Source organism: Lonchura striata, chromosome 7 (genome assembly GCF_050655825.1).
Source record: "Lonchura striata isolate lonStrDom1 chromosome 7, ASM5065582v1, whole genome shotgun sequence".
NCBI lineage: Eukaryota > Metazoa > Chordata > Aves > Passeriformes > Estrildidae > Lonchura > Lonchura striata.
In genome coordinates this window covers 26,704,330-26,827,340 of record NC_140709.1, presented here as the reverse complement: position 1 = coordinate 26,827,340, position 123,011 = coordinate 26,704,330, and the positions used below count along the sequence as shown (strand labels likewise).

Below are 123,011 nucleotides of genomic sequence, written 5' to 3'. Positions count from 1 at the left end.
GAGGAGATCACTAATCCATATTAGTAAAGAAATCCTGATTGCAACAACTTGTTTGTTCTGGCTGCCCCAGCTGTATTACATAGGGTTGGTAATAGACAACCCCTCACTTAAACATGTTATCCTTACAAACACACATAGAAAATCCGAGTCTGCTGCCTAGAGGTGTAGCCTGTGTGAGTAGACTTTGGCTGCACAGGTCTTAGAAATTAGTTTTGTCATGTGGCTACCAGGGTAGCCATAACCTTGCCAAAGAGGCCCAGTTCTCCCCTACTTCGAGCTTTATGGAAGATACTGCAATTCTAGCATTGTTCCCAAACCAATCTGCCAAAAGGCAAAGTCATTGTCAGGGCAGGCAAGGAGATAGATTATTCCCACTATGCTGTCCTTTTCCTTAGGCTAACATTCTGAGGGACTTGAAAAAACTTGTGGTGAATAGGGAATTCTGCCAGGAGCTGCACTAGAAGAAAAACATGTTATCTGTCCCAGATGGACACAAAAAGGTGTTCTAGCAAGTAGGCACTAATCTAAGGTTTGAAAAACAAGTGCTTGATTACCTGCACAATCACAGATGGTGGCCAGATCATATACAGCCAGTATTCCAGCAGTATTCAGGCAGCTAAAAATGGAGGCAGGTTACATAGAAAGCACTTTACATAGAAAGCACTTTTCATAAACATTTAAATTTCCAGGTGCACATCTAGAAAAATCTTGTCTCTGTCTCTAATTCCTTGTCTATAAAATTGGAGCAGTGACACTTCTGTATATTATAGGGACATTGTGAGAATGAATACTCTCAAAATCAGAAGAAACTGAATACAATTATAATAGAGTTTGTATAAATACCTCTGCCCCACAGTCTGATATTTTTCAAGTATATTCTGTATAAGAGAATGCCAAATTAAGACAACCAGCTAGAATACATTATTTGTATGTTTTCCAATATCTTATCTAAAACTAGTCAGGCTGAGCACCTGCTTTCACAGGAGTATCATCTTGCCAGGCTCAAATATAAAGTGTGAGAGGGTATAAAGAAGCAAACTAGGTAAATAAAAAAGTACACTAAACTGGGCATGTATGTCAAACAAAATGGACTCGTGTTATAGTGGTGCATAGACATAGCAGAGATAAAGTTTGGGCCTGTGCTGCTACTACAGGGTTCTTAACTCTTCCAGTACTCCCCAGGTTCTCATTTGCTGTATGTTGTAAACACCTTTATCATCAACAGGCTCAATGCCAACTCTGCTGATCCTCTTTAAATAAATACTGTTCACTTCAGCTTGCTGCAAGTGCAATCTAAATCTTAATAGTAGGCCTAAAGCAGAATTGACCAAGGTTTCATCCAAGCCCATGGCAGTGAGAATTCACCTTCTCTGCCATGTTTTTACTTAATCTCTTAGTTCCTCGACAGTTTCTTTCTGTTACCATGACCTCAAACAACATCTTTCTCATTACTAATGATGGCCAAGGAGAAGGATTAGTTGGATGCTTGGACATCTCCCTGCCCTAACAACAGGGAACAGTATGAGGCTATTACACTTCTTTCACCAATGAAATACAGAATTGCCTAAGCTGGCTGGGGTAAATATTTGTATCTCGCCCTGATGCCAGCCTTTTCCAGGGCAGACTTCTGCACCCATTCACCTTCACCACACATCAGTTTTTTGTTGCTAAATAAAGTAAACCAATAAATCAAAAAAGGATTCCTAAAAGCACCAAACATACACTAATTTATAGCTTATCCTCCCCAACAAACAAAAATGTAACTTATATATTTTTCATGGGAGACAGTCAAAGGGAACTACTTTCAAAAATATTTACCTGAAGCACATATCAGATCACTTGCTTGGCATGGCTTCCTTCCACAGATTTTCCATGTGTGCAAGCACATCTAGCATAGTGCATGTGAGTGTAATAACTAGAAGTTACCACTGTAGGTAAATCTCTCATCAAAAGCCCAGTGAAGAGAGAAAATCAAAAGGCCCTTGCCCAATGCAGCTGTCTGCTAATTAAACACTGGCGTTAATTGCAGTAGTGTGGCTGGTCTTCATTCCCTGTGTTTGTTGTGGTGCCTGTGCGAGCTCCAGATTGCTCAGAACTTTCACATTCTCCCAGAAAATGAAACTGTCTATAAAAGAAATGAAAGGCTGTGATATGTATATATATCTATAGGGCTATTTTTAAAGAAAAGAAAAGTTTTTTTTTTTTCTGTGTGTTAGTTCAAAGCCAGCTTTGATTATCTAAAGCAAGTCAGTCTTTAGAAAGGGTAAAAAAATAAAATGTAAAGATGGAATCTTTTTTTATCTAATCCATGATGGAAAGAGCATTTATTATTTGTCATGTTTTTGCCTCTCAAATTTTTATTTTTTAATTAACGGCAAAATGTAGAAGTCTCAGGCAGCAATTCCTGCCCTTACTTTATGAGATGTGCAAAGAAGCATTCCATTAGGGCCAACAGCCAGTAATAGGGATGTCATTTGACACCCTTCCACAGCTATGCATACCAGGCTGGAACCAAGCGGGATTATGTGAGTGGATAGAAAGCCCTTCCAGAGAGAGGATTTACTCATACTGTTTTTCTTTACACATTCTGCTCCCTGAAGATAATAAATCAGCTATTGGATTTGCAGAAACAGCTCTCACGACGGTTAAAGAATTCCGGCACAAAGTAGATGAAGGCAAAGATCTGGCCTCTCGAAAGCAGCTCAGAGCGACCACGGGAAGCAGAAACCGAACCGCAGCCGCGTGTGCGAGGGGACTGAATAGCGCCTGTGCCTGAACCATATTGCTCTTCAAACAGGGGCAGGAGGTGGGCTGGGTTTCCAGAGCTCAGACCAAACATCACGGCAGCTTTCTGCTTTTATGGTAGGCTAAACCTAAGTCCGGCGTTTGAGCGCTGTAAGATTTAAAAGTCTGTGCTCTACGGCTACTTTGAGCCACCAACTGTCTTTTCTGGTAAGAAATCCCTGATCTGCAAAGAAAATCTGTGCATGGTTTTGCAGTTATGGAGGCACAGAACTTTGTATCATTGCCCACAGTCAGGGATCTAGTTTTCTATCTTTGAGAGTTCTTAAGACTTTTGCCACTTCAACTAATAAAGTCAACATAAACAAAGTTAATGCTTTAATTCCATGGCCTTATTTTTTCTCAAAAAAGATCTTCCTGCACCTATCCTGAATCAAATCTTTAACAAAACCTCTCAACATGAGAACTGAAAACAAATGTTTCTCAGACAACAATTTCAAGAAACTCAGCAATTTCACTTAAATGACTCTTCCATTTTGCTATCAATTTTCATTAAAGCTTTGTTAATGAAGTGTCCTTTGGTCAGCATTTCACCATAGCACTGAGATGCAATACATTACTTGAAAACAGACATTAAAGATGTAATAACAAGTTATATGCATAAAAACAAGCCAATAGAAAACTGTGTCATGAAAACTCCTATATTCACAATGTCCACCTCTCAACATCATCTCTGGCTGAATTTTATTTAACTGATAAAGCTCTTTGTAGCCATACCAGCCTATTTTATTTATCCTTTAATGTAATTCTGCACATTCAATGACACTTTTATTAGTAAATGAGAAGCAGTCTGTGCCGGCAGACAGGGCAACAGACTAGAAGTCGGGAGACAGTCATATTTTCCCAAATTTGCCCATGGTCTGCAAATTCTTCCAATCATCCTTACCTCCATTTATTTTTCTGCCCTTCTCTAAATAGGATCATGCTCTTTGGGACAAAAAAAAAAAGGTTTCTATTGTCCCCACATATGTGTTGGTACTGTTCCCATCTTTTTGGAGCCCTGATCTTGATGGGGACCTCTTAAGATTGGGCACAATGCAAGAGGTTCCAATTAAAAATAATTGATCATTAAGAGACAGAGAATAGCAAAGAGTGAGCTGGCACTTTACTTTCTATGGGGAAATAGTCAAACACTAGTGGCAAAGTAGAGACATATGTGATGACACCAAATCTTCCCAAAGAAATGAAAGTGGGAAGTGTCACTCATCACCTTTTGGGCTTTTGTGTAACATGCATAAGGAATGTTCCCTTCTCTGAAGAGTCTCTGGGGACTCTTCAGATGATGGGATTTACTGTCACATGCCCTCTTCTCTCTGTCTTTTTTTGGTTGTTGTACAAAGTGTTGCCATGTGGGGTCTGTGTGATAGCACATACTGCAAAACATCTCCAGCTGAGCAGAATCGTGCTGGCCAGTAAGACTGTTAGTTGGCTGACTATTCCCTAAGAATGAAAACCAGACACTGAGGAAACTATCTTGTTCATAAAAGGAAAATATTTATCTGCAATGGAACAAAAAACCAAAACCAAAGCAAAATAACTACCTGTGTATTAAAAAAAATCACTAATGAAGCGATTAAATAATTCCACAGCAGAGCAGTGAGGGAGGACACTACTTCCCCATGCATCCCAAAAACATGGATTTGAATTAAGCAAAACAATTTTTCAGTTAACTCGGAATTGCTTCAATTGAAGAAGAAAATAAAGGGGAAAATGTCTGAATGTTTTGGTGAAATGCTTTTTACATGAAGCAACCCCGAATTTGAATTTGAAACACACCCATAAAGATTGAAAAACATTATGCAACCTTATAAGGTTCAGCTGGAATGAAGAGGGAGACTAAGATATGGACTAATGCTGACAGGTGAAGGCAGATAGCTCGGCTTTGGAACCACAGGGAGTTTTAAAGAGACCCAGGAGTCAGTTTTACCTATAGCTCACCCCATATCACCGAAAAAGTCTAACCTACTTCACTTGCACCATGTAGACCTGGTCATAAGGACACAAGGAAGAAAGCTGAACATTTTTCTTATTGAGGTTAATAATGGCATGTAGGGAAAAGTGTTTATGGAGAACAGAGAAAGAGCACTGAAAACCGTTGGGACTGAAATGCCAGAAGCTTGTGGACACAGCTTCAGCTGCATGTACATTTGCTTCTTTTGTGTTTCAGGCTGACCAAAAAGAAAACTGGTGTGAAGCCGTGCTTCTGTGCCTGTCAGGTCCATGCTCATGCTGACAGGCCCTGCCTGCTGGCTAATGCAAGGGCCTGGCTTATGGACTGGGCTAGCTCACAGACACCCATCCCAGAGTCCATGGAGGGTGAAGGTGGAACTGCCTGCCCCAGTCCAGGCAGGTGTTGCTCTGTAATTCCTCACACTGACTTTTTAACAGAATATTCATAGCAAAGTACTGCCCAGGCTGTGAAGGAACACTTAGTTATACTTTGCTCCAGTAGCATCTTCAGGGCAAAGGAATTTCTAACTCATGAATTGATGTCATCAATATGAATACTCAACAAGTTATATTCCTCCCATAAATTTTCAAAAGTATTAAGTTTGCTGACAAGAAATTCATGAAGGTTGCCAGGAGCATGTAGTGCCTTTTTAGAATGTGAGTCCTAGCTATTGCCTTGGAAACCAGTAAATAAAGAGTTAAGGAATGAGAAAACACAACCTTAACTGTGCTGTTGGAGTGATGCCCCAATATGGCCATAACATACAGAGCCTGTGCTATCTCAAAGCCAGAGTGCAAACATTTGGGGAATAGGGCACATGACCACAGGACAGAGTCTGAAGCCTTCTTTTTTGCAAGGCAAGGCTGGTCAGTATGGAAGCCATGGGGAATGAGGACAAGGGGAGTGTCAACAGCAACATTTCCCAGGAGACAGCTGTTCTCCTCAGGACTTGCATCTACTCAATTTACAACCCCTGTTCTCACAGACTGCCATGGGAATGCTCCCTCCACCCCCCAGCACTGAGCCCACAGACCATCCCACCGCACCTTTGTGCACTTCTGGTAATTCCCCAGGGGAGAAAGAGTTCCAGGCACTGGTGTTACCACAATTTACAAAGTCAACATCAATAGGGGACAGAGTAGTGAACCACATACATGAACAGAGGAGGCAGGGAAAGAGGCAAGCCACCTCCCAGAGAGACAAGGCCTTTCTCATGTCAAAGCTCAGCGGTTTCCTTGTGTCACAGCCACATAGCAGCCAAGTGCTCCAGCTCTGCCAGCTGGATCAAGGCAGCTCTCACAGCTGACCTGCATGAACCCCAGCAGTACAGCCAACCCCAGCAAGGGCACAGGGAAGGTTTCTCAGGCCCTGCTTTTCAAAAGGCCTATGGCTGACCACACTTGCATGAGAGCCCAGCAGACAGCTTTGCTTCTGTCTTAGTTAAGTGTTTTTTTGGCGAGGATAGGATGGCAGAGAGTGTCAACCATGGTACAAAAACTGCTCTGAAATTCAGGGCCATAGAGAACCCTGCTCAAACACTTCCTATCATGGAAGGGGTATATCAGAATTTGCACTGCCCCTCTTCTCTATTTATTTCTCATTCTCTGCTCCCTAGGAAACAGAATTATATTAGCATCTCCCTCTTTTTTGTCCTACTTTGAATGCTGAGCAGCTAGCACCCATTATTCTGTGACAATGTCCCATCTAACTGACATATCTTGAATATGTACATTTTTATACTGCTTTAATAGTGCTATTTTAAACTTTAAAGCCTGTCACTTGTCCTCATGAAAGTCACATGGAAAATAACACTACTCTCATATTTTTTCTGGTCTCAACATCCAAAGCAGCAGTCCCTAGAGCAAGCCTCTGTCCTCCTGTTGGTAAGAATTTCTGTAGCCAGTTTGCACAGTGTTGTCCTGCAACTACAACTGAAGGGCAAATCTTAGTACTACAATTACTGCACATCTGCAGCATGTGCAACCCCTTGATTGGAGGTTTTGTCTGAGCGATAAATGCATTATCAATTGAGGAATAAATACAGAAATTGAAAACTACAAAGATAAATACTAGGCTGTTCCCAGGCCTTGTGTGGACACAGTCATGTACTACTAGTAGTACAGCAGTGTGAGATCAAGAGGTGCATCACAGAACTGTCTTGAATCCAAACCTCTAATCTCAGAGACCCAGACACCAGTCTCTGAATACAGGAACATTCCTGCAATTTTTTTTCCAAGATACCTCACAAGGAAGAGCCTTTTCCATTAACATCTACTAAAAGCCAAAACACATAAGCTGTTCTACAGCAGACAAAAGCATGCTCATATTCCTCAGAAACACTCTCCTGATTCAGGAATATGTTTGCAGGGCTGCAGACCCTATATTTGGACCTGAATGCTCTCAAGCCTTAAGACCAAGCCCCAGGTGCAACATTTGCTGCCTGGTTCAGGAAATCAGGCTAAGGCCTGTTCTGCTTGACAAAGAAATGCCCTGTGGTTGAGCTTGCTAGAAATGACCAACATAACCTTTTCATGTGCTGAGAAAAAAGGAACTGAAGATTGCACAGTGCTGATAGACCTGCCTTGTGCTCTTCCTAGTGTTAACCACTGCATTCTCATCTGAGCATTTGTCACCAGCAATTTAAGAGTTAACCAGGAGAGTGGACAAAACAGCATGTATCTTATTTATCTCCTTGTGTAGCTAAAACCCCCCTCTTAGTTAGTAAGTGTAAATGTTCCTTTTCCTGACATACAAGGTATTTGCCGTACTGTCTGTCTCTAGGGTTAAAAAATTCCCTGGCAGTAAGGCTTCTGTAAACACTCCCACTTTATCTGCAGAAAGGGAGAATCCCAGCAGTACTGGAAACAGATGTAAATGGAAACTGTTAAAAAAAATTAATTTTAAAAAATCATTCAGCATGTGTTAAAAGTAGCAGTGATTTCTGGCAAGAATTAATTAAGCCAGATTAAACACTTCTGATATGATTGGTGTGATCAGATCATTTAATTAGTTCTGGCTTTTAGATCATAAGTAACAAGCTTCTGTGAGGGTGAAAAAGGAATAATTGTTTATTCAAATGGTAATACTTTGTGTTTCTCTAATTGATTCCTAGTGTGAAAGCATTGATTCCTGCTGTTTTCTAAAGTGCTGGATGGAAAAGTTCCAGCATGATGTCCAGTTCTAGAGGCTACCAGGTCCATTCCCCAGTGCAGCCCCCTCCCTGTTTGTGATCTAGTCTGCTACAGCCCTTTTACTTCTCCTGCGTTGTCTGTACACTGCTGAGCAGTGAGCAGGGCTTAGCCATTCTGAAGTGCTTGTGGGTTTATTAAGTATTCCTGGGCAAAGCTGATGATGTGCTCATAAATAATGTTTCTGGGACTGAAACATGTTTTCTTTACAGCATGCTGGATATTCTGGAAGGGAAAAGTTTTAAAAATTAAAAAAAAATTCAGACACACAGAGAGTGTCTAAAAGTAAAGAGGTTTTAGATAATGTAAAATCTTCCTTAAAAAAAAAAAAAAAAAAAAGAAAATGTGGAATTTTTTTTCTGTGTCTAATGTTAATTCACCAATATTTGCCCAAGGACCCAGGAGGAAATTGATTTTGTTTCACTATTAGGACACAGCGTAGTGATGCTGTGTTTACCAAGACACATACCAGAAATTTTAAAAGTAGGACTGGTAATCCTGTTTCTGTTCATTGCTAATTTGGTGGGTGCCAGTCAGTAAAAAGGCCATAGAATCCTTGCTGGGTGAAAGGTGGTACAGGATGAAGGTATGCAAAGCAACAACCACCAAAAAAAAAAGGCATTTCTGCAGTTTGAAACTCCACAGAAGTATATTGCAGATTTATGCCTAAACCAGTGCTGAATTATGGGTCACTGCTGTAAAACCAGAATTCCTTAGATTACTTAATCTAATGAGGTCTCTGAGAGAAGAAAAAGGCCCCAGTCTATAAGATTTAAGGGGTTGAGGCCTTATCTGCACACTTTCCCGTAAAGCTCCAGGTGCACTGAAAGATCTATATCATCAGTTCCATGCTAAAAACTATGTTGTTTAAAACTAAACAATCAAAGGCTGAAAAGCAAAGCTCTCAAGTATCATGAAACAGCAAAGCAAAGGTTGCCTAACATAACCTTCTTCTGCCTCGGGGTTGTGTGGTATAATATACTGCTTCAGCCTCTGACCAGGTACTGCCCCCACATTCATTTTTTTGGCAAGAGCTCTGCTTCACTCCAGGCACAGGCCTGACAATGCTCTGCATACAAAGCAGCTCTTCAATATTCTTTTTCATCTCAGCTCTTCAGCGTGGGGCTCTGGCTTCATCTCCTACAAACTATAGCAACACTGCATGAACAATGATACTTTTCCATTCTATGCTGCTTCTTCTCTGCTGTTCAGGCCCAGAGCCCTGAATGCTTTGCATTAGTTAACTCATTAATTCCCAAAATGTCCCTGTGAGGTGAGGAAATACTATCCCTTGCTTAAAGAGTAAGATTGAGTTACCTTCTACAGAAAAATAGAAAAGAGGCAGGAAAAGTAACCAGATCTCTAGAGTCCAAATCAACCACCTAAATCATCATTTTTACAACAGGCCCCTGGCCTTTATTCACATCACACAACTTCTGCTAGAGGTTAGGCAGCAGTGCCAGAGACACAGCCCTATTCACTGGTATAACATAAATCTACTACTGTGACTCCAGACCAATATATTATATGACTGTGTTCTAGGTTTACTTAGGGTGAAATTCACTTCTGTGCAGAAAGCCAGCATTTACATCCTTTCTCAGAGGTTTGCAGTTGTATGCACACCTCATGTTTACCCTCTGATCTTTTTTTAAGAGAAAAAAAGAAAAAAAAGGGAAAACAAGTTCTGCTGTTTAGCCACTAGACACTGTGATAACATAATTAAGCACATGTGTACAGACTGTCACTAGAAGGAAAGGCTTCTTGAGAGCACTCTGATAATCTAAAAGGTAGGAAAAATAACACAAACTCTACATTAAAATAATTTTACCCAGTGAATTAGGAAACAAAACAATCTCCTTTCAATCATTATCTTTATAGCAAGAATCTGTTCTGTATACTCAAATACCTTCTATGTGCAAATTTAGAACCTTTTATCTTATTTAAATGCATATCTCTCTGTGTGAAAGAATAAGCCTTGGATTTCTTCACAGAAGTACCTGCTCAGTGCTCAGTTTATGTGGTGGGGAGGACTGAGACAACACACTGGTCTTGTTCCCTCTGTACTTTGCCGACTTTACATATTTTCAGCTATCCATCTCTGTGGCCAGTAGAAACTTGTAAAAACCCCTAAGCAATGGAAGTTCCCTGTCCCTTTATATCTGAGGGTGATTCCCAAAACTCCTTTGTTCCAGAGTTCATGGTAAACCAGTAGAAATAAATAATATTTTCTGAAATCATATCTAAACCAAAGGAAGTCTGAGTTTCACCAGAGCAGTGAAATCTATCAATTACCCCTCTGAAGTCACATTTTCATTGCTTACCTTCAGGCCCATATATTAGTCAAAAGGCCAAGATTGTCAGTGCAGCAGGAAAAGTATAGCTCCTCACACACTTACATGCACATACAAGACTTCCCTGGTCTTTGGAAACATTCTGAGAAGGAGGAAGCAACAACACCCCCCACCCCTTGGTCTCCAAAGCAAATGTATCAAATCATGAATGACATTTAATGTTCAAAACAGGTTGTTTTACTGTTCTAATACCTGCCATGGTCTCCTTTTTTTACTGAACAGCTGTTAATAAATTTAAATAAATTTAATTAATGGCTACAAATGACTGAAGAAAACAGGCTTACTATGTTCAGAATTACATTCTTTGCTGCTGTAATTTATAATTTCAGCTGTTGAATTTCTTCCTTTAATATATATTTGGTGTTTAAAAACATGCATAGGCCTTTCAAGGGAAGCTTTTCACCATGTAGCTATTAAGTATCTCTCATATGTTAGGGTTTATACTTTTAAGAATATGCTGAATGAAGCAAGAATTATTCCCACTTTGCAAATTGTGCAGCTATTGTACCCTGCTGGTCCCATAGCTGGGCCTGTGTGATGTTTTTGCATTGCAGTCCCCTGCCTATATTACTGTGGTATCTGGTGGAACCAGGATACTTGGGGCTGTAGCAGTGTTGACACAGGAAGCAAAGGTACCCCAAGCAAAGACTCTGGAGCTGGACTGAGGGTAAATTGGACATGTGGAAGTCAAGACAGAACAAGCTCTGGGATTCTCCTCTGTGTGAGTTTTGCTGTCCCAATACAATGGGATAGTGCTGGGGTTACAAAATACCTATAATAATCTCAGAAAATCTATTAATGCAAAGACCCAGTGCTGACTCAGAAGCTAATAGTTTGACTTGCAGAGTGAATTTTGGAGAACACTCAGCTTTGTTGTTATTACTCCTCTGCCACCTGTTGTTAACCAGAGTTGGAGATCGACTAGAGACTTACATGTCCCCCCACGCTGACTCAAATCACAGTAGCTCTGCTCTCACAGTTGCACTGCAAGAACATTTTAGCCACAGGAAAAGGCTAGGGCAGAAATGGGAATGAGAGCTCGGGACTGAGCCTTGCTAAGTTGCACTTGCTGCTGCAGCTTCCTCTGAAAAGATGAAAGGGCTATGGCAGCCATGCATTACCCTGCTGGCTCTGCTTTGCCCTGGCAGCAGCAGCTACCAAGGCAGCTCCCCTGGGCTCTGCTGCAGCCAGAGGAGTCACCACAGCTTTGCTGCTGGTTTGCCTGCCCTTGGTTAATGTCTATTTTGCCTATGACAGACTTCCCTAAGGCCACACAGAGGTGGAGGCTACACCCAAATTTCAAGTCTCAATATAGTAGCTTAACCACAAGTCTGTCCTCCCTATCTCCTTTCTCAAGCACATATTGCCTCAGTCTCTCTAGCCACATACAGTGTCTCACAAGAAAAGGCTTCCTTCTCCCCTCTTGCAAGCTTCTAATGTTCACTTACTGTTTCCAAACAAGGGATGTTTTAAAATAGCAAAGAGCTCTATCAGGAGACTGCAGTTTACCTTAAAACCTAACCAAAGCAGACAAAATCAGTGTAATATTCTCTGGCATAGTATTTAATGACTAAAGCCATGCTGCTGAAGATGTCTGCTCTCCAGCCCACACTCTTAAATCCCTGTTCACTCTCCTGCCCAATACACAGAGATAAGCAAAGGAGGGGGTTGTCTGGCCTGTGTGCTTTGTCTGGTAAACAAGTAACCACTGTAGCACACAGATTACAATGCACACACTGTCTCTCCTTGTGCTTACCCTCACCTACATCTCTGCTCCAGCTGCATCATTCCTGTGGAGTGCAATGGCCTCTGATGGTTACAGAGCGCCCTTCAATATAGTCTCCAAGACTAGGAAAATAAGGAAAGAATTTCTATCAGCTGCCAAGTCAATCAGGACTTCATTTCTAACAGCCATTTCATCATGAAGGCAACATTTCTAACAGTGGAAGCATGATTTCTGAGCAAAAGAATGCACAAGTTTGTTGATCACTCTGTACCCCAAATTCTGTGAGACACAGGCAGAGACTGCTAGAGATTTTCTCAGCTTTTATGCAAAATCTGAATTATCAGAAATGCCAATATATGTAACCCTGGAGGAAGCTTAACATGAATTCTTTGCTGACATTGTCCTCCAGTTCACATGTTGGTAGACTTCTTCCTGCTTCCTCCTTGTCAAGGAAGACAGCTTCAACAATATGGATTTTATTGTACACCCCCTACATCCCACTTCTTCCCCTTGTCAATAGCACAGAGGCCCAAACGCCATCTCAGCCGCAAAGAGGAAATGACTATTCACAAGACACAAAGGTTTATGGATTTCTGCCTAACAAAGGAATATTTCTAAGCAGACTCTTGGTGTATTGGTGCTTCATCGCTACCAGTGGGAAAGCAGATGCTTCAAGTATGCCCAACAGCAAGGAGTAAGAGCACTCTCCAGGGCAGGTGTACTATGCAAGGTAGCCTCTTAATCTTCTCATATGCACAAGCATTATTTTTCATACCAGCTGCATCTTAAACTCTCAGTTAAGATGGTGATTAGTGGTGGTGGTAGGGTGTCACAGTGGGAGCTTTCTTAAGAAGAAAAGGCTTTGATTGAGCCAATGAAAGCTGTTGCCAGGGAACCAGATGCCATGAACACACCACTCCAGCAGAGCAAGAATACAAACCATGTGAGTGCTGGACTGAGCTTTAAACGCGTTTGCTGGTTGAGGCCTGAACACACCATTAACTCTTTCAGTACCTGAAATAGTTCACACAATGAACTGAGAAGATGGGAATCTGTTACAAATGCAAAGGAGCAAAACGTCTCCTGACATTTCTCTCTAACACCCTGTTGATTCAGAAGAAAAACAAACACGGGAAACTTTTGACCTTTAGTTTTTGACTGGCAAAGGACGTTTGTTTGTTTTGTAAAATATGTAAGGAAACTTCTCTTCAAAGCAACACTTAGTTTTACACTAATGTGAAAAGGAATCAAATAAGTGCTCAGATAACCCTATAAAAGTATTCATTTTGTTTTTGTAGGGGGTGTTACAATGAAGTTTGGTGTGTACACAGTGTGTTCACTGGTCAGTTCCTCTGCAAGAGGAAAAGAATAGCTCAGATTCCATTTTTCCCAGATCTGAGCTGGTTTCCAACACAAATGTTACCGATTTGAATTTTATCTGATCAGTTGCCAATTTGTTTCAAAGTTAACTTTCCACTCTGATTACTAAACAGCCTTGTACTCTACCGACAGAGCATTTTTTTCCTAGTGTAAATTCCACAGTGCTCTGCAACCCTACCAGTAAAACACAGCTAAAGCTCTAATTAAAAATCATGCCTGCCATATGTCAATTCATAAGAACTAAAATTAAACTAACAAGGGGCTGTAACCAAAACTTTTTTTGAACACAAGAGCCTGCCTGCTCTCTTTTGAAGCAGAACATGTGGAAGCCTGGGTAGTTCTTGCAGGACAAGGCCTGGCCCCAAAGATTTTCATCTTCAGGCTTCCAGTCTGAGTCCAGCACAGGTTCCTAAGCACAAAAAGCCATTCTCCACTCCACAGCCTGAGTGAAAGCCCCTCCATTCCTGTGCAGCCTGCACTGGCTGTGTAACTGCTTTGATCCCACAGAGTTGGTAACTGTGTTGAGTAAGTAACATGCTGCTCGCAGTATTATTCTGAACTACCCCTCCGTCTCTGTTCCAGCATATTTATAACCTGTGGTAATACCAGCCATCTAGTAAGCTCTGAGTTGGGATCCAGTCTACCACTGCCTTTTCATGCCTCTCCCACAGTGCAGAAGGCCTGGGGGGAAAGGACACTGCAATACCATTATAATGCTTAAGTGGCCATAAAGTCCCAGTGTGAGTCCTAACAATCTGAACATGAGAGACAATAAACCTTGGGCCCCTCAAATTTATTCTAGGGAATTGGCAAGAGTGGGTAAAGTGCAAAGCTGATTTAATATCTTTACAAAACTCCCATTCCAATTCCAGTCCAGCTTGATCATGCTGGAAAGCTGGGCTCCCCTGTGCCCTTTGGCCATCTAAATAGGCAGAGCATCACACTATCAAGATGACACCATTCTCTCTTGGAGTGCCAACTAGCAGCTATTGCATGGCTATAGTGCACAGCTGAAGGGCTGGGAGAGCACACGCACTTACATCAAAATCAATGCTGAAAAATATGCCCAATGCTCATACAGGGTGCTTTTGCCTCCCTGGATTCTGCAATGATTGACTTGATCGTTGGGCTTGGCCCTGAGACCCCTCATTAGTTACTACGTTGCTGTGAAGAGGGGCTGCCTGGCTGCTTACAAATTAACTTCTGGGTTTAATCTGCAGATGCAACACATGCCAGGCTCGCTGCAGTTGTTCTCACTGGAGAGCTCATCTCAAGCAGGATACAACTGCTTCTTTACGAAAGTTCTTGCGTAACACATAAAACAGGGGCAAACAACACTGCAGCTCAGCTTACGTTAGCACTGAATAAGTGAAGAAGTGGAAGAGATTTCTAAGCAGAGTTATCTAAACAACTTTGGCAACTTATGAGGGCTAACAGCCCAGTTTTCTAACTAGTTCCATACAAAATTTCTAGCAATCAAAACCAGTCAGTGTCTGTGCTTTTTATTTTGATCCTAAACTTACATACGCAGCTAAACACTGCATGGTGGCAAAGGAAGCCATTGTGGTCTGCTGGCTTAGTGGGGCATCAATATGAAAGCACTGCTTACTGAGCAAACATGGTTCCACAGCAGGTCAGTGACCTCGGCAGAGCCCCTGCCAAAGATCCTATGCAGATGTGATCCTGCTCAGTTTGCAAGAGCAAACAGAGCTGCAGTGCAAGATGGTGCTGTTACAGAGGCCAATAATCCAATCTCTGTACCACAAAGAGGTGCAGATGTATCAAAGTTACCATGCTGAAGAGTGATATTTAACACTGCCTATTGCTATCCCTCTCCTCACCAAAGATCATCACCAAAACATGTGTATTCCTTCCACTTAAGCTCACATGCACACACTCATGATGCCATGTTAGAGGGACTTAACCAAAGACTTCAAAGACAAACTGGAGATTTCAAGATATGAAGTGCAAGATGTAAGCACAGCATTTTCAGAACAAATTTTCTTCCTTCCCATATGCATCAAGATGTTGTGTCTTAGCTGACATAACTGCATGTTCTCCCCACATGGAGGATCCAAGCCTCAGTATGAAGATCACACCTGCTCCAGGACAAAAGTGACAGTGGCCTCTAGGTCTCTGATACATCCTTTTTTTGCCATAATTAGAACATGTACAGTTTGTTTCCCAACACAATTGTATAAATGAGAGTTTCATGGAGCTGAATGCTGCTCTGAACAATTGTAGTCAGACCCCAAACATGGCACAGAATCCCTGTGCTCAACACTCAGACTCCGTAGCCAGTCTAGAGCCAGCAGCCCTCTGACCAGCCTCTGCAACAAGTCCATCCTCACTCCACCCTCCTGCCCACTCTACCCTCAGTCCTTTTCCTTCTTCTGCACACCCAGCATCCCCAGAGCTCCCAATGCCCTTGTCTTCTCCTTGGCACTGGCAATATTTTCCATTTCCTTCCTCAGACCCTGCCTCTGTTTCCCTCCTTTGCTAATTAAGCCCACATTCACTCAGATGAGCTTCGGGTCCTACTTGAGTAAAATATTATTTTTTTCCCCAAACAAACCTCTCATTACAATCACTGTCTCAATGAGACATACTCTGATACTCACTGAAAATGCATGTTTTTCATAGCTACAAGACTGGACAGTTTATTTCAATAATACATTGTTCTGAATTTACACACATTTCTTTGAATGGCGTTTAAAACAGATTAGATGTAGCACTCAAAAGTGCTGAAATTTTAATTGTAAAATATACCTCCTTTTATGACATAAACTAACAATACTCACAAATACAATTAACAATCATAAACAGCAATTACCAATACAGTCCCTTCCCACATTAACAAAATGTAATTAAGCACTGCTTAAAAACGATGTCATAGGGTGCTGGAGAAAAATTGCAAAAGGAATGTAAAGCAGAGAATCAACGACAGGCTTTGGGAGTAAATTTAGAGTGATACTCCCACCTAAATCTCTATTTTCTTAATTTATGTTTGGTTCAACTCATTATAAAGACATGAAGAACAATCATGTTTGGAAATAAGTTATCTTAAACTGGGGAGAATTCAAAATGCCTCTGCCAGTACAGGCTCATTTCTATTGCTATTCTGTTGTGGAAAAGTGTCATTTTTGCCATCTGAAGGAAGCAGCTCCTCTGTTTGAAGACATATTTGTTTTGTACATTTTCTATTGCTGTTTGTATGTTGTAAAGCACTTTGAGCACATGTAGAATGAAAGACACAGTACGAAATACAGTTAAAAGTTGCCGTGTTGTAATCTGCTGTAAGTCTTTGTACGTGGCAGCAGGGGGCACTTCCACAAGACGATGCTGAAGCGCAGTTGACAGACTCCCCTGGTTTCAAGGCCAGGCAGAAGTGCTGCTCACTGTGTTCACATCCCAATTCTGAAAGCTGAACATGACTGCACTGAGCAACAGCACCCGCCCTTCTTGTTCCTACTAAAAACTCTCAAAGCAAGTTGGGTAGCTTAGTGAGAAAATTAAAGAAAGAGAAACATGATCCTTTGAATGAAGTATGAAAAGGGCAAAGAATTGCACACCTGAGCATCAAAGTAAATGTCTGAACAGGTTCTGCCATCCCAGTGCTGGTGTGAGGGACAAAGAACTGGAAGTCCATCACAAGGGTCAGGAACATAACAGGGATACTGGGACTCTTACCTTTGCAATTACTTAGGATTTTTTTAAATGTTCCTAAGCAAAATTTCTGCAAGAAAACAATTAACAATTAGAGAGAAAGTCATTTGGTAATGAAAGACCTACACTAACCCCAAGAAGAGAGTTTCTCTACAAAACAATCCCCAAAGTTGTTCTCTTCCAGCTCTGTTTTTCTCAATTTTTAGCTACTAATGAAATTTAGTGGGTGTTGCGAAGAGAATACAGCAAAGCAGCTTGGGAAGGATGATATTTGGTCACACTGGGGGATTTACTTCAGGGCATTTCCTGACTGTGGTCTTTGAAGTATTTCTGTGCTTGCTTGTATTCTCCCTATCTGATATGAGGATCCCAATTTTTGTTTAACATCATAGCAATGGAGAAACAACCCCTGACTACAACAAGGTGGGTGATGGTGGTGGCTGAGAGATCCTAAGATGTTAAAACAACCAGAACAGAGAGAACAAGAAGTACACAGGATAGGCAGGAGGGGAAAAAGTATCCAACAGCATCACACTTTTCAAAAAGCCAGGATGCTACTCTGGCTTTTCTGCTGTCTGGAGTTGTATGCTAACAAGACACAGAATTGTGAATTAGTGTATTTGTAACAAAGAATCTGTCTGAGTACTCAGGCTCAATACCTAATCTCTCCCTGCTAAAATGTGGCACTGGGGAGTTGTTGAAAAAAAGACCAGGAGAAACTGAAAATGTCTTAGGAACCAGGGGTGAGTTGGTGTTAGAAAATTCTCTATAGTAGCTCTCAGAGATTAAATATTTTCAATTTCAGAATGTTAGCTTCTGTTGAGATAATAGAATGACAAATTATTTTACAGTAGCTTCTTTGTAATGAAAATTAAAATGTGGTAACCAATGGCATAATATAATGAGAGAGATTTATGTCTGCTGTAACTAAAATTAACAAAATCTTAACAAAATCATTGTTTGGGAAGGCAAAGCACATCTAAAAATAGATTTTAAAGGGAAAATTATTGTCTCTGTGTTGTTAGATGTCAGATGAATGAGTAAACCTGATAGTTCTAGTATTTGTGTATTTTCTGGAATATACATCTGTTATAGTGATTTAAAATAATACTTTATTTGAATAGGGCATTCCATCAGTTTCACAGTGGCTAAAAAAGAGACTTATCTATATGATGCACTTCAGTGTTGCCATAAAAATGGAATATATTAAAGCCACAGACAGAGCTTCTTCCTGTGAGTTCACACCGAAAGCACACTGCAGCAACCCTAACCTGACTCACTCTGTCTTCAGAATTATTTCTGAAATAATCATATTATGATCCAGATACACAGAAAAAGTGAAAAAGTCTGTAGGATGCAGATCAAAATTTATCCCAAACTTCCCTTCCAACTTCAGCACTGCAGTTCTACTAGAGCCAGAGGGACTAGGAAGAAAGCATCAGCTTTGTGTATTTTTTCATCCTGCCTTGAGGCAGATTGTGAATCTCTGCTCTACCTCTCACAATAATCATGACTATTCACCCTCTTTAGCATTGCTATCACAACAGTTCTTCTAAACTTTTGGTCATTTTTGTGACTTTTGATCATTGAGAGCCAGAGTATGACATTCTAAGTTCAAATCAAAGCAAGTATGTGAGCACTCCAATTACAAGAATAATTTGGAATCCCCTGCCTTCATTGCATTGAAGACCAGACCATTTCCCTGGAGAAATGTTGTATGCTTGTTATCTCAGTTTTCTCTGTGGGCTGGGACAACTGATTTACCAGAGCCCTTCTTGGGCCATGTCATTCAAGGCAATACCAATGCACAACAGTCTCAAAGCCTTTATTTTATCAATACCTTCCCTAGGGCAACCATCCCTCCAACCTCTGAGTGCATTGGGATGCTTCTCAGGCTGGGATGGATGCTTACAGCTAAGATAGCACAATCAGTTGGGGATGTTGTCTGTTGCTGCCTTTCCTACAACAAAGCATGCTAGAGTTTCAGAGGGAACCCCCTGGTTCCCTGTTTTTTTTATAGTCCCCATATTAAGACCATTTACAGCAACTTTCTTCATCATGTAATTAATCTCTCTGATGCTGATGGCTAAAAGGTCTTGTAAAGAGAAGGGCTAGAATGGGCCAGGTTTATGTATTCACAGAGAATACAGCATAAAAGAATCATGGGCTTTCCAATGATAGCTACATTGGAGTCGTGTTTCTATTCATGGTACACCCCCTTTTCTAAAGAGAGAGCAGTTATACAAAGAGAAAAGGAAAGGGGAAAACATTTTAATCTGAGAGAAATTGCAAGCTAGAATAGTTTTTTATTCCTAAGACATTTAACTCCTATACTATTACTTATCAAATTCATTAAGTTGTCAATCATGAAAAAAGAACATGTTTCTCAGTAATAGTGGTCATGGATGTGATGCAACAAACCAACACCAGTTCCCCAGATTTTGACCTACAGTGTTGAGGAACCAGTGTGATACAAACCATATTGAATACAGGTATGAAGATAGCTGTAGCATGCATACTTATAAGCAGACATCTTTGTCACATTTATTAGCAGTATACGAAACACACTGCTTGTGTGTGTTATATACTGCTCTTGCAGTTCTCCTCATAGTTAGGGCACTCCTCAGATCCAGTCAGCAGTATTTTAAAAGCATTTTTTTTCAATTTGTGTATTCCATAGCCAATGACAAATATTGGACTACAGGTAAAAACTATGATATACTCCTGAAACACTCCAAATTAGCCATCCTTTGTAGACTTGTAAATTCAGAATACTGGGCACAGAATTATTCCACCTGCTCTTCAGCACTGCAGGTAGTTCAGATTGTTCCCAATATTGAAGGGTTGCTGTGGCTGCAGGAAGAGGAAATGCATTGGGAAGAGCTGGGAAGAGCAGGAAGAGAAAACTCTGCAGATACAGTCTTGCTGCTCCTGTTATCACTAGGATAAAAGGAGGAAAAGAGCCACAACTGGCACTGTCAAATGAGACTCCATTTGGTGTGGTGTCACAGGTGGCAGCAGCAGCCTGGCTTTACCTAGGTCTGGTTTTAGGCTAAATATGCTGACTGCTCACAGACACTGCTCACAGTCACTGCCCACAGTCACTGCCCAATGCACCTGCTGCCCTGGGCAAATGCTTATCACATCTTTGCCTAGGGCAAGACTTGTCTGGACCTAAGCAATAAAACCCTCTTGCAGAGAAGAAGCTGATGAAAGTCCCCACTGAGGTAATGTATCATGCTGCCAGATTAAAAGCAGGCAAGGTCTTGATGACTAATTCACAGCCTGAACTCTCACTTTTCAGTACTTCCTGCTGTAGCTGGTCTGTTGTAGAACACTTTATCTCAGGTCCTAGTTGCGCTGCACAGCAATTCTTAGGCACAGATGAGTTTTATTTGATAGATTTACTGATGATAGCAGGTAAAACCACAATGAGAAAGCACATAAGGAAAGAATAATTTCCCATGTAGTTAATAAGCCAGAAATTTATAAACTCCAAGCTGATTAAAAGTTTTGTTTTGCTTTTTCCCTCTCCAATGTCTACATTACTTTATCCCTTCCCTGTTTCGAGATTATTTTAACTGGAAATTGCATGGAAGTTACTCCCATTTTAGCAAGACTTCAAATGCAAAGCATTATGAAGGACTGCTTGGGTCTGTCCCTTCCAGAAAAGAACAGTAGGAAAATGGGAACACTTATTCTGTACTCTAAGACTTCATGGAAAAAGGAAGGTAGGCAAATGGGCCTGCAGGGCTACTGGCATAGAAGAAAATTACAGCTGGAGCTACACACCCTCCAAGACTTGACAAGAGCCACCTTGGCATAGAGAAGAGACAGATCAGAAGCCACAGATAACACAAAGCTTCTGGCTCCTGTTCCTTTAGATGTTAACTATCCAGTGACTCCATGAAACCTCAAAATGACTACTGCTGTTCACTGATGGTTAGCATGCTCTCAATAAAATTAACCTGATATTCAAACGTGTTCTTTAGTATAATCTTCCCTGCCTTCCTTTGAAAGATACCAGCTATAGTCAATTTGTCATGATTAAACCTGTACCTGTGCTGAAGCTTTAAATGGTGCCAATCTGGTCTCTGTGTCTTTGCAAAGGCTGACTTATTTCTCAAACACCTTGACGTATGGAGAGTTGCTTTCTTTGAAGTCCACATATAGCTGGATTTTGGTTCTTTATAAAGTGTACTGGAATTTTGCCATCAGCACTGATGAAGCCAGCTCATATGTGGACTTCATGTCTACAAACCCTGACAAGGAAAAAAGCTTCTCTTCTTCTATTTAAGTGGAAGAAGTTTTCATGCTAACTAGCAAAGGGTTTGAGTGTTTTTTTCCTTGGATTGAAAGTGTCAGCCATCCTACAGCCATCATTGTACTGGCTCTCATATTTCTCAAGTCATGGTATGATAACCAAAGTGATTGCATTTTGTATCATGCACAACTCATTGCTATTAAAACTACTAAGCCACACCCTTGCCGATGACATGATTTTTTTCCTGCAATGCAGCAACTCTGCTCTAAAAAAAAAAAAAGGTAAGAAAGCACAATGAGGCTTTTTAAGAACAGGAGAATTATCCATTAATCTCTGATGGTATTAGATATTGTAGAACTGCTGCTGACATTTGTCTGGGAAGATTTTGCTTGACTCATTCTTGGCTCCACCAGTAGTGATATAATAAATTAATTCCAAACTTGAAGCAAGATATTTTTTCTCAAAAAAATCTGTGCTATATGTATTCACCCACTGATACATTCACAGATAACTATGACAGTAAATTCTGAAACTAAGGAAGTCACTGCTGTGTGACGCTCCTGATGACACAGGATATTAATAAATTAAGATGCACATCAAGTAGCAAGTATCTACATCCAGCATCATATATTTTCATACTCCTACAAATGCTTAAATACTACTTGTTTTACACTGACATACAAGTTAGAGCTGACCAAACAGTTAAAAAGCAAAATACAGGTTGGTTTTCCTTCCAGTCATTTCCTAGTAGTTGTTAATTTTGTTTTCCTATGACTCTGTCTCCACATTAAAAATCAAAGATTTTACATCAGTCTGTACCAACAGTCTCCACAGGAGATAATGAAGACAAAATATTTGCTATCCATCTGTACTCTACTTCATGAACTGGGTATCCAGCAGTGTGAGGGCACTGACATGGGCTGACAAGAGATTTTAAATGTGTAAGTACTACAGCAGGCCTGATGGTGAGCTGTGTCCAGTTTCTCATGTCACCGGAAGGATCATGCACAAATATGACTTAATGCTATCTTTGTAGCTCCTTAATCCTGGAATTAAGTGGTTTAACCATTCCCAGTATAACTTACTTTGCTGCTGCTTACTAGTCTAACTCTAGTGAGCTGGGGCATTTGAGGATTTTGGCAATGCCTTAATGTCCTGACTAAATCCTTTATTATCTTGGGAGGAGACTAGGGAAATTCTATCTTGACAATATAGCACTTCACTCAGGTTTTTCCAAACTGTGAAGGTATTATCCATTATCCCTTAGAAATCAACCAATCTTGGAGATCAGGTAAAGGGACAAATATAACTAGACCTTTCATTTCTTATTCCTGCATTAAGGTAAAGCAGCACAGTAGAGCTAAGGATGTTTCACAATGATTTGAGAAGGTCAACATTTTCTTGTTTGTTAGAGCCTCCTCTGCAGTTACTTTTCAGAGATAATATTGCAGTAGGTTGACATTTTGGAAGTGCACCGTGAGGGTCTGGAAGGGCATGGAGGAAAAAGCAAAGATAATGTTTTGCAGAGATTACCACTAGCAGAAACTCTGCAGAACCCAGCTGACACATCTAGCACCAGGCTGGCACTGCCAGACCTGATTTTCAGAAACACTCTCAAGCCCAGATAGTCATCAACAGCTCTAGATGTTCTGAAAAAAACTCTGGCTGCACAGAGTAGATGTTTCCTGAAAAACAGCACTGGAAGAAGGACTTCAACTTTTAATTGGGAAAGAAATTACAACACAATTGCTTCCCTTCAAGTCTGTGGTCACAGCCCCTAGGGTTTTCTTTCCTTGGTCAACTATGTATCCATGCTATTATTTATTCTGTTTAATTCAGAAAGAGTAACCACAGTTTCAAAATTTTGGGAGAGGAAAATGGCACATAGCATTTGCATACTATATGCCTGCTTCCATATATGTATGCGATATATCTGTGCAGAACCATATGGGTGGACAACAGAGCAATTTTCTTCCTCTTTTGTAAGTTTGCTGAAGTTACTTGATTTGTTGAAAGTCACACAGAGTAGGACATAAAAAATACTGGGCTGGGATTCAGAAAACTTGGATTTAACTAAATTGCCACCATCACTGAAATACAGAGAAAAGAGAGTCTTTGGCAAACTGCATAATTTATGCAAACAATCTAGGAACAAGCAACAAATCTGTGATGAATCTGGCAAAGCCAATTAGAAGTTAGTCAGCAGGCAACTCCATAGCAGAAAGATCTGGCTTTGTCTTAATCTTATGATATGCTGTTACTGTAATACCTCACTAGAAGCCCTGCTTTGTCAGTCCTTGTAACCCTACATCAAAAAGTATCAGCCCAAGAATTTTTCCAGAATCCATCAAATCCATGAGCCCAAAGAGCAACTTCAGTTACTTCTGAAAGAGGAACTCATAAAATAGCAAAATCAAGACTTCTACTCCATCAGCTATAAAACAAGTATGCAGTATTTGCAATGGAACAGCTAGATTTTTATTTATCTTTACCTTTACCTTTATCATCTTTATCTTTATCTTTATCATCTTTATCTTTATCTTTATTATTGTTGTTGTTATTGTTGTTATTGAACAGTATTAAGATTGACTTCGGCACATAAAGGATCAACAGTTCCCCAAGGTCCACAAACTAACTTCAGAAGCAGGATACTAATGCTTCAGAGCATGGCCTCCCTGCTAAAGATTGTCAATAATTTTATAAACTATCTGTTCAGTGGTGCCTGGACCAATATTGTCACTTACTATTGTGTTCTCTTTCACATGCTAACATGCACACTCAAGTCATCAACCAGCAGCAGCATGGCTGAGTTATTATTAGTTGGACCAGAATGGAAACAACAATCAAATCCCTTATATGAGAACTCTGACTTCCATACAATTTCTTAAAGGTCTTTATTTTTTGTTTATTTCTCATTTGCCTACAAGGTGTTTGTAAAATGATTCATGCACAAGGCAGCAAACTACAAAATTCTGAAGAATAAGAGTTGAAAACCCCATATTTTTAGGAACTTCATCTTGGAAAATAATTTGGAAGCTTTGTCATTTGCCTTCTGGATGTTTTTATTTCTTGATAATGCCAGCTTTTTATCTAGGTTACAGAAATATACATCACCCATATTGTGGTAAGCACCACACAAACACAATGAATCAACAAGCCTTTCTTCTAAGAGCTTACACACAAACATGAACACTGAGAAATAAGTCATTGCCAAAGCTTAATACTATTTGTAGGTAAAACATTAGGAAGAGCCTAGGATATTTCAGCAGTATTGCCATCATGTAGTTTAAACTGAACAGCAAGAGCAATGTTTAAATCACAGGAAGCAGTTTGGCTGGTCATAATGATCTCAGATACCAAGTATTCTGAACAAAATACTTTGTATCCCAGCAACCCCCAAATTGCTGTTAAAGTCTTAATCCTCCTGTTTTACATACGATATGAAATCTTGACCTTTCGTATTAGTAATACCAGATTGATAGGCTAAAAGGCAACAAAATTCAACACTATCCACATTTATAAATTGACATTTTTCATGTTACTAATTAAGCATATTTTCAAAAATATGCATGTGCATTTATATGGGCCTGAATAACTATGCACACATACACAAATATTATTCAACTCTAGCATAAGTTTGAGCCTTTAGCTAGCTTTATCCTGTCTTATATAGTAATGATATCTGCAGAGATAAAGAGTAAACTTTTACAAAGAGAATGCCTTTAATCAGTCTTCTAATCAGAGTTTGAACTAATGAGGAAAGTCTCAGTGCAATTGAGTTAGTTCTTGCTTAACTGCATCTGACATTTTGGAATAGATTAGTTTCTAATGGTCTATGGCAGAACTTTTTCTTTAGAAACCTTGGGATGTCATTAATAAATATTGGCCATCATATAGGAACTCCACACCTCTGTAGTTGAGACAAAACATCTTATAGGAAATCACTGCCTACTGTGTCGTGAACCACATCAGTGAAGCCAGGCGCAACATCCATCAAAGATTAAAAGAGCAGAAAACGAACACTGCTGTGACCAAACACTTGAAATCATGTGCCGACTGCCACAAACAATTAGAATTCAGCAGGGGTATTCTCAGGCATTCACAAATCATGACTGCAGGAGACCTAAGGAAATGGGGCCACGATTAACCCATCCTGCTGTCCCCAGCCAAAACAACAGGCTGTTTCAAGGAAGAAGCTGCTAGCTTTCTTGTAATGAAAAAGTCTAATTTTACTAAAATCTCACCTTCTGATCAAGATGTGAAGCCTAGTCTTTTATACGCAGAAACTTACAGAGAGGAAGAAATCGGAGTGCAATTCTGGTTTTGAGCAAGCAAGGAGATCTGCTTTAGGGTTCTCATTTGGCAGCAAGAGGAATATCTCAAAGGCTGCAGGCTTAGGGTCTCCAAGGAAGGCAGCTGCTCTTGTCCTCCAGTGTCTAGTGACAATCCCAACACATCTTTGGGAGCACCAATAGGCTCCATCTGTTATGACCCATCTTGTCCTTATGGCCAAATCTGTTTACTACAGGAAGACAGGTTGGAAGTGACATTTGCTGATTGTGGGTAGGTAAAAAAGAACAGAAAGCCCTTCTGAGCACAAAAGTATGTAAAAAATTGTACATACTGAAGAATAAAATTCCCAGGTTTGAATAACATCAGGTTCACAAAAACAAACAAACAACCAACCCAAAAAAAAAAAACCAAAACCACAAGGCCAGACTATTTGGAATACTATGTCCATAAGCACACAGAAGTTGCGTAAAAGCTCCTCCTTTTTTTTTTAAATGCATGTTAAATTTAACCCTTTATTCTCCAAACTGCTGCAAGATGCCTTGAGACAACCTAAGAACTGAAACGGGAACATTTTTAACTTGACTACTTCCTTACCTGACATTTGAAAAGAATATAGGACTGGATTTTCAACAAAGCAATAACTCAAAAGGGCTGGCCTTGCTGGCTAGCACAGACCCACAGCATATCAAGTACCTGTCTTAGCCCATCCAGCCATCTTTCCCACAGCCTCTTTACAATCTGGTTCATTGTAGATTCCTCCTGCAATGCCTCAGTAGCTGTAGCTGGCTGCAGACCTGTTCAAGACAGGAGCTTACAGAGGAAATAGCTTTGTTCCTTCTTGAGAAGCTTTATTGGTTTTAATGTACATTTAAAGCTTCCGAATACTCTCACATGCAGGCATTTTTGTTGGGAAAGGTCTGACATGCTGCCTGAATTCAGCTAGAGCTGAGAATACCCAGTACCTTTAAAGTCAAGTCCTGCTTAGAGGGTTCTTAGGGCTGGGCAGGCTCAAAATCAATGAATGCCACTGATGTCAGTTCAAGTTTTCCACTGCATGGTATCAATTTGTTTTTTACAAAGGCACTCACTAGAAAAAATGATCAAATGGTGAGGAGAGATATATACAGAGATATAGGCAAAGAATAATTAAATGCAGTAATTGGCTGTAGTGAAAAGGAGCATGGACAGGCTTCAACATGCCTCCTATATTGTGAAACACTTGGGCAAGTATGGGGTGGTTTGTTTTGAGAATTGCCAATAACTACATTCCACAGATCCACACAAACTAGATGACTAACAGGCAGACAGCATTAGACTTTTATAGAACTTGAGGTTTATGGAAATTAGTCCTGTTTAGAGCTCTTATTCCTACAGTTCATTTATTTATCTTCTAGGAGAACATTTGATTTCCCACCTATGTCCTTTCTGTTCCTTATACACCTGTTCACTGGGATGCAGGGAAACCAGATCTTTCCAGACCATGAAGATTAACAAGTTTTTCCAGGTTAGTTCTTCATGAGCCACAGGAGTGATAGGACACAGAGTCACCCTATTTAGAGAACTAGTATACAGAATACTTGAGATAAAACACCAAGATCTCATTAACTCATTATCAGTTCTTACGTTGCACAGCACTATGAATTGTTCAGATCATTGGCTACACACTGCACAGAGGCAGAGTCTGGGATGAGGACCAAAACCAAAGAGCTGGCTAAAATCAGATTACACTGAAAAGGTAACTAGGTTCATCATTCTCCAACTCTTACTGCGTGGGCTGCTTACCTAGAGGCTTCATGAGCACTTTCTGAGTTATTGATTAGAACCTCTTAGCAGCAGCAGCAGCAACATGGTAAAGTCCTCACACAAGAATTACTGCTGCAGAAGGATCACAAAGGAACGCTATGGCACCAACTTCTCTTTCACAAACCTCATAGTCAGACAGACCAACAGATTTACCCAAGCTATTTCTCCAAGAGGATCTACCTCTTCATGCTCCCTTGAACCTGGGATCCTGACATAATAAGCAGGCAGGCTGTACTGTACAGGCCAGTGGCATTTAAAGTTAAATTACAAGGTTATTACACTGACCTTCCTTAAGTCAATATTTTTATGCTTAAGAATCATGCAGATGTTTCTGAAGTTATTGGTGGGGGGGAAAGCCGGTGTTGAAAGAAAATTGCATTACATAGAGGGAATTAGAAGAGGAAAATGAATATTCATGCATGCATTCCTTCTGCTTGAGTAAAAGGAAAACAGAGTAAACATTCTTCTCAGATAGCATGATTCACAGGTTTTGGAGTCCAAACCAACTTCCATTCAAATCAATGAATAGATACCAGCAGGAGTGTAATCAAGATCTCAGATTACTCTTACTATTTATATACAAAATAATAGTACTGCATAATTGAGCATGGTAAATTAATAATTTTAGTATTTGTGACACAGGAAAGGGACACAAATTTGTGATTTTCCAATTCATAAGCTCTCACTTCCATATTAAGACAGAACAGTTAATATTTTAAATAAATGTGTGTTCCCAAGATTTGACATATTAATTTCTGAAAGCAATAGCTGCAAAGGTAAGTAACAAAGTGATTAACTTCCAGACCATTCAAACAGTATTTTATTTGGAGACAGTGTTATGTGAGGTTCCAGCTGGGGGCTATCTTCCCCAGTTCAGTGTCTAAACCAGTTTTTGTTAAATTTGTCAACATGTACAGATTAATGTAATTTCTACCCAATGACACAGCTGAACAAGAGTAACTTTGCAACAGATACTCACATTTCTGCCATTACTGGGAGTGACTGGAATAGTTTTAACAAGAAGTTTTGAATGAAAACAAGTCTATTAAAGAAAAGCTGTTTGAAATATTTTTTCTCATGCTGTTTAAGAAAATCCTAATTTTCAACCTCTTGATTGTTTTTCTGACAACAAAAGGAAAGTGAGAGGATCACAGTTTATTTCCTTTCCATGTCTGAGGCACTGGAATGCATGGAGCCCTTTAAAGTTCCATTAATTCCCAAACAATCTGTAAACACATACACTTATACATTAACAACCTGGTTTTCTCTCCCACACAGCTATTTCTCATCAATTATTGTCAACATGATTAACATTTTCCGCTTTCCTGCCCTAAGCCATGTATCTCTCCATTTGCAATCAGTCCATTCCAGAAATGCATCAGGAATTCACTGCTGCCTCAGGAATATTCCAGAACTTGTGAGAAGACACTAGAGGATGTGTCTGCTCTTTCTAAAAAATATCACTTTTTTCTTGTACTGCCATATTTCTGCAATGCACTAAGCCAACAATTCTACTTCCATGTTGCTCAAAAACCTTTAAGCAGAAAAATGGTCTAAGTCATAATCTATAATTTAAGATGAAATAATAAAAAGCATATGAAAGGAAATTAATAGGCAGTTTATTTTGCTGTTTGCTAAAACATGGAAATGGTGGAGCTTTATGCTTAATCAGTAGGTAGATGGGAGAGGTTTCTTAGCACTGTGCAGGTTAGCTGTAGAACTCAATGCTACAAGATATGAATTCTTGAAATGCACAGTTAAAAAAAAAAAAAAAAGACAAATTCATGGGGGAGAAAAAAAAAATAAAGGACTATTAAGTCTACCAACCCAGTCATCTGCTCCTGCCAAGCACTGCAATAGTATAGGAGGAAAGCAGTCAATATACTTCTCTTTTTCTCCTAAGCATCCATTACTGACCACAGAGAGACAAAGTGCTGGGCTGAAAGGACCTCTGGTGTGCCCAAGCAAAGCTGTCACCATACAGGCAGATGCCCCAGTCCTAGCTGAGGCTGGCTTTAATGTCTCATAACAGGGAAGCCAGCCCATAGCAACAGCACAAAAATGCTGAAATTCAGTGACTGTCTTCCAAGCCAAAGATTTCTTACATGCTGCAGCTGAAGTAATGGAAGGGCCATAAAAGCTAGAGAGCAAGAGGAAAATTCCTGTACAATGTGCCTCTCGCTACATCTGCCTCTGGCTTTTAAAACTAATTTCCATAGTAATTTCCTTCTCAACTTGACATTGCTTTGCTCCTAGTTCAATGAATACTTCCCCTGTTTGGTGAAATTCCTGCTAGGATACCGGATGTGAGCACTTAATACAGTTTGCATTCAAATTATGTTTCTATGCCTTCTTTGGGATACATAGTTTTAAATTCCACAGTACTGGTCAACAGAATTGCTGAAGCAAATAGTCACTCCCTAGAGTACAATATGACTTCTCGCTTAGGTTATAACTTAACATGTGCCCATGCATATTAAAAGCTAGTCAAGAAACTTGCCGTGCACTGCACAAGAATCAAATCTCAACTGCTGTCCCTGAGTTTAGGCTGCTAAAGCCCAGCCATATAAATTTCTTCCTGATTTCATAAACCAGCATCATTCGGTTGTCACTGGATGTATCAGGATGGATAGAGATTCTTGCAGCCAAACTCACAACCTGTGATCTCACACAGTAGCATAGTTCTCACTGTTGCACAGCATGTGAATCCATAACATTTCAGCCTGAAAAACTAGACTTGCTTTGATCTTCCATAGGTGCTGCACTTCTGCCTCAGATGTCCCCAACTTCTTTCTTGTAGGACAGTGTTATTTGTTTCTAAAAGAGCCTGAAGACAGAGAAAAGCTTATCAAAATCTGTGGAAGCCAAGAAATATATGGCAGGAATGCCCAATTAACCTGCTTGGGCATTATCAAGAGAATGGAAGTTGGAGGCTGCACAGGACACTATCTGATCCCAAATTTCTCCTGCTTAGCAGTCCCACAGATACTCAGTGTTGGCTGTTTTGCTGCCTCTCAGCCAGTTCCTGACCAAAAGCTCTGAGTCTGCTCAGACACCCCATCTATTTCACTGAAGTCAGTGAAAGTCTTGTCAAAGCCCTCTTGAAACTAAGCACAAATCCTTTGCTGAATTGTATATAAAATGGAAAGAAAAACTGTCAGGGAAAAAAAAAAAAGAAAAAAAAAAAAGGAAAATAAAAGGCTATCTATTTAAGCACTGCAGCTAGAAACAAAGAACAGAAAAACTTACAACTTATTCCCTCTTTCTTGCTCCAGCCATACACTCTTACTCCCTTTGTGTTGGCTGTGGTATTAATTTCATTTGTGGAAGAGCTGATTCAGCTCACTAAACCAGTTAAAATATATCTCAGCCAAGGAACAAATATGTGAATAGAACTCAGACATTAAAAAAAAAAAGAAAAAGAAAAAGAAATTCCTTCTGTAAGAGATCACTTTGAAAGCAACTGGATTTTGGACTATGCACAACTTCTTGAGTGTGTCTGCTTTCTGCAGAACAGTTCAGGTTTGTCAAAAATGAAGACTGTGAAGACTGTCTTCAAATCAAATAACAGAAATTCAAAAATTCAAAGAAAACATGGAAATCAGCCCCAGAAGGGATGGAATAGCACACTGTTCTGATCAGTACTTCCATGAAAGATTCCTTCTCTTGCTTCCTAGAGCACACAGCTGAAAGTTCTCCAGGTCACAAAGGCTGCTATGGCAGAGCATAGGCACAGGAATGAGCAGAACTTTAGAGAAAATCCAAGACACTTGAAACTCTAAATAAACCCACTGTTTGTTAAGAACTGATGTTAAGAACATTGCTATTAACATCTCTCATCTTCAGCATCTTCAGAGCGAGAAATCCCATACCACTTTCTATGGAAGCTATTTCCCTGAAAGAAAGAAGCTCTACAATTATAAGAAATATGTATATTTTTTGCATGCCACATAGCAGGCATTGTTCTGAACGTCACAGATTCCTGAAGAATGACAAGGCTTACAAACATGGAGAATTCAAGGAAGCATTGATTTGACTGTCAGTGCTGTCACTGCTAGCTGTGACTACAGGGCAAAGAGAATCTCTCAAGTATACAGGATCCAATGTTTATGGCTGTGTGTGGCAAAGCTCTGTAGAAAGGAAGCACAGTTGCAATGCAACGCATTTAAAAGCATTATGAGGAAACATTCCTCCCCCACAGGGGCATCTGGAGTGCAGGGATTTTTTTCCATGGTAAGTCTCCCAGTAGGAGGCACTGACCTGTTTTTATCTGCCATTCATCTTTGGGCCATCTCCCATTCTTTCAGAGCTAAACAAGGATATGCCAAGAGCTAAGATGTTAAAGTAAAAGGACTTAATGCAAATAGCTTTTTTTCCTCCCATCCCATCTGCCACAGACTCAGAACAAGATGTGGTAATAGAAGAACATAGAAAGGTCAGAGGATTTTGTGGGGGGTGGGGGTTTAATGCTTCTGTAGTTGGAATAGCTTGTGAAATGGTCTCAGGGGTCATAACTTAAGCATGACACATAAAAGGTGTACAACTGAGACAAACCAGTGATCCATCTAGTCCAGGATCCTGCCTCTGACAGTGGATAGTATTGGACACTTCCCAGGAAGGGGCAAAAGTGGACAAATTAAGAAGTTTTGAGTGTTCAGCTAGTGGACCGCCTGGTTTTAAGGAAAAACTTATTTTTGAAAACCACTAGTTAGAGATTGGTCTCAAGGTCAGGATCCCAGAATTAAAAATATATAACAAATACCTATGTTCACTTTTTTAGGAATCAAGTTTTTAACTCTGTGAGTACTTAGGAATTTGAAAATAAGAGAAAACTTCAAAGAGCACTATTACTCCTTTAGAATTGCAGACAGCAGCAAAGTGCTGAAAAAATTATGTAGGGGCATTTGTAAGTTCATTCCTGGGGCTGATCTAGGCACCTGGGATAATGACATTTGAAATGCAATGATTGCAAATGGTGTGACTAGAAATATGCCAAGGAAAAGCACATAAAGCCCCACCCTGTGCTGCAAGATGAGCAGGGTTGTTCTGTGACATCGTTACTGTGCTGTAACTGGGCTGTATGTCTAAGGCTATATTCTTGTTAGAACATGATCAAGGTCTCAGCCACACTGCATATTTTAATCGTGCTGTAATTGCACCAGGGGACAACTGTAGGAAAACCAGGTCCTAGGATACAGACATTTTTGAGGTGGAGTCAGACAGAGCAAGAGGATATCCAGGAGTAGAAAAGACAGCATAGTTGAAGTGCCTTAGGGGAACAGACTCATGTCTGCCAGAAAGTCAGAATGAAATGGGGCTTGGATAAAAATCCCATTATAGATTTGTCAGTGCAGCAGTTTGATACATTTGCCTACATGTATAAATTAATTAAAACTTGCTGTGGTTAAAAATCAATCAAGCAGTATAGCTTTTTGTGGGAGGAAAAGAAGGCATATATGCCCTATGTATAGGCATATATATATATATGCCCTATAATAACAGCAGAGAACTGGCAAGGCTTTTCCACGTCATTATCAGAGACTTTTTGAGCTTCCTTACTACAGTATTGCTCTGTAAAAACACAGGTTTCAATACCTGGCTATTCCCTTAAAAGCACTGGATCAATTTTTATCACCTTACCTTTACCCATAGTCTGTTCCTAGTATACCATGGTGGCACTCTTCTCCACAAAACTGTTTTTACAAAAAAATATGCTGCAGAAGGGAGTCAGATCAAATAACCTAACTGTGCTTATAAAGGAAATACAGGGAGTAAAAAGTGGGGGGAGGGGAAAAAGAAAAAGGATCCAGAGATAAGAATTCATATAATACAGGCTAAGAAGGCACTCCTTTGAAAACAATGGAAATTAAATTCTTCAGACATTGGATCAGGTTAAATGTGCTTTAGTTTTATGGTGTTAAGATTTTGACAGGTATCTTTATCCACTGTCATCTCTGTTGACCAGCTACTTATTCATTAACTGTTCATCTTTATGTATTTATCCTCACTCTAGTAGCCTAAGGTTCAGTTATTTATCAAGCTGAGATAAAAGTCAGATCTCAGGGTTCAATAAAAACTATAAATAGCACTAATACATGACCAAGCTGCAGCCTTGAGAATTATCTACAAGTTCCAAAATACACAAACCATCAAGCAGAAAGGAGTTAACAGCATCTGTTTTGTCTTTGTGCAGCTTCTCAGCTACCCATACTCCCATCTACATAAAGAACTAAATCCAAGTAGTAATGTTATTGGTTTTATGTTTAATGTGCAAAAATGCAAATATAGGATACAGGATGACAGAATATGTCGGCAGGAACATCTGTGTCACTGTGATCCAGAAGCAAATGCTAACTTGGGAAGTTCAAGCTCCTAAGCAAGAAAGTACTCCAATGTGAGGCTCTTTTCTCACATAAAATACAATTTTTGCTCTTTCCCTCAGAGTCCACTATTGACCATGGACTGAGCTGGAATTCTGGGACAAACAGGCCTCTTGATCAACCTGATATTGCTGCTCTTGTGGTGGTAAGTGATATTTATATGGATTTTAAAATAATATGAAAAGCTCTTAACTCAAATAAACTTTCTTTGAACAAGACCACAAAGCAGGAAATAAAGATTACATAGTGCAGGACACTTGACACCTTGGCTTTGTATTTTACAACAGATACCAGAAACTGAAGTCACCTAGAAATCTCAGAAGAGTCACCTGGGGTTTTTCACACTTCCCAAGAAACATCTGAGATACAGTGAAACTCCAAAAGAACTTCTCATCATGCTTTCACTTGTTCAGATGTAGATCCAGCTGAAGAACAGAATTTAGAAAGCAATTGCTACAGAAAAGTAAGCTACATCCAAACGTCTTGGGAGGCATCTAGCCTAAGACTGGGAGAAAAGGATTACTCCAATCCTGAACTGCATCCAAGCAGCGTCAGCTTTTGAACTCTTAATCTGAAGGCATTTCAGAACAGGTGTCTAAATTGCACCCAAAGGTGTGTCAAATCTGCTTCCTCAGCTGTCCAGGTCAAAGTGAGGTAGTCTCTTCTCATACTGGACAAGCTTTAAAAAATTGTATCAGATAAAGCACCCCAAATTTCAGACTGTTCATCCAAAGCTTGCCTGAATGAGCCAGATCTCTTTAGCAAGTAAAAACGGCCTTGAATCTCTCGCAACAACACCCTTACTTGAAGCAATCAGCCACTTCCATAAGCTTTGTCCACTCCTGAACAGCATATGAGGGCAGCCATCACAGAGGGAGAAAAGGAAGCACCTGGGAGAACCTAGAAACCAAAAGCACACTCAACATGATGGGCAATCATGCTATATACCAGAATCCTGTTGCCTTGCAGTATTAGGTAAGTTCCCAAAACTGAAGGGCAGACTTAAAAAAAAAAAAAGGCAGCTTCTGTACAAAGCTGCGCCTACTTTGTGTTGGCTGGAGCAGTCTGCAGCCACCCTTATCTCAAATGCTGAGGTGTGGCTCATGCAGCCAGCACGCCCTGACACGCAGCACACATCAGATCTGAGCACTTGCTTATCAGATCAGAATGAAGCACTGCTTGCTGGGACCTGTAGTCTCTGAAGGTCATATCTCTTTTTAAAAAAGACAGGCAGCCACAGGGTACATCACAAAACTGAGGATTGCATGTGGCCCTCCCACAGTTAGTTTCCAACATCACACACTGCCATAAAAAAAAGAGATCAGATTTGGAATCTGGGCTGCCAAGGCTTACAAAGACAAAAATGTTGTGAAGATGTGTTTCTCAGCTTAGGCAAAACTGAGAAAGAAAACAGCTGAGATAAGCAGGTCCTTCAGCAGCTACATTCCATATTCGTCCATTTATCCACATGCATATTAACAAAGCAATAGTCATGTCTTTCATAGCAATCAACATTGACACATAAAAAGAAGGGTAAGAAAATACCTCTGCTTCCTCAACAAAACAAAACAACCCAAGTTTTAATTTGCCAATCTGATCATCTCCTCCTTTCACAACAGAAGAGTTTAATATCTCCAATCCAGAATATTGGACATATGTCTGCCAATCCTCTGGGTCACAAGAAATAGGGCAAAAGGAAATGGCCTTGAGTTGCACCAGGGGAGGTTTAGATTAGATATTACAAAAAACTTCTTCACAGAAAGGGTTATTAAGCACTGAAGGAGACTGCTCAGGAAGCGGTGGAGTCACCATCCCTGGAGGTATTTAAAAGGGTACATGTGGCACATTAGGGACACTGTCTAGTGGTGAACCCATCACTCCTGAGTTAATGGTTGCATTCAATGATCTAAAAAGGTCCAACCTAAGTTTTGTAATATAAACAATTCTGTGATTCTATATCTGCATCTCAACTTCTTAACTTCTTCTTCTTCAGGTAAATAAACCCATCATTTGAGTTCCACATCTGGTAATATTATATTTGGAGTTTGCCAGAGGTTTTTTGGTTTGGTTTTGTTTAAACAAGTCCCTTAAGATTTAAATTCATTGTATATAAATAGCTTGACAGCTTTTGGGATATATTACTTAAGATGCATGGGGATTTTTATGTATTTTGTGAATAAGAAAATAGAAATACCTAGGGAAAGTTTAGTTTGAAGCTTTTCCTCAGTAATCACTATTTAATGCTTCAATGTTTTCCCTTTAAAATGCAAAATTTGGCAACTATTCCTCGTGTTGCTTACTTGAAAAGGTGATGACTTTTCCCAGTATATCTATCTTAAATTTAAAAATTGGACCACAGATACCATTAACAAAAAAACAAAAAAAAAAAAGCAAACAGGAGTTTGTCAACTGGAAACAGAGCAAGAGAGTTTTTCCATGTATACTGCAGTCCTACTTTTCCCTTTAGTTCATCTCCTGGCCTCCTCAGTTTCCCCACTCCTCCTGCCTGTGCTTTCACAGAGTTTTGGAACTACAGGGGACCATCAGGAGCCAGGTTCTCAGCCTGCAGGTACAACACAGGTCAGAGTATTTAAGAATTTGTTTGTGTTTTTCCTTCCCTGGGTAATTACTACTGTCCTCTTCTGCCTGTATGCTCAAGCACACTTTTCATTCAAGAGGAATAATTTTCGTTAGTCTAATGGCATCTACTCCCAGAAAAAAAACACCAGATCAACAAAAAGGAAATTCACATCTGCTTTCTTAAATATTCTAGAAAAGGAAATATATTATTCTTCTAATGTTTTTCTTCTAAATATATTAGAAGAAAAGGAAAGTCCAGAAAACATAATAAAAATACTGTAGTATGCTTCAGGTTAGTATAATAATCTATTATACTATTACTATTAGTATAGTGTATGAGTTTACAGTGTCACCTAAGAAATCCAGCAGAAAAAACTCATTAAATAGGTGTTCATCTTCTCACAATAATTGCAGGAAACAAAAATTATCTAGAAACAAAAATTAGAGGCTTTAGGGCTGGATTTCACACACATGTGATTCTTGATTAACTTTATATGACTGGTATGAAAGAAACTCCAGTTCCTTTAACAGGCATTGCTTATTTGAATAAAATGCCCATTACTATTTATGAATCAAAGATAGTCGAGGGAGAAGAGGAAAATCTCATGTGGAAAAGCCCATCATGAAATGAAAGAGGAATGGGTACATCTATGTCACATAAGCAAGATATGCAATTTCTTCCCCAATTTCTAAGATTAGAAATGCTAAAGCAAATATTAGCAAGTGCTGCTAATTTGACTCCAGCCTGGTGAGCAATTCTAATTGGCAATTGACAGTTCAGAATTGGACAAGAGTGAAAATTTATATTGTATTTGTCAGGTTCCTAATAGCAATAAACATTTAAAGATGTCACTCAGACCTATTGTGCCTTTTGACTTGGCTGAGTACAGTCTTCTCAAAATAATACACAAAGATACTATGAATACAGACATTTGAAAATTATTTTTTCCAAGAAACTGGTTAAGGGAGTGAAGCACAAAGACAATGACTTGTTCTCATTTCTTTTACTTCAGGAGCTCTTTGTTACATGTACAAGCCAAAGACCAGTGGCCATGAGAAAGTGCTGATCTCATTTCTGGGCCAGAAGGTCCAGCTAAGCAGCACCAGATGGCCACTGGAGGCTGTCCAGGCATGCACCAAAGTAGCTTCACCTGGTCCCCAACAGGCAATCAAGGCTCTGGAGGAGAGGAAGGCAGGAGAAAGGATGAACACAAGCATGACAATAAAAGCCAATCAGCCTACATCAAAGAGGCTGCCTTTGCCTAATGTTAGTCACACAAATTTATTTTCAGTTATAAATCGAACAAATTTCCAGCTACTCACAACCAAATATCATCCCTCAGCAAATGGCACCTGATTGCAAGCACATCAGAGAGTCCAAAATAACTATCAATTACTGTTCAGATGACAGCAAAATCTAATTACCATCTCTGCTGCAGCATTAGTTGGTTTCAATGCTTTCGGCGACTCAAGACACTAAACACATCTAAAAAGTAAGACTTTATGTACATGTCATGCTTTCAAATGTTTGTTGAATTGTATGCATTTCTGTAAGATGTAAAAGGCATTGCACATGCTTTTAATGCTGCACCATACCAGAGACGTCAGGGGAAGTTTCAGTGGAGAGAATGCACAAACTGACCAGGAACTAAGCCAGAAGGGCAAGTGCTCTGTATGTGCCCTACTGAATGGCACAGCATTCCTCAGCAGCTCAATTACATGCATTTTACAGATTTTTAAGAAATATAAATCACAAGCAAAACTATTTACACCATTCAAATTAACTCATTTAAAGCTACTTCAAGTGTGCTTGTGCTCCTATTTAGGTGACTGAAATCCACACAGATTTTCTATAAAATTAAAGTGGAAAACCTTATCAACTAATACTGCCTCATTAAAACTTTTATAATAGCAAATAAGTTGTTTCTGGAAACGAAGCCCTGATATTCATATAAGAAAAGTATTCATATAAGTATTTCATATAAGAACAGCCCTGAGAATACTCATATAAGAACAGTAAGAGTGATTGTGCACTTAATACTTCACAAGTATTAAGGTCAGTAAAGCAGAGATTGCTTTCCTAAGTTAGTGATCAACATTAAAAATTCAGTAATCACTATTGCACACGTTGCCCAGTGGAATATAAGACAGAACAGTTCTTATTTCTAAGAGCAAAGGAGAAACATGGTGTCTATTATCATTCTCTAAAGGATACTATAAAAAATACCTTTCTACATGCCCCCATAAATACAATAGCAGATCCATGAGTTAAATTTTGCAGTAATTCCATATTTGTTACTTTTGTTAAACAAACACTATTTTAATCTCTATTAAATTATTATAATTGCTCATCTTTTCAGATAATTAATTGTTAAAGAAAAAGCACAACCTGCAAATGCCTGCAAACGTAGAGATTGATGAGACAGGCACAGATAGAGATTGGAAATCTCAAGTTACCTTACATATTTATTAGTTTCTAAAGGTCTTCATTGCACTAGTTATTTGTTTTTCCTGTTTAGAAGTGTATCCATTTTATCCAGCATTTCTTTATTTTCTCTGCTATGGCCTTTCTGCATTAAGATGCTGAGCTATAGCCCCAAAAATAACTATTCCCGTATTAGGTCTCCTGCCACCTATAGCTTAATGAAAGATCTGGCATGCCAGGAGAGCAGGCCCAGTGTTAAAGCTCCCAGCAGCAGTGATGTCCTCCCATGACAGTACTCTCAAAGCTGTACCCAAAGGGATTGCAGACCATGCCCTCCTGGAAGAGCAAAAAGCAAAGTCACTGCTGTATGTTTGTCCTATGAAAAGGAATCTATAATTACTCCTTTTCTTAAAGCTATGTAGATTAGTGATACTTTTAGTAGGAGTCCTGGCAACTTTAGGAACTGGGGTTTTTTTCACTTGTATGCAGAGAGGAAACAGAGTGGGGATTTATTTCTTTAAGTTCACATGGGCTGGATGTTAATGAACGAACAGGAAATCCAAGAGGATTGGAACTCCTTTATATACTCCTTTATAATCTAATATTCCCATTAGCACAGTTGTAGGACATCCAGTAATGGGTTTGGGTTTTCCCTTCTTTCCAGTGCCCAAGGCAGAGTACCCCAGCTCCCAGCTCAGTGTTGGACCCCCTCTCGATCAGATCCCAAATACACAGAACTGCCTGAAGGACAGATTACAGCATCTTGCACACAGCAAACCCATCAACAGATCCATTGCTACAGGCTGTCATATGCCAGGTAAAATACCTGGCACATTTGGTGTGGAAGTGAGGGTATTGCGTGAGAAGCGGGAAGCCAGCAGGGCTTTCACCCATATAATGGATGAAAGCAGACTGGTAAAAGTTGCCACATTTATTACAAAGTATGTAAAATTCTGGCACAGAGTCGATTGCACATCTAATGCTCAATGCGCAGGGCTTGGCAAATGAGGAGTTATTCCTCCTTTCTTTTCCTGGAATATTGCATTTTCCTGCCATTGTACTGACACATTCTCTGTGTTGCCTCCTGATACTGGTAAAAGGGTTTGTTCTGAGTTTTAACAGGAACAGCTAGGGCAGTTCATATAGCAAAGCCATGTGCCACTAAGAACTATGTTTTCTCTAATTGCATTTTCCAAACTTTATCAAGTTCTTGATTTGGTACCTGAACATCAGCTGTGATTTTCAGTTCTCTTGTATCACTTGCAGTGGTGAAGATCTCAAATGTCAAATTATGCCTGCAATTACACACACAGTTTATGTTCCACTCACAAACGATACAGGAAAAACCTCACTGGGGTAGGGGAAATGGTGTAATGTAACAAGCTGTTCTTTGTTACTTCCTTGGGCAATGTGCAAAGCTAGCAACCAGAAAGTCTGTTTTAGCTAAGTTTCTTACAAGACCATTTAATCATTTGTATGATTCAAAGAAAGATCTACAGTTAGTGATAGTCAACAGTTTCACAACTGGTATATGATTTCTGTAGATTCTTTGGTGTTACCTGGGTACATGTGCCTATGAAGGATCAACTTTGCTTAATTTTATTTCTTCTATACAGAAGGGAAACACTTTTGCTCATGAACTTTCTGCCTTTCAGTCAGTCTTGTTCTAGAGGCCCAACCGCACATGGAGAGAAGAACTGGAGTCAAAGTAAACAAATATTGCTTTCCTTGAGTTCTGCTGAAGACAACCTTTACCTGCAAGCAGCTACATCCTCACAAATTATTCTCCTACGGTCTCTTGCAGTGGGTTTCAGAAGCAAAGAACCACTGTACATCTGTATTTGGTATGAGGGCCTTGTATGAGCTACAGATCAGTTAATCACAGAAGCTTTTCTGAATAGAATGAAGTGTCCTTTAAAGTCTTCAAATTATTTTAAAGGAATTCAAAGGGAGAGCATAGATGCTCTTCTCACTCTGAGCATGACAAAGCATCTCAGTTAATTTCTGTTGCATAAATGAAGTCAGGCTCATGACAGACAAATGCACTGACAGCTTCTTTAACCAAATCTCTCAGCACACAATCAGCCATCTTCTAGGCTGCACAGGATGAGAACATATGCTCTAACTGTATTTGGGGGAAAGAACTCGTTCAGATCACAATATATACATTTTTGTTGCTAGATGTTATGTTCCAAGTTAAAACTATATTACCAAAAATACCAAGCCTTATTTATATAGCTTAAAAACAGCCCAAGAAACCTCCCTGCAACACTTGTTTAGCAGAACACCTGAGAAAAACATTTATTTTAGAAGAGACAATGTAATGTTTCAAACAACGTTTTTAATGAGCAGGGAAAAAAAAATCTAGCACTGTTAAAAGTGTCCTCTTCAGCAAGAAATGTCACATGCATGACACCTTTAAAATATGTGAATGTAAACAGCATTAGCTATTTCCTCTAAAAATAAGGCTTGAAGGATAGATATTTGCCAAAATAATACCTCTGCCACCATTTAAACCATTTTGAACCATAATTACAGCTGAAGATTTCTGACCTTGTGTAAAATTATTAAGCATTAATGTTATTTTCCAGCCAGGATTAGTGCTGCAGAATGTTGTTTGAGATAATAAAAAAAGATACAGATCTTTATCAGATGCCTGGGTATAAAAGTCAAGTTCCTACAACCGTTCTAATATTTTTAATCCACAGCAATAAACCATAATAGGGTATGCTTTAAACTACTGGGAGGTAATCCCAAGTAGAAAAGTACTCTGGACTATAGTGGAAATTGGGTTAGACTCTTGATGCTCTGAAATGCAAAAATAAAAAGCATCCCCATCTTATAATTTGCTAAGAAACATCTTTTCAAAGTGTATTAAACTGTAACTTACGAATTTTCAAGTCTTCCGTGCATATGAATGCATATGAATGCACAGGGGAGCTAGGGAAAGCACCCTTCCAGGAGAAGCAACCCTGGACAAAACAAAGACAAAAGACATAGGAAAGCAGTTAATAGATTTTCTCCTGCTCACATTTAAAAACATCACTTGACTATGAAAACAGAAATTTCTCAAAGGCTTATAACTTGACTAAATTTGAGGTGTTTTTCACAGGTACAGCATGAGGTACACTAATAATAGTAAAATTGCCCCTTCAAAAGGGGCAGTTCATCAAAAGACATCAGGTGTCTAGTTCACAATACGAACACATTTGAGGTTTGTGAGAAAGTGTTCTACATTTTTTCCTGTGTTTACTGTTGGAATAATGCATTACAACAGAAGAGGTTTTTGGTGTTGAAAAAATTACAAGACACCAACCCCAGTGTTTCACTAGTTTTCAATTACAAGTAGTATTCCTGTAAGTTCTATAGCCAAAAAACCTTCCAGTTATATCAAGGGTTCAAGGACCCAGCATTTATAGCATAAATCAATTTATATATTTTTGGAACATTTCTTATTTGTTAAGTTATATTTGAAAATGTTGAGTTGCATTTCGGATCATTTTCCCTAAAATACATTAGGTATATCAACAAATATCAAATATGGAAATCAGCATTCCCATAATAAATTAAAATAAAAAACTTTAAGATTAATATTTAGTGAGGTAAAATGTGATAATATGCAAATAAGTGACTGGAATACTTTAGGAGTTGTGTATAGTGCACATATATTTTCTTATATATTCATATAGTGCATATATTTTCTTCATTATAAGATTTTTCTAGAAAGGAGAACTTCTCTCTGTTCCAAGAGAGAAAATCAATCTTATTGTATTATTTGTCAATTAAATAATATCTTAAAACATTAAAATATTTTCAATAACTATTTAAAAAAGTAATTCTTGAAAAATGGACAGTCTACAGTGCATGTACCCTGGAACTCTATGATCAACATTGATCATATAATTTTTTTTTCAGAAATGTTTGTTTCCAGGCTCCAAATTTAACATGCTGGTCAAACAATTCAATCCTTTTGAGCACAAGTATAAAAACCCCACAAACATATTCACCAAAACCAGAGAAGTTAAACATTGCAAGCTCAGGAATAGCTAAATTACACAAGGCAGCATTTCCTCATTATCATCTTATTATTTTATATTATTTTCTCATAAGAAAATTTATTCTTTAAAGCTAAGTGATGGTGATCATTTTTGGGGAGCAAAGAAAAGCTGGAAATGGTTTTTCTTGCAGCAGTTATCACTAACTGAACATGTATTTCATTTCAAGTTACCATAAGTACTGCAGCTAAAGACTGTAGAAAAAGCTCCAAGATCTGCTTTGAGATTGTTCACCACAACACAGATTTCTCTGATCTTAACTCCCAGGGCAAAATACTGGCCGTGTGAATCCAATGGTAAAACTTGCCACTAGTGCAGGAAGGTGAAGAGTTCTCTCAGATGGTCCTTGGGAGACCTTTTGAAGCCTCTGCACCACCTCCTCTTTGAAACACACTTATCTAAGCAACATTTGAAGTCCACTCATGTCTTTGTAGGACTGAAATAGTTTAGCTGTTTCTGTCCAATTAGTCCTCTTAACTATATATTTGTCAGCATTTGCATTATTCCCTTCAGACCACACAGATTAGAGTCTAGCACCCAAACACCACAGGATAACACTGCACATTTGTTTGTCAGAGTTCTTTGATCATCAAGGCAGAATTTCCCTGCAAAAAAGTCTTATATAGTCTCTTCTCTTTCACTCTGTGATTCAGAGGAAAGCCCATCTGATGCAGGTTCTCTCACAGTTCAAGTATCATCATATTTTTACCAGTCCCGTGAGGTGAGACATTGCTATCATCACAGTTTACCTTCCTATAGGTTTGTACAAGGATCTCAGTCATATCACACCACAGGCAGCTTGCAGTGCTTTCCATATTCTACTTTGCACGAAACCATTCAGTTTCTGCAGGATTCAAAGCACCTGAGAAAGCAAGAACATTAGTGAAAACCTCCTTAAAAATTAAAGCCTTCCTACAATGGCCCCAGCACTGGAGGATCTTGAATGGACCTCAGAAGTCAAGGAGACTGCATAGATACCACACCTGTCAAGTCTACAGAGATAGTGAGATAATGATTTTATATTTGCAATGACATGCTTATGGTTTAGTAATTCTCTATATGTAAAAAAAAGTATCTGAATTTTATGTCAAATTGCATCAAAACTTCATTTGAGGGGAAAAAAATCCTAACAGATTTGTCATAGAATAACAGAGTAAGCTAGAGTCAATATCTTAAAACTGGCTTGCAGGTTAATCACAGTCTGAACCTAGATTTTCTTCCAAGTAGGAATAAGAAAGCTGTTCCAATTTTATTTACAGCTTTTAAGTATTCAGAAGCAGTGTCTACTAAAGAACAGTGGAGGTGGTTTTTTTTCCATTCTAACCAAGAAGTTCTCAAGGGATTTTTGAAGGCGCTTTTTAAGAAAAAATAAGAGTCAAGAGGTCACAGATGCCAAGTTGCCCTCTTACTGCAAAAATGTTAATGCTACTGGTCTACAAGAATATCAAGAATTTCCTCAGTGTACCACATATAAGGCAAAGTCTTTCTATTTACTGTTACAGGATAATCAGCTACAGGGCAATCCAGTATTTTAGAGCAAAAGTACATGAAATTTTTAGCAGCCATTCTCTGGAGGGAAATTTCAAGGTGACTAGAACAGTGCTTTATATGAATAAAAATATGCTTATAATTAGAACAGACTTCTTATATTATCATTTTGCATTTATTATTCATGTTAGCAGGTTGCAGAAAAGGTACAGATACTTGAAAAAGCACAAAATCATAACTGAGGTTACTTTAATTGTGTATTATAAAGAAACAGCATGCATCATTCTGTTTGGAACTAAAATGCTATACTACTCCCTCCTTAAAAGTCTGGGCAGCTTTGGCAAGCTACTTGCTAGTTAGTAGACAACACACAGAGCTCTCAAGTAATTCCTGACTTTCACAGCAGCACTTGAAGATTATCACACAAGATGCACCAAGTGAGTTTTTGCAAGAATTTGAGAAGTAAAGAGGACTCAGACAAAAGGGGAAGGGCAAGCTCTCCTTTATGGACTGACATATTAAAATTGGCCAGCTAGAGTTCTGAGTCATTCCTACAGGAGTTTGTGACTACGGCCGTGCTCTGGGTGCAGCCAGTGCTTTAGCTATGGAGCCCACCTGTGTAAGCAGACACAGACAGCTGGAGACAGCTGCTTTCCCTCAGCTGATAACCAAATCTCTTCATTCAGCCTCCTCCAAAAGAAACACAGAAAATGCAACCTACCCCTGGCATTGCCTGCACACCCAGGAGAGAGGGAGCAGACCTGACACAGAGTTCCAAGACGTTATCTTTGTTTAACCTGAGTGAACTTAGCTGGACCCTGGTCGGTCTCATCTTTGAGCCTATCACCACACAACTGGCTCTGCTGCTGCTTCATGAAAGCACTCCGAGATCCACATCAACCCTATCCTATCTCCAGGTATTATTTATTATTCCAGGTCTTCAGTGAGGTCTTACTGGTAAGGCTGCAAAACCTGACAATACACATTAGTAGGTTTGTGTACCTGGGACCTGGCACTGCTTATGCTGGCCCCCAACTATGGGAGACAAAACAAATTAATTTCTGTTTCTGGGGTTTTAAAACAATAATGCTACTAAAACTCACAATATAAGTAGCATAAAGATGCTCTCAATTTCACTGTAGAAGGCTTTTAACTACCTTTCTAAACTGGATCTGATCTTCACATATATTCACATGAAATCACTGACAGAAGAAACGGGTAATAAGGGACAAACCACGTCTCCTTATAAAATTCAGTATGAAGCAACACATAAAGTATTTATCAGAAAACATAAACAAAAATTTCATTAAGCTGGTAGTTTATCAGCAGACCTGGAAAAGGGCTTGCAGGTCCAAAAGTTTATCTAGTCTCTTTCATCCCAGTTATAGTTATATCAGTCAGTCTAATAGGCCAGTCTGCTTTTCCCTACAGATTTTCCTCTGCAGAAACTTGGACTTATTTTTTCCAACAATATGCTGGTCACTCCCCCTACATACACCTCTTTGTAGTCTGTGCAGATCATCTAGATTAGACTCTACCCTGTCACATTGAGGAGAAAATGAAATTTTCAGTGAACTTAAAATAAGAGCCAGACCTGACAACATGGGATACAATAACCACTGACATTCAACTGAGGAAGCAGGTTTTTCCTAATCAGGTTTGTGGACCATAACTAGCCAGATTAAGCAGAGACATATGCAGGATAGTGGGCAGGAAAATGGACCTTAAAATAGAGGTTTAAGCAAGAATGCTTATGCTGGAAGTTGTGCATGATCCTACACAAAGGTTAGAAGGTGAAAACTTGTCTAATTCACCACAAGGATAAAAAAGGGGACAGAAGAACAATATTGACTGTTTAGGCTACTTCTCTTTCTTTCCTTGGGCTTGTTTTACATACTCACATTTTTTTTAAAAAGTGTATATAGTGAAGCCTTTGAAATAAAGCATATGAAATGCTTCAGTTTTGCTGCAAACTTTCTGATGCATTATCATCTTAAGTATAGGACAGAACTCAGGCTGTGAAGGGAATCTTTTTTGCTCTCATTATTTTGCTGTGTCAATCCTGAAGCTTCACTTGGTATCTCAAACTACTAAATTAAAGTCTACTTAGCAACAGTGGAAAGAATATTTCCACCAGCCATTGTCCAGACCAGGTCTTCAGTGAGGTCTTACTGACAAGGCTGAAAAACCTGACAATACAAGCTGAGGTATCAGTTGCCTCAACACAGTTCTTATATAAAAATTGGCAATAAAACACATCAAACTTACAAGCAATGCTTGAGAAGAAAACAGTCTTAAGAAAATTATCTCATAAAAATAGTTATTGCTCTCCCCACACAGTTTCACCCACTTCAACCATCATTACTCTGAACTGCAGAACTTTGCAACAAAGCAAATACTTGACTGACAGCAGAAGAGTGGGGGGCTTATTTGTTTCTGGTTTTTTAGTTTTTCTTTTACAGGAAGTTCTTGAAGACCAGTCATTTCAATCTAACAAAGAACTTGTAAGTAAATAGCTACTGGAAGATTTTTCAGGATTTATGGAAGCAACAGCTCTCTACAAGAGTTAGATTAGAAGGAAGAGGAGCTCATCCACGGCACAGCAGCAGGAAAACGTAATAGGGGTCCCTGTCACTCTAGTCTAATTTAAGTCTGTTACTTTGCAATCAAAAATCGCTGACTGCAGGTTTAAGTGCAGTTTATTCTGGAGTTGTCCATAAAATTAATCATTTGCATAAGTAGTCCCACGTGGTTCAGTGGGTCTCATTACATAAGTGTTAGCAGGGGTCTTAGGTCAAGACACTGCATTCCTTAAACCAGACAGATTCCCGCTGAAGTGATTAGGAGCACTTCATCTGCCAAATAGAAAGAATTCTACAGGTATTTGTTTGAAGTGTGACATGAATTTACTTTAGGCATAGTTCCACCTTTCTCTAATGTTTGCAGGAAAAAGTTGAGTGCAGAGGTATTACTGACTAAAGCAAATTTCAGACCTGTATTCACAAGTACTTGCATCAGAAATTTGTGCATGCAGTACTGCCACTTACATTTGTCACCTGACCAAAACATAACAAAAGAAACAGCTACTCAAATTTCTGCTTCTCTCACACACATTTACTGATTCCCAAAACATATGAGATTGTTGTTATCTTTTATACATACAGAGAAATTGTTGCCATTTGGATCTGAAAGATGGACTACATTCAGTGCCAGGTAAATAATTTGGTTTGATCAGTGAGCAAGTGCTGGAACAGCGAAATGTGGTAAATTAAGCAGACATCCCGCTAAATCAGCAGCAAAGGATTGAACCCTTGGTGTTATTCACTACAAATGAATCTATTGGATTATAGGTCATTAGTTCAATCACTTTTAGCAAGTACAACCAAATTGGAATGTTATAAAACGTTTATCTTCGGGGGCAGATTTACAAGCGAAGATAAGGAGATCGTGGAGACTCCATTAGCACTGCCTATTTCAGCATGCATTCCAGTCATAAGCACCTTTCATTCATAAAAATATCTCTGGAACCCAAAGCATCCTACAGATGTCTGCCTTTACATGCTGGTGACTGCACCCCGGCACTCTCCAGACACTGACCGGTTATTTTCAATACACATCTTTTGACAACCTCTTGCTGCATTCCTACTCCATGCTGCCAAGACAGTAGGGACAAACCTTTTTTAAAAAAAACACAAATCAAAAGCTGGATTTCCCAATATTCAGCCAATCCTAAGGACACTGAGACACTGAGCTTGCGTCTAGAAGCAGGCCACTCAGTATTTTTTGAAAACCTGAAAAATTATTGTATATCTAATTTTTTTTTCTCCGAAGGGGTTATTTTAACTCTTAGCCCGGGTCTCTGTGTCTGACCCGTCTCCTTCTGACCCCCACAGTGCTAGAGCTCGAAAAACCAAGACAAAGAAAATTCTCCCAGATCTTTTGCAGGTCTTAATTGCAGGTCTTAAAAAGGCACTCCAAATAATCTGTAACACAATGGCACCAAGAAAAGTGGCAGAAAGACATCTCCCTTTACCAGAATGGTTTGTCAGGACAAGGACAGAGAAAAAACTTTAGAAGAGAAATCGAAAAAATGTACCACATTGGCTGTAGAGAGAAATGGTTCTTACTAATGCAGCTGAAGTCATCACCTATTTGCTAAGAAATAAGGGCAGACACACAAAAAGCAGTCTCCTTTCCCTCTGAGGTCAGTAAGGGTTCTTTGAAAGTTTTATCTGGGCTCCTCCATGCCATTAAAAAGTAAGGAATTAACTAAGCAGGAGGAGAATTTTCACCACTCTGGTCTATTGTTTCAGGCCCTGAAGGCACTAACATTTGTCACTGTTACAGTTTACATTCCTCCATATTTGTGATTTCCACACAAAAAACCAAATTATTTAAATTTTAATTTAAAAGTTAAATTCCAGAAGAAAATAATCACATGAGAAAGGATGGGTAGGGAGAGTTTTTGTTGCAGGTTCTGAACAAGAATGCAATCAAAGGCAGAGTGGAGTTAACTACCTTTGCCTTACCTTGATTCTGATCGTTTCCTCATTCTCTTGAAAGAGGGCCTAATCCAGATTTTAAAAACTGAGTTTAACACTATGAAAGAAGCAAGAAGTTTAACTATAATCTCAAATTCTTTGCATTGATGCTGAAGAACTAGAAAGCTGGGCAACAGAAATTGAGCCTCTTTTAGTTATTATTAAAACAACAAATCTCATTCTACCATAACTGATACGTGACCTAAAACATCAGTAATTGCTTTTGTTACAAAATAATTGTGACAACGAGGTTAAACCAACATTCAAGACTATGTGTCAAGTATCTAGAGAGCCAAACCTGGCCCTGATTCATATAGCAGGATCAATAATCTGAAAAAGCCTTGTTTCCTAAGAGTGGATCTCAGGCCTTTTCATATCACTTTCAATGTATCAAGACTCAGGCAAGCTAAAATATTATTCCATTTCAAAGTCTCAGCCCAGTTTTTAAACAGTTACAGAAATACAAAAAATGCATCTAAGTCAACTTTGTGATACAAGGGATAGCAGAGAAAGAGAACAAACCAAAACACAGCATCAACTCTTGAAATACCCCAAAAGGCAGCAGATTTCACTGCTGAAAAGTGCATTTTTATGGAAGGGTGTTGGCTCTGTTATCAAACTGCCATGCCCTTACTAGCTCTTAAAAGTAGAACAAATGTTAGGAAAGGTTTTATGACTGAATGGGGAAAGGCAGGAGACAGACTATTAAAAAAAGGCAAGGGAAGGAGTTAGCACAGAGCCAAAATAATCTTGCAGCTGCATTACATTATCCCAGTGGGAAGTTGCCAGGCTGGCAGCAAAGTTAAACTCTGCATTCATGAAAGGGAAGCAGCACTGATACCACCAGCTACAACTTGCATTAAATGAGCTTCCCACACCTCAGTGCCAACCAGTTCAATCCTGCTCTGCAACAATTTTGCTGTTTCAGCCCTGGGCCCATTTTACACACAGGCTGCACAAGCTATACATCCAAGCAAGCTATACCTCCATGTAATGATTTACAATTAAGCTTCTTTCAGACCATCACAATAAATAGTGAGGATTGTTCTATGTAAGGTACTCCTCTGCAATCTGCTTCCCACCCCAGCACAGTCTGAATATAAGACTTAAAGTCTATATCCCAGACAAATTCCCATGTTATTCACACAAATTATTCTACAGTACCACAAATGTACACAATACTTTCAAAATTACGAAGTAGAGACATTTTCTTTTCAAGCTGGGGGAGTCTACCATATGTCAAGGTAACAGCTTTGGAAAGATTAGAATAGAAGAAATTGGGGTAAAAATGACTTCTTGGAAAAGTTTCATAAGGTAAAGCAGATCAAGAAGCAGTAAAATGGATAAATATCAAAAGGATAGACTATACTTAGGTAAGAAATGGCAGAAAGCCTGGAACGTTTTCATGTCCTTGTCAGCATAAGAGAGATTCAGGGTGCCAGTTGAATATTTTCTTTCATCTGCAACTCTACCACCATGGCCACCCCCCAGACTTGTCAACACTGTCCAAAACCTTCTGTTTCCAGAGACTGACAGAATTTGTTGAGGCCTTCCCTGCTGATGGAAAAGTGAAGGCATGATGCAAACAATAGTGTGGAATCACAGAAGCATAACCAATGTATTTCTTCATTGTTTCACAGTGACGTAGACTATGGAGTTGGTTTAAAGTTGCACAGCTCCTTCAGGTTACACAAACTCTCAGGGACAAACAGATGTTAGAATAATAGAAATTTCTATGCCATTTAATTCAAAGCACTTTAAAGACATTAACAAAAACAAATCCTGGACTATAAAAGCAGATTGTAGATGGGATCACCTCACTAGCAAAATGCAGCTGCATTTTTCATGCAAATTGCAGCCAACAGTTCATGGTGACATTACGCCATCATCCAAGCCCAGAAAAGGACGGCTCTGAGGCCACATACAGGAGCTAACTTTTATTACTTGCAGTTATGAGAACTATTTCTAATAATTCAGATATTCAATACAATTCACAGCACATCGTGGCTGTGAAACTCTTTCAGTCATCTTCACTGTACAGTCTTTGGAGAGAGCTGACCAGAAGAAAAGAGTATGCACCATTTATGAGTGAGAGGAATGAGAAAGACTCAAATCCTCTTCCTCTACAGTGCATCACAATCACATAACACTATCATGCAGCTGCAGAGTTTTATCTGTTACCAGAACAGTAATATTTAGCACTATCAGAATGTAAAGAACAATACAGAATCCAGTTTATGCAGTCTAAATATATCATTAATATTCCTATGGGGAACAAAGTCCAAAGAAAAGGATGCATCTTTGAAATTCCTCACATTGACCCCCAGGCCTCAGCTGAGCACTGTTCTTGGTGTTTCTGGTCTTTGAACAGTCTAGTAAATCAGCCAGAGTTAAGTTAACTCACTGGTGCTGGTGAGTGAGTTAACCAGTCTTTGGTTATAGTTTTGTACTGTCTCCAAACTCAAGTAGGCATTGCATCAACTGGTTTACATTAAATAGTTTTCCCACAGGTCTTTCTATATAAAAATAGGGCTTTTTTAATTAATGGATTATTCCAGAGCAGAGTTTAATGAAAATGGGACCATGCTGTAAATATACAGGCCATGAAGCCCTTCATCTGTAGTGAAGGAAACACAAGGAGACACTTTTGTGTAGATTCCCATAATATATTGGATCTACTGCCCTTTATGGGGCAAATGCAGATACATTTCTTTATCTTCACCCACTCTTCCTACAGAAAATCCTCACAAAGATGCAGAACTTCCTAGGCAAATGATTTAAAGATTTTTCTTAGGAACCACCAGGGAATATTTGTTTGTAGTATCTTCTTTTGCTATGTTCCACATGGAAGCACAGATTCCCTCTCAAAAGCAGTCAGCCACAACACAGTAATGTTGGGGGGAGATTTTTTTTTTTTAAACTACATCTGTATTTGTAGACATCTATAAATGAAGAGATCACTCAGTTGATACACTATAGGTCAACTCTTCCTTTCTTTAGTGTTCACTTTTCAGCAACTGAAATCACAAAGCATGAAGTCAATAGATATTTAAGCTATTTAAATAGCACCAAGGATAAAGGTCATGCCTCTGATGTGATTTATTTTCACAGGAACCTTACCAAATCTTGGAAACCACGGCCTTGGAGATAGGATATTCTGGAGGCTGTATAGATAAGGGGCTGGTGCATTCAAACTACAGATAGCTTTTTCCAGAGCGTATTTAAATAGCTTAGAGCAAGGTCTTAGGTAAAAACAAGCAAACAAAAAAACCCCAAAACCTTCCAACAATGTGATATACTTTGGCAAATGCCCATGAAGTTGTAGAGAATTGCTCTCACCCGTACTGGCTGAGAGGCTGCTGTTTTCCCAAGTATTACACAGCAAAGAAAATCAACAGTCAGGTCTTCCAGTAACTGCTGTTAAGGTAGCCCAGTAAAACAAACAAAAGAAAAGGTAAAAAATAATAGTAAGAGTAGTAGTAGTAGTAATAATAAAAATCTTCCAACAAAGTAGCAAACCGAATCACTCAGAGGTGAGTCAAACATAAGAACTAATGCAACTGAGAAAAGAGAGAAGGGAAAGCCTGGAGCTCCCCATAAATATCTCAGGACACCAGATCCAAAAGAGGTAGCAGAAATAAACAACTCCAGCACAACAACTGCACAACATCATGTAAACGTGTCAGCAGATAATTTGGTAGATTTTTAAAAAATATTTTAGAATATCCCTGAACTACTGTGCACATTACCGTGAAAAAACTGTTTGCATGACTTTTTAAAGTTTGACCAGCCCTGTGAATTCTGCTACTAAAAAAAAAAAATCTCATTTTTGTTTCAAATTTACTCTATGAAACATAACTCCAGCTTGTGTAACAGACAGCAATAGCACAATTAAAAAATTCCACCTAAGGCCAACTCTGTTGAACAACCAGAGAGGAAGAGAACTAATTAAAACCATGTTCTCTAAAATCAGAAGTGGTTAGCTACACATACCAAATAGAACACAGTATCTGTCACAGGCAACTGACCTCAAAACAGGGGAGGGAGCAGGGGAGGTGAATGTAGTTACAACAAAACACACAGTCTGAAGAAAAGTGATTTAAGAGCTACTAGAATCACCAGTATTTGTGTTCGGGTGAAAAGAACAGCAGATGTTGAGCTAAAGTAGATACTAAGGGCACATTCATGCAATCCTGGCAGAGATAAACCTGATGATATAAATGGGAGTTCTGCCTATTTTCTTTGATTTATTAAGCTCTCTTAACCAGTAAGTCCAGATAGGAAGGATTTCAGATTAATTAACTACAGGTTTAAACTCGCAAAGGGGCATTCTGCATCTCAAAGACCACCTCCCACCTATGCAGGAGGGGAGGTGTTTTTTGAGAACAAACATGGAGGCCACTCGTGACTGATTTTGCCATTTTCCCTGCATTGTTGAAATCTCTATAGACTGCAGCAGGTACCATTTTTGTTTCTATGGCAGTCAGAAAGCTCTTGAATCATTAACATGGGAATAAGAGCATTGCTATTATTCCCAGACATTTCTTTCTTCACTTTTCAATGTTTTCTCTGTGCTGTCATTACCTTGTTCTCTCATTTTCCTTTTCATTAACAATTATTATTCAAAGGAGGAAATGTAGGACAGACTAAGAATTCATTCAGTATGAATGGACAGAGACATTTGGTCTAGTGACTTCAGCAGAGGATCAGGAGCCAGCCTGCTTGCAATACCCAGCCTGACAGTCTCCCTCTTGGTCTTTGTGGAAGTCATTTAAGGTCAAGTATTTTTTTCTTTCACACAGACACAAGTTCAGTAGGGGGTCAATTCCTTTAAATAAAAGAAAGGGTTAACTACACTAATACCAATGCTCCTGCCTATAGCTATGCTGTCCTTGCATGAAGAGCAGATACTTCATTTAGGTATATCCTCACCACAGTTTAAACACAGGAAATCATGAATTCAAATATTTTGTGATCACATCTATGCATAGCATGGCTTTAAAAACACCACAGGCAGGGAAAAGCTGGGTGCACTACATCAGCTGGTCAAGTCACAATTTGACTTGGATGAGAGCCTTCTCCCAGCATGACTGAAATAAAGGACATGGGGTTTTTTCTGATCTGCTATAGCTGCAAACTTGTATTTGCAAACATCACACACACCAGTCCCCAGCAATAACTAGTGTTGACTGGTTCACCACAGTCAGCCCATGAAGACAATTTACTGTGGTTGACATCTCACATTTCTTCTCCTTCAGTCTTAGGGTGTTGGGAGTAAGAAGGAACTCCCACGGAAAGGGCCTCTGCAGCTGACAGCATGTGTGGACTCCAGGTAGAGTTCTCCAGTGAGGATCCCAGCCTTCCCATCAGATTGCTGTATCTTCTCTGCACACACATATGGCAAACAAAGTAGCAATGCTGCTTTCAGCCTGCTTTAGTTCTCCAACTGGATGGAATAATTTTCACTTGTTTAACAATAGAGTTGGGAAAAAGACAATACTTCACTTCAGCATTAATGTGTTTGTGTTTCTTTTTACCAGACAGAAGATCAGAACCTGACAAAATAGATCCTTCTCAGGAAACAAGCCACTTAAAAATAAGTTGTGTGAAATTTTGCCTAATTCATGTGGCACCATTTGTTAGGTGCATGGACCTATAACTTATTTCTCCCTCATTTTTCTTCTAGGAAACAGGAGTACTGATGCTGAATTCAGAGAGCCTCAAAGTCAGGATTGTCTCTCTCTGGGAGTTTCAGGTTAATGCAGGATAAGGAGATTAAGTCAGACTTTGGTTCTCTGCTGCATTCCTCTGACATACCATGGATACCTGAGGCAGAACAACAAGGTAGCATCTGTGAAAGGTGCAAGATTTTCCATCAGTTCCTAATATATATATATATATGCAAGCTGGTACATTTTCAAACTAATAGGGGTGAAGGAATTTACTTTGTAAGGTGAATAGATCAAGTATGGATTAGACTGAATTAGCAAAATTTTTTGTCTCTTATTCCCCCTTTCGCCAAAAACGAGATATTATGTTGAGGGTCATTGCTGCACTTTTCTTTCTGGGTTAAGAGAAAAAACAAACAACATCTCATCTTTCAAAGCTTCACCAACAGTCAGGTTTCCTTGCCAAATTTTCACTACAAGAATTGTGAGCAAACTGAGGGTTCTCCAGGTGCCTTACACCTTCTTCCACTGATGGTTTCAAAACATGGAAAACTGCAGCACCACCACAAAAAAATCAAACTCCCACAGATTAGTGCCTATATGTCTATCTTCCCTCCTTTATTCCTCTTCCATGTTCTCAGTCTGATATTTCCTCATGAATATACACCAGCAAAAGCCTTTATTTGAATGGATTTGAGCTTAAAACTAACCAAGTAAAAAAGTAAATCAAACCTCAAGTAAACCTCAATGTAACCTCACTAAAAAGCCATACATGCCTTTAGTCTGGGCAAAGGATGCAGTATTTTAGTGTCAACTGCAAAATATTAATGAAAATAACTCTCCAAGAGTTATACTGGAACCCTCATCTAAACTGCTACATTCTCAAAGCTTTATTGAGAACTGAAATACAGGGGTTTTGAAAACATGCTATTATTCTCCCTTCTGAAAAAGCAGAATCACACTTACCTTCCTGGCCAAAGTCAGAACCCCACTGAACATCCTCCTTAGTATTATTTGAGAGGAAGATGTTTGGGTACAAGTTTAGAGGGCATTGGCTATTTGGCACTCACTCACCACAGAGGCATTAAGCAGAATGTGATTTATTTTATTTTCAAAGCTGAATGAACTGCCATGAAGAAAGGCACCATTACTGTGTGCTAAAAATATCCAAGCACAGGGGGAGCACAGAGGAGTTGGTGCACTGTAAATTCATATTCCAACATATTGCACACTAACTTTCCTGTACAGACAAGCCCTTAGACTAATAGGCACCTGGGAGTCTTCAAGTCTGAGTGCCCAATAAATAAAAAGCCTATTTTATTTTATTTTTTTTACTAGTGCTCTGGAACCAAGCTCTGATGTCCCTACTCAGACAATGCTGCCATTGAAATCAAGTCTTGGTCTATTATTAAATACTATTCCTTTTTCAGCTGCAAGCTTTCCAGGTTAGAGGATAGGGATTTCATATCAAGTCAAATCATTAATCTCTGTCCAAAGGGAATTGTGCAGACATTTATTTTGATTTTATATAGGTACCTTGATACTGCTTGATTCAACAGACTTGTGCTCGTGCCTACTTAAGTAACTCCCTGCATATCCACCAATTTCCAACTCAGCTGAACAGAGAACAAAAACAAAGCAAAACAAACAAAAAAAATTCAGAGTTGATCTCCTTTTAAAAACTGTTCCAGACTCAGATTTGTTTTGGACAAAGTCAAGTACTATGTTTGAAAATCATTAACACAGCTTTCAGTTCTACTTTCCCAAGCTATAAGAACACAGTGAACACTCAGAGCAGAAAATGGTGTGTGTTTGAAGGCTCCACTGCACTGAGCTCAAAGTACCTTGAGGCTCAGTTGTGTGAGCTGCTCCCTCCAACCACAGCAATCTCCCATACTGACAGACAACCTTGAGTAGAGTCCACTGAACTCAGTGAAACAGCTGGACAAGAAGTTAACTCGCTGCCAAAAGCTCACAACCTAATTTATCAATTTCCCAATCCCAGTGAGCAGTCCTGTTTCAGCAAACCCACAGCCAGGCACTACCCAGAATTATCTGCAATTCTGCAATTATCTGCAGTGCTGTGCAGCTGCAGGGAAGTGACTGCAGAGGTGAGGCGTAGGCTAACAAAGCAGACCTGTCCAGAGTTTTGAGTGTTAGCTCTAGCTTCAAGAAGCTCCTCAGATTTTGACACAAGAATTCCTTGAGGTACCCAGCCAGCACACAAAGGAAACAATCACATCCATGTTATTTTAACTTCCTGCTATACTTTCTGCTTTTTTAGAATGATGAGTCAATAACAAACACTTTCCTTCTAGGCTGTTCACTCATTTATAGTGGTGTTCATGGTAAGTTTGACAGCTTTATCTTTTCTCAGCTACTTGCAGCTATGACTCCATTACTTTGAAGTCAACTTGGATTCTGTTGGAATGAAGTGCAGACATCAGTGACTCAGGCTTAGTATGTCACCTGCATTTGTTATCTTACAGTAGACAATTTAATCAGTTATCGTTTTTTGTCTAGGTACCAGAACAAGACAAAAACGCTGATCAGCATTTCACGGGGTTGCTTCTTCACTGCTAGCAGGCCTTTTAACATCTGATAGACCATATAAAGAGGTCTTCCCCAGGGGCTTAGACTGGGCTGTTCTTTTTATAGTGCAGAAGGTCATTAATGAGCAAGCAAAAGCAGTGTGGAAACAGCTAGACCAGTCTTGTTGAGTTAATAAGAAACTGTCATTCTGCTTCAGTACTTTCTCATTAAGCCTAGTAGTGTTCACGTCTATGGAGACTGATGGTACAAATCTATTTTAATGCTCAATTTAACTCCTGAAGACTTGAATCAAAGAAAGTTTACCACTCCCTTTTTTCCCTTGACTTTATCTGTTCTGCAATTTCTGAGAAAAAAAACACATTATTTTCTTTTACAAATGCAGCTCAAAAGCTGAAATCCATATTTTTAAAAAATATTTAGAGGTACCTTGACTTTTCTGAACAAAAGAAGAGTTACCACAAAACAAATTTTGTCCTCTTGTTGTCATAAAAGTCTATAAAGATAGATACCACATTATCATCCCATGCACATTTTCATGGAGTAGAGTCTTAAAATAGCTTAGTTGTTGGATTTAAGTGTCAAACATAAATTCTCCATTGCTTAAATAGGATCAAGGAACAGATACCACCTATAATTGAGTAAGAAGGGTTCGTCATGCAATGACAACAATGAAATCAGAAAGCCACTTCTTGCTAAGAACAAGAAAAGCTTTATTAACTCCTTAACTAGTCTCCTATGCCCCACTTAACTTTGGTGCTCTGCCCAGAATCTTAACTGTGTCCACCTGCCTCTGTTGTTACCTTCTGCAGAGAATGAGTTACCTGTTGTTCAGAGCTTTTGTTGCCAGATCCATTTTCTCTTAAGCAGCTTTTACTGCTGTGATAACTATTCCAAGGAACTGACTTAGTACAAGCTCAGCACCACATAGATGCCAAGAAAATGCAGCTCAAATGCTTAAAGTTATACAGCAGTGATCTTCCTGTGACACTGAGGTTCCCCTCAGCCTCGTCATACAGTTTAAGTGAAGATGTGAGGTAAAATGTAACATCCTTGCTGTCCAGTTGCTGATGCTTAGTCACTGCAGGCTCAGTCTCTTCCTGCCATCATCTCAGATCAGGCACAGAAAGCCATGCTGGCTGGCACCAATGCAGCATTTGGTAATTTAGGCCTAGCTTCAGGCATATGGAAGTCCAAGAGAAGAGGGAAGGAACAGATTAGAAAGAAGTTCATTAAAGGAAACTGATGGAAAATAATCACATGTTCCCTTTTATACTTTACATGTACAAAACTTTCATGTGTGTATCAGGCCAGAACTGCTAACACTGAGCAAGGCGAGTTCTCTCCTGCTGTTTTGAACACTAAAGAAAACAGTCCAGTGCATTAGTGAGGGAGTTTCACTCTCTTATCTGTTATTCTCCAGCATTTGTTAGCTAAAGCTCTTAACTCTCCTGGCTACCCATTGCTCACACCAGGGAAGTTCCTAAAGCACACCTTTTCACACAGCATGGGTTTCATCTCATAGTTGATTTCTTTTCTCTGAACTCCACACATACGGAATTTCTTGTTAGTAAGCCCATAACGACTGTACATCCCAGCTCTGAAAACTCCCTCCAGGGCTGTTTCCACAGAACTCATTTTTATGTTGGTTTCTTTTCCTTTTCTTCTCCTTACAACAACCTTGCAAGAAGTCCCTAGATCTTTCAAGGCAAAGGACCACTTCCTGCAGTGCAGATACTGTGGTAAAGACCCTGAAGTTGCTGAAGATTTGCAATCTCAAATCACGAAGGTCATACAAAGGTTAAAAGCATTTAAAAGACTGAAAAAGAGGTGAGAAAGATAAGGTGTATCCCAACACACCAAAAATATTGCAGGATCCCAGTAATGTAAATAAACAGTTTTTACTATAGGCCATACTGGTTTTGTGGGGTGCTTTAGAAACCCACTGATCTAACTTCAGAGAACTCTCCCATTATTGTAATTCGATGAGTGCTTCCCCATTATTCACTGTTGCAGATACAGAGCAAGACAGCTACAGACTTTTTCCCTCCCCAACTACACATTTGCCAGAGAAGCACTGGTAATTTTCTCAGTATTAGTACACTTGAAGGTAGCGCAGCTTCCAGGGAGAAGAAAAAGGATGATGTTAGTTAACTCTATAGTACATACCCCCCACTACCTCAAAGCAGATTTAAGCTAGTGTTGGAATCACAATCTACTCTGCACTGTGTCAAGGCACAGTGGTGACAGCATGAGACCAGAGAAGCAGCAGCATGGCTGGTAGAACTGACAGTAACTACCAAAAAAAGACTTGAACTGCTTTTTTTCTAGTGAGGAAGATGGAGACAGCAAGGCAGCAGAAGTACATAGCCCCTAAGAACAATAAGACCTAAACATCCAGGTAAGCAAGCACACACGCTTTTATTGTTCCTGATAATTTCTGAAGCTGGTAATCTCTCTGAAAAAGTAATTTACATATTTACTACAATAATAAGAAATAAAATGTAAATTATTAGTGAGAAATATAAAAATATTAGTGAGAATTCATGTAGGGCTTAAGAGTTTCTGAAGGATCCAACAAATGTGGAAAAAACCAACATTGTCTCAGGAAGTTTCCTTTTTGTGTTGTTGTTGTCATTGGAAAAAAATAGTAACCTTTAGTCTTCTCTCCATTTTGGTATTTTTATTACATAGCCTTCATTAAATAGGTTTGGCTTTTCTTAGCATATATTGTTGACTCTGGATACCTGAAATTGTTCTCCTGAAGTCAGTATTCCATACATAAAGAAGAAACGCTGTTTAGCAATAGGTAATTCCCTTGTTCTTCCCTCTGCACTTTAACCTTTAGTGACAATCATCAGATATGTCAGCAAAATGCTGTTTTTCATGCTGCCATCACTGCTTCTTTTTAGCTGTTTCATCAGGGCCGGCCTTAGGTTGTACAGGGCTCTATGTGCCAGCATCACACACAGGCTGATACCTGACTGACTCCTTTCTCAATTATCACTAAGTCAATAAAATCAGCCAGCATGGAGGAACTATGCAGGCGTTGCCTCCTTTCTGGAGACAAAGATACTGGAGTTTTTCTCCCTCAGGCAAGAAATAAGAAGTGTAAGATTTGATTTGTGATGAAATTCAGAACCACGCTAAACTTGCCTGGTTTCAGATTTCATTACCCCCACAGTAGAAGGGTTTGGCAAAGTAAGAAATTCTGCCAAGTAAGAACACATAATATCAAGAATTCAGGAAGCTTCCAGCATGCATCAAGATGAGAAGTTTCAGCTTTGGTCAAGCTTTCTGTTGAGATTTGTTAAGGCTTTGCATTCTTACAGGGTTTTGCTTACGGACCATGAAACTGTTGAGCAACTACACATACCCCAACTAAAGTATTGCAAATAGTCATGGGCAACAGAACAGCTGGGAGTGCTGTGTTCCTTGCAATAATCCTGTGCCAAAAAGGACTGGTGCACACTCAGGGGGAAGCTCAGGGCAGGATGATAGCAATTACCCCACCTAAGGATGCGCCACTTTCAACACTGCTAACTGACAAAGAAGAGCAGTTCATGTTGTTATGTTGAATTTGAACCCCACCACATCCCATGGCACATGAGATCGCTCCCCACAGTTTAAGTTCTTTTAAGACAAGCTCTGCACATACCTTAGGCAAATTGTTAAAGCCTATACACTGCAGGAAGTATAAAAACAGCTGAGGCATGGATCTGGGCCTTTAATGATGGGTGATGCCTGTGCAAATTTGTCCAGATATTGTGGGGAGGGGAAGTGGGTTTTTAGAAAGTGAAGATTCTTCTCTACAAGAATTATCTCCTTTAAAATTCATGTGAGCTTTTAGAGTCACACACTTCAGCGTTGTGCCGTGCCAGCAAGTTGTACCATGTATGCAGCTTTCTACACATCCTTGAAACAATGGCTCTCTCTGCTGGAGCCTTAACACCCTGTACCACAGGCCAGCTCTGCGGGGAAAATGACTGAATACCCCCAGATTCAAAATGGCTTCAGAAGCAGAATGGCTTCCTTTTTTCAGGGAAAATCCTGCTCCTCCCTCTCCAGGACTGAAGTTCATTCTTTTAATATAGGTTTCCCAAGTAGTGCCCTTAAAGTATATATTGAGAGAACAATCTTCTACTGATAAAGAATTGCTTATTTCTACAGTTTACTTTAGTCTTGTACTTTCAGCTAAACCTAGCAAGAATACTGGGGCTTGGTCAGGAAGAGACACAGATTGCTGTTTATAGATCCCGTTCCCTTTGTTATTATTAATTTACCCAATAGTTGAGGTCTGATAATTGAAATCACAAGTGTTGATCCAGCAACTTCAGTCTGGCTCATAGAATACATGCAAACTTGCATTTTAAATTAAAACAATGATATCTTTACTATTGCTGTCTCATATAGGACTTCAGGAGATTTTTTAATTATCATATAATTTAAAGGCTCAATACTATTTCAAAGCTTTGGAAGTACATCTGAACCTCAAATCTTCAATACTAACATATTACCCAAAAGCACCAAAAAGGAGGGAAATCCTATAATTCCCATAGCCATATTATTGTCACTTTTGCCTCTAGTAGTCTTTAATCTTATACCATGTCTAATCATTATTAAGATATATTAAATAATTCTTTTAACCATCCTAACCCTGAGGAAGATTTAATTTGATGTGACTATCAAAAATCCGTAACTGAAACCAAAAGAGTCTGCAACATCAAGTTCCAAATTTCTTTTGGGGTACAAAGTTAAACATAATCACTTTTTTTTTTTTTCCCCAGCATCAAATTTAGAACTAGACTTATTCTCTCATCCTATGGTTTGGCTACTTATTTACTGAGACCAACAGCACTGCATCACAGCTGCAGCATAGATGATCAGCAAAGAAAATTCTTCTGTAAAAATCTGAGTCTGACATAACCTGATCAAGAGTTGATCTTCACTTTTACAGATTCAGACAAGCAAATGGACAGAAAACCTGAACGCTGTATTGCACAAGTGGAAGCCTGCTTTGACTATACAACAGACTTTACTAAAAAGATAAAAGTTTACTCAGAGACAGAAGGTTTTTATATTTCACTTTCATTTCTGCAAGCAAGATTTAGGTTTCTACAGCATTTGTTTCTATACTAGTCAGGCATCTTAGCTGAGTCAATATCACAGTGCCTTAATTCAGTAAAGCATGTGAATGGAAATTCTCAGCAATGATCCTCCACCAACAGATGCCTCTGAGGGTCATGCTCCCAGCATGAAGGGACAGGCATTGCCTCCTATTTCTACTGTCAGAATCAGATCTCCTATCAAGAGTCCCCAGATGAAAACACTTGACTGTGACAGTATCTAATTGCTTTATAGGGCATCTTGGGAAGACCTCTTAAAACAAGGACTGAGGGGAAAAAAAAAAAAAGCAACCAAGCAATATACAATAATGTCATAGAATATTTTAGGTTGAAAAAGAACATTAAGATCATTTAATGCAGACATTGACCTAACACTAGCAAGTCCCCCAGCAAACCATGTCCCTAGGAGCCATATCTACATGCCCTAACAGTATTAACACTTTGTACAAAATTCTTATATTCAGCACCATACCTCTCAGAATCAACTGCCTGCCCTAAACCAATTCCCCTTACGACAAGACTCATGGAATGGCTTGGATTGGGAGAAACCTTAAAGATCGTGTAGTTTCAAGCCCCTTGCTGTGGACAGGGACACTTTCTCTAGAAAAGATCAGATTACTTAGAGCATCATCCAATGTGGACTTGAATAGTTCCAGGGATGAGGCATCCACAACTTCTCTGGGCAACCTGTTTCAGTGTCTCAGTGTTTCAGTGTCCTTACAGCAGAGAATTTCTTCCCAATATAAAATATAAACCTACCCTCTTTCAGTTTAAAGCTATTCCCCCTTATCTTATCACTACATGCCCTGTAAAAAGTCCCTTTCTAGATCTCTTGTAGGTCTGTTGAGGTGCTGGAAGGTCTCCCCAGAGCCATCTCTGAAGGAGCAAAATAGACCCTGTCCTTTTTCCAATGCTATTGATTTAAAAATACATCCTAGACCTATATTCAGGAAAACCAAACAGGACTTCCCAGAACATCCATAGAGAATTAAAGTGTGAAACATCAATATTTGTAGCTTGATCTTCAGAGAAACTGAGCACTTGCTGCTGCTAAAGTGACTGAAAACTATGGCTTCACATCTCCCCTAAACTAAAAATCAGACTATGAGGTTCTAAAATATTTCAAGACCTTTGGATGACAACTATTACAGAAATGAAACTGTAATTATTAAAATAGTCACCATTACTAAATACAAAAATGAGCCTTTGGATCTTCATTGCAGCAAAAGAGAGGGTGGAACTCACGTTAGACAAAGCTCACCTTAGCAATGAGGAGACAAGTGATCTCCAAAGAGAGTAGCTGCAACCTGATAGGCCATTACAATTACACAGGCTATTCATTAGATGGTACTGACAAAGTATTCTGCAGAGTTTCAGGGCTTACAGATGTGCAAAACACGTTGAGAGGTTAAGGCAGGAGTAAAACAAAATCTCAGGATTTTTCTGCATCTTCCTAAGCTTTTTCTTAAGTAGAATCAAGTCTAAATTTTGATTGTTCATTTTTTTTGTTACTCTCTCTGATAGTTCAGTTTTTTAAATACAGGCTATAGAGCTCGAATCTGGAACAACAGTTGAGAATTCCCAGTCATCAAGAAATGCAGGAGACATTTGGAATAAAAACAAGTACCTCTGAAAAGCAGTATATAAGACGAGAATTACCACTGAACAGAGAGCAGAAAAGAAAATACCCAATTGACAGCAGCTTAGATCTTGTAAGTCCTATGACCGCAAAACTTCCTGCCCCTTCCCCTGTATTGTCTTTGACTATGTATTTCTGTTAAAAACTGGTTTCAATCATGATTCAGACACCAATGGCAATACATTAAGTGCTGTCTGGCTTGTGGTACAGATTCTGTCTGCTTTGTACTATCAGGATAATGTTAAGGTGGCAAAACCACTCACTTATAGAAATTGTATACAGTTGACTCTCAAGTGATGTATGTGTATGTAGAAGTGCAGACACTACTGATTAATGGTAGCACTGTTCCTTATAACCCCTCCCAAGGACCTGCAGCACTGAAAAAACACAGCTGGAGGAGCAGAGTACAAGCTCTGTCTCAAAGCACATTCCGAGACGCCAGCCATTTTCCCTCAGTTGTTGGTCTAACAAGTGGTCCTAGGGGTAAAGTAGACCAGGAGGTCTCGATGCACAGCACACAGCCTCCCTGGTACGGGAAGGAGTGGCAGAAGCAGTTACACTGAGAGCAGGTTACAGCCAAAACAAAGACCAGCAACTCTCCAAGGGCAAACAGCAACTCTTCCCACTAATCAGTGGACATTGGTGTAATTCCCACCATAAATCCTTAACGGTAATGTATACAGGAGAACAGTTATCTTTATCTTTTTCTCAGCAATTTTACATCACTGGGAACACAGAGAAACCTGAAGTTCTATTCATGGCTCAAGTTAAGTTTTCATGCAGGAATTTTAGACCCACTAGCAAAGTGCTTGTACAACAGTGGACTGCATCAGTTGTGGTAAATCCTTAGTGTGCAAATCCTGAAGAGATTAATATTCTCTTATTGGCAGCTCATAATGTAACAAATTGACACAACCATCTCAGCTTTTGCTGTTTGCAAGGAGGTAAATCAATATTATATATCATAAGCACTTATGGAAAGGTTAACTAAGAAGAAACTGACCTCTTTGCATCTTGCTGAAGATTACTGTGTCACCCTTTCAGTTATCTCAGTGGGAGATATAAAAAGGCATATAAAGAGTTAATGTGTTATAGTCAATTTCTTCAAAGACCAGCCAAATTTTATTTCTGTGCTTTTGTTTGGTAATTCCTTGCAAGATAAAAGACCAGGGAAAATTTTTGTAATCAGACATTATTTTGTATTTTTTTGACAGTGGTAATAATCAACTGTTATTAAAACTGATTTCTTTATTATTAAGCCTAAACAAGATATATCAAGCATTACAGTCAAAATTATTTCAAGTACACTTACAGTAGCAGGAGAGGTGGGTTTTTGGTTTTTTTTTTTTATTTTGTATCAAAAGACAAGAATTACATATTGTATCAACAAGCAGAAAATAGCTAGATTTTTTTTTTTCTCTCCAGACCTCACCTGTAAACCAGAATACCCCTGGGTATGTGTACTAGAGCATGCACTTACAATAAATGTGGTTTGAGATTATTTTGGCATGCCTGTGTGATTAGGGTGATACCTGGAAGCAGAAAGTTGGATTTTGTTGGACCTTGTGCTGTAGGCAGCAGACTGTGAGAGGTGGAGGAAGCTTGCATAGAGCATGGAGTTAACCAGCAGCTCAGGGGCAGCACAAAGCTCACAACTCACCTGACTCATATTGCAGCTTCTCTCCACTGGATAGCAGGCATTCTACCATTGTTCCCAGTAGAGGTTAATTGTAAACATTTAATCTAGACAGACAGCCAAAAGCAGTCAAGCTACTTTAGAAAGTAGTCAAAGCATCAGTAGCATTGATTGGGACAAGATCATGTGTTCCAGGTTAATAGATGTGTGGATCAAGGTCTTAATATTTTCTCCACAGTTTTTCTGTCTGAAGTCCACTACATACCTGATGATGCACCCTTTTTGACTGTAACAAATGAAACTTCAAAACTAGATTTTTGGTGTATTTTCTTAACTTCGGTGGAGCATGAAATAGAAGAGGGACAGAAAGCCCAAGAATATACATTTCAAGAGTCACCAAGTTATATGGCTGGGAAAAATATCTTACAAGATTTACATGAAACCACAACACTTGAGTCCTATTTATGATTTGTTCTTACACTTACCTGCACTACAAAAAAAAAAATTACATAAATATTGTTGTGACAAAATATAAAAATATTGACAGAAAGACCAGATTTACCTCTAGACTGAAATGTTTGTTCCCTGAAAGAACAATCACCACATATCTACAGCATTCCAGTTTTCCCTGGCTCAGGACATCTTGCCTCCAAGAGCCACCCCAGCCGGCACCTCCCACACCACAGCAGACAGGAGCAGAGGGGCTGTGGAGGTGAGAAATGGTGCTTGCAGGTGCTGGCAGGGACATGTACTGAAGAAACTTCCATGAAATGAGGATAAAAAAGGAGAACAAAGACTTACCCACAGTGTGTCCTTCCTGACTGTGGCTACTGCAGCCCAGCAACTCTGCTACCATCGTCCACCACATAAAATGGCTGCTGCCTCCTCAGGGCACCTGTGCCCACCATGGAGGGACAGCCGGGGTCCTTCTCCTCACAGGTGCTGTCCCAGCCACACTGAGGGACAGCCAGGCTCCTTCTCCCCTCACAGGTGCCGTCCCACCCACACTGAGGGACAGCCAGGCTCCTTCTCCTCACAGGTGCTGTCCCAGCCACACTGAGGGACAGCCAGGCTCCTTCTCCCCACAGGTGCCGTCCCAGCCACACCGAGGGACAGCCAGGCTCCTTCTCCTCACAGGTGCCGTCCCACCCACACTGAGGGACAGCCGGGCTCCTTCTCCCCTCACAGGCGCCGTTCCAGCCACACTGAGGGACAGCCAGGCTCCTTCTCCCTTCACAGGTGCTGTCCCACCCACACCGAGGGACAGCCAGGCTCCTTCTCCCCTCACAGGTGCTGTCCCACCCACACTGAGGGACAGCCAGGCTCCGTCTCCCCACAGGTGCCGTCCCAGCCACACTGAGGGACAGCCAGGCTCCTTCTCCCCTCACAGGTGCTGTCCCAGCCACACTGAGGGACAGCCAGGCTCCTTCTCCCCTCACAGGTGCCGTCCCACCCACACTGAGGGACAGCCAGGCTCCTTCTCCTCACAGGTGCTGTCCCAGCCACACTGAGGGACAGCCAGGCTCCTTCTCCCCTCACAGGTGCTGTCCCAGCCACACCGAGGGACAGCCAGGCTCCTTCTCCCCACAGGTGCTGTCCCAGCCACACTGAGGGACAGCCAGGCTCCTTCTCCCCTCACAGGTGCTGTCCCAGCCACACCGAGGGACAGCCAGGCTCCTTCTCCCCTCACAGGTGCCGTCCCACCCACACTGAGGGACAGCCAGGCTCCTTCTCCCCACAGGTGCTGTCCCACCCACACTGAGGGACAGCCAGGCTCCTTCTCCCCACAGGTGCTGTCCCACCCACACTGAGGGACAGCCAGGCTCCTTCTCCCCTCGCAGGTGCCATCCCAGCCACACTGAGGGACAGCCAGGCTCCTTCTCCTCACAGGTGCTGTCCCACCCACACTGAGGGACAGCCAGGCTCCTTCTCCCCTCACAGGTGCCGTCCCACCCACACTGAGGGACAGCCAGGCTCCGTCTCCCCACAGGTGCTGTCCCAGCTCCCTCAGCACATCCCGTTCTCGCGGGCGAGGCTCCCCTCAGGGGGCAGCAAGGGGCTCTGTCCGGGGCTCTGTCCAGGGCTCTGTCCCGAGCCCCGTCTCCCTCAGCCTCACAGCCGGCATTGCTCCACACGGGACCTGCCCCTGGGGCCGCCCCATGCCAGAAAGAGCTCCCCAGCCGCCCCAGCTCATTTTTCACCCTTAGCACAGGTGTAGCCAAGCTCAGGTAACTCCCCCTCTTCTTTACCCTCACTAGCAAGAGGATTTGTGTTGGTTTTTTATGTACTGCAGCATCACTCGCACAGGCAGGTATGGCATTTCCCTCACACCAGGTATCCATGGCTGTTTGCTCGCCTGCCCCAGTTCCATGCTCCTCTGCCAACCGGCCAAGGCAGCAGTGCAGGAAGGAAGAGGTGTGGGAGGGAGCCTGGGAGCATGCAGAGCCCTCAGCCCACCGAGTGAGACCCCCAAAACCTGCAATTCCAGGACTGTAAATATCCAGGACTAGTCTGACAGAAAACCTGCAGCCAAGAAGCACTCCCCAATGCCTTCTTTAGAAGAGACACCACACAGCAAAGTAAAACGGCTGTTCAGATATGCATCTTAAATCTCTAAATTTCCTGGAAAAGTCTTCCTAGCCCTAGTTTAAAACTGGAGAAATACAGGCTGTCAATAGCTTTCCCATTTCACCACAGAGATCCTCTAGCTGACCATTCAGCTAACAGTTTTACACTTTTTTAGACCTTACCTGTTTCGTCAGTGTCCTCTTTTCTCGGGCTGGAGGAAACCTCTATACCTGTCCCCTCCCTTGCTGTAACTTAAAAAACATTTAGAAAAAAATACAGGGAGAAATATAAAGTTAGCAGAGGTTCAAGAGTACAACTTTTGTAACAACATTTTGGGACAATAAATACTAGCAAATTAGCATAAGAGTCATCAGGTATCACAAAGGCAAGTATCTACTGTAAGAAAAATATATAAATATTAAAAAAAATACATTTACCATATAGAGAAAACAGATACTGTTAATCACAGTGACTGGAAAACTCCCACAGAATTCAAAACAACTTTAATAAGTATATGAAGCATATATCTTTTAGAAATTTTAAATCTTTGTTAATAACAGAGAAATAATAATTTAGAGAATATAATTAATAATGCACTTAAAGTTGACATCCTTGTCCTTATTCTTCCTGAAAAATGCCAAGAAGATAAATATGCACAGGAAAGAGAACAAAAAAGACAGAAAGGCAATGTCAGAAGTGAAGAGGAGAAAGGAACAAGAACAGAAATGGAAGAAGATCAGTAGGAACAAATGGAAAAAGTGAAGGAGGATCTGGAAAAGGAACAACAGAAGAGCACGGAGGATATGTGGTTAGTGAAGATGATGTTTTCATTTGAGAAGGGAACATTTGAATTGGAATGATTACATAATTACTGCTATCTTTGCTTTTCTTTTGCAAGCCAGGAAAAAACATAGATAAAAACAAAGCATCTTCTAACATTTCAGAAGACTAACAACAGAGTGTGAAGAAGCAGCAAACCCCCTTCAGCACTCCCAGGCAAATTCCAAACTAGAGTATAACAACACAAACCTTTTAATCTCAAACACGTGCATAGATAAAGTTCCATCTTTTAGCAGCATATTAGATATTTCTTAAGTTTAGTATTGCATGTATGTCTACTAAATTAACTTTTAAAAAATATTTTAATCCATTTGTCATTGCTCTGTATTCTGACTTTTCAGTCTTTGTTGATAATTAAAAAAATCAGTATCAACAGTGAATCAAAGTCATTATACAAATTTAAGTTTTCAACTTATTGTACCTAGCTTACAGTGAGTTCATGAAGGTGATATTCCACACTTTCCAAACAACACTAAACCCACTACTGAGTGTTTTGCCTGACAAAAACCTCAGGACATGGTTATAAAGATCTCATAGCAATGTAGGTTATTTCTTAATGATATAAACATATTATACTAAAAAAAAAAGTCATTAAGAGCACTTTTGTTCTTTACCTGTGCTAACATGGCTTTAGGAAAAAGCCCAAACCCAGCAAATACGTGAGGCAAAGCTCTAGGAAACCGATCAGTGTCTTATACTTACAAGCTCTTATAATGATCACATTCCTAAACAGCTCATGAGATGTTCTGCTTACACAAAACAGCGCATTTGACACCATCTCACGGCTCCGCGTCCATCGGGTAATTTGTCATTGGAACGGCATTTCCCGGGAACAACAGCGACCTCCTCGGATGATCTCGAGGAGCTGCAGTCTACCTGGAAACGCCTGAACTGCAGCGCATGCCCGGCATTCCCGAGAACCCCATTAGCAGAAGCAGCGTGTTTTAATCACACGTCTGAAAAGAAAGGCTTTAAACCGTGTTTTTTCTCTTTAATTCGTGCCATGCCCTGCTTAACTTTATATCAGGAAAAGCAAATAGGCATTCAAGTCAAACTGTTGGACTGAGAACACCAAGATGACTGGAAAATACTTTGGACCACATTCAGTGAGGTGGAAGACCTTTAGTTTTATTTTCTTTAACTTCCCATTCCCAATATAAGAGAATAGTCCCTTGCTTCATGAACCTCCTTGATTTTCTTTGATGCTCCCTACTCTCAGTGTGAATCCTCCTGCAAAAATAGCCCATTTCACTGTCATTTTGTTTACATTTAAATGTCAGCCAAGGCTTTCAATTGCCTAATTTGTTGCATAGCCCGGGTTCTTGTTCTGGGTTTTGTGTCCTTGTTAAACTAATGTGCAGTCCAGTTTTTTTCTTCCAGCTCTTACTTGCTGAACTTTCCTAACTGTTCCTATATACTCCTCCATCCCTTTTCTCTAAATCTTTATTACATGTAAGCCACATACCCGTATCCCATATTCCTTATAGCCTTCTCAAAAGCATGTGTGAAAAATGCAACACAGATTTTTGCCCCCCTACAAAATAGTGTCAAGGAAAGTAGACAGTATTTTTTTATATATTTCTGAACCAACCAGACATATGCTACACAATCAGCACCTACTCTCCTTTATTCTTTTCTCCCTCCTTCACTTTGGCAATCTGCTGAGTTCCTCTGGCTAGGATGTGCTCTTCTGGAAAGAATGCTCAGCAAACCTAAGGTTGCTATAGTAATTAATAATCATTTATGTTTTAGTTCACAGAAACAGAAACTAGAGGAGTGGAGGTGCCATGAGGAGGAGGTGGCAGCAAAGTAGTCATAATTAGAAAAAACAGCACAAGAACATATTTGGCAGCAGCAGGATTACCATGGGAAGCTTCTCCAGTTCCAGAAGAAGCAACAGCTAGAGGAACATGGAGAAGCAGATGGTCTATAGAAAGACTAATGCTTACTTTAGCACCAGATAGTTCATCAGAATGGATGATTTCTGGTGAAGACTTAGCCTGTGGTCTGCCTTGAAATTCCTGTGACACTACGTCCCAAACTTGCAGTACCTAAGCTCCTCTCTCTTAAACAGATATGGTAACAACAGTCCTCTCTACCACAGTCCCTGCAGCCTGAAAAAGAAGTTCTACAGCCTAGCTACGCTGCAGGGTGCAAGATTCCTGGCAATTACAACATTCATGTTGCATCTGATAGTTTGTTTTCATTACATATCTTCTCTGAAAGCCCGACTCCCAGCATCTACAGTTTAAAAAAAAGAGTTCTAACAAATAGTTGCAGAGAAAGGCTTGAACAAAAAATCCAATTACAATTTAGAAAAAAACTCACATGTGAGACAGTATTAAATGCTTGTAATGCCAGTATTGTATTTTTTTTTTTAAATCTGTAACTGATGAAGTTATTTCCTAAATAGAAAGTATGTAAACAACCAATAGTTGTTGATTACAAAAATGAAGACAAAAAGGGGCAACGTGGTTAGAGGAACAGTACCAGCAGCTGGTTGACATGGCAATAGAAGACCTGGAATTTGAAGGAAAAAAACTGAGAAATGGCAACATATAAGGCTCAGGAGCAAATGAAGAAAGAGGAAGATGCTAGACTACCTCTAGAGGAAGCCAAAACACAAGCACAGCTTTTAAATTGAATCAGGTATGTAGCTACTAAGCAAAGAGTGAAGTTAACTTTTTTCCTCAGTTATATCAACATATCTTTACACTCAGTGCCAGCCTATACAAAAATACCCCTGTAGTAGGAGTTCCATCAGTGTAGTTAACACTGGAGAGCACCACTGGTACCTCAGGATTTAAACTGTCACTAATTCCAGCCCCAAGACACAATGCTCTTCTTTTACTATTTAGCCAGTTTTTCAGTGTTTCTCCAAATTGTACCAGCAATTGACATGCACCTGTCTTCTCTCATTATTTTAATAACATATTATGGAAAGAAGCCAAACTGGATTTCCCTGAACACCTGAAGTTACGGTTACCTTTACACAATCCATCAGAGCAGCCTCTAGAGCTTCCACAGCTTTCTACAGCACCTCAGAACACAAGAACTGGGAGGCTGTGTAGTACACATATATACACTGCAAATTGTGTAACAGCCCTTTAGGTCAATTTATGAGCCACAAAGCACTGTCAGGGATAAGAGGCCAAGCAATAACTACAGCTAAGTAGCAATTAGCACCTACCACTTGCTCTATTCTTACTGCTGTGACAGGAGGACAAGCTGGCCCACAGAAGGTATCAGCACAATCCAACAGGTTCTTCCACAGCCTATTCCAAACCTTCCTCAAAGACAACTCCTAGGGGAAGCCCAGGCTCCTGCTCAGCCTCACTGCTACAGAAGGTGCCACATACACTGTGGCAGAATCAAAGAAAGTGCCAGTGCACCAGCAACGAGCTCACCAAGTGTGTACATGTCAAGTCAATGCACTGGCTTTCTTACCCCAGAAAGAATTCTGTCTTGCATCCCCTTTATTAACACTGTTTGGAGGCATAGAACTAATCTGGAACCACCTCAGCAGTCCAAGGAGCATGACTAATGGAAGTTATCAGACCAGAACACACTCAACATGTCCTTCATCCACAAGTGTTTTCTCATGCTCACCTGTTTGAAAAGCTAGGCCTGAAACAAGTATAAAGAAGTAAATGCCTGGTGTTAGAAATGGGTCACTGCAGTGAGTTCTTTCAGGTGCACTCAAATTCAAGGATCCAGTCTGGCTCAAGAGAAACCTTTTGGTACAGGTGCTACTCACTCACATATTTATTTTTCTAGACTGCAGCACTGGTCTGTGTTGACATCCCAACAACAGGAAGTAAAAGCATGCATGTTTGATCAGCCAGAAGAAATTAATCCAGACAGACCTCTTGAGGTGCCAGATAGATTCTTTGGTCCATTTTGTGTTAAGACATAAAACAATGAAATCACCAGGTTACAAAAAGGTATGAAGACTTCAGTGCTGACTTCAGGAGGAATCCTCCAAAACAGATGCAATAAAGTCACAATAAGCATGCTACTGTATGAAGCAGCTAGATTTCAGATGCAGCAATAAAAAAACTATAGAGAAACTGTACCAAGGTAAGTTCTTATGTTCCTTATTAATCAGGTTATTAGTTTGTTGTTTTTTTTTTTTTTTTTGCTTCTCTGATATTTTCGGTAGATTCAATTAATATTGCAGTTCCTGTGGAGAAGATTAATCACTTTTTGCAGTCTCTAAACTGGAGCTGAACTTCATTAGCCCGTTAAGTACTGGTTCTAAAAGCAAACCAAAACCAGTCTAAACATACAGCACAATTCCTACTGGACTCTGTAAAGTGCTTCAGAAGCTGATTTTCTCATTTAGAAAATTTACCTCAACAGCAATAATTCAAGCTTGCTCACAGGAGATGCACAGCACAGGTCAACACAAATATTTTAATACTGTATTTTAAAATAATTTCCATTTAAATTATGAAAAGCTAAAAACTAGTAAACAACTGTAGCATTTCTAAAACAATGTATGGCTAGTCAAAATTCATGGCAGAATTTATGTTTTAGCATTATCTAACATTAACTCAAGTCTAAATCCTGCCAACATTTATACATTTAAGTTAAAAACACCCTAATTTTATCAAGTTGGTGATCATGCAGACATGTTTATACTTAAGAGAATACACAAATCCTCTAGGCACAGCAGCTTTGAGAAAATCTGTCAAGAGTGATGGTTTTGCAAAGTGCTTTTCAATAAAGCTTTTATACATCACCATAGTGAATATCAAATAAATTGTCACAATTCAAAATAAAGTATTAGCTTCCACCTTCTATTCCATTAACTGACTCACTGAAGATGGTTTTATTCTCCCAATACTTTTTTAAGCAGTTAAACCAAACCATTTTCTAATATACAAGGAAAAATTACAAGAGAGCTTTTCTGGTTTTCTCCAACATACCAAATCCAGCTTTATTTCCAGTTACAGCCTTTGAAAGTGTAAGTGCTTTAAAACTTCCACTCTAGACCATGTTTTTAGAAAAAAATTCTTTGAAAGGGACTAGCTCTTTCAAAATGAAAAAAAAAAAAAAAAAGGAAAAAAAAAGTCTAGGTTATTGACTTCAAAACTCAGGTTGGTTTTACTTCAAAATTCAGATTTTATTTCAACCTGTAATTCCCAAGAATTAACTTATTTAAAAAGGGTACTAGTGGATCTGTACCACATGTATTTTCTCAATTTGTACAGAGCTCTCAATATTAATCCTTAAGGCAGGGGACAGTTTTCCCCTCATTACTGTTCGATCAAGCTCTATCAGCAAAGACATAACTTTGGACCAGCAGCTCTGTTGAGGCTCTTTGAGGCTTCACAACCAGTCTGAGAAAGAGGTCAAATCAGTCTGTCACTGGTTCCACATCCACTCTATAGAGAGATGTATTTTAGGACAAGGTTACAGAACAAAAAGCAATCTATGCCTTGAGCTTTATCCTACTGAAGCTGCATTTTGCAGAAAACCCTCCTCCACAGTCTCAAGAGAACCAAATGCAGTGCTTCAGCTAGAAAGCTGATATAAATGAACATATAAAAACAGATTTGGAAGAGGAAAGTGAACAGCTAGAAGCAAAGATAGTCAGGGCAGCCACTAGAGTACTAGCATCAAACCCCAGGGATGTGGATTCAGTTCTCAGCTCTGCTTTCAGCTTCCACAGTGACCCCACTGTAGCTGCACCTCAGTTCCTAGTTTGCAGAAGAGATAATAGGAACTTCCCTACAAAAAAGAGCTTTATACAAATTTTAATTTAAAAGATGATCTGGTAATAGTTACAAAGTTGTTTTATTTCTTGTATTCTAAAGCAAAAATATTTGGTATTTTAAAAAAGTAATTGGAGGCAAATGCAGAGAAGCTGTGTTCCTCTACAACATCATAGCAATTCCTCTTTCCTTAAGAACTTAATTACATAAAATACTTTAAGAAAACCCCATATTCTGACATTTTGTAAACAAAAATTTTAATCTTTAAAAAACTGCTTAGTGCAATTATGCATACAAAAGTATTACTAAATCAGGAACAGGACAACCACAAGCATGAAAGAAAATGCACGTCTAACTTTACAGCAAATGGCATTAAAAAAAAGTACTTAAAACCTGCTATTTTTTTCAAGTATGCCAGCATGTGTCTTTAATTGAAGCTGGCATTTATACAGAACTTGATTTACCAAACAAGTCCTATTCCTCTGCAAAAGAGGTGAAACAGGGAGAATAGTGAAATCTTCTCTCCACACTCTCTGCCCATAATCTCCCACCTCAGTTTTCATATCCAGTAACAAGTTCTCAAACTGACCATTTATCACCTGCAGGTAAGCTGGAACATGTAGACCCTGATAATGATGCCCAGTGAACTATCATGACACTCCCGTGTCATCCATCAGAGATTATTTAATGGTACTATATAATATGAAATTTAGACATTAAAAGCCATCTTTATTTACTTCTAAGTTGCATTTTCAGTTTAAATTCTGTGCATGAAGTGAAGATTTATGTAACTGTATGTGAATAGTCTCTTCCAAGAAAAGAAATAGCTAGTAGTCTAAGAGTTGCCTGCAAAACAAGCAGATCAAGTATTTTATGAGGGTAAGTAGGAAAAAAATAATTTTTTTATGAGGTATATTTACAGAGCACAATTTTTTTCTGGCTTCAACTTATAGTAACTGGAAAAGCATACCCTAATTATAACTTCTAATGGTTTTGCTCACTTCCAAACATTTGAAAAGAAAATGCAAGTTGTTTATAAAATTGGTTTTCTTGTTTATTTTAAATGAAGCTGGTACAGACAATGTCCATTCAAAACCCACGTCCCAGGCCAATAGGTACAAACAAGCGTGTCAAAGTAACACCAGTTGGCTGCTGTGAACATTCTTGCATGGATACCTGCGCGTACTAATTGCTATATGAGGTTAAAATGCTTCTGGGCTCTTCTGGTAATATTTAAAAATCATTAGGGTTTTCAATTTCACATCTTCAGCAAAGCCATCTCTGGAGCAAGGAACAGATGACAACAGTTCTAGCTTTTCCATTGGCAACTCGGCAATCTTCTTCATTGGGCCATCAGCATAATTTAAGCAAAATAGCTCCAAGTTATGGATACACAACTTCTCCACAGTTTAGTTCTCTGAAAAACTTCATCTCGCACTGAAAGTTATAGTCCAGGAGTGAGACAGTCACACATCAAAACTTCAGGGCAGATATGGAAGTCATTAAGAACACTCGCCCACCTGGCAGATCTTACAGCCTTCGTGCCTGAAATGCACGAACCCAGCGAACATACAAATGCATGTGAGTACATGTATTCCTAAAGGGGGGGCAGAAGGGAAGAGGGGAGCAAGGTTGCAGCTGGATCACAGAAGTTCAGCACAATGAAAACAGAAACAATAGTGTATAATGAGCACGAGAATTCAAAATACCAGACGCTCGAAAGTAAACTCCCAGAGATGGGGTGCCAGTTTCAGTGTTGAACACCACATTACAAAAGAACTATTATTTAAAAATAAAAAAGGATTAAGGGGGAAGAAAATAAGAAGAATCTAAACTGTTGAGTGACCCCCCGTCTGTTCCTGATAAACTTCAATCACATCTTCCTCCTCCATCCCGAGCTGTGAGAACAGAGGAAAAAACAGCAAATAATTGCTATTAATAATTTATTAATAATTGTGTAGATCTGGTGTGATGAAATCAGAGTAGGTTTATCAAAAGGGTGAAGAAAATTTCAGTCTCCATCTCACTAGACAATATCCACAATTTTTAGCCATTTTTCTTCAGATTTAGGTATTTGAATCAACCCACTTGTGGAGCAGTTCACATCAGCCTGGAAGTTGCTGGCTTTACCCTTCTATAAACCCCTTGTTTAGGGGGAACAACCTCCTAGTGAATGCACCAGCTGTAGTGCCATATGAATTACATCTACTATAGTACACTACTAGCTCACAGTGCAGCTTAACACCTACACCTTGCAACTCAAATCCTGTTTACAACTATTCTCTCAGGGAGATCAACTTGTTCAATTTCACAGTCAACAAGTTTGTTTGATATTTCCAGGTCATTATTATGAATTTCTTCCTGCTTTTTCAAAACAATTGGTGGAAGTCACTGGACAGAAGTAACTGATTTCTGTTTATTTACACTTTGATCTACTAAATGTGAACTAAATACATATTTATTCAAAAATCACACTGAAGCTTAAGCTCAACAATGGGAAGCTTCCCTTCATGTTTTTCCCCCCTCTAGTAAGCAGTGACTACACCCTCCTTTCTGAGGCATTACACATGGAGGTCCAAGCAGGCTCTTTCCAAGCTGCCTGTCTACCTTACTAAAAGATGCTAGTTAAAGAAATGCAGTCAAACTATATTTCTCGGAAGAAACTCACCTCCTTGGGGGTATGATTATCAGTAATTCTCTGACCCTCGAAGAGAAACCTGAGTGAATTCATTGGAACACCCTAAGAAAAGAAACATACGTATAAGAAAAAAACCCAACTTACTGAATACTGTATGGGTTTACAAGAAAAAACATTTTAAATAAAAACAACAGATGAAAGTATAAGAGTGTTAGTTCCTGTTACACAGGGAGCTCAGATATTCTGTTACATTCAAGTACACTACCAAGAAATGACTCAAAAAGTGACAAAATGCATGTTTGTTCCACAGTCTCACTGGAGTTGTAGCTCAACAACTTGGAATTTTCCTTAGCTTTTTTAACTTGTCTGTATTTATGAATTAAGTACTGACTATACCCTCTCTTCCAAGATATATTTACACAAGTATTTTTCTGAACAGTGTATCACCCTTATTTAAGGATCCTAAGACAACAGGAGGAATGTGATGTTTACTTCATTAACTCCTACCCTTGCTTTCCTCATCTTCTATGGCTACAGGAAGGAATCACAACCTTTACCATTATCAATTCTGCAAATGCTCAATACTGGGAACAAGAAAGAGCAGAATTGAGGGGAAGAAAAATGAACAGCATTCAAACAAGGTGAAACAAACATCCCAAAGGTAAACAGAGTTAAGTTAAAGTAAGTCTGTTGCACAATGTGCCCGTGTTCTGGCAGAACATCGTACTTCACATCAATAGATAAGGCAAACACCTCATCTTTTCCTCCTCTTGCAAGTTATGAGCAAAACAAACTCACGTGGAGTATGACACAATTTTATCACTTAGCTCTCAAATACTGCATGCAAATAACTAGGCAGAAAATTTTCTCAGGTAAGGACAGGATCTTCATACTGTTTCAACAATCCCTCTGGCCAATGTGGAAGAAATGTTTGTCATCCTTTTACCAGAGAAAGGCTAATTGACACCAAAAACTGCACTGACTGCTGCAAAGGAAATTATAGACCCTCCAGAATTCAGCTCAGAAGATACAGATGTACTCAAACAATTATGTCTTTCTTTAAGAAAGAATTCCACACATGTATCTTCATCAGTCAGTAAGTATGCCACATTAATTATTTCCAATATGATTTTTTTAAATTTTCAGGTTTTTAAAATGAATCATAACTTTAACCATTTGGATTTGGCTACAAATATATCTGGTGTTTGATCTTTTCTTTCCTCCTAATACAGAAAGACAGCAAAAACCCTCCACATTTTGTGAAAGAACACTTCAATGACAAGTTCAACTTGTCTCAAAGTATTAGGAAAAAGCCCCCAAAGTATTATTACTTATGATTATATCTCCTGAAGTGAACTCCAACACACTTAACCAAGAAAAGGCCATACAAGGCATCTATCCCCAAAGCTGAGGGCAAACTAGGCCAGGGCTTCTGGAAATAGCAGCTGTGAATCCACTATATCTGCCACAGAATCAGGAAGTGAAGACATATTTTTGTTCTGTAACAATTGTTACTATTTACGTATACACACAATTAACACTGCAGATTTCTTCAACTTAGGGTATAACTTCACAATTGTCTTGCATAGGAATACTTTTACTTGTCTAAAGAAATGAGGAGATACATTATGTTTGTACCATCAGATACCTCAAGCCTTTATTTGAAAGCACAGTAAGAAAAGTGGTTTGGGTTTTTATTTTCTTTTTAAAGAATATCATTATTTCACAAACCTGTCTTTGACAGTATGATTCTTTGAGTTTCTTGAGGTGTGTTGTCATTTTCACCTTGAAGTGAATTTCACTGCTGTCCTAAGGACAGAAAAGAAAAAAATTTACTCTCCTTGTAGTAACTGCTAACTTTATCTATTTTAATTTTAAACATTTAATTAAGAAAAAACTTATCTAAAACTTACATGAAACATGGAATGTGATTTAACTATCACCATACATCCCTTGGTGCATCATAACGTGAACCTCCAGGATGACTTATCAGCCACTAAATTCACTATGTACTTCCACAGGAAGCTCTTTTAAAAAAAGCAGATGGCATCATATAGCCTTAGGCTCAACATGGAGGTTTTGGATTTGAAATTACTAAAACCCATACATGGTTCAGTCTGTGCTGACATCTTTACCCAGATGATATACTTATGAAATACAAACATACATATGCAGGGATTTCTGTTCTAAGATTCTAAAGAGACAAGTTAAAGCTTGCACTTCAAAATATATACGAAACCTCGTTCAATTAAATGTAATTATCTAGAAGTTAGGATACAGGCAGACTTGGCAACACAAATCTAACCTAAGGAGAAATCTCAGGTCTTATTATTCTGTAGTCCTTCCCACTAGCCATAAGATGCAAGTAGCTGCCATTGTCAAAATGGCTACAGATAAGATGGATTGCAGGAGGTTCTGTGCAAAAGGCATGTGGGCCACTTCCAGCTTTTCAATGTGTTCTCATAACTGCTGATTAGGCCAGCAAGAGGTAAGGTAGTTTCTGTTAGTCCTACCTGAAAGTCATCTATCTCCACCCAACTGCAGCAAACAATACAACTCCAACAACCAATTCTAGCTGTCATCTGAAGTAGAGGTTCTTTGCACAGAAGATTCCAACACAGCCGGAATACAGACTTCTAATCCACCATTCATCTGGTTGCTACATCTACTAACAGGGCAGCCAACAATCCTTTTTCTATCCCTGAAAAGTAAAGCTGACCTCATGCCTAGGGTACTGCACAAACTTTGAGGACCTGAATTTATCAAGTTTGCTGCCTTATTTCATTCATACCCTTGGATAAATTAATCCCTCAATGCATCAAAAAAAAGCATATCAGAGTATACTAATACACATTTCTGGCAGCTGGAAGTAGTTTATGACAAGGGAGGATCTGCACTGAAGAACTGAAAGTATCAACTTACATTCGGTCATTTCTACCATACAAGAAGTCACACCTCCATCAAATGTCAACAAGCAATTATGTAAAAAACTCACCTGCCCAATGACTTTGAGTTTAATGTACTCCCCTTCTTTCTTATCTCCTAAGTCCTCAGCTGAAGGTTTTGCTTCCTGCAAGAAAAACAAATAAAACCTGATCAGTTAAACACTTCATTATTTTCACCGGACAGTATGGCAGGTGTCACCCCTTTATTGCATAAAATCAGACTACTCAAGGTGTCTTCTTTCTGTGTGTGTGTGTGTGCACAAAAATAACAGCAACACAGTATTATGAATGGTTGTCTGTCTATCTGTGAGAAGGTTAATGAGAGAAAAGTAACACCATAAAGAACATAAGAAATGAGAGAAGAACCATTTGGAAATAGATGACATACAAAAATAAGAAGTATAATTTTATACCTCTAACTCCTAGACAACAAACAAACAGCAAAAAACCCACAAGAAGCTCACTAAGAGGCTCAGATATTTGACAGAAAAAAGGAACACTGTGAGGAGAGTAAACAGAAAGTATTTGTGACATCCCATTGACTTAAAGAGAGTGAACCATGCAAACATTTTACAAACCACTGCATCCAAGGTAGCCCTTATTTTCAAAAGGCTGGTCAGCTAACTTTTCTCTGACAACAAAAGAGTTTTCTTCTAACACATTTGTTTTAAGACCACAATACTTCAAAGTTTAAAAAGGTGCAGTTCCAAGCACTATAGTGTTTTGATATCTTTCCAGGGTAAGAATTAACTGTACAGACAAGTTTTGATTCAACAGCTTGAGCGCTAAAGCTCATCAAAAGGGTTTAAGTGTTATACACTCCTAGACATTAATTAAGGACATCAGAGTTTTCATGTTACCAGTTGATAGATGAAACAAGTGAGAAATCAGGCACGATTAACCCCATTCCTTGCCTGTCACTACATATCCTGCATCAGGCACTGCAGGACAAAGAGATTTTACACAGAGATCTGGTCTAGATGGTGCTCACTGAAGAATTGTTCCCAAGTTAGCCATAACCACAGGTACCCTGCTGATCATGTTTGAAACCATCCTTTTATATTTTACTTCTTAACACTGTAGACAAAAATAAACAAAATATGCATGGGTGCCTACCATAGGCTCCCACCCAAAAGGGACTTTTTGCTAAATGTATAGAAATATCCCCTGTATGGTTGGACTTGAAATTTAGGATTGAGTGCCAAAAACATACAAAATACTAACCTTCCCTATTAAGTCCATCCAGATAGGTCTCTATCTCCAGATTAAAACATTGTAAAATTTTTTCCCCCTGCTCCCTAAAGAAGTTAAACATACACAACTTCTTTGAACATTAAAAGATCAGGGAAGGTCACAAGGCAAGTCAGCAAACACCCTTCCCATCTGCACCAGTCTCAATCTGGAGTAAAGAAAGAGAGGAAGTATTCTTTCTATCAGTTTGACTCATTGTCTAAACCCAGATCAATTCAATTTCTACAATGAAAAGAAGTATGAGCCAGAGATTCCACCTGGTTTGAATACCTTTTATTTTTTAATACCCATCCAGGCACAACCTAAACTGCAGGGATTGATTCATCACCCTTCAAGCTCAAATCCAAAACCTCAACCCAGGCTTTTATGCAACCTGACATACACAGGACTTCAAGCAAGTCACTTTAGAAGCATGAAAGGAGTTCATCACAGGTAACACAGACAGATCACCTGTGTTCCCCACCAAAGTTTCCCCTAACACATTTGGACTCTAAGCTTCTGGGACTAGTTGCAGGAATAGAAACACACTGGTATTCACTCCTGACCAGAAAGAAAAACAAGAAACTGCAACTTGTTCTGATAACTTGCACAAACAGCTGTTTTAATGTCTTTATGCAGCATTACTAACTTCTAGGAATCAGAGCAAGATTCAGATCTCAACTGATCTGCTCTGTAGCTTCAAAACTAGCTGCTATTTCACTATTACTGAAAGAATTTGTAAGAACACTGTCCCTTTACATGACATTTCAGGTCAGTCACTGTCTAAATTTACTTTACAAACTGCATGACAGCATCTTATCCCAGCAATAGAGGTATTTGTAGTAGTTATATAGTTCTGTACATTGTAACAAATCTACCTACTCAGGCTTCCAAACCAAATCATCCTGTAAAAGGTATTACTAATGATCACTGCTACTATGACAGTGCCTCTGGCCAATATGAGTGATCAAACTATGATTCATATTTGACTCCTGCCCTCAAGGAAAGAGTGCTCTAGTATTAAAAACAAATAGGGAAAGTGCCCAAGAGTAGAATAAGCAGAGGGAATTGGAGTCTTCAAATCATAAAGATGCTTGTTTAAAGCCCCACAACCTCTCATTCACAAAATAAAGAGGAAAAAAAGCTGTAGTTTCAGGAGAAGAAAAATAATATAAAATCAAATAATAGAAGTGCCAATAATCAAAGCTTAATTTAGGAGCAAAATACTTTACACCAGGATACAAGACCCAGCAAGTCTGAAAATGCTCTCTGCATTTTGTCAGTGAACTATACTGCCATTCAACGCCAGATGGTTAAGGCAACACAAAATTACTTAGAAATAAAGAAACTAAGGAGATTCCAAAGTTGTTACAACTACTAGCATCCATTAACAAAATCCTGGATCAGCAACTAGCAAGGAAGCCTCCAGACTTCTTGCCCTGTGAAAAGAATGGTGCTTTAAAGTACCTCATGAAACAGGACATAAAAAACACCACCATACAAAAGAACAGAAATACCACAGCACTCCAATTTCTAACTTTTCATTAGATGCCTAAGGTTTTAAAGGCTTCATTGCAGTTTTCCTAAAGAGCACAATGTAAGACTCTGTGCACTGTCTCACACTTATATACGGACCCTAAAAAGCACACGAAGTTTCTTGGATGAAACACACTGGTACTGCTATTGCAACTAACAAAAACTAAACATACACAAAACAAACTTGCAATATATTGCAAGTTTCCTCCTCCAATTTTCAGAAGGGATAAAACTTCAATGTCTAACCTTAAAAAAACAAACTATACTCAGCATTTTAAAGGAAAATTGTCAAAACCAAAAGAGGAATAGATGTAGAACACGCTTCATAACAAAGCAAATAAATGCTTACATTTTTTAAGGGAGTGAAAAACATACACACAAACTACAGCATTCTTTATTAACAGATTACATTAATAGATAACATTTAGATTAAAATAATGCAAAAACAGCCTAACACACTTGAAGGGAGGGGGAAACAATTTGTGTTTTGTTTCATTTTTGCTTAGATCCCACCAAGCAACCATGAGGTTTTTTTTAAGTCTGCCCTTCTTTCAAGTATTTTTATTTACCATAAAAGTCAATTTCCCACTGAAAATAAAGTAACCCTTCTTTTATGGGTGATAAATGACACCCCTCTTAACTTAATTCCAGGGCCAAAAAGAACAATACTCTAAGCAATTCACAATTTTAGGTAATCAAGTTATTCTTGTAAGATTGATAAACAGAGGAATGAGATTTACAGTGCTGCATAACCTTACATTATTCTTCTACTTAAGCATCTGTTTAGCTCTTGTTGCACAGTGCTCCAGAAATGAATGACACAACGTCTAACAGTGTTTTGCTTATCTATTAAAAATAAACAGCAGGCTCCTTATTCACAGACCTTTAAGATACATAGCCACAACAGGTTATCACATACATGGAATTTTACATACTTCAAGCAATCTCAAAGACAAAATACGCATGTATTTTAGCAGAACTTGCCTGGGGAAGGATTTGCCTAAGTAATGAAAGCTGCTATTTGCTAAAACATACCTTGGTTCCGATATGCAGACAACTAGAGAGCAGGTCACGTGAACATCTGTCTATAAAATCTAGTTCAGAAATTGTTGGTGAGTTTGTTTGTTTTTTTTTTTAAATGCAGTCACTTTCACGTATTTTGCTACAGGGGCGATGTGTCCTAGGAGGCAGCAATCGCTGTGCTCCCAGCTGCCCCTCTCCCAGGCACAGGCACAGAGAGGCAGCAGCACCATTGTCAGCCGCATTGTGCTGGGAAGTCGGGGGCGGGGAGGAAGACCACCAGCGCACACAGCGCTGGCTTCTTTTCACGGCTCCTACTGCACCAAGGCTACTCCCCAAAGCAGACACGGTATGCACTAAGCTGAGCCTTGTCTCTGGGGACTTTTAATTTCCTGGCTGGCACCAGTACTATTCTTGACTTCACAGCACTACAAGAAACACATGTAGGTACTGACATTATCACGATAGCTACACTTTGGGAAAAATCAAAGATAGAAAACAGTGCCCTATGACGACAATATAAAAAAAATAAAGCAAAACGGAACACAAATTGAAACCGGAACGCCGTTTTAACTTTCCACTAGCAGGACATATAGCCTAAAGCAATAGTTGTAGGCAAAGCACTGTATACATGCCAGGCCGAGCAACCCAGGAACTTGCGGTACAAGCAACTATTCAACTCCCCGGCTCAGAAAACAGAAATGATGTGGGCATAACGAGAATATTATTTGGAGCGAAGGCAGGACAGAGCCTTCATAAAGGACGGGGTGTTTAATACAAGCAAGCAACGCTCAGCTGAGAAACGAGGGGGAGAAAAACAGGCTTTCACATTCCTCGGGCGAACGGAGTACCTGGCAAGCCTAGCCTAACCCTCACAAAGCCCGCTCCGGGGGAAAACCATCCTACCACACACCCGGGAAACGAAAAACGAAAGGAAACAACAGTTGTGCAACACAGCTTATCCCTCGCCGCATTCCCGGGTTTCCAGGGCCGGGGCTGTCCCGGCGGCGATTCGCTTCGTCCGGACACCGCCCCGGCCCCCGTGTATCCCTGCCTGGAGCCCGACCGCGCTCCTCGCGAAACACCCCGAGGAAAGAAGAGAAAAGGATTAAAATGCACGCGGAGAGGGGCCCGAATCGGCCGAGGTCGGAGATCGGCATCCATCCATACACACACACACACTCCTCTCGGAGAACGTTCCCCCCGGCGCCCTCCGGGCGACCGCGACTCTGCCCGCCCCGGGCAGGGCTGCCCCGCGGCGGCGGAGAGTGCGGGCGGGGGGCGGCAGCTCCTCCCGAGCCCCCGGGGCCGCCGCGCCGTTCCCCCGCGGCCGGGACAGCTGCCCGTACCTGGTCAGACATGATTCGGCCCCGTGTCGTGCGGCAGGCTCGGCTGGGCCGCTGCAAGCGCTCCGCTCCTTTCTCTGCCCGCAGCGCAAACACAGGGCCGCGGCACGGGCGGGATTTCCGGTGCGCCTGAGCTCATTTCCCTCCCGGGCCCCGCCTGCGGCCCCGCCCGGCCCTCGCGCGGCACCGGCTCCCGCCGAGGCCGCGGGGGAGGCGAGAGTCGCCGTCGAAAGAAGCGACCAACGTTAAGGGCAGCCCTGGCGACCGGAGCCAGGGTTGCCACAGCTACGGTGACGGGCCTGGAGCATCTCTCTTCATGAGGAGAGACTGCGGAAGCTGGGCCTGTTCAGTCTGGAGGAGATTGTGAGGGGATCTCACGAATGCACAGAAATACCTCCAAGGCGGGTGCCAAGGGGATGGTCCCAGACGCTTCTCAGTGGTGCTCAATGACAGAACGAACAGTAATGGCCATAAACTAAAAGATAATGAGTTCCACCTCACCTTGAGAAAGCGCTTTCTCAGGTTGAGGGTGGCAGAGCACTGGAACAGGCTGCCCAGGGAAGTCATGGAGTCTGCCTCTCTGGAGATATTCAAACCCCTCCTGGTCATGTTCCCGTGTCACCTGCTGCAGGTGACCCTGCGTGGCAGGGCTTGGACTCGATGCTCTCCAGAGATCCCTTCCAATCCTGACAATTATGTGAAGTCACATAACCCTTCCCACAATAGTAGATCTTGGAGCAAAAATCACTTTCATACTGCCTACCTCTAATATCTTGCTGAGGTTGTTATTAAGACAATATGCCATAGCAAAACTCACTTTTGTTTAGAGACAGTGTTTTTTTTGCAACCATGCAAGCAATGGGATCTGCATGTATTAAGCAAATCTGCAGCCAGGCTTGCATTTGAATAAATTTGCAAAGATGTATCATTAGAACAGGTGCCCTGCTTTACATTGGCACAGCATCGCTATTCAGAAGTCTGCACAAGAAATAACATCTACCTAAAAGATTACATTTAGGCTGCAAGCTGTTTGGACTATAGCATGGAGTCCTAACATCCCCTCTACAACTGCTCAGGCAACTCCTGCATGGCATCACTACTGGCATATGCTTAGATCTAAGTGACCACCAGCAAGTAGAAAAAAAACTCCACACATGAGAACCATGAAATAGCATGAATGTAAAATTAATGAATCAACAGAAACTAGCTCAATTGAAAAAATGAGATTATTACCCTTATGCTACTAAACAGAGTTTCAACTTTACCATCTACCTTTGGGAAAGTGCAGAGTACATTCATTAGCTCTGAGCAAGAGGCATTCATTAACATAAACAGGCCAATGCTCTGTGTGCCATATTCCCTTGTAATAACACCAAACACCAAAGCAGCTGATCTCTGTGCCTGCATTTCTGCTTATCAGTGAATGCCAAGCTACAAACAGAGCTACACCAAGAGGTGCACTTTTGCCAGCCAGCAGAACAATCAGTATCTAGACTCATGGGAATTAGTTCTAATCACAACTGTTAAAACAAGTCAGAATTAACAAGGGAGGGAAAAATAAATAAAGAGAACCAAAACAAATGCTATACAGAGCTAGAGAATGAAGATGATCTTTCTTAGACAAGGCCAAGCAGAAAAGCCAAATATGTTCATGCTATGCCAAGCTCACAGTAAGAGCTCATTATGAGCTTAATAATACACACAAAGCACCAAAATAAGCCATGCAAGGGCTCCACAACAACGCACAATACTAGCAAAATGGAAAATGACAAATATTCTATCCTGAACATTACTGCTTTTTATAAATTTTAAATGGGTTTTTAAAAACAGAGCCTTACTGTGCTAAGGCCAAAGTCTCAGACTCTGGCACAAACCCAATTTTTTCAAGTAATCCCATAATAAAAGCTAACACTCATATGAGTTAGAGTGCAGTTATCTATCCACATGCATAGCCATAAAGATACAGGGTTAGAATGTGCTTATCAGCACACACACTAACAGTAGCACCACCTTTCACCACCCTTCTTATTCCATCAATTGTGGATGCACCAGCTCTCCAAGACACAAGCTAGTTTTATACAGGATCTTCAAAGTTAATCTCCACTAAGACTGTGAAAACTGTGGATGCACAGCAGTAAAGCTCTCACTTTTCTTTTTCAATGGCTCAAATTCAACATAGAATTCACTTAAAGAGAAAGTAACAAAAGCTGTTTAAAAAATACCAAATATACTTACACAAGCTTCTTCCCACAAAACCCAAAGCCAGCCTTGCATTTGCACGCACTGCCCATAGTACTTGCCCTAACAACCTCACTGAATTCTCAGGTGTTTTATAATGTCTCTTATTTTCCTACCTGCACTTAACCTCAGTCACCTGATGCCAATAAAGTTCACCTCTGTTGACTGATTTCTCCAAAGCTACTGTATAGGAGCCAATAGCTGCAAGAGGTTTTCTCAAAGCTATTGGCCCACACATACATAGAGTCTGTGCAAAGCTTCAGTCCATCAGAAACAGATTTCTTTAAAAAGGAGACTTTAACCTATAAACAATTTGTAATCTCATAATACCAATTTGCTTGCCTGATAGCAGTTAGTGCTAGCCAACAGGATGAATGTAGTATTCTAGGGCAACCAGCTAAGTTAACAGTAGCTCTTACATAATAAGAGTACTCTGCCAGCAGGGCCAGAAATAGTACTTTAAAACTAGGTAGAACCTGGAAATTCTCTACCTCCTTGAACCTAATTTCTTTGGCAATATTACTGGTTGTGGGATTTTAAGAAAATTGGTTATGTGATGTAAAGTACCAAAGTCTTTCCTTTGAATAAAAAAATCTTCAGAAATATTAAAGTCCACAGATTTCTCTCACTGTGGACTTTCCAGCGTACTCCTGGAAACAAAGGCATGCTGACTCATACAGATGGTTGCATAAAACGCAGCAATGACTGTCTGATATAAATCAAAAGCGTTTCTTGGAGCCTCTCTACCTGCGGGCAGGAAAATCTCTGCCTGTTTTCAGTACAGCTAACCCTGCGTATGAAATAAGCGGGGATTTCTAAGGGCAAGGAGCGGCGCTTTCCGCCCGCCTCCCACCGGCACGCAGCTGCTCGGCTCCCCAGCAGGGCCGCGGCACAGAAGGTCAGCCAGGCGCCGCGCTGTGCACGCCCGGGCTGTGCCAAGGACAAAGCACGAGGTGGCACCAGAGTAGGAGGAGGCTCAAGTGGCCGCCCCAGCGCCCCGGGCCGTGCCTTCCCGCAGACGGAGCTGCCCGTGCCCCGGGGAGAGCCGAGCAGCGCGGGGAAACACGCAGCGTTCGAAACGCGTTTTATACGAGCAATTTGGTGCTTGTCTGTTGGCGAAGCCAAGCTTTTAAATACTCGCAATCGCACTGTGTCAACAATTCTTTACGCAAAGGAAATGCTTTCGGTGCGATGAGCTGCAGGTCAGGCCACGGGAGCGAGAGCGGAGTGGGCAGAGAACGCAACCCGCCACGTGCAGAGGGCCGGGAGCGCCGCTGAACCCCGACACCGCGGCCGGTGCGGCTCGGGGTCGCCGAGAGGACCACCCGCTGACCCCTGCTTCGGGGTCCGTTCGGGAAACAAAGTCTCTAGCACGGCCCCTCGCGTCCCGGGGAACACACCCGCTTCCTATCAACGGTGGCCGACCCTGCCGCCAACTGCGGCACCCGGGGAAGCGAGGACAGCTCGGGTGAGGTGCCAGAAGGGCACACCGGCGGCGCCCCAGCTCCCGCGTGTTTGTGCGTCAGGAGACTCGAACCCGCGGCGGGGGCGGCCCCGCCACGTGGCTGGCGGGCGGAAGGCGACCCGCCGCTTCCGCTCCCCGCGCGCTCTCGCTTCCGCTGCCGCCGCCGCTTCCCGTTCCGGTTCCGCCGCGCGGCGCGCGCGTGCTTGAGCGCGGTCGGTGGCGGCGGCGCACGCGGCGCCCGCCGCAGCCATGCTGGTGCTGTTCGAGACCGCCGCCGGCTACGCCATCTTCAAGGTGAGCCGCGGGGCCGCGCTGCCGCTCGCACGGAGGGTCGCGGCCGCCGACCTGCGGCGGAGCAGAAGGGAGGGCGAAGGGGAGCGCGTCGGGCCTGCGGAGGGAATAACGGGGAAACACGGTGGGGGGTGAGGGTGAGGGAGAGGGAGGGAGTGGGGGTGAGGGAGGGAGTGAGGGAGGGAGTGAGGGCTCCCGCATCCCGTGCGGCCCCTCGCGGGGCGAGCAGGGCCGAGGGTGGGAGCAGAGGCCCCGGGGCAGGGGCAAGCTGCTCGGCGGGCAGAAGGGGAGTTACTCGGTGCCTGCCAAGAGGCATCTCTGGCGCTCCCTTCCTCCCCTGTGCCGGGCGGGATTTGGTAGGAAGTGATGCTCTCTGTGCGCTTTCTGTTCCGCGTGGCGGGCGGTGCCGTCTCCCGGCCGTGCGGGGCCCTGCGCTGGGCCTGCCGGCTTCTCGTGTCCCGACCTCGCTCTCCCAGAGGGACGAGCACACACCTTCCCAGGGCTTTGCCGGCCTCCCGACCGGGTGGCTCCGGGCTGCAGCTGCCTGGGACTTTGAGCAAGCCTAAACTAGAGTTGATACAGTGTCGTGCTCATTTCTGGCTTTTCTCTTGCTCGAGTGTTGATGCATGTACAGCTTGGTCATCGTTTGTTCATAATAACGTTCCTATTTTTTCCCCTTTCAGCTTAGTCTTGGGTTTTAGCTTGTGTGAACATGAGTGCAGATGCGAAGAGAGGAAGGGTCTGGTTTCCTTTGCCTGCAGCAGAATTGCATCCTTGCTGGTTTGCTCTCTCTATATTTCCTTTCTCTGCCCTAAAACATTTTCTCCTTATTGGGGTGAAGCCGTACAGTTCAGGCAATATTTTAATACAAACTTTAATATTTTAATTTTTGAAGGTAGATCAGGCATAAAGCAAAGGTAGGAGAAGGGACATACAGAGAGAACTCCAGGGAGGTATCTGCAGAGGTGCTGCAGTGTTTGCTGCAGGTGTCAGCAGTTTTCCATAGGTGTGTCATTTTTATATAGTACCAGTCTTGATTTTAGCAGTTTCTGTGTCTTTAATTTTCTCTATGTGCCTATATCTGTTTATAGAGGCTAAAAATTCTGTAGGTCTTGGTGTAGGAAAAATGAACTGCGGGAAAGAATTGTCTGGCTGAGGTTGCCCCAAGGTTTTGCTGTGCCTCACAGTCATGTGGGATGTCAATTCTACAAATTGAGTTTAAAAAAACACAACCTCCTTCAACCACGGTTTAGAAATCTGCCAGGGAGCAAAATTCATAATACTAGGAATGATTTCTGCACTGAGTTAAATTGCAATTGCTTTGCATTTGCATTGTGGGGACAAAACCACAAGATTATTGAGTGAGATGTAAAGAACTCAGTGTTGTAAAGATCTCGACTATTCCCCTGAACAATTTTTTGGGAATTTCCTGTGCACTCTGCATTTTGTGAAATGTTTATAGGCTCCAGTGTGTTAATCTTGTGCTGCTTAAAACTGAGGGGGTTCCCTGTGTACAGAGATGTGATTAAACCATTGCTGCCTCTTAGGTAATTCTTGGCTTGGTTGATGATCAAGCTGTGGTTCCAACTGTTCTTTACAGGAATTTCTTTTTTGTTTGGGTTAGGTCTGATTAATGAAAATAATTTGGGGGATCAGTGCTTTCTTTTAGGTTTCCCAGATGTTTTATTTTTCCAAAGCAGTGGTAAATTTGGGTTTGGGTCACCATGATTATGAGTCCTGTAGAGGAGGCGGAGCAAGCCCAGTTTTGATAGAGTTTTGCTTTAATGTGCCAGGTCCAGGAGGATGCAGCCATTACTGAAGAACTTCTGTAATTCAGGTGATAGTAAAAATGTTGCACTATTGTCTATTAGTAGGGTAAAGCTGCTGAGGGAGAATGGTGAAACACAGATCATTGAGGTTGACTTTGTTGACTCAGTGTTACCTACTGCAAAGTGGTTGGATACACTGTAAATGTTTCAGGTTTCCTAGGTTGAATAACTAAATATACTTGTGTGCTGTGTTTCTTTTTCCTACAGGTTCTGAATGAGAAAAAGCTTCAGGAAGTTGACAGTCTGTGGAAAGAATTTGAAACTCCTGAAAAAGCAAACAAAATGTAAGCAGCTTTACATGTAGGGATAGCAGTGTGGCTTGTGAAAGAAGGACATGGCTGCCTGTAGTCACACACAGCTGAGGTTCAGAATGAAGTACTGATTTTTGGGTTTCAAAAATTATTATTTCAAAAAGTATTGTAAAAGCTGTGAGCAATGATAATGTGAAGTTAGATACTCTGAGATGCTTTGAGATGCTTACAATGGAATATCAAAATGAAAGAAATACCTTACAGTGTAATTAAGCAGTAGAAGTCATTACCATGTGTCACCAAAACAAAAAAATTGAACAGTATTTTAAGGTAATGTGGGTGCTTTGACAAGAACATCCAAGCTTTTAATGCTGGAAGTGTCAGTGAAATGCCAGGGTTTTGTGCTCACAGGAAATTCTTTTGGGAAAAATAAAACTTAATCCAGGTGGAACTACATAAATCACTGAATTGAGAGCTAGTGTTGTTGGCCATGCCATCAGTGAGAGCACCACTGCAGAGCTGCACAGGGATTGCAGCGTCCTCTAATCAAGCCAGCCTTTCTAGCAAATTGCCCTAAAGCTGGGGACAATGGTGGATTCCTTCCAAGTCTGTCTAGTGATTTTATTGGAAGATTTCTAACCAGCTTTGATTATAATGGATGTATCTGAGTAAGCTATGCATTTCATATTTATCCTGCTCTGTAACACTACTTAGAGCGGAGTCCAGAATATCCTACATCTGCCTGTTTGTAGTGTGGTTAATCTTGTCCTGGAAACATGGTCTTGGCCACTTGCTATACAGAATGTGGCTCTTAATGGGATCTCCATTCTGATAAAAATAATTCCTCTTTTGCCTTTCTGAAAAGGCATCAGTGTAAGCCTGAAGCTTTTGTTGAGATCTGCAAATGCTTAACTCAAGTATTCAGCTGTATCTGTGACCTTGCTTCCTTTGCTGATACTTGACTCACAATCAGCAGTTGTTAATCAGAGCTGGATTAGTTAAATGCCTGTCCCTGACGAGGAATTTACTGGATTGAGATAGCTTTTTAACTGTAACTATATACCAACACCACAGACTGTGAGGGGTAGAGGGAAGCTGTACCTAAGGATCTGTCACAGTGTGGTTAAACAGTCTTCATAGGATTCTTGGCTCTGGTCAGCACTTAGGGCATTAAGAAATTTTTGTTGTTTGTCTTAAACTCAGTTCAGAACTTGTATTCTAACATCTAATTACAGGGGAAGACTTGAGGATTTATGGGCAATGAATCAGTTCAAATTTAAAGTCTTTGAAGATGTATTTGGTTGAAAAGCATGTTAAATCTGAGCTATGCAGGCTCTTCATTCCACAGAGGCAGAATATTTCCTTTTGAAGATGAGTGGGAAGATGCTATCATCAGTCAATCAGGTTGCAGTGTTGAAATTTAAACGGATGATGTCTGTCTTTAAATATGAACTACAATGCAAAACTGGGGGTTAGGTTTTCTGGTGATGTCAGTCCAAGAAATGCCAAATCAAAATTCCTTTTTTTTTTTTTCTTTATATAGTTGTGAGACTGAGCTGAAATGTCACACCAGACTCAACTGGCCAGTTTAGTGCGCTGAGTCCTTTTTGAGGGTCTGCATATTGTTCTTTTGAAGCTGTAGGGAAAAGAGAGGAGCTGTAGTAGCAGAGGCAGAAAAAAAAATGGTTCTAGGATATGGTTTATATACACTTGTTTGCACACTTCTATTTTATTTCTGTAGAGTAAAGCTGAAACACTTCGAAAAATTTCAGGATACAACAGAAGCACTTGCTGGTAAGTGAGTTAACACTATTATTTTAGCTTTTAAATTACAAGTTTTTAAAAGTGAGCTGGTTTTGATGGTTATGAAGTCACCTATCCAGTCTATAGTGCAGTAAAGATGTAATAAAGTGTCATTTTTTCCTTCAGTGCATATATTCCAGCAGTTTATAAATGAGCACCATATAAGTTGTGACTGATACATGTAGCCTGTCTGTTGTCAATGATGGATTCTTGTTGAAGCTGAATATCACTGATTTGAGTCAATAATTCGTCACTACCACTGAGACAACAGATAGGTATTAGAGGTCATTCATTATTACAACCACCTGGGTTTTATGGATACAGCCTAAGAAAGGTCTGTGTTCTCCTCAAATTTAGGAGTTTAAGCAAAATGGAAAACCTTATATTCAATAATTTTTATGAATTCTGCACTTAAATGCTTGATATATGGCCTGGTTTGAACAGAAATGGTAGGAATTCTAGGCAATAATTCAGAAATGGTGTGACAATTACTGCTGAATGTGCTGTATGATTTAAGTAGGTGAGTGTTCCACATCACATTTATAATTAAAGATCTTCATATTCTGATGCAGTAGGGATAGCTTATAAAAGAAGCAAAGAAACAAGAATGGAGACACAACCATCAAACAGGAGATGCAAGTAAAAGAGCTGTTGTACATTGTGGCATATTTTTTTGATTATGCTGCTTTTGCATAGGTTTGGGTTCAGTTCATGTATAGTTAGGCTGGTTAAAAAAACCTCAAAAACATCTAACACCTACTACTTTGCTTCAAGTTGACTTGTATGCAAAATGGAGAGGTTCAGATGACTTATGGCTCATTTATTTTTGAAGGCGTATGTGACTGTTCCAAGGGGTTAGATGCTGTTGGCCAGCTTGCAGGGTAGAAAATTATCTGCATTGTAGAAGGATTGAGAGGAAATTCAGCACAGCACTTTGATTTTACTCCTACATGTCATTAGGTTCTGGAAACCAAAAATCACTGGCTGCTGCTCTGTTACTGTGTTAGAGATGTATCAGTCCCAGAAGTTCAGTGGAGCACAGAGCTGACCCTCAGAGTTGTATAAGTGCCTGCTTAAAATATATTGTGTGGGATTGTAAAGCTTTTACAGATCTATTAATATTTAAGAATGAAGAACATCTTTTAAAGATTCTCCTGTCTGCATGCTGTATTAAAAGGGTCTGTCTGACTGTCCAGTTTGGCATTATTCCTGGGGCTTTAGATAGTACATTATCATCACCAGAGAATGCAAATAAGCCATTACTCAATTTAGGATATTTTGGTTGCTGCCTAAGGGACCTGGCAAATGGTTGGTTAATTAAATTATACACAAAATATTCCCATATAACTTTGCCGTTGGAAATGTTAAGCATGGATCTAAAGCATATGGCATACTGTTTGTAGAGATCCTTAAACAAAATTGGCAAAAATAGAACTGAAAACATACGGAGAAAGGAGAGGCAACTAGGAGAAAGATTTTTGATTTAGGCCTTCAGAGGAGGATGTGTATAATTTTCTTCTATTTTGATTTTCAGCTATTGCATGGTGAAGTAATATTGCAGCTCAAACTAGACTTTACTATGGACAGTTAAAATAAATATATGAAGTTAGAAGTAATATTTTTACAGGTTTTAGGAGAAGGAAACGGTATCTTTGGTCTTTTGTTTTATGCAGCATCCACAGCTCTTGTAGAAGGCAAGCTCAGCAAGAACTTGAAAAAGATTCTCAAGAAGATCGTGGCAAAAGATGCCCACGAGCAGTTGGCTGTGGCAGATGCCAAACTTGGAGGTGTCATAAAGGTGATAACTGATTTTTGTTTTTCCTTTGTCTCATGCTCCTGAAATGCTATAGTCGGATTTCAGAGGTTTTGCAGTGGATTATGCTGCCAGTGCTGTGTTTGCAATATAGAGGATAGTTAATCCTGGTGTGTGTACAGGGAAGATGTTGTCTTGAGAACACAGGTGACTGATATGGTAAGAATGCACTGAGGTCTTCAGGTTTGCTTGATTTCTCTCTTAAACATTGGTCAGAAACCCAGCAAGTAGAAAAATTAATTTTCTAATTATCCAATCCAGATAAAGAGGGGAGGAAGGAACTGATCAAAAAACCCAAGCCAGGCAGACACATACTCCTCACTAACACATGAAGCAGTAGTAGGGTGGTGATTTATTGTCTTTTTGGGAGTGGGCATTGTTGTACCTTCCTCAGTGTGCAGGTAGCTGTGCACACCCCTTGGTCCTTGCCTGCCCAGAGAAAGAAGGAAGTTCAGTGAAGGTGGACTGCTTTTTCCAGTGTCCCCTTGGTGTCAAATACCAGTTGCCCATCTCATGTCCAATTGCTCCCTGTTCCACTGAACTTTGTTCTGTCATGCTGTCTTAGGAGACTCTGTAGGTTGCAAAATAAGAGCTTAATGTTAAAGTGCAAAGACTTTAATCTAATTATTCAGTCTTATTCTCTGAAAAAGTCACAAAGTCCCTAACCCTCTACCTCTGAATTTTCTTTCTGTGACCAAACTTTTTCTAGTAAACTTCAATATCTTGACTCTTAAGTTGAATGTTCTACACAGCAGATAAGAATATTAATTATAAATCTGCTCTTTTCAAAGTGGAATATTAACTGTGTGGGGAACTGGGGGTGTCACTGCCCTGAACATGAAAAATGGATGAAACTTGTGTGATCACAGGATTGCAGTGGGAAAACCAGTTAAAATGATGTAAGGCTGCTGGAAGAAAGACTTCAGAGGAATGTTGTGCTATGCCTGATTTTGGACCGTTGATTTCCACACTGCAGGAGAAGCTGAATTTGAGTTGTATACACAGCCCAATGGTTACAGAGCTGATGAGAGGAATTCGCTCACAGATTGAAGGGCTCATAACAGGCCTCCCTTCTCGAGAGATGGCAGCTATGTGCCTGGGTCTGGCACACAGGTGAGTTCCTACAACAGCTCTGTTTCATCCTGTCTGCCCCATTCCTGTGTCTGGCTGAGCTGCACTGCTTGAAGTGTTTCTGAGTACGTGGCATGGCCTTCTCTGTAAGTCAAGATACTTCTGTAAATGAAATCTTGTTTACAAGATTTTTCAGTTTGCACCCACCATTTAGAGAAAGGTTTCCTCTTCACCCAAAGTGGAAGCCGGTAGCTTTCCTTTTCTTGTTACATACTTCAGGAATTCACCTGGAATAGTCAAGGGAGTCATATAAAGTTCCATTGCCATGAAGAGACAAGGTGGAGACCACAAGTTGATGATTTGGGCTAGAATAAATGCCCATATAATAGATAATGCAAATATTAAAGGCAGGGTTATTCATTCCACCTTGTTCTTGCTGCTTTTTAGATTTAGTGGATTAGTAGCTAAATACAAAGTTGTTGGATCACCATGGGATCAAGCATCCATTAGTGAAGTAACTTTAATCCATATTCTGACATGAGCTTGTCCTGTCACAAGCCACTGGCAAGTTAAATGCTTTGCTGTAGCCAATTCCTTAAAAGTGTGTTTACTTTGAAAATGGTCATTAATATTGAAAAAGGACTTTTAAGATGCAAATCCTCATTGATACTAAGTGTCTTTCACTGTAGCATACAGAGAAAATGTTAACATAACATTAAAGCCAGATGGTAATGGGCTTTCTCAGACAATGAGAATCTGTTCCAGGAAGTTTCTTTTGTTACTTCACATTAGCATTGCTGGTATTTGCTGCTAGGGAGGTGCAGTTTTGTGGAATGCTTCCAGCTGCTGCCAACTGGAAGTGCTGTTGACAAATACATTTTGTGGAGAACCATGCAGAAAAACCAAGAGCCAATTAATTTCCTGACACAGCACTTAATGTTCAGTCTGCAGCAGGTGGTACAAATAACCTTAACTTTCTCTTTCACCATGATCACAGGGTATGGGAGAGCTATTGTGAAACTTGTGTCACTGTGGCTTCTAGCCACAGCTGAGAGCAGTCAGTGGCACAGAACTGAGCTTGGTTTCAATGAACCTGTGGACAACTATTAATGTTAAAAAGGAACAGGTGGGGCATATTCTGCAACAGGGTGTCAGGATGCTGATGAAACTGTATTTGTGTCTCCTCAGCCTTTCCCGATACAAGCTGAAATTCAGCCCAGACAAAGTAGATACCATGATTATCCAGGCAATTTGTAAGTATATTTAGAGCTTAAATTATTAATGGATTTGGCATAGGATAACTAACTTCTTTACATTGGCTAAAGAAAAGTATTGTTGTCAATTTCCTCCTAGGATGTCTTAGTAAATTGGGCACTGATGTTCATCTAGGCATAAAGTGTGTTTTCTCAGTAGGGTTTTCCACAAGCAGGAACATTTTTAAGGCAATAGAATAAACTGTCATGCACTTAGCATAGAAATCAGCTGAGCTACAGGCAGTGTTAGTTCAGTCCTCTAAGGGTTTTCCTTCCCAACATGCCTCCCTTCTGAGTGGTGCAGGGAGAATGGGCCCCACAGGATAGCATTTTCTGACCCAGCATTTAGGTGATGTCTTGCATAGATGACAATGTAGAAATAGATTCCTACATTAGGTGTGTAAATCACACTGTAGTGTGTAATGCTGCATTCTGTCTCCCTGCTTTCTGAATGGAAAACAGACTGAAATTCTTAAAGCAGCTAGGAAAGCCCATTCCTCCCTTTTCCTTGAAGACACATCATAATCTGCATGCTTGCTGTGAAGCAGTGGTGAGGAATCCTGTTCAGACTATTAATTCCCAGACTGTTGCCAATGATGAAACATAGTTAAACTGAATTTAATGATGTAATTCAGTTCCTTCGTCACTACCACTGAGGGAACAGATGGGAATGTTGGATTTGCATTAGCAGGAACTATTTTAGCCGCAGGACTCTCTAGCAGTATATGCTGTAGGTGCTCTACTTTAATAAACTATAAATCTGTCATATGTTGTAAATGGTGAGCCCGTTGGCTTTGTATTTGGTATACTTATATTATAACAGCAGCTAAAAGGCTTGCTCTTTTAAATCAAGTAATAGAATACAAGATCAGTTAGTTACCAGTAAAACATTTTTTCCTCAAAGTTAATTCAGTGCCAAGATTTTACATCGACCCTTTGTGTAGCACTTTGGCTGACTAAGAGGAAGGAGAACTGGCTACTGCGCTCTTTCTAGGGGAGTGTGCTGCTAGGGAGTTGGTCCAAGATGATCCCAGTGATAAAACTTTGAGGACACACTCATGGCAATGCTAATATTTCTATAGTATTGTGCCTGGTATTACACAGTTCTCTGAAAAATAAAGATTTCTAGTGTACTGCAGTTTGGTTTATTCCAATATTTATAGAGTGAAATACTTCAGGTAATCCCCCTTTACACTATTTAAATTGGTTGGCTTGAGAGTACCACATTTTTAGGTTGCCCTTTTAGAAAAAGAACTTTTTCTTTCTTTTAGCTCTTCTTGATGACTTGGATAAAGAATTGAATAACTACATAATGCGCTGTCGGGAATGGTACGGTTGGCACTTCCCTGAACTGGGCAAAATCATCACGGATAACCTGACATACTGTAAATGCGTGCGGAAAGTCGGTGAGTAGGGAGGACAGCCGGGCCTGGGGCATGGCAGTGGGCACGTGTCGCACTACGACACAAAATAACTCATGCGTGCACACTAAGATCAAAAGAGTAAAAGGAAGCAAGTTTTATTTCTGACCTCACAATATATAGTATTCCAAAAGCAACAAGTGGGTTGGAGGACGAAACTGTCACCTCTTCAACCACGCTGGTCAAACCAACAGTTCATCAATTCTCTCCTGCCACAAAGAAGAACGCAAAACAATCATTATTTACATGACAGTGCATGAGAAACTCCAGTAGAAATATGTAAACATCAGAATGCATAGAAAACTTAAAAGAACTTTAAAAACTTTTAAAAGAACAGGGCGACAGGCACAACGTGAGTGGCACTGGTGTGAGACCCACTCACTGTTCATCCAGCTGCTCATTGCCCTGAGCAGTGCTGCCTTCAGCAGCAGGGCAGATGGGGCCAGCAGAAAAGGGGAGGGTGTGTTTGCATGTGGATGTTGGTGCAATTTGCCATTTGGAAACATAAGTGAAAGTTAATGCCACATCACCAACCAGTCCTTCATGGACCACCAGCACATCTTAGAATCATAGTCAGCAGACCAGTTTGGAAACCAGTTCCTAAAAAACTGATGTAAAGAGAAGTGTTGCCTGTCTCTGGGTGTTCTTGAAGGCAGCAGCTACTACAATTACTCATAAGAGCAGAAAGAATGACTGCTGTATTTTGGATGCTTGCCTCACCTCTTGGGCTCATGTGTTTTGTATTGATTTTTTTTTTTTTTTTGCTTGCTAGGTTTTTTGTAATATTAAAGTTTGCAGTCCAGAGAGAGACATGTGGTTTTAAGGAAGCTTCTCCCCCCACAGTTGTAGAAACAATTAAATAGATTTGGTTAGTTGTAAGTGACTGCTTCCTGGAATTCTATTCTTGTAATAGTGTCACGGAAAGTTTTGCAGCAACCAGCTAGTGAAAAGGTGATGTGTGCAGTATGGGCTTTCTGTTGTTTTTTTTTTTTTTTTCCTAGTTTCAAATTTATTATTTCTAACCATTCCTAGTTGGTATAAACACAAAGTCAAAACACTGACATATATTTTCGGAATTCAGAATAGTGTGATGGCAGACTTGAGTCACTGTTTTTGTTTCGGCCTTTTATCTTCATCTGTTTCTGTGCCTTTTTTACTAGTTCATCTCGCCCCCAGCACAAATATGCTTTCATCTGTCCCCCACAGGAGACAGAAGCAATTTTGCTTCCTCTGATGTTTCTGACATCCTACCAGAGGAGATTGAGGAGGATGTGAAGGCTGCTGCTGAGATTTCTATGGGGACAGAAGTATCAGAAGAAGATATAAACAACATAATCCATCTCTGTGATCAGGTATGTACACATGAACAGATAGGAGTAGGACTATTTTGGCTGACTCAGAGCGACTTCTGCTAAGGAAAGCTTTTCCCAGGGCAGTGCTAACTCTTGTGATGGCAGTGATGATTCCTATATTGTGTTCCTGATGTTCAGACATGAGGGTGCACAGTCACTCGCTCATCTGAGCCATCTCAGGCTGTTGATGTCTGCACAAAGCCTTCTGAAAGTGGCAGTCTTACTTTTGGGAGGAATTTTGCTATCATTGTACTTTCAAGTATTTGAGATAATAGCATTGTATAGCCTCTTTGTCACTGTGGAAGCTAGGTGATAAACCCTGGGTTAAAAATGGACCACTGAAGCCCCAGAATAATTAGGAGTTCTACCCTGCTCTTGTCTGGGCCATGTGTGAACAAACACCCTCTGACTTCAGTTATGCTAGTTGGATCCCTTTGTGACTTTACCAGGGGGTGGCAGGGTTACGAGTTCCTGTTCTTGGTTTAGACCAGGCTGCTTTTTTATGTGCATTCTAATTGTATATATTTTTATGAAACAAGTAAAAAGTATGTGTCCCATTTCAAGAGAATGGTGGCAAAGATTTTTGTAAAAACTGAATATTCCAGGGTTTTGTCCTAAAGAAAATGTCCTTACTAAGTGTTTCTGTTCTGCATCTCAGTCTTTGTCATGTTGTCAGCTCCTTTATCAGGAGTTTCGCTGAGAAAATAAGTTGCATAAGGGAATAAGCAGAACAGGTCCAATATACTTTGTGCATGTAGCTCTCTGCTCTGGGAATATGCCCTATATAAAGGGCATAACTTTGGCTCTTGGCTGTTTGCATGTTGCAGTTTTATGTCTCCTACATTGGAATTCTCAGCACTTCCTTGTGTCAGTATATTTATCTCTTACTATTTTTTGGTTGGCTGACTTCTGTAACCAAACTCTGTCTGTGCCAGGTGATTGAAATCTCTGAGTATCGGACACAGCTCTACGACTATCTGAAGAACAGAATGATGGCCATTGCTCCCAATCTCACTGTCATGGTGGGAGAACTAGTGGGAGCAAGGCTCATTGCTCATGCAGGTGGGTTACAGTGATCAACATAAATAAGTTTTAGGTGACCTCATCAGAGGTTTTCTCCGAGGAGCTGGTCAGCTAACAGCATTATATAAGGCCTGGTGAACATATCATGGTAAATGGAGCAAAGGCAGCACTTCAGGAATCTTGAGAGTACCAGCATGAGCTTGGTAGTAGTCTGTGATGATGAAGTTCTCAGTTGGCCTGAATTCTTTTTGGAATATGAGGGCAACTTAAGTCACTACCTCTTCTGAGACACTTACTGAGCTTCCTGCTGATAGTTCAGTCACTTCTGAGGTAAAAAACCAGCACTGGGCATTTATAGTCAGACTGGCTCAAGATAGAAGCCTTATTTCAGTTATCTGTGCTGCAGTTCTGTGATGAAACATTCTTGCTGTCAGACTGTCAGGAGTAGGCATTATTCCAGTGGAATATGTTTTATTGAGTCAGCCTTCTTTCCTGACGTTCAAATCAAACCAAGACAGTTGAGGCATGAAGGAAGTGGTTTACCTGTCCTTCAAGAAACAAATGGGAAACAGCTCTCATGAAGACTGATAAATCTGAGCTTCTTACACTATTCAAAAGCTGGAAACTAGCCTAGCTGCTCCTCTGACAAATTACTCTTGCCGTGTCACCTCTTTCTAGGTTCCCTTCTGAATCTGGCAAAACATCCAGCTTCTACGGTTCAGTTACTGGGTGCTGAGAAGGCACTCTTCAGGGCACTGAAGACTAAAAGGGACACACCTAAGTTTGGCCTTATCTATCATGCCTCCCTGGTGGGACAAAGCAATACCAAAAATAAAGGAAAGGTAAGCTGCATAGTTCTTTACTGGCTTGGCTTTTTCCATGGCATTAATAGCTTCAGCTTCATGATGGCTTGAGCTTCACAGTGAGGCTTTTCCATGGCTTGGTTTACTGTATTGCTTTTGATGACATGGAAAATACCACTGTCCTACAAATCTTTGAAAATTGTTCACTCCTCTTCAAAAAAAGGGAATAGGATTGTCTGACATACTTGAGCAATAATAGGTGTGTTCTAGATCGGTTAGGATGTAACACTGGCTTTCTCAAGGAGTATGTTAATACTTTCTTCTTTGTAACAGTACACTAAGGTGTTAAAGACTTTAGTTTTGCTTGAAAATTGGACTCTGTACTAAAGTTATTTACAGCTTGGTCTTAATGCTTAGTCTTTCATAATAAGGTGGATGAATATACGTTTAAATTGTGGAGAAAGCTGGAAATTACACATCAGACTAACCTGGTTATTTGGGGTAGAGTAGGGTATGTATAGCTGACTTGCTATCTTAGACGTTTCTCTCTATTTATCAAGGAAGCAAGGTGTTACATTAACAATATTTCAGTGTTGAAAGAATGAGACACTAATTATTTTTTGGACTAAAAATTGCCAGTAAATGGTTACTTTGTTCTTTTGTATGTGGGTATGGTTTCCAGATCAGAGTGAATCATTGCCTTATGTTAAGTCTTAGCATTTAATATTATTTTTGGCTTTTCCAGATTTCTCGAATGCTGGCAGCAAAGACTGCCTTGACTATTCGTTACGATGCCCTTGGAGAGAACACCAGTGCTGAAATGGGAGCTGAGAACAGACTAAAAGTAGAGACGAGACTGAGGCTTTTGGAAGAGAGAGGGGTAAGTCTTGCAGAGAGCTGAGTGAAGCTGTCGTTCAGGGTATGATTTTCTGACACTGCTTTTTGACTCTTCTCAGTTGCATGTCACTCTTACCCTGTAGTTTCTCCCAGCTTTGGCTGCAGTGTCTGGGCATGTAAGTTGGCTGCAGGCATTTGTGTGACAGCTGTTCTTGTTTACAGGGTTGTATTTATTTGCTATGTGCTGAAAAATCTTGATAGTGAACAAGATTAATAAGATCATACCTTTACATTCCCTACATCTCTCTGAATTGCAAGGATAGGTTTACTATTTCAGTTTCTTTCTCTATACTTTAGGAGGAGTATTTGTGCCAGTATTTTTTTCTAGCCTGATTCCTAGAATCTGGGCAGCATCTTGTGGTGTTTAGTCTTAGGGGAGCTTTCTCTGTAGCTAAAGCAAAATGTTATTCTGCAAATTGCTGCACTGCCCTCCTACCACCTGATGCATATCCTGGCTCTCTACACCTGCTGTTCCATGTTGCCATCAGCACAGGGTTCTGGGAGAACATAGGGACCCTTTCCTCTTTTAGGTGGCTGCTGCATGTGATCTTTGAATGACATCTAGGTTCAGTCTTCCAAGCTAGATCTGATAACAATGCTCTAGTACTGGCATCACTAGAACAGCAAAGAAAAACTCAGAAAAACCTGTCCACTCTCCATGGAAGGTGAAACGTCCCAGTCACCTGACAAGTACTCTTTTAATTTAGTTTAGGGCCTGTGTTGTGGCTTTAAGGGTGGCTTTATGCCAGCTGTAGGGTGATAGCCCTGACATGCAGTTATTCTTGCCGAAGGAAAAAAGTGCACAAATTTGAGCTGCTTTTGGGAGTTTGGAGGTATGATGTTATGTCATGTTACTGTCAGGTATTTGATGCAGTAGTAGATGTCCCTTACTTGAATTTGGCTCTTGAAGAGCAGCATGAGGAAGGCCATTCTCACCTCAGCCTTCCTTACAGCAGTTACGCTCCCTGTGACTACTCTACCCTCATGTAAAGCTAACGCAGGTACACAAGAGATTGAACCATAATTTATGTCTGTCTTTCCATTTTTATTTCAAGAGCTGAATAACGTGTGTTGTGCATTCTTTTCCATATGAGTAATTTGTTTTTCATATCTACATTTCTCTTGTAGATAAGAAGAATAAGTGGCACTGGAAAAGCCTTGGCCAAGACAGACAAGTATCAAAACAAGAGGTGAATAGTTTTTCCTTTCAGCTTGGCTGAGTAAAAATAACTCTTCATGTTTTTATTTTTGAAAAGCTTTTTGGATGTGGGCTGAGTTGACCTAAGATCCAGAAAACATTTTTCTATACTATTTAAACATTGATAATAAGTTCTGTTGCTAATAAGAATTTCCTTTTTCCCAGATTTTTTAGTAGTAAATTACTGATATCATCAGATAGCAAGTACTTTAGGTGCTACCAGCAGCACCCCAAAAAGCAGAGTGTTAATATATAGCAGCTTTATTTATTACCATTCCAAATGAAATAAATTTAGAAAATCAGAGTTTGAATTAATTTCTTTCACTGTGAAGCTGTCCTAGAGACCTACGTAGCCATCTTATTCTTAAGAAAACGAAAAAAAACCAGGCACCATTTGTTCTGAGCAAAGTTTCATATCCTTGTTTAAGTCATGTATGTAATAAGTAACACTCTTAAGCAATAGATAAGGTCTTTATGTACTCTGGACAGTTAGAACAGTTTCTGGTGCCCAGAATGACACTGTAAATTGCAAGTGGGGCAGCTGAACATCTGAGGATTTGAACAAGGTATTATTAGTCTGCTGTGACATCTGGGTTTATTGCTTAATTTGGTTGCAGGCTTTTTGCTTAGCTTGGTCTGCTTATTTTGCTGAGCCTTTAGTGTAGAGAGGGCAAGAGCTCAGCAAAACCAGGGCTCAGTGCTCATTCTGTGAGGAAAAATTAGCGCTGTTGCACCCATCTGCAGCTCCTAAACATCCTTCTGGAGTCTAGCTGTAACTTCTACTTCCATATGTCAGGCATTTCCAAGCGTAGTGATGGCTGATTTCTGGAGCAGCTTTTGCAGACAGTGTCAGTCAGTAAATGAAGCATCAGGGCGTGTCAGGAGGCTGGAGCTGAGGGAGGAGGTTGTTAAAGAGACAACATAGATGCTGGAGTTTGGCCTCTGGAAATGAGGAATCATGAACTCCTGCCAGGACATGTTTCTGCTGTTAGACATGCTTTGCAAACATGTCTTGGCTTGGGGAGAATCTGAAGATAATTCCTGGCTGTTTGGCATAGTCTGGCTACCTAAAAGGGAAACTAACTCAGTACTTGTCAATTTGTCCTTGTAGTACAAAAATGGTAGTACTGCTGCATGGGCATGTTAGAAGGGCTAAAATAGTGTTTTAAGGAGATGGGCAAGGATCTTAGTCTTGTATGGAACTGTGGATTTTGTATGAAATAGCTAAATTAAAGTAATGTACCAGAAGTTAAATGCAATTTAGTTTTTAGAGATGAGATTCAAGTGAAATGTTTCTGTATGCTTTCCAAAAAAGATGCAAGAGATTCTATATTTGTCTTATTTATGATTTTGGGGTTTTGGTTTTGTTTTTAATTAGCAGTATTATGACAGTGACAAGGAAGCCAGTGAGCACTCACTTGGGTTTAACTAAAGCAGAGTCTGCCTTTTGCAAAAGGCTACATAATCAATTTCTTTAAACCAATGTGCAGTGTTAATACCCATAAAATAATTTCCCATGTTTGGAGGATGAGCTGCTGGTACTGTCTGCTGGCATTACTGCATGCTTCCCAGCCCAGTCACTCAGCTTCAGTTGCTTTTATAACCTGTGCAAGGTGTCTACTTCAGATTCTTATTTTAGAAAAGTTCAGATGTCCATTATGTGGCTGGGACAAAATATTTCAATTTAGTGTTTTAAAACTTCTTCTTTCTTCAGTAGGAATTCTGTTCTGAATAAGAAAAGAACTGCTTCATTGCTATTTGATGATTCAGTTGCCCCTTACAAGTTCCAATTAAAGAGCATTGGATTTCAGGGTGGCTGGTTCTCTACAGCCTGTAGAGCAGTTTGGGACTGAACAAACGAGCATGCAGTAACTGAGAAGAAGCAGTTTCAGACACAGATTAGGTATTTGAATGTCCCATAAATTGAGTGATACAGGTGCTACAGCAGTGAGCTGTAACATTACCCTGCCTTGTGAGTTTGCCCTATCCGTGTAATGATGGAGAGGCAGTGGAGAAAAAGCAGAAATAAAACTACTTCTAATGCTTTGTGTGTATGTATTATTACCCCTAGGGTACAATTATGGGGTAATATACCAAATACAATACAATAATACACCAAATGGTGGGGAGCTGTGTGCTTGTGACCATATGGCTATGCTAGATATACTTTCAGCATCAGAGAAATCAATGTAATGGGTAATTCAAGTGCTATGTAGAACATTGAACAGGTATAAACCAGAATCAAACTCATAGTTAACTGGTATTTTCCTTTCAGATCAGACAGTTGTACTTCGTGGGGTATCTCTTTCCTAGCCATGATTACTGATAAAGGCACTGTGTATGGGAGGGAGGGCCTCACTACCTGTAGATGCTTTGTTAACTGAGCAAGATTGATTTTCAAATATTCTTGGTAGGTTGTGTTGGAAAGTTTATGTTCAACTGCAGGATCTTCCCTGAAGGTTTGCTCTTCTTAATACATAAACTGACTTTTTTCATTACAGTGAAATAAAAGTGTTTGACCCCTCTGGTGACTCAACACTTCCTGTTGTTTCCAAGAAGCGCAAAATTCAGGAGGTGGATGAACAAGACACAGAGGTTGCAGTGAAAGCAAAGAAGTTCAAAGCAGAGATGAAAGGTTGGTTGCTATACCTGTGCTGCTGCCATGTCACTGTTTGCATCGTGCAGTTGGGATTAGCATTTACAGCCAGCCACAGTACCTGGGTATTCTCCTTGAGAATGGCAGTGTATTTTAAAAAAGTGACTGCAGACTGCAGTCAAATTAAAAGCAGTTGTAAATGTGTAAGAACATTTAAAAACAAAACTGATATACTTGCAGAATTTCTTGCTCAACAGGTTTGTATTTAGTATCTTGAAGTCAGAAAAGCTGCTCTCTGTAAAACCAGAATTTGCCCTATTTTCTTTCAAGAATACTATTTTATTTTGTGTAGAAGAGTTTTCTAGTTTTTTTCAATATATAAGAGGTCAGAATTGGACATGAAATGACACTTGGAAATTTCCATCTAAATTTACGTAATACATGAACAAATGTTACTCTCTGGGGAGCTAAAACTGAACTGTGTCCACAGTTCTTTCCTTCTCTGATAAGTTACTGTGTGAAGAAAGATTTTGAACTGTGACTGCAAAATAATTGAGTTTAACAGTATGGTTCATTGTAAGAAACATTCTGTTCTCACTAGTGTCTAACTTGGGAGGGGAAAAAATGGGGAAAAAGAAGATGACTTAAAGTCATTTCTGTGAGATCCAGAGCCAGATCTGGGCACGAACAATTTCACATGTTTTGCCAACTACCCGTGCCTGCAGCAGGTGAGGGCTGTCAGAGCCTTCTCTTTCTGCCTTCTCTGCTGCTCTGTTCTAGGGTAGCAGAGTGCAGATATGCTGGTTCAATGCCTCTTCATGCTCAGGTGATGGAGGTGTGAGCATTCCAGACACCACTTAGTCCATCATGTCTGTGTACATGGAAGAAGCAAGTTGCAGGAATCTAGACATAGCAGAGAAGTAAAGTTACACTGGAGAATCCTTTGTGCTGTAAAGCTGAGGTCTGTGCTCCAGCTTGTTCTCTTATATTTAACATAATGAGAAAAGGACATCAGTACTTTGGAGGCTTGAACTTTGCCCATTTGCTTTTGGAGAATGTGGGTGTTCTCACAGCTACTGCTTTTGAGCCAACTTCCCTTACTATAGCCAGAATTGTTCCCTTGGGCTTCCCTTGCATTATCAAAGCAAGTGTTGACATCTCACAGGCAGGAGCTCGTTGCAGGAGAAATATTACATTGCCTTCCAGCCTTCTTTTTTGTAGTGTGAGGAGGATGTTTCATTTCATAGTTATATTACTCAGTGGTTGGTGCTTTTATACACAAACCTGCTTGAGTTTGCTCCATTTATTTTATATTCAGATTTGGGGATTCAGTGGAGCTTAGCAGTTATCCTTAAACTGGAGGTAGTGTCCAGAATATTTGTGGACTACTGAAATCTATGCTGTTTGGCTGCTTGCTTTTCAAATTTCCCCAAACCTGAAGTACAGGCCTCAGCTGTGTTGCTTTTCTTCCTTAAAAGATGGGTAATTTTTGAAATGTATGGTTAATAGCTCCTACTTTTTCTCAGTTCTTTGTATCAATTGGGTCATTTTATTTGACACTCGGCATTAGTGCTAACTATGCCACTTGCTTCAGACTGTAGAATAAATGTTTCTGGAGAGTACATTTATCTTATGTCACTTCTATGCAGAATTAATCCCTTCAGTCTGTCCTCTTGTACCCTTGAAAATAGTATTGCCTCATGTGTGCAAATTGTATTTGAGCACCCAGCATGGGTACACGGATTTCCCTGACACCTGTAGAGAGACCATAGCCTTGCTGTTTTCCAGCATGATTTCTCTGATTGCATAGTGTGCTAGTGGGGGCTTGGTAGTCCTAGATGCTGAGGAGTTCAGCAAGTCACATAATACACAGAAGGGTGCAGAGGAGATCCCAGTATTAAGATTTATGTTGCATGTCCACTTGAATATGCATGTGAGCTTTTAATGTCTGCCGTTCTCGGCTCTATTGTTTTTTGCTGCAGTGCCCTATTCAGCTTTTGCCTGGTCAGAGATAACACATCCAGACAGTGTGTTGTGAAATAAGTCTCTGCCCCCTCCTTCCCCATGCTGTTTGTGCAGCTGCATAAAAAATGGGGGTGGTGGAAAAGTAGTCCCAGCAAAAAGCATTCTTCAGCCAGAAATTTTTATTTGGTTAATGTTACAAGAGGAAGGTAAAGGACAGGAAAGAGCTGGGAAGCTGCCACTGAAAAGTTTTGGTCAAACCATTGCTTTTAATATCTGTTGTAAAGGGGGACAAAGTATTTTGCATTATGCCAGTCTGACGTGTAAATGTTACTGCAAGATGAGGTGTGTGGTGTTTTCCCTCTCCCTGTTTGGGGTGTATGAATGGCAGTACTTTGAGTGGGAACTGGCTGGGGATTGGGGTTGAGGTGTGACTTCAAAACACATTCTTATACCTGTCAGGAAACCAAGTGCAAGGATTAGTGCCTGAAACAAGTTATAATCCACTTTAGGAGCTGTCTGTTAAAACTTGTTTTCATGTTGGTGAAGTGAAACAGGGCAGGTGTTTTTGTGGCTGTGGTCTCTGAAGTTGGCTGTGGCCAAACAGAATGCATACCAGCAAGGCTAGCCAGTGCCCCCAGGGAAGCCTTCAGCTTGCATTTAGCATCAGGATATAGTAGCAGTTAGTGACATAGGAAGGAATTTCTTGATAAGAGAAATATCTTAAATTAATGGTGTTAATGGAGTGAACCCTGCAACATACAATAGCAATAGTTTGACAGGGTGTTCTTTACTGATAGGCACTGTGACTTCATTCTGTAGATGTGGAACATTGTCTGGAGGAGGCAGGGTGCATCAGGACATCAGGCTTATGTGTAAAAGCATAGACAAAAATGGTGGAAAATGATGAGTGGAACTGCTGCTGTTGATGTCCAGCACTCCCAGGGCCATCAGTCAAATTGTTCTTCAGGGTGCTGCTTTGTGTGCCTCTGTGCCTGAGTCAGAGCTATTGTTTTCCTTGTGAGCTGCTGTGTATCACAAAGAAACCCCCACCGGCCTTGATTGACTTGGAAGTATTGCACCTAGAGGGAAAAGAGCAGCACCCCTGGCGCCTTTATCCTCATTCTGGCTAGGTACAAATATGTGAAGTCTTGTGATGAGCTTTGCTAGAAGGCAGCAGCTGAAATCTTCAGGAAGGGCTCTGCTGCTTGCTGTGAGAAGTGACAGTGCCTGTGAGAACCCAGTGCATCCATCATCTGCACTGTAAATTGTGACAGGTTACACTGCCTGGTGTGTCAGACTTGATGACATCTAGGGTAATAACAAGAAATTATTTTTTCAAGGTTACCACCCAACATTTTTCTTGGAAATGCATATTTTACCAATCCAGCTGAGTAAAAACATGTAGCATAGAAAATACAATGTGCATGCTCCTGTTATATACAGTGTGGCTTTAATATAGTTTATGCTTATTTTTCAGCTACTTTTCATTTCCCTATGTCAACAATAGGGAGGTGAGGACACTCATTTTTGTACCTGCTTTGAATATCTTATGCTTGCACACTGTTTGTGAATTTTGTGGCAGAATCCACTCAAAGTTATATTTACCAGGGTTTTTTGTCTAGAATATTTTGCTGTATTGCTTCTGGTATGTTTTTTAATGTCAGAAAACTGCATGTGTTGGCTGTATTCTTCTGTAGACATGTCTAGAAATTTTTTACCCTGAAGCCAAATTTTTTTATCTGAAGCTAATGTTAGAGGCAGAGTTTGAAGTGTTATTTTTGACTCATACAATCCTTCTTCTGGCTTGAGGAACTAAACTTGTGACAAAGTACAGTTAGGATGTTAGGAGGTTATGTGGTTTGGTTCTTTTTTTTGTAATGGAACTTGTTCTTTTTGTAAGTGGTGAGTGAGTGTTCCTGAAAATGAAATTGATTCTTTCATGGGGGACATATGATGAGAGAATGATGTCTTGAGTCATACCTCCAGTAGCAGCTATACATACCGCAAACACCACTGGTTTCAGCATCAATTTTGTAGCTACTGAAGGACAGTGGTTGCTACATTATGAACTTAGTCATGAGTACTGTGTGAAACTTGGTATCCAGCACTGACTCAGCTGTGCAAATAAATTTAACTTGGGTATGCTCCAGTAACAGCCTGGCTGCTGCATAGGCTGTCAGCTTGGTAATGATTTCTGCTTGGTTTCTTTACCTCGAGATTCCCAAGACTGTGGGATGTATTCTAGGAAGTGAGTGGTAAATCACAGTTCCATTACCACTGTGATTAGATAGGGCAGCTGTTGATGAATTGTTCTGAGAAGTAACTGTAAGGTCATTAGTAAATCTTTCCCTGGGTTGACATTCCTCTCAGCTTATATAAATAGTATTATAAATAATTCTTGTCGTCCAGGATAGGAAAATGTTTCTACATTAAATGCTTGAAGTTGCATTGAGATATTTGTGTTTGCCAATCTAAACAGTAAAGAAAACTGGTCTGCTTCTTAACAAATTTCCAACATCGAGATGGAGAAATCAGTTGTGAACAAGCTACTGCTGGCTAAATGTATTTCTAAGAGGGGATTTAGAATCCTTCTGCTGCTCCTGTGTTGCTGGTAAAAATACTTGTCAAACTGTGGATAGTTGCTTTTCCAATGGAGTACTTGAAGGTAATTTGGCAAACAAATGAAAACATGCAAGCTTCTTTTAAACCCTGGGAGCAGCATGTAGGAATAGCATGATGTGAATTCATCAGGAGATGTGAATTGCGCTGTCTGAACACTGTCACTCATGTCTGAAGTAGTTGTATATTTTGGTTCTGGCAGGGAGTAGTAGTTCTGCAGGTAAGTTAAGAGAAGGTGAATACGAGTCATTGCATCCTCTGACATCTTGTAGCTTTTTCTTTTGTGCTCTTAATAACTGACAACCTGCCTTTCATTTTTGTCCTTTCTGTGGTACAGAAAGGACAGCTGTAGAAGATGGTGAACCTGTCAAAAAGAAGAAAAAGAAAAAGGATAAGGAAAAGCAAGCTGAAGAAGAGGTGGTACTGAGTGAGGAACTCACCACCAGCCCCATAATTGAGGTGAGGCAGAATTGCACAGCTACCTGATCCTTTTTGGGAATGTTCTCTCCAAAAGAGAGTGAGGAGTAGGGAGAAATTCTGATATGTATAACCCATGGCATGCAAATAGTTTTGCTCTAGTAACTTTATTTTGTGATATCTGTCACTGTAATCCAAGAACATTTGCATTACAAAATAAGATCTGGAAAGTTTGTGACTGCAATGCCTCCATTCCCCTTCTGTCCTCTGCCCACCCCCAGCTCTAATCTTCTCCCTCTTTGCATCTTTTCTAATGGGAAGAATGTCCCTTGGTGCCAATCCACAGGCATCTCCACTTTGGGACTTGTAGGGAGCAGAGGCTGTACCTGCTGATTTGTTACCTTCTAGCAGCAGTAGAGCAGATGGGACCAAACCCAGCTTTTGTCTCAGTTCTGAAGTCCTGTTCTTAACACAGGGTTTAATTTAGTGCCCTTTGTGTCTGTCAGCTGCAGGGCTGAGGACAGGGCTGAGCTGTGACAGTGTGGCACAACCTCCCTGTCCCCGAGAGCAGCCAGTGCGTTCAGTAGCTGAGGAAGGACATGGTTTGGGCTGTGCTCTGCTGAGCATGGCAGCTGGGGTGATGCTTCGGCTGTGAGCCCTGTTGCCTAGCTACACATGTTGCTTTGCTCTTCCATTATGCTTTGTTCATGGCAACATTTGTTTGTTTGCAGAACACAGAGAAAAAGAAGAAGAAAAAAAAGAAAATGAAAGATGAGGGTGAAGACTGATGTGGAACAGGGGTGAAACACTGGCCCTTGGACAGCTGCTTCGGAGTAGCATTTCTCAACATAATTTGTTTAGCCTCTTGCTGAAAACTAACTTCCCTGTGTTGCAAGAGGGCAAGGAGATGGGTTTGATAGCTTTCTTCTCCCTGGAACAGGATACCCTGGTGTTTCTGATAATTAGGAGGAGTATTGGTTTCTTTTGTTTGAAAGTTCACAATAGATCCTCTTTTCACGACCAGTCTCTCTTGATAAGGAATAAAAACATTTTTATGGATATTTTATGCCTTTGTCTTTTAATTTGTTTGCTGTTTTTTCTAGCCATTATTAGAACTATTTCTAAGATGTATTGTTTTAAATAACTGATAAGTTCTAAAGTTCTAAATGTGTAAATGTTCTATTGCAGTTTATTCTCTAAAGATTTCAAAGGTTGTAATATCCTTAAATTTTCTATAAAGTGGACACAAATATCTGTGCATGATATCAAAGATGTTTTGAACAGTTGAGATGTGTTACCGAATCTGCACTGTACTTCTCTTGATAATGTTTTTTTTAAGCATCTTTCAGTTTTGCTGCACTGGCTAACAAAATTCAGATGCATGTTTTGAACAAATGTGAGGTAGCTTTCAAATTGCTTCATGATGCTTTTAGCAACTTCCCTCACTTGATTTAAAAACAAAACAAAGCAAAAACCAAACCCTCAAAACTAACAAAATCCAAGAAAAAAATACCCCAACCAAACTAAACCCAAGGCAAAATTACTTCTTCAGCTATCTGATAATGAAGCAGAAAAGACAAGTGTTTTATTAGTAGCAGAAATCAGCCATTTGCTAATTCTGCCATTCTTGTAGGAAAACAGATGCACTGAAGTAGCATCATGTGATCAAGACTAAAGCTCTTACGGTGGAAAAAGAAACTTTTTTGAAACTGTGCTTAGCACTCAGTTTATTAATTGTTATGAAGGATTTTTTTCCCCCTCTCATGTGTAGTGGTACAGTATTACCTAAACAAAAATTAGTTTCTTTACCTGAGTAACCTTTGGTAACTGCAGCCAGTGTAGCTGGTATTTTTCTTTGGAATAGAACTTCCAAGCAGCTCCTTGGTACTGAACTGCCCGTGGCTCGTCACCTGTAAGAGCAAGTGGGTCCCTGATGAGATTGGTAACAAGTTATTAATGCGTTGTTCTGCCACTATTGAGAATATGAACTGCCTTTTTTTTCCCCCCTTAGGAAGGTTGCAGTGAGTTCATCTGCTGTAATTGAGATTGCCTGGCTATACTGAGACCATTCCAGTTTATCTGCTTTTTGCTAGACAAGTAAGATAAATCTAAGGTGAAATGTTTAAATGGGCAGCAAAGGTATTAAAAAATATTCATAATGAAATAGAAGAGTTGACTATTAGTGCCTTTAGGGTTTTTTTTAATTGTAAATGCATTTTCAAATAGGAATCCTTACCAGACATAAAGTTCAGTTTCCTCTGAACTATTAATGTTCTTCTTCAAACGTATCAGATAAATTATGTATGTGCTGTTCAAGAAACTGTCATGTATAATTTACCCTAATCAAAATTTATATGAACGTCAGTTGCTAGTAGGTCTAATCAGTGGATTGAAATGGAGAGAAGTTATTTTTGCATAGCCACTTTTTCCTTTCTTTTGCTTATTCCTTTGATAACAAGGGAATGAGATTCACCTCTTTCCTTACATAGCACATTTTAGTGGTTTACCATTGGAAGCTAATGTCCAGTGCAGGCCAGCTTCCATCTCACATGGCAGCCCATTGGAGCTCAGCATGTCTTTCCCTCTCCTGCTCCCATGCTGGGAATGTTGATTTTAATACCCAATTAACTAGAGCTTCTACTTTTTTCTTTTTCAAAATGTCTGTGATCCAGAAATACTGGGTGGAGAAGAGGAAATAAATGTCAAGTTTTTCAGTGCTGGATAGACGATAAACTCTGCCATCACCTCGTTTAAGCAGGTAAAAGAATAAGTACCCTGGGTTCTAGTTTGAGCTGTTAAACTCCTCATCTTCAGAACAATGGGCTGCATATCCACAAGGCCTACTGCTGAAACACTGGTAAGTGTATTCAGCTGAAGTGCTAAATATGATCAGTGAAAATAAACTGCTGATAGACTGCAGTCACTGTAAGCCAGGTCACTGCATTTCAAGTTGCTTATCTGTTCAAGGTGGTAAGACTGGTTTACTCACACATGGTTTTCCACAGACAATGGTTTGGGCATTTATGTGCAGTCTTGCACCTTAAAATAGTAATAAAGCCTACAGTTGTAGCTGGGAAGTACTACAACCTCTTTGCACAGAAAAGTGGTGATTCCTACCCAAGAAGTGTGGCAGGCCTTTAATTGTGACCCAAACCTTGTATCTTTTTACAGTAGATTTGAGGCTTGTACAGTCTCCTCCTGTAAGGAGTAATTGTGCATCAAAGACATTTATGTAGAGCCTGAACTAGGCACTAGTCACTAGTTTTTGTAAGGGAGGTGATTCATCCCAAAATGGATCTTTTGCCTACTGATAAAACAAAACCAAAATCCCAGAACTAAAGTTAGAGTAAGGATAGAGGCTTTGAGTATTTTGAATCCAGATAGAAGAGTTAGCCAGACTGATGATGGCACTTAAAGCAAAACAGACCTGTGGAACAGAAGGATCTAAAATGATAAATGATTATTAGAGCATTTTACCAATAGGGGTTACTCTTAAGCTAAAACTAGCAGTGGAAAATGGTTGATGAACTAGAGCTAAGCCTAGAAGAGGGTGAATGAAGGTGTTTCAAAGGGATGGTTGGCAGTTTGAAAGGGATATAACATAACTTTTGAAAATTATTCGCATGTTGACTGAGCTGGAGAGGCAGTCAGCCTTCCTTCACAGCCCATGGTAAGTTTTAATTCACAGCTGACATTCCCATGGACTGAGCAGTTACAGCCCCTACCATGGGAAAGGGTTCCACACAGCCTCCACTGCCAGGGACACAACCACCAGTCCAGCCTTCTGGGATCTGCCAGGTGCTCATCTAGTGGCAGTGCAGCCTTTCTGAGTGTGCTGGTGACTACCCCTCATGTTCCCTCTGAGAGGGCCAATTCTGTGAAGTATGTGGGCCTGGCAGCTTCTGGGTTCAGGTCCTGGAGATTTCCTGCCCATTTCTCCTTGTTACTCACACTGACCCAAAAGGAAAGTCATGCTGACTGTCAGCTGCAAAGCACCTGGCAAAATCAGTGGTTTGGATTTTGGTGGGGCATTTTTTGGCTAAGTTTTTTTTTGTTTGTTTGGGTGTTTTTTGGTTTTGTTTTTATTTTTTTCTTTTTTTCTTTTCTCTTTTCTTCCTTCTTTGGAACAGAACAGCTGTGTGTTGTGCTCTCATCCCTGCTCTGCAGGAGGGCATCAGTGAGTGCAGGGGCTGCTCACTGTCTGCTTCTGCTGGGCACCCTCTCACCAGAGACATCATCCAGCTTTTTGAGTTGCTACTTAGCACCATGAAAGCCCTTGTCAAGAAATGAGTGTTTTCTTCAGGCTAATACCATAGTCTTTGAAAACAGATGTTTGGGGATTTTGTTTGCTTATTTGTTTGTTTGTTGCCTGGGAATTTGCCTGGTAGTATTCCCTTGTGCATGAGGAGCTGTTTTCATGGGAACATTGAGGGGGACACTGCTGCAGCCCTGCCCTGCCCTGCAGCAGCCCCTCACCCCAGTGCCTAGAGGCTATGGATGTGCACTTCTTTCAGTCTCCTGCTCCTGCAGGCATCCTGCTTTTTCTGGGCATCCTGAAATTGTTCCTATCACCCACAGACACACATCCTCTGCATGCCTGCCCTGTGTCCATGCCTATGTGCAGCAGCTCTTGTTGGGCATCAGAAGCCAAGTAGGGGCAGCCTGTTTTTCCCTGTTACAGAATGAGATGGGTGGGCACTGTGTACCACTCCAGAGCCCTTCTGTTCTCAGTGGAGAAGTTCTCCAGAGCTGTCCTGGGATTTTGTGTGTCCCTGCAGTGAGAGGTGCTTGGTGTGGAGACACAGAGGTAACTGCTCAGGGGTCACAAAGGCTGCCTGCTGTGGGAGGGACAGAACCACTGCTGTTTTTCAGGTAAAACCTTCAGCTCACCCATCCTTCTCAAGTTATTTCTTCACATGGAAAATCCCACAAGTTGGCTTCCTGCTGTCTGTGCGGCATCCTGGTGCCTGTGTGGTCCTTCAGCAAGGTTTCATTTTCACTGGAAAAAATAATAATTTTATTATAAACTATAGACAGCTCAGCAGTAGCTTCCTGTTTCTCAGGGAGAAGCACAGCAGCATATTGTCTTTTGGAGTAGAATTTGGAATAGAAATCTTGTCTGAGTTGTCAGGTTCAGGCTCTGTGCCTTTCCAGCCACAGGGTGTGATGTGCAACCCTCTGCATCAGTCAGCCTTGCCCCCACAGAGCTGGTGATGCCCTGAGATGAAGGCTGCCTCTTCTGGCTAATATAAAGTGCTGTCAAATGCTCCATCCATGCTTGCACTTTCTTATGCTTAATTAGCCCCTGCTGGAAATCCAGGAGCTTCTGCAGTGAGTGAGCTTGTCCTCCAAGGGTGAACCTTAGCTCTGAGCTTTTGTTTTCTTTTCATGTCCTTTGCACTCTGTTGTTTTCTTATGCAAAAGGTTATTCCTCTTAGAGGGGTGAGCATCCCTATGTTCAATGACTCACAAGTTTTCAGCAGTATTAATCTAGAACGGATTTTCTGATGTTTAATTTCTCATTCTAGTTACTGTCCAGTGGAAACAGCAATTTTGTCTCTACAGACTTCAAGCAAAATACAGTGAGTGACAGACAGTGATGTTTTTGTGGAAAATTTATGAGGGAGGTACTCTAGACGGAAAGGATGGGGCAGGACTGAAGTGCTAGGATGAAGAAGAAAGCTGGGCTGACTGTGTAAGGCAGGAAAGGGCTCCAAATGTAAGGGGAATTAATTAGAAGAACTCTTGTTTGGATCACAGCCCATTGGACTTGCCACCTTTAATCTCTGATCTTCATATTCCACTCTTAAAAACTGAGATAATGCCTCCCAAATCCCACAAGAGTACAGGGCTCTCATTATCACATTATTTATGAAGCACTATAAGAGCTCTAAATAGGATGTGATGTAGAAGTGTTGGGAAGAAGAGGAAGGAAACCTGTCTGACAGCACAATGGCTGTGAGTGAGGTTGTCTAAGTCCAGGATGAAATCTCTCTTGATAAAGCTACAGCCAGTCCAGGGCAGCCACACTAAATTCCCTCTACTTGAAAAGGATCTAAAGCTCACTGTGCCAAAACTCAAAAACATTTCCTTTTGCAGGGTGGCAATAAGGTTGCTTTTATAGCAGTGTAGAAGCACATTTAAAAATGACTTTTTAAAAACTTGTGTGGCACTGGTTGGGTGGGGGGCAGCACCAAAATATAAGCTCAGTCTTTAGTGCTGCTCTCTGCTGCAGGATCAGCAAGGTCACACAAAATGGAAGTTACTGTGGATAGGAGGCAGGCTCCTGTTCAGACAGCTGTGAATGTAACACCATAACACTGCAGATAGAGATAAATGCAATATGATTACCAGTTGCTCAATCAGTGTATTGCAACATGCTGAAGCAACCATGGGCAGTGCTGTGGCAGGAGAAGCTGCTTCCTCCCCATGGCCAGCCTGGCGATGCCCACCTGGGAACAGCAGGACAAGGTGAAAACCTTCCCCTTAGTACAATTCTCCATGGCTTTGCTTGGTTCACAGAAAGGTATGGGAAAGGAGGTGCCAAGTTGGGTGGGGAATGCCAACCATGTCCAGACCCAGGTGTGCCACATGCAGTGCATGAGAGGCTGTTTGAACCTTTGTACCAGAGTGTTGGGTGCTTTCCTGTGAGACCCCTGTGCTGCCCCTTGTGCTTCTCACATCAACTGAGGCTTCTCAAGCAGGACTGACATGGGGCCAAACCCACTCATGGTCTCCCCAGGAGGCAGTTTCAGCTACGGGATCGGTGCAAGCAGCTCTTGCTCCTGCCTGACAGTGCATCCATGCAAACAGCAATATCCATCCATAAGAACCCCAGGGGATATGGTGCTTCTAGACTGTAGTGGTTAAATAAAACAACCAAAGATGTGGAAATAATTTCCAGCATGTTCTGGATGTGTGAAGCTGTCACAGGTATTCACAGTGTAAAAATAGAAATTAAAGTCTTAGGATCTGTACTGTAGCATCCTTTAAAAATATCATCAAAAACAAATCAGAAGAAGGCAGCTTTGTCTAGACGCTTGTTTCCTAACACCAAATGCCAGGAGTTATTGCGCCTGTACCTTTCTGGAGACTTTCTGGCTGGGGAATGTTCTCTTTGCAGAGGAAATCCTTTTAACTTTCAGCAGTTCAAGACTCTAATTGGGTGAAATAATAGCTTGGCACTCCCCCAAGCAATATGATTTTTATCTTTTTTTTGTTGTCTGCAAAAGCCTGACTTGTCCAATCCTATGAGTCATGGAATGTGGATGTCAGACTGCCCTTGTATGCAGGGATGGGCTTCTGGTGAGACTGGCATGGAGTTCTTGGTCAGTGACCAATGGAGATCTGAAACATCCTCTACAGAACTGCCCCCCTCTGGCCTCACCTGGGCTGATGATGTGGTGTTCATGTGCCCATTTTCTAGGCATCTTCATTCCCATTGAGTTATTCAAAGGAGGTTTTTTGTTGGCTACTGCTCTGGTTTCTCCAGGTGACTCATAATAATTATGGATTCATGCTTTTTCTTTTCCAAACACTAACTATTCATTAGCTTCAGCTAGCATGTTTAGATGTTTTCAGCTGAGACTTAGATTTTGATGGTTTATTTAGCCCAGAAATAAGCCTGATAGAATAAACAGTGGAGCTTTGAACCTCTTATGCTTTTGTTTCTGTATGGTGGATTAAACAAACTGAGGTACTTAGCACAAGTTTCTTTTCCTTGTTCTGGAAAAAGAAATGACCTTGAGCCTCAGGACACAAAGCAGCAGCCTGGCTTTCACTGTGAGTGCCCTGCCATTCCCTGGGGTCCCTTGGGCTTTGCAACTGCCCACTGTGCTCTGGTACAGCTATGGACCCTCTGGCCCAGTCCTGTTGCTCCTCTGCTCCAGGTCCAGCGTGTGCCAGGAACCACGGCTCAGCCACTTGTGAGGACAAGGTGCTGGTTTAACTTGGAGATGCATCAAGCCAAAATGTGCATCAGGAAGCTGTGTGGGTTATCTTGGGTCTTGTCTCGGGTCTTGTCTGGCTCATAGAGATTATCACCAGTTAGTTGAATTCCAACAGGACTGAGCCGGTCCCAACCCCACAGCTCCTCCCTGTGCTCTCAGCAGGGCTCCTGTGGGGCTGCAGGTGCTGGTTTTAGCTTCCAGACTGCAGAGAACCAAAACCACACCTTGTGAAGTGCTGTTTCCCACCTCAGCCTGTAAAATTCAGCTGCCCCTGGCCTCCCTGTCCTCACACCATCCTCTCTGGATGGTGAGACTCCATCCTCCTGTTGTTGTGGATTGGAGCAATGGAGAAAGGGCCATAAATAAGTGGAGATGTGCAAACCAAGGAACTATGCTGAATAAAATACCTGTGGGGCAGATGGATGCAAAAGGCTGGGCTGCACAGAATTAGTTTGAGCTAAAGTAGAACTAGGATTTCCCCTTGAATCCTTGCCTTGCTTGAAGCAAGATGTACAAGCATTAAAACCTTCACCTATAAGGAAGTGGTGAGCCTCCAAGGACCCTCTGTGAAGGTCTGTGTTCTCTTTGTACATCCACAGGACAGACTGAATGCCGGGCTTTGCCCATGGATGCAATAGGAGGCTAAATCTGGAAAAACAACCAGGCAGCCCAAACAAGCAAACGTGACATGAGTCTGAGTGCTGTGCTTGGTTTGTGAGCAGCAGGGGCTGCTGGGCTGTCTCTGCTGTTCTTGCTGTACTTCACCTGTCACCTCTCCTGTGGGAGCAGCTTTTGATCATCCTCCTCCAAATTGTGCCAACAAACACTTCACCTGCAGCCACTGAAATAATTACTAGGTGAGTAGCCCCACAACTTGTATCTCAGGTAGGTTTTGTCACTGTGAGTAAAGCAGCCCCTGCTGCAGGTGGCCTCACAGCCAGTGTTCCAGCTGCTTGTCCAGGATAGCTTGCAGGCAACATGGGGTGTGGGTGGACTGTGCCACCTCCTGCCAAGGTCCTTGGCACCCTGCCCCCAGCACTGGCTGCCCTGGGAGGTGCAGAACACAAAAGTGAGCAGGGCGAGGGGGGTTCTTAACGTAGGACACGACTCTGCTGTGCAGGTTTGTCTCAGTCTTACTGTGCCTTCACTTTGTGTCCCGCCAGTGCTGCTTCCCTTGGGGCATTTTTTTCCTTCTCCTTTTGCCATCTTTACGGCTTGTTTTCCTTCCTGCATCTGCAAGGCTGCTTCCAACAAAGCCCTGGCAGACAATCTTATCTTGAAGCACAACCAGTCCTGCTCCTTTCACTAGGGTATGTGCTCAAACACTTGGCTGGAGCAAGGCCCGGGTGGGGAGCATGGCCCCAGACACAGCCCTGCCTCGGGCACTGCCAGGTCTGGCCCCTGGCAGGGGCACGGCAGAGCCAGGGCTTGGCAGGGAGGGCAGGAGAGGGGCAGCTGTACACAGACACTCGGAGAGGTTTGCTCTGCGTGTGCCGTTTCTGAAGTGGAATGCTATTAATTAAATGGGGAGGAGAAATGCCTGAGTCTATTTTTTCCCCCTTGGCTTATTCACTTTATTTGAAAGCCTTTTATTTTTTATTTATTTTTGTTTCCTTCCCTGAGTTTGTGGGTTTAACATTTTGGTGATCAAAATAGATCTGCTCTGGAGCATCTGTGGGAAAGTGCCTCACACTTACTTCGGGAGAGAAGGCAGGGGAAGGCAGAATTGAGAACTGTCACTGCTTATGCCTTGAAGCAGATATTCCGGATAACTAGTGCACCTGAAACTATGAAAGAAAGTGCAGACACAAATAGCAACAAAATTAATTAAAGAAAAGGCGCTGTTCCTTTTGCCTGACCCCACCTTGCAAACCAGGAAATACTTCCCCTTATGTAGAAACAGGAAGACTGTGCTGTCCTGGCCAGGGTAGTCTGCAAGTCCCAGTAATTTGTTTTGTTTATGTTGTTGGGGCAGTCAGTGAGATGAAGTCAGTGGAGCTACAAGTGAAAGTCTTCACTCTCCAAAGGTTTGTAAAAGCTTATTATCTCTGGAAAAATCAGTAGAAAATTGAGTTGCTGGGTGCAGGATTTCAGCTGGATCCAACTCTTACTGTGGCCAGTGGTGACCTTTTTGTTTGCTTTGAAAGGCACTGGTCAGTGGCCTCAGTCTTGGAGGCAAATGCTCAAGACACTTGTTCTGGAGTGAGGGTCAGAGCCTTGTTCAGGAACCAGGCATCTGTTCTATCAGACTGTTCACCTTTTGTTTCCAAAGTCCAGCTGATGTGCATTGTTTTGCCAATACAAGAGGCTGAGAAGACCACTTTTATCAAATGCTGTGCCTAAAACACAAAGCAGGACTTGTAAATATTCCTTCATACTAAATATCTTCTGATATGCTAGGTTGAGATTTATTTTTCCTTTGTTGCTGCCTCCAGCCCTTTCTGACTGGCATTTCCTGGAGCCTCCTAATGACTTCCAGCAACAGGCAGTGAGAGCAGGCACATGTCCTGCTTATCCTGGTGAAGGTTTTGCACAAAGCTTGATTGGATGCCAGTGGTGGTGGATGATCCTCCAATGCCCCGTGGTGCTGCCATGAGTCACAAGTGCAGGTACTGTGGGCACTGGAGCCTGTGACAATGGAGCAACACAGTCCAAGTGTACCTGTGTAATCTGAAGGTACAATCTAGGGTATAATCTAAAAGTGACTCCAGGCGTTAAGAAACAAGACTTGTTATGTCCCACACCATATCATCAATTAAAAAAAAAAAAAAAAAAGTGTTTTTTCAGGTAGCAGCCTCTGGGGTTTGGCTGACTCCTGGTATACACATTTGCAGGACCAGTTTATTTTCCTTTATTTTAGCAGAATGTGTAGAAACTTAGGTTGATAATAGCTGAAATGCTGATTTATTCACATGAGTCTCCAAGCTGTCAGAACTACAGCCAGCATGAGACTTGAATAGATCACTGGAGCTCACAACTCTGACACTTGAACAACTGCTGTTTGCTGAGGTCAAAGCTGCAAAAAAGAGCTTCAAGTGCATTTTTAACCTAAAAAAAAATGTAGAATAACAAAATCTGTGCTTTCTCTGATCTCTCAATCAAATTTGCTCAATGTGCAACTTAAACATCTGGGCTTCCTTTGGCTGTCAGCTGTTGATTACCATCCCTTCATGATGCTCTGACCTTCAGAAATTGCTGCATTGAACTGTTTTGCCTACCCATAGTAAGGTTTCATGCCTGCAAAAGATGCAGGTCTTTCTTCTCTGTTTTCAATTCACATCTCTTGTTTCTGGTCCCTGTGCTATCAGCTCAATGGCAGAAACCACAGGAAATGCTGCCCTTACAGCAGAGCTCTGTGAATCATCACAAGATGATGCCTACAGGAAAGAGAAGCCAACTTG

General features: G+C 40.6%; 2 protein-coding genes, 1 long non-coding RNA gene and 4 other non-coding genes across 8 annotated transcripts; 6 read left to right on the top strand and 1 right to left on the bottom strand.

The window, feature by feature from the left end:
* Positions 1-75,682: 75,682 nt before the first annotated feature.
* SUMO1 (small ubiquitin like modifier 1) lies at positions 75,683-88,517 on the bottom strand. Of its 2 annotated transcripts, none has more exons than XM_085585252.1 (5): positions 87,592-88,517; positions 80,275-80,349; positions 79,011-79,088; positions 77,310-77,381; positions 75,683-76,539 (listed from the first exon to the last, which is right to left on the bottom strand). In XM_085585252.1, the coding sequence occupies exons 1-5, from the start codon at positions 87,628-87,630 to the stop codon at positions 76,471-76,473; spliced, it is 333 nt and encodes a 110-aa protein (XP_085441378.1). In that variant the 5' UTR covers positions 87,631-88,517; the 3' UTR covers positions 75,683-76,470. The 2 variants fall into 2 exon arrangements, with proteins under 2 accessions (XP_085441378.1, XP_021411055.1); XM_021555380.3 differs by lacking the exon at positions 87,592-88,517 and adding an exon at positions 85,360-85,450.
* Positions 88,518-89,242: 725 nt separating this feature from the next.
* Positions 89,243-112,720, top strand: NOP58 (NOP58 ribonucleoprotein). The gene is made up of 15 exons (XM_021555359.3): positions 89,243-89,353; positions 91,387-91,463; positions 93,172-93,224; positions 94,907-95,031; positions 96,023-96,159; positions 97,306-97,370; positions 98,642-98,776; positions 99,998-100,143; positions 101,079-101,205; positions 101,845-102,008; positions 102,715-102,849; positions 103,995-104,056; positions 106,566-106,699; positions 111,582-111,703; positions 112,393-112,720. The coding sequence occupies exons 1-15, from the start codon at positions 89,309-89,311 to the stop codon at positions 112,447-112,449; spliced, it is 1,584 nt and encodes a 527-aa protein (XP_021411034.1). The 5' UTR covers positions 89,243-89,308; the 3' UTR covers positions 112,450-112,720.
* On the top strand, positions 93,420-93,508 carry LOC116183876 (small nucleolar RNA SNORD70). The gene has a single exon (XR_004148574.1). It is a non-coding gene; the product is annotated as a small nucleolar RNA SNORD70 (small nucleolar RNA).
* Positions 97,951-98,038, top strand: LOC116183877 (small nucleolar RNA SNORD70). Its single transcript, XR_004148575.1, has one exon. It is a non-coding gene; the product is annotated as a small nucleolar RNA SNORD70 (small nucleolar RNA).
* Positions 100,240-100,320, top strand: LOC116183873 (small nucleolar RNA SNORD11B). The gene has a single exon (XR_004148571.1). It is a non-coding gene; the product is annotated as a small nucleolar RNA SNORD11B (small nucleolar RNA).
* LOC116183872 (small nucleolar RNA SNORD11) lies at positions 101,373-101,458 on the top strand. Its single transcript, XR_004148570.1, has one exon. It is a non-coding gene; the product is annotated as a small nucleolar RNA SNORD11 (small nucleolar RNA).
* Positions 112,721-113,620: 900 nt separating the features above from the next.
* On the top strand, positions 113,621-120,342 carry LOC146766919 (uncharacterized). The gene is made up of 3 exons (XR_014956759.1): positions 113,621-113,758; positions 114,334-114,419; positions 120,210-120,342. It is a non-coding gene; the product is annotated as an uncharacterized LOC146766919 (long non-coding RNA).
* The last annotated feature ends 2,669 nt before the right edge of the window (positions 120,343-123,011 follow it).

What these genes read in the sequence shown, in the direction of transcription:
- SUMO1 (XM_085585252.1), bottom strand. Translation starts at nt 87,630, where the DNA reads ATGCAAGGCTGGCTTTGGGTTTTGTGGGAAGAAGCTTGT. An exon ending in AACTCAAAGTCATTGGGCAG is followed by an intron (nt 79,089 to 80,274) that starts GTGAGTTTTTTA and finishes TTCTGTCCTTAG; the next exon opens with GACAGCAGTGAAATTCACTT. An exon ending in ATAATCATACCCCCAAGGAG is followed by an intron (nt 76,540 to 77,309) that starts GTGAGTTTCTTC and finishes CTGTTCTCACAG; the next exon opens with CTCGGGATGGAGGAGGAAGA.
- NOP58 (XM_021555359.3), top strand. Translation starts at nt 89,309, where the DNA reads ATGCTGGTGCTGTTCGAGACCGCCGCCGGCTACGCCATCTTCAAG. An exon ending in CCTGAAAAAGCAAACAAAAT is followed by an intron (nt 91,464 to 93,171) that starts GTAAGCAGCTTT and finishes TTATTTCTGTAG; the next exon opens with AGTAAAGCTGAAACACTTCG. An exon ending in AAGGCTCATTGCTCATGCAG is followed by an intron (nt 101,206 to 101,844) that starts GTGGGTTACAGT and finishes ACCTCTTTCTAG; the next exon opens with GTTCCCTTCTGAATCTGGCA.